Source organism: Loxodonta africana, chromosome 10, assembly GCF_030014295.1.
Source record: "Loxodonta africana isolate mLoxAfr1 chromosome 10, mLoxAfr1.hap2, whole genome shotgun sequence".
Lineage (NCBI taxonomy): Eukaryota > Metazoa > Chordata > Mammalia > Proboscidea > Elephantidae > Loxodonta > Loxodonta africana.
Window position 1 is genome coordinate 107,122,752 of NC_087351.1, and position 121,896 is coordinate 107,244,647.

General features: G+C 47.7%; 4 protein-coding genes across 11 annotated transcripts; 3 read left to right on the plus strand and 1 right to left on the minus strand.

Annotated features, from left to right (window-relative positions):
- Positions 1-13,875: 13,875 nt before the first annotated feature.
- CCDC197 (coiled-coil domain containing 197) lies at positions 13,876-25,393 on the plus strand. Its single transcript, XM_064291861.1, has 7 exons — positions 13,876-14,615; positions 15,927-16,009; positions 18,306-18,484; positions 20,122-20,375; positions 20,972-21,146; positions 21,633-21,749; positions 25,123-25,393. The coding sequence occupies exons 1-7, from the start codon at positions 14,509-14,511 to the stop codon at positions 25,324-25,326; spliced, it is 1,119 nt and encodes a 372-aa protein (XP_064147931.1). The 5' UTR covers positions 13,876-14,508; the 3' UTR covers positions 25,327-25,393.
- A 9,643-nt stretch (positions 25,394-35,036) lies between these two features.
- On the plus strand, positions 35,037-57,830 carry OTUB2 (OTU deubiquitinase, ubiquitin aldehyde binding 2). Of its 2 annotated transcripts, XM_064292911.1 has the most exons (6): positions 35,061-35,488; positions 45,738-45,833; positions 47,810-47,928; positions 51,832-51,916; positions 52,810-53,004; positions 54,094-57,830. In XM_064292911.1, exons 1-6 carry the CDS (start codon positions 35,486-35,488, stop codon positions 54,298-54,300), a joined length of 705 nt encoding a protein of 234 aa, XP_064148981.1. In that variant the 5' UTR covers positions 35,061-35,485; the 3' UTR covers positions 54,301-57,830. The 2 variants fall into 2 exon arrangements, with proteins under 2 accessions (XP_064148980.1, XP_064148981.1); XM_064292910.1 differs by having other exon boundaries at positions 35,037-35,488; positions 52,810-54,196.
- A 1,310-nt stretch (positions 57,831-59,140) lies between these two features.
- DDX24 (DEAD-box helicase 24) lies at positions 59,141-119,434 on the minus strand. Of its 5 annotated transcripts, none has more exons than XM_064292909.1 (9): positions 119,309-119,434; positions 85,085-85,795; positions 72,866-73,399; positions 69,422-69,575; positions 68,618-69,133; positions 66,182-66,257; positions 63,783-63,971; positions 61,055-61,184; positions 59,141-59,659 (listed from the first exon to the last, which is right to left on the minus strand). In XM_064292909.1, exons 1-9 carry the CDS (start codon positions 119,322-119,324, stop codon positions 59,388-59,390), a joined length of 2,598 nt encoding a protein of 865 aa, XP_064148979.1. In that variant the 5' UTR covers positions 119,325-119,434; the 3' UTR covers positions 59,141-59,387. The 5 variants fall into 5 exon arrangements, 4 of the variants coding, with proteins under 4 accessions (XP_064148979.1, XP_003408633.2, XP_023402296.2 ...); XM_003408585.4 differs by lacking the exon at positions 119,309-119,434 and adding an exon at positions 88,166-88,287; XM_023546528.2 differs by lacking the exon at positions 119,309-119,434 and adding an exon at positions 87,955-88,135.
- On the plus strand, positions 117,249-121,098 carry LOC100663594 (interferon alpha-inducible protein 27-like protein 2A). 3 transcript variants are annotated; one of them, XM_010588922.3, is made up of 6 exons: positions 117,249-117,358; positions 117,470-117,496; positions 118,236-118,363; positions 119,331-119,360; positions 120,222-120,383; positions 120,889-121,098. In XM_010588922.3, the coding sequence occupies exons 3-6, from the start codon at positions 118,240-118,242 to the stop codon at positions 120,966-120,968; spliced, it is 396 nt and encodes a 131-aa protein (XP_010587224.1). In that variant the 5' UTR covers positions 117,249-117,358; positions 117,470-117,496; positions 118,236-118,239; the 3' UTR covers positions 120,969-121,098. The 3 variants fall into 3 exon arrangements, with proteins under 3 accessions (XP_010587224.1, XP_023402301.1, XP_023402300.1); XM_023546532.2 differs by having other exon boundaries at positions 117,267-117,358; positions 118,206-118,363; XM_023546533.2 differs by lacking the exon at positions 119,331-119,360 and having other exon boundaries at positions 117,253-117,358.
- Positions 121,099-121,896: the final 798 nt, after the last annotated feature.

Genomic DNA, 121,896 nt, shown 5'->3' on the forward strand with positions numbered 1-121,896 from the left:
CGGTAGGGCAAGGCCACCCCGCTGCCTGCTGGTCTGGTGCCTTCAGACACACACACACACACACATGCACACACACAGGCAGGCACACAACCATAGCTCACTCATGGCACACACACGGTTTACATTTTTTAAGTGAAGAAAACAGGTGAATTTAATCCACCAGTTGGCAGGGCAGCTGACTGGTAAATTTGTCTTATGCAAATATTAAGTAACGGTTGAAGTCTCTTGTGTTCTAAAAATAAATTTCTCCGTCTCTTTCTTGGTGCTTGTGCGTGCAGGTCTGTGTGCATACGTCGGGTGTATAAACTGTCTAGGCAGGGTCATGAGGCACATCGCAAAGATCTTGGGCCTAGCCATCAAGGGGCTGGTCCTGGCCCTTCTGGAAAGTTCTACATGACCCTGTGCAAATCTTTCCCTTCTCTGGAGCACTGAGAAATGGAGTAAGGGACTACACCACAGAGCCTTTAGAGACCGAAACCAGGATGAACAGCTATGAATCACTGTGCCCATGTATCTATTTTCTCTGAGAATAAACATTTTAATGGTCAGTCAGTTAGAATTGAAATCAAGCCTACATAAGCATTGTCAAGAACTAATTATTTTGGAAGAGTCTCTACCCTGGGATGCAAACTTCCATCACCCATAGTTTCAAAATAATTCTGTTGTTGGGCAGAATTCAGTTCACGTTACGTATTTGCTGTTGGTCCTTGGCACGTGGGCTCTCTCGCACACATCCGCACACACGTGCTCTTGAACATGCCCCAGGTCACGAGGGGTCTCCCTCCCCAGGTGAGGCCGATCCAGGGAACCTCTCCCAACCCCAGCATGAGCTGACACGTGGGGTGAGAAAGGCAAGGGCTTGAAAAGAATGGCCCTAAGGAGTGGATGGAGACAAGCAGTAGTTCAGTGGTAGAATTCTCACCTTCCTGCGGGAGACCTGAGTTTGATTCCCGCCAATATACCTCATGCCCAGCCACCATCTGTCCATCACTGGAGGCTTGTGTGTGGCTATGATGCTGAACAGATTTCAGAGAAGCTGCCACACTACGACAGACCAGGAAGAAAGGCCTGGTGATCTACGTCCAAAAATCAGCCAATGAAAACTCTACAGATCATAATGGCTCAGTTCTCGACTGATCGTGGGGTTGGTGCAGGACCGAGCAGCATTTCATTCCAGTGCACATGGGGTCCCCATGAGTCCAGGGCCGACTGAACAACAGCTAACAAGGGGTGCATGTGGCCTTTCTCCTTTCCACAGACAAGGAGATGGAGGCTCAGAGGCTTTAAGATGTTTCAAGGCCACTTTCTAAGGCCACTCTGACAGGACAGGGTCAAGATTTTACTGTGTTTCTCTCTTTTACATGTAGATACTTTATTTCTCTTTCTTCCTTGTCTCTCTTTCATCCTCATTTTCCTGCCATGCCAAAGCTGACATCCCCTCCAAACTGCACTGTCATAGTTCCTGGCTGGCCCTGAAGGTATGTGGCTGGGTGGACACGCCCTGAGCTGCCCACAGCCAGGGCCGTGCTGCCAGGGCGGGGGTGAGGGGTGGGCAGATGCAGTGCAGGACACCAGGCTCTGCCAGCCCCTGATCTCCTGGGATGAGAGTTGACTTTCTGGTTGAGGCAGGGGTGGCGGCCTGTTCCGTGGCCCGCCTGGCTGGCCAGCTGGCCTGTTTTCACCCTGTCCTCAGGGCCTCTGGGCCTATATTTAGTGTCAATGCCCAGCCCAATGGGATCAAGTGTCTGTTATACCACACGTCTGGGGAAGGGACTGCTGGGGTCTTAACATCATCTCCAGGCTGTGGTGTCCAACGGCCTAGTTTCTGACCCAGACAGCCTGGTACCTACTGGGCCACGGGTGGCTGTGGCCCAGAGGGCAAGAAACGCCAATCTCAGGAGAACCAGAATGGCTGCTCTTGGTGGTATCATGCTCAGTCTTCTTGGTACGGCATTCAAGGCCTCTGCAGCCTGCCCCAAACCACTTCCGCTCCTCCTCCCTCACCCCACCTGTCTGCACACTGATGCTTTCAACCCTTTGGATCTGACCTGTAATGGCCTATCCCTACTGACCTGTCTGGACAAGCTCTGTGGAGCAGTGGAAGCTGGGCCCCTTGGCTGGCTTCATGCCTTGCCCTCCACCCCTTGACAGAGGCAGGCAGTCTTCCTCTCACCTCAATTCCAACTCATGGCAACCCCATGTGTTACACAGTAGAACTACTCCATAGAGTTTTCTTGGCTGTAATCTTTATGGGAACAGGTCGCCAAGCCTTTCTTCCACAATGCCGCTGGGTGGGTTTGAACCACCAACCTGAGCCCTGCTAAGACCAAAAGCAGTGTCAGCTACTGGGATGTATACCCCCTACCGGCAGAAGGCAGGGCCCCACAGAGAAGGAGGGGTGGGGGGCTAGGGAGAACGGAGTGAGAGGAAGAGGGGGGTGGGGAGTAGCGGTAGGAGGGAAAGTGGGGGTCAAGGAGGGGGAGCAGGAGGGAGGATAAAGTTGGAGAGAAGCGGGGAGGTAGGGTAGGGCTGGGGAGGACAGAATGGAAGGAAGGTGGGGGCTGGGGAAGTGGGGACAGGTAGGAGGGAGTGGAAGGAGGGACAGGGGAGGGAAAGGCAGACAGAGAGAACTGTCTTTGTTGAGAAAATCCTTGGCTGAATGCCAGAGGTAGGTGTGAGTCTTCCCTCACCCTGGGCCTTCAGAGGAGGGGGCTGCAGCTCCACACATGTGAGGGAAAGGACTTGGACCCCAGGAAGGAGGGGAGTGGGAGTGGGGAGGGTGGGGAAGACACGCCTTGCACAGGGGTGACCCTTCCTTGCCCACCCACAATTCACAAGTGGTCACTGAAACTCTTGAGTGATGGGGATTGTAGACAGTGTACTGGGGGTAGGGGGTACACTCTAGGCGGAGACAGCTCGCCTGGAGCAGGGCCTTGGGGGGCAAGAGAATATAAGCAAAAAAAACCAAGCCCTGGGAATTGGTGGGAATCCTGGGAGAGGCTTTAGGCTTAGAAGGGCAAGAGAACCCAATGGGGCTGGAACCAGGTGGATCAACACCTCGAGTGCAGGGAGGCCCCAGGCCCTGCCTGGCTCCGTGCCACACGGGTCTGGCAGAATGTGGAGCGACGAGCACACTTTCGAAATGGAAACCAGGGGCTTTTAATCCCCCTTCGGTTCTGTCCCCTTGGTGATACTTACAGAAGACCTTCCCTGCCAGGAGGGGAAGGGACGGGGCAAAGTCACAGCTGCCACGCACAGGCCCCAGCCCTCCAGCTGCCTCCTTTGAGCAAGAAGCACAAAGAAGTCGGGGCCAAGCAGATATGGCCAGATGTCCATGGGCCTCTCGCCCCTCAAGGTGTTGCTCCTTTCCCATGCTCAGTAGTGGGAGGCTTCCCTGGGGACAAGAATCACAGCCTAAAGATGGGAAGATGAGGGGACTGGACAAGGTATCTCCTCAGTCTCCTGGTATTGCCCCTAGAATCCCCCAGAGCCACAGGGAGAGGTCTTCCAGGCCCTGTTGCCATAACTGGTCTTAGCCATTGGCAGGGACGTGGCTGAATTCTCAGCACCAGCCTTGAGGTCACAACAGAGTCTTGAGGGGTTGGGGTCCAGGACAGAGCTGTTTAGAGGAGAGGGAGCTAGAAGGCTCTGGAGTCCTTCTGTGGACTACAAACTGGGTTCAGATTCAGCTTGAATTCCTTCTGCCACCACCTAGCCATAAGACTCTGGGTCTCATTTCCTTATCCATAAAATGGGAACAGTGATTCCTACTGGGCAGTTTGTGGTGAGGTTAAATGACCTGCTCCTGGCACCCAGGCCATAAATAACAAGGCAGGATTGATTGAGTCTGCTCAGCTCCAAGGCTCAGCTTCTTGCTCCCTGAAACAGGCAAGATAAGCTGTTGTAACAAATAAACACCAACACAAACAATGGCTCAAACACAATAGAAGTTTATTCCTCCCTCTTGAAAAGCCTACCCAGGCTAGTGTACTTAATCAGCAAATGACTCTCCCCCCGGTGGTGATCCAGGGACCCAGGCTCCTTCTCTGTGTCTCTGCCATCTTCAATATGCAACTTCCAAGGTCACCATGTCCGTCTGCATTAAGGTGGAAAATCTGTTGCCGTTGAGTCGATTCTTACTCATAGTGACCCCATAGGGCAGAGTAGAACCGCCCCATAGGTTTTCCAAGGAGCGGCTGGTGGATTCAAACTGCTGACCCTTTGGTTAGCTGTCAAGCCCTTAACCACTGCACCACCAGGGCTCCATTAAAGTGGAAGAGAAAAGAATATAGAAGATGGCAAGTGGAAAATTTTTATTGGCCAGGCCTGGAAGTGGCACATGTTACTAACTCTCCCGTTGTACGGGCTAGAACTTAGTCACGGGCTGCTTCTAACTTCAAGCAGGCTGGGAAATGTTTTTTAGCTCTGTTCCCAGGAAGAAGGGGAAATGGAGTTGGTGACAGCCAGCAGACTTGGCCACACTCCCTTGCCCCAGAAACTGATACCATTGACAACACCCAGGAAAGTTTGCAAGGAGGTCCCAGGAGAAGGTCCCAGTTAGCTCCAAAGCCATAAGGCATGATGGTGAAATGTCAGACAGAGTCTTAGTTTGGGTTCCCCCAGAAGCAGGCCCTGAGACAAGGATTTGAGTTCACATTGTTTATTCGGGAGCAGATCTCACGAAACATGAGTAGAGGAGTAGGGAAGTGAGAAGGGACGGGAAGTCAGGAGCCTGGGACTTGTCCTGTTAAACGAGTCGGGGAGCTGGGGTATTGGTAGTCCAACTCCTCTCAGTCATTGCTTGAGGGCTGCTCCTGGGAGGGTGTTGACTCTCTGGCCCTTATGTCCTCTATGTGTGGGCAAAATGGGCCCAGGTAGGAGATGCAGGTGTTGGCAGGCGGAAGAGAAGTGGTCAGGGTAAGGGGATGTGAGCGGGGACCCACAGAGTGTGCGCCACTCAGCAGATGGGCAAGGGGCATTCAACACTCTCTCTCTCTCTCTCTACTGGCTCCCTAAAGGGATAGGGCAGGGGTTAATTCACACCCCGTAGCAGTGTCCATCACCTGCACCCTGGTCAGACAGCTCCCAGTACCAGCGTCACAGGACCGGAGGCACCACGTGGCCAGGGATGAGTGCTTGACTCGGAGCCAGCTGATCTGAGTTGAAGTTCCAGTTCTGCCCATAGGTTCCTATCTGTAAAATGGGCATGCTCACGACTCCCTCCTGCTGAAACCGTGGTGAGGATGAGCTGAGATCAGCACTGCCTACATAATTTGGAGGGCCTATTTATGCTTGGTGACAGAAACCCTGGTGTCGTAGTGGTTAAGTGCTACGGCTGCCAACCAAAAGGTCAGCAGTTCAAATCCACCAGGCGCTCCTTGGAAACTCTATGGGGCAGTTCTACTTTGTCCTATAGGGTTGCTATGAGTAGGAATTGACTTGACGGGAACAGGTTTTTTGGTTTATGCTTGGTGACGCAGTGACACTCTGTACAGGGCAGTCTGTCAGGGCCAGAGCAGGCCAGCTCAGGGTGCCAGTTACCTGGTCCCACTCCCCTCCCCCACAGCAAATGCTCTATTCACGCAGGAGGCTGCCAGGCCACACTATGGTCTTCAAACTCACACTGACCTTGCGCCTCATGCCCAACATGGGCCCTAGAGCCCCCAAGTTCAAGCACCAAACCCTCAGCATGTCTTGTAAGGCCTTTCCTGAACCATCCCAGATGGTCTGTGAGTCAGAAGTCCAGGCAGACTCAACAGGGTCCTCTTCTGAGGGTCTCGGAGCCTGAAACAAAGGTGTCAGCCCAGCTGGGCTCTTATCTGGAGGCTCTGGGGAAGATTCCATTTCCAAGCTCATTCAAGATGCTGGATGAACTCAGTTCCTTGTAGCTGTGGGACTGAGGTTTTTGCTCCCTTGCTAACTGGTGGCTGGTTTCTTGGTACAGAATGCCACTGTAACGGAACTACAAATGGGTGGCTTTAAAGAACAGAAATTTGTTGTCTCATAGTTCTGGAGGCTGAAAGTCCAAGTCAGGTTCTTGATTGTGTTGATTTCTTCCTTGGTGGTAGCCCCAGTGTTCCTTAGTTCCTTTGCTTGTAGAGGACCTTCACGTGGCATCTGTCTCCCCCAGCCCCTGTGTGTGGGTGCCTCTGTCTCTGCGCTGTTCTTTATATAACTCAGAAGAGATTAGGTTTAGGACCCACCCTACAGTCGTATGACCAAAACTGTTTGATGACTACGTTGTGCTATATTACATTATGGAAAGTGATTATATCACATTACATTAGATGTAATATAATTACATTACATTGCATTGCCTTGCATTGAATCATGTTACTTTGCAATTACATTATATTCAAAGGTATGGGGGGACACAATTTGATCCATACCAGCTGGGAACCGTTTTCAGCTCCTAGAGGCCCCTCACAGGTCCTCGCCCCTTGGCCCCCTCCATCTCAGCAATGAAGAACCTCTCGCTCATCCAGCCCGTGTCACTCGTCCAGTTTCTCCGACCTCCTCTTCTGCCACCAGCCAGAGAAAAGCCTCTGCCTCTAGAAGGCTCCCATGATTTATGTTATGCACACCCTGATATTCCCCTAGCTTAAGGTCAACTGATTAGTAACCCCAATTACAACTGGAAAATCCTCCTTTTGTCCGGTCGAGTAGCATAATGAGGGTGTGATCGCTCATCGTATCCACAGTCCTGGGGGGGAAGTCTTGAGACATCTTAGAATTCAGTCTACAACATCCTCTGTGATAGCCTTGGTTTCAGGACACCACACTCTCCTGGTTTTCCTCCTTCCCCACTTCTCTCCTGCTTTGTCTCCTTTGCTATAGTCACATACTATTGTCAGCATATTTAAGAACATAAGGACTTCCTTAAAAAAAAAAAAATTATAATAAAAAAGAGGGCTAGGTCCAGGCCACCCAGGAAGCTGGCAGAAGCCACCCCCACTGGTGGTCTCAGCTTCAGGCTCCCAGAAGCCTGTTTCCCATTGGCTGGCATTCTCCAGGGTGGAGCCCTCTCCCTCCAAGCTTAGTGCCCAGGGCCAGGAAATCCTGCAGGAGATTTTGGGGAAAATGCTGAGGCAGCCTCCTGTTCCCGTGAGAGGAGCAACTAGGGCAGCTAGGGGTGGGTGACCCAGAGAGAACTCACCCTTTCTCCAGCTTGGCAGGAGAGCATTCAAGAAAGAGCCTGGCCTTAACCAGAAATGGCAGTGAATCAAAAAATGAGCATGAGTGGACCTGCACTAGGCAGAGTAATAGTAATAAAAACTGACTTTTTTGAGCACCTGCTATGTGCCAGGTGCTAAGTGTTTTACACATATTAGCTTCTTTAATCCCCTCAACAACTCCATGAGGTAGGTACTATTGTTAACTCCATTTTACAGAGAAAGAAACTGAGGCTCAGTGAGGCTAAGGGACTTGCCCACCTTCGGACAGCTTGTAAGTGGAGGGAGGTGCCTAAGGAGGCCACACCTGCCTGTAGTGTTTCTCCCATGCCAAAGCACAACTCTAACCATCCATGTCCCAGCATTAATAAGGTGGTTATAATAAGGAGAAACTTCCTGTATGGGACCCCAAGTGGTTGAACCGGGACTAAAGGCTGGTGTTAGCTTCCTAGCGCTTCGTCACATTGGAATATCACTCAGCCATAAAGAGAAACGAAGTCCTGACACATGCTACAACATGGGAGAACCTTGAAACATTATGCTGAGTGAAGTCAGCCAAACACAAAAGGACAAATAGCGTGGGATCCCACTTACATAAAATATCTAGAAAGGCAAATGCATAGAGACAGAAGTTTGTTAGTGATTACAAGGTGCCCGGGGAGGAGGGGTGGGGAGTTACTGCTTAAGGGGTGCTAAGTTCCTGTTTGCGGGTGAGGGAAAACTTTTGGAACTGGATAGTGGTGATCCTGGCACAACAGGGCAAGTGTAATTAATGCCGCTGGGGGTGGGGGAGTAAGCTGGGGTGAGGAAGGTACAGGGTGGCCAAAGAAAGCTGCTCTGAGGCGGTGGCTTCTGAGCTGAGACCTGAAGAGTAAGAGGGAGCGAGCATTGTGAAGCGCTGGGGAAATAGTATCTTGGCGGGGGAACCACAGGTGCAAAGGCCCTGAGGCAGGGAAAGGGAACAGAGAGGCCAGTGTGGGAGCAAGGGCTAAAGCAGGGCCAGAGCATTTACAGCCTTATCAGCCAGGCTTTGAACTTTGTTTGTAATTATTGGAGGGATTTTTTTGGGGGGTGGGCAGACATACACAACAGAACACACACCAATTCAACAATTTCTACGTGTACAGTTCAGTGAAATGGATTACATTCTGAGTTGTGTAACCATTTTCTCCCTCCTTTTCCAAGTTGTTCCTCCCCCATTAACATAAACTCTCACTGCCCCCTAAGATTCCTGTCTAATCTTCACAGTTGCTGTTGTCAATTTGATCCCATAGAGACAGTTCTTAAAAGAGTACAATGCTCACACATTTTTTACTAATTAAGCTAAACAATTATTTGGTTTAAAGAAAACTTCAGGGGATAGTTTTAGTTTAAGGTTTAAAGATTATCTCAGCGCAATGGTTTCAGGAGTTCCTCCAGTCTCACAGCTCCAGGAAGTCTGGATTCCATGAGAATTTGAAATTCTATTCTACATTTCCCCCCTTTTGATCAGAATTCTTCTACAGAATCTTTGATGAAAACAATTGTAGGGTTTTAAAGCATTGGTATGCTGGAGCCAGCTCCCACCAGCTCATAAGAGCCATTCGTTAAATCATCAGAAATTTATTGAACAGGTTATTAAACCATCAACAATATGAAATCGTCTATGGTGGGAGTATTTACACCACAGAAATTGGCAGCCTTCAAATTCCTGGCTTTTCCCTTTGGACAGCAAGTAGTTAAACACTTTCCTGCACGGAACTGATTTTTGATAGGGAAATGGGGAGGTTTGGTTTGCTCTTTAAGAAGAGCTCTGGCTGCTGGGTGGAAAATAGACGGCAGGAGACAGAGAGGGAGACCCTCTGGGAGGCTTTTACTGTCGTCCAGGTTGGAGAGATGGTGGTCTGGACCAGGGTGGGCCAGTGGAGAGAAGTGGATGGGTTGGAGAGATTCAGGAGGCAGAATCAATAAACTTTGCTGACCTCCAGCTGCCTTCATTCCTTCAAGCCTCAGAACGTGCCTCTGAGGTGGGGGGTGGCAATCCCTTCCCTGGGGTTCAAAGCAGGGATGGCTTACCAGTGTCATACAGCTGGAGCATGGAGGAGGTGCGACTTGAACCCACATCTATGTGACCCCTAAACCCACCCTATCCTTTACACCTAAGTGCTTCCCCCGATTATCATGAAAATACTTTCTGGGGAAGGTTATGGTTCTGAGACCAAGAGGAAATAGTTAATGATGTCCCTGGCTACCCCTCAGCCCTGGTTTCTTGGGGTCAGAGTAGCCCCTTCCCAGGCCCCTTTGTGGGAGGGTGGCTCCTCCCAGATGCTGTGGGAGAGGGCCAAGATGTCACCATCATAGACGCTGGAAGGCCTGGCCCCTGCTGGTGGACTGGGACCAGGACCAATGATGCTGAACTCCCAGAAGGGCCCCGCCTCAGGAGGGCTGGACCAGAGATGCCCTAAGAGAATCCCAGGACTGCCTTGGCAATTCCTCAGCTCGGGGGTGGGGGGGCCTCCCTGGCATGGGGCAGCAGGCACAGGTGAGAGTAGGAGGCCAGCAGCCTGGACCCAGCCAGGCTGGGCCTCAGAGGAGCGACCACAGCACAGCTTCCTGGGCCCTGGGCTGCCCCAGGCTTTGCCTCTTCTTGCAGATGGTGGGTTGGGTGGGGGCTCTGAGATTCCGTCTCAGTTGGTGAATGGGCACCAAGCAGTACCAGGTCTTGGCAAAATTGCAGAATCGGTCATGCTTGTCTGCCTTCCTGGCATCCGCCAACCCACCCATCAAGTCCCCAAGTTTCCCATTCTCCTCTGTCGGCTCCCTCTAGCTGGCTTTGCCGCCCACCCTCACCCCAAGCCTGCTTCAGCTCCTCCCTCTGTCAGAATGCCTCACTCTCAGCAAAGTGTCCTGGGCTGTCACTTACTAGGCCACTGTGATCCTCTGGAGGGGTAAAGAAGGGGGGCCAGGAAACAAAACCAATGCTGACTGAATGCCTCCTAGTGCCAGGCACTATACTGCTTGCTTTGCTAAAGGCTTAGAACAGATACGCTCTCAAAAAGTTCTGATTATATAAAAGCGTCCCCCAATCCCCTCAAGGTCTAAAACGTTCATTCATACCCTTCTAGACTTTCTTCTATTCTTTTACACACCCCCACACCAAATATTTCTACAAAAATAGGATGATGCTAAGTGTTTTACGTGGGTAATCTCGTTTAATCCTAGGGGCTGTGATTGTCCCCACTTTAGTCTCTAGGCGGCACAAAAAGTTAAGCAATTGGCTACTGACCAAAAGGTTAGTGGTTCGAATCCACCTAGAGGTGCCTCCAAAGAAAACCGTGGCAATCTTAAAAAAAAAAAAAAAAAACTACTTCTGAAAAGTCAGCCACTGAGAAGCCCGTGGAGCACAGTTTTACTCTGCCACACGGGGGTCGCCATGAGTTGGAGTCAACTCAACAGCCACTGGTTTGGTTTTTTAATTTTGGCTATAATTGTCCCCACTCAGTTTCATTCCAGGAAACTGAGGCTCAGAGAGATGATGCACTTTTCCTGGGGTCCCACGGCAGGTGGTGCTGCCTAACTTCCCAGCTGCAGCCCCTCCCTCTGCATCCTGAGCCTCGTCTCTGGCTGGGGAGGGGTTGAATTGGTCCCTGGGGGGCAGCATAGCAGGCAGTGGTGGGAATTCCAGGCAGGAGGTTCGCCCTGGCACTCCCTCTGCCTTCTCCAGAAACCTAAGCCCTGGGGACAGATTCCAGGCTATTGTGTCTTTGTTCAGTCTTTTTAAGAAAAGGTTCTCTCGCCGTCTAACTGTGGCCCCGTTGAGAGAGACTCCCAGCTCCAAAGTTTCTCCGTGTCTGTGACAGACAGACTTACCTTAGGTTTCTCTCGCCCGTGGTCCAGGGGATCGAGGCTGGCTGGGTGGTCTGAGGACCGGGCCTCTCACCAGCTGTGCCTTGGCAGCCCCTGCCTCTCTCTGGGCCTCGGCCTTCTCTTTTCTAAAGATCTTCCAGCCCCAAGATACACCTATGGTTCCGCCCCAGTCGGGGGGGGGGGGTGTGGTGCGCAGCTGTTGGCGTGAGGGTGAAGGTGGGGGGCAGAGGAGGAAGAGGAAGAACCAGCCCAGTGAAGGGGCTCTGAGGCAGGTCAGTGGGTTTGGAGGGAGTGGCGTGCAGTAAAATACCAGGGCTTCAGACTCTCTAGACCCGGGTTCAAATCCCAGGCGAGACCTGTGTGTTGTGCTTGGTTTAGTGTTCCACCATTGCATCTTTAAATTCTTCATTTTTGAATGAGGGGCCCAGCATTTTCACTTTGTGCTGGGCTCTACAAATTGTGGAGCTGGCCCTGCTACCAGTTATTAGCTGTGGGCCTTTGGGCAAGTTGCTTTCCTTCGAAGACCCTCAGTTTTCTTATCTGTAAAATGGAGCAGTGCTTCCACTGCCTTAGAGGATCCTTTGAGAATTAAATGAGACACCCCGGGTGGAGAGCCAGGCAGTGGTGAATCCACACAGGTGTCAACCTGAGGTGATTATGACAGTCACTATTTAGTGGCCTGGCAGCAGAAATGTCTCCAGAGCAGCAGCAGTCTCTCTCCCAGCCTTATCCGAGTGCTCTCTGGGCACTTTTCCAGAAGACTTCAGGCCAAAAATAAAGTCCTCACAGGGAAGCAGAAAGTACCACTCTCCCCTCAGCCCGTGCCTGTGGCTCTACTGGTCAGGCGGTTGAGGGCCTTGGGCTTGTGAGAGGTGGTTCTGAGCCTGGAAACAGGGGTTGTGGGGAGGGGGCTCCAGCCTTTGCTTTCGTCCAGGGGAGGGTCCCTGTGCCCTGGACCTCCAAGGCTGCCCTGGGCCCCCGCGCTCTCTAAACCTGCGTCTCCGGCTTTTCTTCTCATTCCATGCACTCCTTCACAGCCTTCCATTGCTTCCCTTTCTTCCTAGAGTAGCCTGGTCAGTTTCTGTTGCTGGCGACCAGAGAGCCTGGCCGACACACTCTGAATCCTGCTGGGCATGTCTCAGACCACTTGCACTCTGATCTTCACCTTCTGCTTTTTAAGGATCTGCCATCAGGCTTCAGAGCCCTCGCAGGCTATGTGGCATCTCTGACCTCTGTCTCTGCCGTTTCTTCAGCCAGGAATGGCCCTCCCACCTGATTTCTTCTCACTAGTTCTTATCCTCAATAAAGGCTTGATGTGCAAGAACTGTGGAAGGTAGGACATGGGACCTGCTCAGGGACTGAACCCTTTTCTCACTGATGAGGGATAGTGAGGGGAAGAGCTGAGAAGTAGTCCCAGCCCCTGCCAAGCCCAGCCCCAGCCCCAGCCAAAGGCCTGACCTCAGCCCCAACCCTACACAATCCCAATCCCAGCCCCAGCGTCTGATCCAGCCCCGCATCGGCAGCATCCCCGTCATGGCCCCCACTCCAACCCCTGCTCCTGCCCCTGCATCAGCCAGACCTGCTGCGGCCTTAGCTCCTGCTCAGATCCCCACATCAGCCCAGGCCTGCTGAGGCCTTAGCTTCTGCTCAGACACCCACATCAGCCCAGACCTGCTGCAGTCAGACCCCGCATCGCCCAGACCTGCTGCTGCCCAATCCCTGCCCCTGCCCCAGCTCCTTCTTCACCCCTGCCCCTGCCCCAGCCCCTACACCAGGCTCCAGCCTCCACATTTGCAGTTACTGCGGTCCTCCCACCCCCAGCAGGCTTCCCAGGGGAGCCCATTTTGAGGCTGTGGCTTCCCAGGCTGCCCTCCCAGAGAGCCCTGGCTCTGACTGAGTGGGGGGCCTCTGTGGGGTGAGGCCTTGCAGTGCATAGGGATGGGGGTCCTCAGAGGTGGCACCAGACCCACCCCTCCCAGTAGCATAGGGCCAGCAGCTCTAACAGGGTAACAGGGTCCAGCATAAGGCAGGGGGGAGGTCACAGACTTAGGTCCTAAGGGCCCTTCATCGTCAGGGGCAGGGCTGGGTCCTAAGCTGTGGCCGGGCTGAGCCTTCAGGGGATGATGAGTGCCCCAGCTGCGGAAATGCCTGAGCTGCAGCCACCTGCGATCAGGTGCAAGTGGTGGAAGGAGGGGTCCCAGGACAGGTCCATGGGTTTGGGCAGCCTGCAAAGTGGGAACATCAAGAGGGACCCCACCTTGAGCACAGATGGCCAGCCTTGAAAGGACAAAAATAGCCCACATCTCCAAGGGGGTCTCAGTGGGGTCTCCAGTGGGATTTCCAACTGGGTCTCTAGTGAGGTCTCAGTGGAGATTCCAGTGGGATCTCCAAGGCCCCCCCGCCCCTTCTCCTCAGGAATTGAAGCAGGGAGGTGGAGGCGGAAGGGGGCACAGGACCATGGAGAAGTTGGCCCTCCACTCACAGGTGGGTCTGCAATAGGGACATCATGAGGACAGAAGCCAGCTTTGTGATGTCACAGCCAGCTATGGCTTTGTGCTCCTGAAGCTGTGGGTGAGTCAACTAAACCCTTTCCTCCTCCCCATGTCCATGTACCCACGTCTGATGCTTGGGGTTGGGCAGGCTCACCATGTAGCCCCTCACTTCCTCTCCTGCTCCCCCACACACTGGGGCTGGCTCAGCAGATGGCCAATGAGTGTCGTGCTTGGGCAGTTTTCTTCTCCTTTTGGCCGTGACTGAGAACCAGCCTTGGGCAATTGGCCAAGGAACTATTTGCAAGGCTTTGTTGAAACTACCTGATAAGAGACCCTGTTCTCTGCCCGACCAGGAAGGAGCTTGTTCTGACTGTCTGTTTCAGTCTCTGCTCTAGCTCTATGGGCACTGTATAAGCTGAGTCTTATAAGTTAGTTATAACTTATAGGTTATAACTTAGTTAAATGAATGCGTTCGTGGATGGGTGGGTGGGTGCAGAGATGGACCATGAAGGCACTTCCTCCGTATGCGGGCTGCATTCTGACCCCCTGACTCCTCCCTCAATGTCATTGGAAGCCAGCACCTGTTGGCAGTCCCCCAGGCAACTGGGTGGCCAGGGTCTGAGATTTGGGGGTGATGGAGCTACGTCAGTTATAGGGCAGCAAGGCGAGAGATACGTGGTCAGTAATGCCCTACAGAAGGTACCCTCAGCCCCTCCAGAGTGGGGGGTGTGACTCAAAGACCCTGAATTTATTTAATGAACCCCAAGTCCAAGTCCAGTCCTGCCACTTGCTGGCTGTCTGACCTTGAGCTGGTCACAGCCCCTCTCTGAGCCTTTGTCTCCTTTTCTACCAGGTGGGAATATTGACCCTGGCTTCCAAAGACTGTAGGGAGGATCCAAAGAGAAAGCTGCTGCTGTGAGTGTTGCTGTTGCCGCCTTTCTGCCTCTGCCTGGCTCACGTGGCTGCTCCTCCTCTGGCAAGCCGGGCTGTGAGGAGCAATGGAAGTGGCCATGGACGAGGGCCTGGGGGCTGGTCTGAGCAATGCCACCAATGAGGACAGGGACATCCAGGCGCTGTTCCAGGAACTCCGCCAACTCCAGGCCAAGTACGAGTTGTCCCGGGCCCTGCCGTGCCCCCTGCCCCAGCCTCAGGGCCACCCATGGGGGACTAAGGGGCTAGGACTGTGCCCAAATGCCCAGCGGGGTCAGGCTGGGGATGGACCAGAAGGGAAGCGACACCCAGAAGTGAATCAGGAAGTAACACCGTTATGGGGAGGAGATGGGAGGCTGGGCTACCAGTCCTCAGGGCCTCAGTCTTCCTTTGACCCTGGACCTTTGACTCTGGGCTAGTCCCAGGCCCTCTGTGGCCAAATCTCACCACCACAAAGGAGGAAGTGTGTGTGGCCCTCCCCATGGACCTGTCGGCTCAAGCCCTTCCAAAAGGTACCCTATGAACTTGCCCACTGGCTCTGAGTGAATTTCAGGGTGTCCACAAAGGCCTGAATTAAGTGCAAAAGGGTATGTTTGTGAGCAATTTTAGAAAGAAAAAGTTCCAACCCTTCCATCAGTTTCACAGTGGCTTCTGGACCCCTGTGAGGTTTAGCACTGCCATGTCTTACAGGGGGCCCACACAGTATTTGTGGGGAAAAACCATTTCTTCCCGGATTTTTTAGAAATTTATGGGTGAGAAAACAGGGCCCAGCAGGGCAGAGGGACTTCCCCCGGGACTCTCAACATTCATTCAGAGATTCCCCCAGAGCCCTGCCCTGCCCTCTGCCCTTGACCCCTGGGAACCCCCACCTGTCTGCCCTCCCAATGACCTTGACTGTACCCAGGCCGGGCAGCCTATTGGAGACTCATCTTGCTTTGGGATCCCCTGAGAGTTGAGCGTGGCAAGGCAGTAGCCCCCAGCCATCACCCCTGCAGAGGCTGAGTAGGGTCTCTGACCTCAGACCGAGCGCTCATGATGTGCTAGGTGTCCACGCAGGGTCCCATTGAGGGAGAGGTCTCTCACTGCCCGTGTTACAGGTGGACACCTCTGGTGCAGAGAGAGGAAGCTCCTTGCCCCTGGTCTACCTAGTAGGAGGCATCTGTCCCCAAGGTGGGGCTTGGGCCACCACCAGCTCAGCCCAGGAGAGAGGCCAGTGGACACTGCACCAGGAAGGCCTGGGCTTCACTCTCCCTGGGCCCCCTTCTTTGTGGCCTGGTAGCGGGCATTGATTTGACCTGTTTGTGCCTCTGTGTGCTCAGCTGTAGAATGGGCATGGACAGACTGAGAGTTAGAGATAAGGTGGCGGGTGGCTGGCCCAGCATGGTTGAGCAGGGAATCCATGGAGGGTGGCCCTCGTAAAGAGTCATGGTCTAGGAGCCTCCAAATCGAGCACTCATGTCTGGCCGCCACGGAAATGTTTCTGCAGGCAGAGGAGGCTGAAGAGAAAGGTCGAGAAGCACAAGCATTTTGAAGATTTTCTGATTAAAGTCCTCGAGAAAATCCCCAAGGGTAGGTATGACGCTTCCATGGGAAACTTGTCCCCTTGGCCGCTCACACAGGCTTCAGTCCGGCTACCTCCCAGACATGGGATGGGCACAATGCATGACCCCACGGGGACTTGAGCTCCTCAGCTGCAGAATGGGGAGCCACAAAGATGGGGGCCGCGATGGTTAAGAAGGTCCCAGGGACCAGAGTCAGACCGCCTGCTCCAAACCCTGGCCCCACGGTGATCCTCTGGCAAGCTCTCTGGTCTTGGCTTCTACGTCTGTGCAATGGGAATAGTGATATTTTGTGAATTAGATGAAATCATCCTTGCAAGCATGCAGCATAATGCCTGGCATTTAGCAAGCACCAGTAAGTGTTAGCTATTATTATCATTTGGTTTTCATTGGTTTTGGTTTTGCTGTTATTAACCACACAGGCAGCTGAGGTGGGTTCTTTGGTTTTGCTTTGTTTTTCTCATGGTTTGTACCAGAGTCCGCTGTTATAAGTGCTGAAAACTTCTTAGAAAAAGGAAGGGGAGAGAAACACATACATATTTATTATCATTCATATTATTTCAGGAGTCCCTGGGTGGTGCAAACCGTTAAGTGCTCAACTACTAGCCAAGGGGTTGGCAGCTCAAACCCACACAGAGGTGCCTTGGAAGATAGTCCTGGCAATCTACTTCCAAAAGGTCACAGCCTTGAAAAACCTATGGAGCAGTTCTACTCTGCACACAGGTGGTCGCCATGAGTTGGAATCAACTCAAAAGCAGCTAACAACAATTATTATTTCAACATCACCAATAATAAAACCAAAAAACCAAACCCAGTGCCGTCAAGTCGATTCCGACTCCTAGCGACCCTATAGAACAGAGTAGAACTGCTCCACAGAGTTTCCAAGGAGCACCTGGCAGATTCAAACTGCCGACCCTTTGGTTAGCAGCTGTAGCACTTAACCACTACGCCACCAGGGTTTCCATCACCAGTAACAGCAATGGTTATTATCATTCATTAACTATCACTTTGTGGTGAGCTCTTCAGTATATCTTTTCACTCGTGCTTGGGAGCGCTGGCGGCACAATGGTTAAGAGCTGCTAATCAAAATGTCCACAGTTCTGATCCCCCAGCCGCTCCTTGGAAACCCTGTGGGGCAGTTCTACTCTGCCCTATAGGGTCTCTATGAGTCAGAATCAACTCAACGGCAATGGGTTTGGTTTGCTTTGGTTTTATAAGCTTCTAAGTACTGTTTTATCTGGGCTCAGAGAGGTTAAGGAACTTACCCAAGGTTGCCTAGCAAGGAAGTTGTAGGGCTGGGACTGGATCTGATCTGACTCCATAGCCTTGCTATAATGGAGTGCTGGGTTTTTTATAATAGAGATACTGATGAGGAGCTGTGGGAGCCCAAGGACTCTGCCCTGGGGGTCAGGGAAGGCTTCCCTGAGGAGGTGACCTCTCTCTCACCGAGTACCAGTGAGAGATCAGGAAGGGCACTGGCATGCAAGTGGAGAGAAACAGCACACTGGTGGTGGGTTTGGTACCGGAGCACCAGGATGGGGCTGGGAGGCATGTCTGGAAGGTTGGGTGGCAGCAAAGAGCCTTGAGCACCAAGCCAAGCAGGGGTGTGGGGCTCTGACGCAAGCATGGGGCTTAAGGCCAACCTAGGCACCCAGTGCTACTTCTGGCAGCCTCCCGGTTTGGGGCCGCCCTAATTCAGCCATTCAGCTACGTTCGGCTCATCCGAAGGAGCAGCTGCCAGAGCTGGGTCCTGGTCACTCCAGGCAGGAACAATTCCCCTCCCCCTTCTTGCAGGCTCCCTCAATCCAGCTGTTTCTCCTCGGGCGTCTCCTGTCTCACCAGGCAGTCTCACACCCACTAGGAGACCTTTTGAATTTGGGGCTTCTCTAGCAGTTGCTGGATGGTGCACACGGTTAAGCGCTCGACTGCTAACTGAACGGTTGGCAGTTTGAACCTACTCAGAGGAGCCTTGGAACAAAGACCAGGTGATCTGCTTCTGAAAGGTCACAACCATTGAAAACCCGACGGAGCACAGTTCTCCTCCGCAGCACACGGGGTTGCCACGAGGTGGAACTGACTCAGTGGTAACCGGTTTGGTTTCGTCTTCTTCGGCGTCTCGGAGAGCTCGGGGGTGATGGGCAGACTACAGTGGCTGTGTAAGCCGGCACGGACCAGCTGGCCCCTCTCGTGCCTTGGGCTTCTGCCGGGAGCCCCACCCACTTTATCGGATCACCCTTGGCAGGGGAAGGTGAGGGCTGGGCTCTCTGCGCCCACCCATCCCGCCGTGGCTGGCACTGTCTCCATAGGATCCGCAGACCAGGAGGAGCCAGAGGAGGCCCTGGTGGAGGCCATGGTAGAGCACTACGGGAGGCTCCTCACAGCCAGCCAAGATGCCCAGGAGCACCTGGAGGCCTTGTCCAAGATGAGCCAGGCCGCCCACCGGAGCCTGGAGTCTCTAGAAGAGAACCACAGGTCTCTTGTCCCGGTAACGGCCTCCTGAGACCTGGTCTGTCCCCCAGCCCCAGACAGCTGGGAGCATGGAGGAGACTTCCTCTCCAACCCAGGGAAAGCCTGGGGTAGTGGGGGACTGCTGAGGGTGTCTGGGTAGGGCTGACACTCCCGAGTCTGGGTCTGTATCTGCCTTTTCTCCTCTTGTGGCAATTGACGTGGGCTTTCTCCTGAGGCCCAGCTCATATTCAAAAGGTATTCTCTGGGTTATACAAACTGTTTGCTCTGGACTACTAACCGAAAGGTTGACAGTTTGAACCCAACCCACCCAGCGGCACTGAGAAAGAGAGGCCTGGCAATGTGCCTCTATAAAGATACAGCTAAGAAAACCCTGTGGAGCCACAAGTCGAAATCAGACAGCCCAGGGTTCAAGTCCCAGCTCAGCCACTGATCAGCTGCATGACCCTGGGCAAGTCTGTAGCCTCTCCGAGCCTCAGTTTTTTCATCTGTAAAATGGGGGCAGCACAACCTGATAGGGTAGTTGTAAGATAAGCGAGCACAAACTGCTTATCTCAAAGCATGTGCCCCCCAACGTCATCTCCCGCTTTCCTTTTTGGTTATTTCACAAGAAATAGAATGTTTGCCTGGAAGAGTGGGCATTCCAGGGAGAGGGAACCACCCCAGCAAAGGCCTTGCATCATGAAGATGCACTGCAGCTGGTGTCTGAAGAGGTCAAGGGCAAGGCTGATGGCTGGTTGCTCATTGCAAAGAGACGCTGTGTGATGTTTGGCGAGTCCCTGCCCCCTAGTGGCCGTGCTGTAAACCTACACCCTTTGTACCCACCCTGGGGTTTCTTTTCCCTTTGGAGAGTGGGGACCACTTACGTGCTGGGCACTGTGTGCGGCACTCTGTACAAGGCATTTCATTTAGCTCTCACCCCCAGTGCCTCGAGGCAGGTGCTTTCAGTCCCAGGGCTGAGACTAGGGTGAGGCGAGGGAGAGGGGTCACTTAAGCATAGGGTCAGGTGCCATCTTTAACATTTTGATATTTTGGATTTTTTTTTCGCATTATTTTTTATTTTTTAAAGCATTGCGTTAAAATATTATTTATCTTGATCATGAATTTTTAGGCGCCCCTCACATTTTGCATTTTAGTCCCAGCCCCGCTATTCCTCCCATTTTTGAGGTGGGGAAACTAAGGCACAGAGAAGTGGGGAGAATTGCATGGCCTTGCTTCTTCCGTATTCAGATCCTGGGAGGCCAGCTCCGCCCAGGCCTGAGGAGGTCCTGCCTTTGCTGACTGCATCCTGCCCAGAGGAGTGTGTCCCCAGCAGGTCCAGGCCACTGAAGGCTGTTCTCAGTCTTGCATCCCACCATCCCCCCGCAACTCCCATAGCCCTAGGGCTGAAGGGTTCTGGTGAGGAAAATGAGGCTCCAGAGGCTGAGTCAGGATTGGAACCCCAGTTGTCCTGGACACGCCCTTTCTGCCTCTTCTGGTGCCTCAAATGGCTCCTGCCACCCAGAACTTGCCCCTCCTACCAGTGTGGCATCCGTGTGTGCTTTGCACCCCTGTCATCGCTCTGCCCTCCACGGCAGAAAGTTCCTCGGAACCAGGCCCAGGCAGGTGCCCCGGGAGGGTTGGCCACACTGAAGTAACCCTGCCCCTCTCGCCCAGAGACTCAAGATCCAGCTGTGTCAGCTGCAAAAGAAGTGTCACCGCAATAAGGAGAGGCAGTGGCGGCAGGAGGAACGCAGCATCACCTACCAGGAAGACTTGGTCAGCCATAGTGTGAGTGCAGACTGCTGGCTGGGGACGGGGGCCTGGGGCTGCCATCTCCTCCACAGTTATCACCCCCACCATACGCGTGCCCGCACATATACACCCGCATATGTGCACACGTGCACACTCACACCACTTACTTCTCCTTGGTGACCATCAGCTTCTCAAAAATGGGTGTAGATGCTGCTTTACAGATAGGAAAACTGAGGTCACAAAGAGTTAAGGACTACAAAGATTCTCTAAAAACCGGAGCCCATCCCAGAGCTGGCGTTGTGCTGGGTGCTTGCTCTTGTGGTTACAGTCTTGGTGGTTAACAATAGAAATAACGATATTTAAGTGAATGGTTGTTATGCACTCTCTTTGATAATCCTTATGTCTCTCTGACCTGGACACCCTTAAATATTGACTGAGTCTTAAAAAATAAATAAATAAAAGTTGCCATCAAGTCGATTCTGACTCATGGCTGCCTAACGTGTGTCCGAGGTGAGCTGTGCTCCACAGAGTTTCGATGGTAGATTTTTCAGAAGTAGATCTCCAGGCCTTTCTTCTGAGGTGCCTCTGGGTGGACTTGAACCTCGAATCTGTGGGTTAGCAGCGGAACGCTTAATTGTTTGCACCACCCAGGGACTCTGGTTGAATCTTACCCGTGCCTGTTTTATAGATGAAAAAAAGTGATGCTCAGAGAGAATAAGTCATGGCTGAAGTCTTTGATCAGGGACCAGCGTTTCTGGACTTAAGTTCTCAGGCTGCCACTTACCGGCCTTGAAATGAAGTCTAGTTATCTTCTGGAGCCCCGGTTCCTCACCCATAACCAGAACCAAGAGTCTGTGCCCTTCCAGCCTCAGGAGCAAGGCTATGAATGGCTTCCCGTGGCCCAGGCCTGCCAGGGGCCCAGGGCTGTGCTGGGCAAGTTCCCCCAGGCAAGGTGTGGTCAGCGAAGGCAGGGCCTCCTCAGGCCTGGGCGGACCTGGCCCCATGGGATCCAAGTTTGGGATACCTGAATGTTGAGGTCTGAGGCTGCTGGCCCCCAGCAAGGGGTGTAGAATGAGAGCTCGGAGCCAGATTGGCCACAGTGTAGAGCTCCTTCCAGGCCTTGCACTTCAAGCTGAGAGGCAAGGCTACCCAGCTGACCATAAATCTGGGGGCCTGAGGTCCAGACCAGCGCTGCCGGGAGCAAAGGCCACTGGTTTCTCAGTACTCCTTAGCAGCACCTCCAGGCGTGGATCCCAGATATCTCCAGCCGGGACCCTCAGGCCCCAAGGAGAGGGACTTAGCCAAGCCCCGTTGGGAGAGAAGCACAGACCAGGATGAGAAGGTGGCCCCTGGCTTCAGGACACTTCCCTGGCCGCTGAATGAGCTGGGGGTGGGGGGGATGGGAGGGTCTGAGCAGCCTCCTCCCCCTACAGAACCTGCTGCTCAACTACGTGCAGATGGCCATCGACAGCATGGCCCAGCAGTGCTGCCCCTTCGCCCACGGCCTGCCCGAGAACATGGGCCTCTTCTCCAAGCTCGACCTAATTCAGGTAAGGACGGCCCCTCCTCACTGCCCCCACGCTGACCGAAAGCCCCACATCAGTTATGTTGCTGAAGCTGCCAGTAACAGAAAACATGTCATCAGCTCGGCTTCAACAACTGCACGTGCGCTTTTTTTTTTTTTTTTTAAATAATAGCTTCATTGAGATATAATTCACACACTCTAAAGTTCACCTTTTTTGTCATTTCAAAATGACATTAATTTGTGTGATTCAGTGACATGAATTACGCTCATCAATCACCACTGCCCGTGTCCATATTCTTCCATCGCCCTGAACAGAAGCTCAGTGTTCCCTCAGCAACGAGTCCCCCTTTCTCCCTCCCTCTTGCCCACCTCTGGCTGTCGTTGGGTGCAGTGGAGCCGGTTCCGACTCAGTGACCCCACATACAACAGAATGAAACGCTGCTCGGTCCCCACCTCTGGTACCTAATAAACTTTGGTCTCTGTACACTTGCCTCTTCTAGATATTTCACATAAGTGGTATCCTACAGTCCTTCAGATTTTAAAGGGTACACTTCATTGTTTTTAGTTACATGGCCATCACTACTATCTAATTTCAGAATATTTTCATTAATCCAAAAAGAAATTGTATACTCATTAACGAACACGGCCCATTACCCATTCTCCCCAGCCCCTGGAAATCCCTAATCTACTTCCTTTTGCCATGGACTTACCTATTTCTGGACATTTCATATAAGTGGAATCATACAATATGTGGCCTTTTGTGACGGGCTTTTTCTACTTAGCAGAATGTTTTCAGGATGGATCCATATTGTAGCATGTATCTTCCTTTCTTTTTATGGCTGAATATTTCATTGTATGGATAGAACACTTGTTTATCTCTTCATCAGTTGATGGACATCTGTTTTGTTTCCATTTTTTGGCTATTATGAAAAACGAACCGCCATGAGCATCTGTGGACACATTTTTCTATGGACCTATGCTTTCAGTTCTCTTGGGTATATACCTAGGAGTGGAATTGCTGGGTCATGTGATAACTATGTTTAACATTTTGAAGAACTGCTGCCAAATTGTTTTCCAAAATGGCTGCGCACTTTTCTATTCCCACCAACAACATATGAGCATTCCGAATCCTCCGCATCCTGGTCAACACTTGGTATCGTCTTTTTTTACTTAGCCATCCTAGTGGGTATGAAGTGGTATCTCATTGTGGTTTTGGTTTACATCTCTCTAATGATTAATGACACTGAGTATCTTTTCATGTTGTTTTTGATCATTTGTATATTTCCCTGCAGACCTGTCTATTCAAATCCTTTGTTTTTTAATTGGATTGTCTTTTTATTGTTGAATTATGAAAGTTCTTTATATATTCTGGATACATGTCCCTTACCAGATATATGATTTGCAAAATTGTCTTCCATTTTGTGAGTTGTCTTTTAACTTTCTTGATGGTGATCATTGAAGCACAAACATTTTTAATTTTTATAAAGTCCAATTTATCTGTTTTTTTGGGTTTTTTCCCTTTCAGGCTTTGTGTTTTTTGTATCACATCTAAGAAGAAATCATTGCTTGATTTAAGGTCACAAGATTTACTCCTATGTTTTTGTGTAAGAGTTTTATCATTTGAGCTCTAATATTTAGGTCTCTAATCCATTTTGAGTTAATTTTTATATGTAATGGCTGGTAGGGATCCAATTTCATTCTTTTGTGTATGGCTATCCAGTTGTTCCAGGAGCCCTGGTGGCACAGTGGTTATGGGTCAATGATTCAAACCCACCAACCGCTCCACGGAAGAAAGATGTGGCAGTCTGCTTCTGTAAAGATTTACCGCCTTGGAAACCCTATGGTTCTACTCTGTCCTATAAGGCTACTGTGAGTTGGAATTGACTCGATGGCAGTGGGTTTGTTTTGTTTCGGTATCCAGTTGTCCCAACACCATTTGTTGAAAAGACTATTCTCTCCACATTGAATGTCTTGACACCGTTGTCGAAAATCAACAGATCATGAATGTAAGGGCTTATTTCTGGACTCTCGATTCTATCCCATTGAGCTAGATGTCTACTTTTATGCCAGTGCCATGCTGTCCTTATTACTGTAGCTTTGTAGTAAATTCTGAAATTGGAAAGTGTGAGTCTCCCTACTTTGTTTTCCTCTTTCAAGATTGTGTTGGCTACTCTAAAAGGGCATGTCTTCTCTCACATGAGTGGAAGTTCAGAGGCTAGGTGGGTTTCAGATACGGTGTGATCCGAGGTGCAGTAGCTCCAGCAAAGATCCAGTCCTTTCCGTCCTCTCCCATCTGCCATTTTCAGCACTGACTTCATCCTAAGTCAGAACTCGCTTACCTCATTTGAGGCAGATTTGATGGAGATGGTCAAACACAGGATTCTTAGCTCCTCTTGAACACTGAGGGGCAAGTCCCTTCTCTGGTGTCCAACAGCATCTGTTCACAGCAAACAAGCCTGCATCTTAGTTTAGAAGGGCTTCTCAGGGCAATTTCATGGACAGTATCAGGGCCGCTATGTGGCACAACTCCCGTGGGCACGATTCAGGCTGAAGTCTATACAATAGCCATCCCTTGGGGCAGAACTCATTCACATTGCAATATGAACGATATATTCTGGGTAAGAGGCACATTTGTCTACTAGTCACTGTGTATTAAAGTTACTGTCTTCCCAAGAAAAAGGAAGAAATTTATGCAGTGATATTGAGAGTGCTGTAGGAAACCCTGGTGGGGTAGTGGTTAAGTGCTACAGCTGTGAACCAAAGGGTCGGCAGTTCGAATCTGCCAGGCTATCCTTGGAAACTCTATGGGGCAGTTCTACTCTGTCCAATAGGATCATTATGAGTCAGAATCAACTCGATGGCACTGGGTTACTGGGTCTCCAACAACAATCGCATCGGACCTCTGGGCCTCTACATCAGTCAGTCATTCCACCAATGCTTACTGAGTTCCACCACCCCCACCCCCGTATCCCATAGGCTCAGCATTGTGTTAGGTAAAGAGTTGGTGGTATGGGGAGATAAAGGTTCACCTGGTCCTAAAAACTGAATGCCCTGCAGAGAGGGAGGCTGGGGGCAGTCAGGGCTGGCTCCTTGGAAGGAACAGTGAAAAGAGGCAGGCAACCACGTTCAGGAAGCCACACAAGCACCTAGACTCCAAGTCATCCAGACTCAAGAGTCATCCAGCCCTCACCACTGGGCTGTGCAGCTTCAGGCAAATGACTTAACCTCTCAAAGGAGCCTCGGCTTGCTCCTTTGCCAAATGGCAATGGTACCCCATGCTTTGCAGAGCCCCTATGAGGGCGAGAGGGGCTGAACATCAACCTCTGACGATGTTTTAGCCCCTGGTGTTCTGGAGCCTCCGAGACACTGACGGACAAGACATTTATTTTCCTTCCTAGGCATTTATGCTGGACAAAATGGAGACTGTGAGACTGATATCACTGCTCACGGGACCCACAGTGTGCTGGGCAGAGAAGGGCCTCAAGGACCAGGGCCTCAGAAGATGCCCCAGACCCGCCAGGAAATGCCCAAGCAGCCAGAGTTCAATCCCCAGGACTCCCCTGCCCAGCATCCAGACATCTGAGTGCTCCAGCCTGTACTGACCGCTGTGGTCCCCAGGCCCTGTGGCATTACGACCAGCTCCCCACCAGCTTGGCCTGCTTTTCTCACCACCTGGGACACCACAGCGGGCGGGAGTCAGCTTGGGGGCAGCGAACAGCCCGGCAGGGTCTGGGGAGAGCGAGGGCTAAGGAGATGCTGTTCCCATGCCAGAGACTTGGCAGGGCTTGAGGCGAGGCCACCTGGGAGAGGGGAGGGACGGAGGGAGGGAGCTTGTGGGTTAGAGGCAGCAGCCAGGTGAGAAGCCGCAGGCTGGAGGTTGCCCCCACGGCAGCCAGGACTTCATTTCTCACCATCACGGGTGGGCTGGTCTGACACATGGAGCTCTGGATAGACGCCTGGCTGTTGGGGACATCTGAGCACCAGCACTCTCGTTAAGAGCCACCTAGAGCCACAGGTTGCATGGGAGCATCTTGACCTTAGTCAATGGAGGAGCCAATATCAAAAACCAAACCCATTCTGACTCACGGTGACCTTACGTGTTTCAGAGTAGAACTGCCCCACAGGGTTTTCAATGGCGGTGGTCTTACGGAAGTAGATCACCAGGGCCTTTCTTTCTTCCAGACCTTTCTTCCACAGTGGATTCAAGCCATGAGTGGATTCTGACAACTTTGACTTAGTAGCAGAGAACAAACTGTCTGCACCACCCTGGGACTTATACAAACCCACCACCATCAAGTCTATTCTAACCCATAATGACCCTGGAGAGGACAGAGTAGAACAGCCCCATGGAGTTTCCAAGGCTGTAAATCTTTACAGAAGCAGACTGCTACATCTTTCTCCTGTGGAGCAGCTGGTGGGTTCAAATTGCCAGCCTTCTGGTTAGCAGCTGAGTGCTTTAACCACTGTGCAACCAGGGACTTATAAGGGTCATGAATTTGTAGAGGGGTATCTCATGACTGACTCCCATCAACTGAGCACCACATCGGTACTTCCTGCCCACCCTGAGGGTCCCAGAGCTGTCTGGAATAAATGTCACTTTCAGGGAGAACTTGGCAAGACAAAACTCCTCTCTTGGCTTTTTTTCCCACCTGTAAAATTACCGTGTGAGAGGATATTCAAGGGAGTCCCCTCCAGGCTGATATTGTTGGGTTGAGGCTGGGAAAGCTTGGTCCACTACTGGCTTGGTTTTATTGCATCCCTGGAGTAAAAGCATCCTAGCAACCACTGTACCTCTGAAAATAAGTCACCCCTGAAGGGCTGCTGATACTAACTTATTTACATAGTGATTTAAAGTTAAGAGCAGCTGATGAGCTGTGAACAGCGGTGAGTCAGCGAATTAACTTTTAAAAGGCAGTTTTATAAAAGATACTAATATTCAGTCAATAAACACTGAGGGTCTGCTATGTTCCAGGAATGGATGGGAGAGAAAGAAGGCTCAAAGGGAGGGAGGGTGGGGAGTAGAGTAGGACTTGGCCACTGAATTAATCAGGGAAGCTAATATAACAAGACGGAGGAGCGTGGTCAGGTCTTAATAAAACCAATTGGTGTCAAGTTGACCCTGACTCGTGCTGACCCCATGTCTGTCAGAGTAGAACTGTGCTCCATAGGGTTTTCAATGACTGATTTTTTTTGAAGATCTCCAGGCTTTTCTTCAGAGATGTCTCTGGGTGGGCTTGGACCTCCAACCTTTCGGTTACAAGCTGAATGCATTAACGTGTGCACCGCCCAGGGACTCTGTTCTCCGATTACAGGGTGAGAAACACTATCTGAATGTCAAAAAAGAGAAGAAAATCTAGTCCATATTTACCCAGTCTTCAGTGGGGCAGGAGTTTGGAAGCATGAAATCAACCGAAGTGACACGAAAATAATTTGATCACATAAAAATGAAAAACCCATCTAAAGACAATAAGCTGGGGGAAAAGAGTGAGAAACTGGACAAAGGATTAATGTTTTTTGGATATTTAAAGACCTCTTACAAAGTTAAAAAAAAAAAAAAGGACAATTTTTCCTAAAGCAAATGATTCACAAAAGTTCATTTTTAAAAAATTAAGCCATATAATTTTTGCCCATCAAAAATATTTTTTTTTTTACATCAAACGCGCTAATGCTTGTAAAACAGGCTTTCCAGTGCCGTGGCAGTTTGCATAAACTCTCCAGACAGCAATGTGATACGAGCTATCAAGAGGATTAAAACATTTATGTCCTTTGGCTCAGTAATTCCAGCTCATGACCATTTAAGTAATTAAAGCCAGAGTTATTTGGTTCAAAGTGACAGAATGCCCAACTCGGCTTAAGCAAAAAGAGACTGTATTGGCTCCTAAACCGGAAAAGACCAAGGATTCTAGCTACAGGCACAGCTTAAATTAGGAATTCAAGGTCAACAGAATCCAGTCTGTCTTCATCTCCAGGCTCTTCGCCACTGCTTCCTCTAAATTGAAGTCAGATGAAAAGAATGTCTCTTCCCAGTTGCTCTTAATCAAGTCCTAGGACTCATGCTGATTGGCTCAGCTTGGTCATGTGACTCTCTGTAAACAAATCACTGATTGGCCAGGCCTGGGCCATGTGTCCATTCCTGAACTAATCTCTGTAGCTATGGGACATTTCATACTCTTATTGGCCAGGCTTGGGTCAAATTTTTATCTGTGTTTTAGCTAGGTGGAATATGTTTCATTTTTTAGAAGCCATTCAAATGGAGCCAATAGTGGATGTCACATGAATTATATGCACTGAAATAAGAGGAGGGGTTGTTCCCCCATAAGTGAAATCAGGGAACTCTTATCAGAGGGAGATAGGACCTGGTGCTGAACAAGCAAAACAAGAAATGTCCATTACAGATACCAGCAAAGGTTCTGCACAAAGAAGTTCATCACCTTGTTATTTATAGTAGCCAAAATTGAAAACAACCTAAATATACCAGAAGAAGAGCTCAATAAGTTATGCCAAAACCTTATGATTCTGCAGCCATTAAATGACATGTTTTCAAAAATATTTAATGATAAATAAAAGTATCTTTAGAGCGCAAAGTTAAGTAACAAGAGCAGGAGTAAAAAATAAACTCTATCACTCGTCTGACAGTTTGTTGTACTGCGGTTGCTTGCATGTTGCTATGATGCTGGAAGCTTTGCCAACGAAATTTCAAATACTAGCAGGGTCACCCATGGTAGATAGGTTTCAGCAAAGCTTCCAGACCGAGACTAGGAAGAAAGGCCTGGTGATCTACGTCTAAAAATTAGCCAGTGAAAACCTCATGGATCACAAGAGAACATTGTTTGACTCACTTGCTTTGCACACGTCATCAGAAGGGATCAATCACTAGAGGAAGACATCACGTTTGGTGAAGTAGAGGGCCAGTGAGGGCGACTGACACCCTCAGGGAGATAGACTGGCACAGTAGCTGCAAGGATGGACTCGAACCTGCTGGTGATTGTGAGGATGATGCAGGACTGGGCTGCATTTTGTTCTGTTGTCCATAAGGCCACCATGAGTTGGAGTCAACTCGACAGCAGCTATCTAAAAATTAAGCTAGAACATAAACCCAGTTTAGTAAAAATTACACGCAAAAAAAAAAAAAGTGAGTAGAAGGAAATACATTAAAGTAGCCCTGGTGGCGATGCGGTTAAGAGCTCGGCTGCTAACCAAAAAAGGTTGGCAGTTTGAATCCACCAGCCACTCCTTGGAAGCCTAATAGGGCAGTTCTACTCCGTCCTATAGGGTCACTATGAGTCGAAATCAACTCTACGGCTACAGGCTTGGTTTGGTTTGGTTTAATGCTTCTAAATGGGAGGCTCGTGACCCCATGTGGGAGTAAACATATTTGAAGGTGTCCTTTTTTTGGTGGTGCAGTGGATAAAGCACTTGGCTGCCAACCAAATGGTCCATGGGAGAAAGATGTGGCAATCTGCTCCTGTAGATTGTATCCTTGGAAACCCTATGCAGCAGCTCTACTCTGTCCTATAGGATTGCTAGGAGTTGGAATTGACTCAATAGCAATGGATTTGGGTTTTTTTTTTTGTAATGCGGTAGGTTGAATCCCAAGTCGCCATTCCCCTGTGGTGGTAGTATATACATCAACACCCTAGCCAAACCTCATGGTGGGCAGAGGAGTCACCCTACCTCTTGACTTTTGGGTTGGCCATGTGACTTGATTTGGCCAATAGGGTGTGAGTGGATTGTGACACAAGCAGAGACTTAAAGCTTGCTTGCATGAGGCTTACCCCCTTGCTCTCTGCCAGATGAGAAATGCTTGGAGCAGACATGGCTCCAACCCGCAGCTTGGAGCCAGGCCCAGCCTGACCCATCTGAGTCATCCGATCCTCAGCCAACTCACACACCCATTCACAAGAAATGAATGCTTGTCATTAAAAGCCAGTGGAACTTCGAGGGCATTTGTTACACAGCCGTATTACAGCAACAGCTGCCTGATACGCCTGGCCTGTCTTCCATTCCCAAGCTCTCTCCGATCCAAGAGTCACTGGGTGTGGGAGCCAGTCCACCTGATCGGCATGAACCGTGGTCCTCAGGAGTACCCGCACCTATAAAGAAAAATAGTGGTGAAGAACTCTGTCCTACCATAGCAACAGCGGTAGTTCTGGAATGTGGATTTTTGTTTTCCTTGTTCATACATTTGTATGTTTTCCAAAATTTCTGCAGTGAGCATGTTTAACTTTTATAACCAGAACAAAATATTTTATTCAAAAAATAGAGTCATTGGAAACCAGCTATTTCTTGGCATCTTGTTAGTTCTAACCCTTGCCTTTCCCCGGTATCTCCCAGAAGTCTCAATGCCAATCCTTCACCCACATAACTGACTTCATGTCTGGGAAGACAGGGTTCTCGGGCTTCTGGGCATTTTTTAATCCAAGTTCAGCAACTGTGGTCCTTTTATGTGCCCTCTCGCCACTGGTTCCTGCCCTCTGAATGGATCCCCATTGGTCTCCAGCCTTAAAACATGATCCCCCACCCTGAGTCTCATTCTCCTGGTAAGGAGGCTGGCCAGATGGGGAACATCTGGAAAAGTCTTCCTTGCCATGTTGTCGTTGTCAGGTGCTACTGAGTGGATTTCACTCACAGCGACCCCATGTGACAGAGGGGAACTGCCCTATAGAGTTTTCTTGGCTGTAATCTTTACGGAAGCAGATGGCCAGGTCTTTCCACCAGAGAGCCGCTGGGTAGGCTCAAACCACCAGCCTTTCAGTTAGCAGCTGAGCACTTAAGCTCAATGCCCTCCCCACCGTGCTCTTGGCTCAGAAACGGACTGGTTACTTGCGGGGTTTGTGCTCTGAGGTTGCCAGCGGCAGCTGGGCCACGGCACCCCATGGGAGCATCTCAAATGCTTCGAACCCGAGCCCACCTGGCCCCCAAGCTCCCCTATTTCTCTTAATAGGCATCTCCAGAATTTTCAGGCAAATGTAGGAGCCAACAGTGAGTGATATTTGGGGGGCAGAGGAAGCCTTGCTACCACTTGGCCTTCAGGCAGCGTCATCTATGTCCCATGCACCACGGCTGATGGATACCTGGGGCCACAGCACCTCCCAGGATGAGCTCCGCCCACCCACTGGGCTTTCTTTTTCGTTCTATTGTGGCGAAATAGGTATAACAAAACATTTGCTATTGCAACTTTCTTCACATGTACAATTCAGCAACATTAATTATATTTATCATGTTGTTCAACCATCGCCATTATCCATCTCCAAATTTCACCATCACCCTTAACAGCAGCTCAGTACCTCTGAAACGTGCCTCTCCATCCCCCCACCCCGTTAACCACTAAGAAGCTTTAGTCTCTGCCTTTGTCTATTCTAGATATTTCAATATATGTGGGATCATCAATATTCTTCCTTTTGTGTCTGACTTGTTTCACTTAGCTAATGTTTCAAGGTTCGTGCACGTTGTAGCATGTATCAGATCTTCATTTCTCTTTATGGGTGAATAATCGTCCATTGTATGGATCTTCTACATTTTGTTTATCCATTCATCTGTTGATGGACACTTGGGTTGTTTTCTCCTTTTGGTGACTGTGAGTAATGCTGCGATGAATGTAGGTGTTCACAAGCCTTTCACGGGTGGAGTTGGGATGAGTGCGATGCGAAGGGAACAGAAAAACAGGACAAAGTCCCTATTTTTATAAATGCATGCATTAAGTTTTTGTTTGTTACTGGTTTATTCACAAATGGCCACATAGATTATCACCAAATCTGGCGGGTGGTTCTGGGAAGAACTGGCTGAAAATAAGACCTGGTAATATTCATAGCATTGACTGAGGAGGTTCAGGGGGCTCTCATTTTTTTTGCCTTTTGCACCAAGTGTTGTAGCACATCACTTAAAAATATTTCAAAAAGTTGATCAAAGACATTTACGCATTGACACATTGCTATCACATCTTTCACAGGATGCGGCAGGATGGGGGCTCCCCCTTTATTCCTGCAATGATTGATTCTCATTTTTCCACTTCCTGTAGTCTCCCACAAGAAATTATTCTAGGCAAAATGCTGCCATCTAGAAGATGAACAAATCTTCATCCTCCTTCAGCAAGGAGTAAAAAGTGAGAATTGTGAGAAAATTAAAAACCCAATCAGAGAGAACAACGGCCTGAGGTCCTCCTGGGAGAGGCCCAAACCCAAAAAATCCCAGTGCCCTCGAGTCGATTCTGACTCATAGCGACCCTGTAGGACAGGCAGCTTTTTTAAATACAGACAAAATTGATGCCCTGGCTCAGAAAGGTGGGGTAACTTGCTCAAGGTTACAGAGCAAACAGGTGGCAGAGCCCAAGTCTGGCTGACCTCGAGGCTGGGGCTCTTTTCCTGATCAAAGCTTCTAGAACTTACCCTGCAAATACCTCTAATGGCAGAGGAGAGTGAATTCAGAACTTTAGGAGCTGGTATGCAGGCTTGACAAGGAACTCAGAATAACTTTGTGTTTCATTTGAAAGTTTTACGTAAGCAAATTTGCATTCTATTTTGTAAGACTTTGCTCTAGTGCCAAAATCATGTTTCCTTGAGTAAAATAGATAGCCCCGGAAGCTGCTCCATGTTTACACTGCACTACAGGTTCTGCCTGGCAGAGCTCCGTGGACCCCTGGGACCTTGAAGGAGACACCCAGCGCCCAGCACTTATACCCCCCCTTGCCATTTTTCATCATCTGTAAACACGGGTTCAAGTTTCAGGAAACTCTTACCGACCACTCCAAGGCCATGCTCTTCTGTGCTTTGTTCTCCAGGGTTCCAGAGAATTTCTAGGGACCACAAAACCCTAAACACTTCCAATTTTCAAGTCTTGGGGGGACAGTTGTTGGTGGGCTCATACAGGCTCTCGGCACTGCTCAGTCTACTTAGTCGAGGCCGCACTGTCTGGGATCCGGCTCTCCTACCCACCCAGCTGAGCAGGCAGGAACTTCACCATCACCCTAGGCCCTCTCTGTCCTGCCACCCCACACCCAGCCCACCAGCAAGTCCTGACCATGTCACCTCCTGCTCCTGGAAAGCATTCACTTCTCCCCATCTCCACAGTTCTCCCTAGTCCAGCCACTCTCATCTCTGACCTGCATGACGATCTGGTCTCCTGTGCCACCCAGGACTCCAAGGGGGGCTAACTCTAACTCTTATCCTTTCTGACCTTGGCCAGCAGTGACAAAGTACACTAACTGGTATGGGAACAAGTTTTCCAGACCAAGGTTCTAGGCTTTAATGTGAAGGGGTAAGGACAGTCTGGAGGACTCAGGTGGATATTCAGTGGGGCAGGCACTCTGCAAGGAAGTGAAGAGATTTGCAACGTAGGAGACCTGGTCCTCTCCTAACTAGAGAGCCAGGAAGAAGCCAGATTTGTTACAGACTACATAAAGTACATTTTCCCCTGGCAGAGAGTGGTTAAGAGCTCGGCTGTTAACCAAAAGGTTGGCAGTTCGAATCCACCAGCCACTCCTTGGAAACCCCATGGGGCAGTTATATTCTGTCCTGTAGGGTAGCTATGAGTCAGAACGACGGCAGCTTTTTTATTCGAGCTTTGGTGGAACTCAAATGACTGAGCACATTTACAGAGATTCTAGATAAGACTGTGTTTTTGTTTTTAAAGACTTTGCTGCTAAAAATTTTTAACTGCCCAGATTGTCCAGCCTTCTCACTGAGTGAGGAACCAGAGGCCCAGAGAAGGCCTGCAGTTGCCTGGGGCCACACAGCAGGGACCATCAGAGCCCAAGGCCACTTGGGGACTCCAGTCCAGTGTTCCTTCCACAAAGCAATGCCAGCAGGTTTGGAGCTGCCTTGGCCTGCGCTGGAGAGGACAGGGGGCTGAGGTCTCAGGGCTTAGAGTGGCCCAGCGCCAAGAGGCCTGGAAGCCTCAGCTCACTCGGCCTCCTCCTCCCAGAGACCTCAAAGGCCTCAGGGGCCAGACCCCAGACAAAGGCCTCCACAGCCAAGGCTCCTCACCTGCACCCCACATGAACCCCGAAGGGCCACACCTGGCTCAGTCACTCCCCCACCAGGCAGCCCCACAGAACCCAAACAAGTCTGGAGGAAGCACTGGACAAGGCATCAGAAGTCCCAGGACACAACCCAGCCGGGCCACTTCCCAGCTGAGACATGCTGGGTCGGTCCTGTCACTTCTCTGAACCTTGGCTTCCTCTGCCGCAAAAAACAAAGCAGAGACCCTCCAAAACAAGCAAGGGCATGGGAGTAGATGGCCCCTACAGTCCTGTGCACGGTTCCTTGGCAGAGCACATTCAAAACCAGCTCTGGAGTCAGGCTGCCTGGGATTGAATCCCACCTGGATGCTATGTGAGCTTGGGCAAGGAGCTTAATCTGTCTGTGCCTCAGTTTCCTCATCTGTAAAACAGAGATAATAATAGACTTACCCTGGAAGTACAAATGGTTAAGTGCTCGACAACAATTCGAAGTTACCCAGAGGCACCTCAGAAGAAAGGCCTGGCGATCTGCTTCCGAAAGGCCACAGCCTTGAAAACCCCATGCAGCGGTTCCGCTTTGGACACATGGAGTTGCCGTGAGTCGGAATCAACTCAACAGCAACTAACAACAACAACCCCCAGAAACTAGCTGTGAGAATGAAGTAGGATAATACACGGTTTAACACTTAGGGCGCTCCCTGACACGTAGTAAGTGCTCAATAAAAGTTGGCTATTGTTTGGTCCATGGTCGGTATGAGTCCACTGCTGCGGTTATCATTATTGTTTCTTGAGCCTCGGTTGGCCTCCTTTCCTCCCCTCCCCCAAGTAAATGACAAACACTTGAAGCCACAGGTGTTTGTCTACCTAAGAACCTACTCTGGTGCCTGAGGCTGGGAGTAGGGCGTGTGGAAGTGGACGACTCGGTGAACACTCAAGGGAGTATTCATGCTCGTAAAACGGGTGTACACCACGCGCTGGAGCCTCCACACGAAGCAGACCCCTCCAGAGGCCACGGGTTGGTGAACGCATCTTTGGATGATAAACACGTTTGGAGTCTGGTAGTAATGAGCTTGTCCGCAGCCTGAGTCACCCAGACCCGGTTCACCGCCTGTGCCCCATATACATCCATACAATACCAGAACCACAAAGTCAACCAGCCGGGAAATTCATTCATTCAACAAGTTGTAATTGGATGCCTGGAAACCTACTAATTCATGAGCTGGAAGAAGGGGAGCTATTATTTAGAAGCTACACAGGGACAGGTGGTTAACTTAATGTTATTGGACACGTGTTTCCTCGTGCCTTGTCCTCTGATCTTGAGCAAACTATACTTATGTGACATTGTTTATGAATTTATGAGGGCCAGCTCATCTTTCAGAAGACCTCACTTCGCAGTTTTTGTCAAAAGTCCTTCAGCCTTTACAACCGAAGACCTGTCTTTCTAGGTTGGGCGAACTCCTTTGCTAGTTAAAAGCTTTCTGTGTGTTTAAAAGGGGGAGGGATCCTGTCAAATGAGCCATAAAGCATAGGCTGAAGAAACGTGAAGTCCCACCCACTTTCTGTGACGTCCTGAGCCCCGGTTTCTGATTGCCCGCTTCAGACGTCAATCGCGGGGCGTGTGTCTTGCTGGGACACAGTGGAGGTCTACCCTCTGGTTTGCGGGGCGGTCGGGTGTATTCTCCGCACACCCCCCCTCGCGCTCCAGGCCCTGTCGCCCAACCCAACCGTGGAGCTGGCTAGTGCCTCCGCCGCGCCCTCCCGCACCGGATCGCTCCTCGCTGGGGCGGGACCTGGCTCCTGTCACTATGGTCAGTGGTCTTGGGGGAAAAGGGGGAAGGGGGGTTGGGGAGGGGGCTCGGGGGGCGGGGTCGCCACCCGGGCGCATGTGCACTTGCGGGACTGGGTACCAGCGCGAGGCTCAGCCCCCACGTCGTCCTCGCGACGTTCGGACCCCCGGGGGTACAGAGTCCAGGCGGATGCCGGGGGACCCCGTCCTTCCTCGGACGCGCCCCGTTGTCCACTGCGGAGGCCCAGTGAAGGGGAGCCAGCCCGGCCCCGAGGACCGCCCCCCTCAGCGGGTCCGTCCCGGGTGACCCCGAAGGTGTCGTTCTGATAGCACAAGGTAGGCGCCTCGGACGGAGCGGGGGCAGGGGACTCCAGGGCTAGGGATCGCCTCCTCTTCTGTATGTAGTCCCCCATCCGACAGCCCACGACCCCACACACCCCATGGCTCAGCCGCCAGAACCCCTCCCAGGCCCGCCCCCCCGAGGGTGGACCTAGGGCTTGCACTGGTGGCCGGCTTGCCTGTTCCCTGAGCGGCTGCACATTCGCTGGGGGTTGGGGCCCACGTGGAGAGGCTGCCTCAAGTTTTGAGACACTGAGTTAGGGTTCCAGGTGAAGCAAAGACTAGACTCAGATCCCGTTGGAGCACAAAGGACCCCAGAGACCCTCTGAGCCAGGCCCAAAAGTGGAAAAGTGGGAAAACTGAGGCCCAGGTGGGGAATGGGCTAGCACTGACTGCGATGGACCTAGAACTAAACCCAAGCCTCTGGACTCCCAGTCCAGTGTTCTCTGTGTTACATCAGGCCACTTGCCAGGTTGCAGGGGACTGGATAAGTTGGTCCCTAAAACCCTCCAACCCTGAGCCCCTCTGCTCCAGGGAACCTATACAGTACAAGGGCAGACAGCCTGGACTGGGGTCACACAGCCTGAGGTTCAAAGCTCGCCTCCACCCCTTAGTAACTGAGAGGCTTTGGTCAGCCATCTCCCTGCCCAGTGCTGTTTGGACCATCTGGATAATGGGCCACTGGAGGACCACATGATGTGTGTGGCACGCTTGGCCCCAGGTAATTAGCTACATTCGGCTTTTCACAGGGCAGTTCTACTCTGTCCTATAGGGTCGCAGTGGTTTGGTGGGTTTCCTGTGCCAACAAAGTCCTGGAAATGAGTGTTCACAGGCACCTGGGTCACAGCCTGGTCATGACTTGCCATGTTCTGGTTGTGGCGTGGACAGGTGGCTGCCCTGGACAAACCAGCCTGCCACCGGGGAGGTACCAGCTTCCTACTTCCATACTGTGCCCAAGGGGTCACCTGGCTCTGCTGCTCCCGGAAGGGGACCCAGGTGTTGTCACCTCACCCACAGGAAGTGCTGGGAAGTGGACTAATGATGGGTTTGGCCACCCAGGATCTGAAGGCTGGCATGTCCTCTGGCTGCCACCGAGGAACTCTCATGAGAGCATGACAGGGACAATAGGAGCTGGGACCCCACCTTCTGCCTTGTGTGCTGCACAGCAAGGCCTCTGACACCACTCTGCCCACCTGGCCTAACTCAGGAGACTGGAAGTCAGAGGGCAGGTGGGGTCAAAGGCACAGCAGGGACACCTAATCCAGCTCCCCCCGCCGCCCCATCAGTGGAGGCTTGGGCTCCTCGGAGGTGGATAAAGTGGCTACCCGTTCAACAGCACAGCAGTCTCGGATCACGTGGGGTGGAGGCTGTGTTGGCCTGTTTGTGTCTACCCACGAAGCATTTATTGAGCATCTGCTGTGTACCAGGCACCATGCTGGGGCTGTGTTGCAGTCTTTTCTGTATGAGTCCGCGTGGTATGAATGGGATGGAGTGTGTGTGTGTGATGGGCAGAGGAGTTTAACAAAATGTCTTTGGAAAATATAGCATCTTCTTTCCTTTCCCACTTCAAAGTCCCTTGGCTAAGCTTGAGGCAAGGTGCCAGTCAGAAGACACAAAGCCCCTTGGGAGGGCAGAAGAAGGGTGAGTGAGGGCCAGGCCTGGGGCTGTCACTGGGAGGGGCTGTAGACAGTGAGGGGTCTTGTCCTTGCGCAGGGTGCAGGTAATGCTTGTTGAATGAATAAGTGAGTATCAGGCATGGACAGCCAAACCACAGGTCCTCCTTTCATGTCTCAGACAAGCCCCTTGTAGGCACCCTCAAAGGCTGGGGCCCTGCCCTCTCTAGGAGCTCGTTGTCTGGACAGACACACAGCAGCCCCTGACTATTGATCATGAACGAAGAGGCCTGACCAAGGGCTTTGGGAGCGCAGCAGAAAGCCAGTAGGAAGTGTTGGAGAAGGCTTCATGAGGAGGACTTTTGAGCTGGGCATTGAAGGATGTATAGGAGTGTGTAAGATGGATTTGGGGAAGACTGCACCCCAGCTCGGGACAGTATGCTTAAAGACCTGGAAACATGGTCAAGAGTGGGATATTCTGGGAAAGGCCAGCAGCCTGTGTGGATGCAGGGAGGGAGGGAAGAGGAATCTAGAAAAATATTAGGTGGGGTCAGAATGTGCCACACTGTGGAGTTTGGGTTTTATTCTGAAGATAAGGAGAATCATTAGAGATGTTTGATAAGTAAGAGACGGTTGACTTGGAAGACCTCTCTGGCAATGGACGTGGGGTTGGAGGTGGCCAGGCAGGAGTCAGAGACCAGCTCACCCATTTGTTCACTCATTCTCTTGGTATACGTTTTTGGAGCCTCACTGTGTGCCAGGCACCAGGGATCTGGCCACAACAGACAGATACAGCAAAGCCCCTGGCCTCATGGATTGACATCTAGTGGAGGGAGACAGACAGTATGCAGGTGGGCAAGTGAACCCATGGTCCAGATAATGCCCTGAAGAAATGAAACAGGGTAAGGTGATAGGGATGGGGAGGGACAACTTAGGCCCAGGATGGTCAGGGAAGGCCTCTCTGTGTTATGCAAAGAGGCAGAGGAGCAGTCCAGGCAGAAGCGACAGCACGTGCAAAGGTCCTGTGGTTGGAGTGAATTTGTCTTGTTGGAGGAACAAAAAGCAGGCCATGTGGACGGAGCTCAGAGAAAGCGAGGTGAGTATGGGCCGACTGGGGTAGGACTTTGGAGGTTGTCCTCAAAAGGTTGAGTCTTTTTCTAAGTGAGGGAAGACACTGGGAGGTATTAAGGAAGGGTGTGTAAAGCAGCTTGCATGTAAAGCAGCTTGCGCTGGCTGCTTGTGGAAAACAAGTTGCGATGGGGGCAAGAGTGGAAGCCTGAAGGTAGTTGCAGCCTGGTTGTTAGCCGACTCAAGGCAGCACCACTAGATTCTAATAATCCCCTGCAGTGAACCCTGGGAGAAGGTCTGAGATTAAGGAAGTACCCAAAGGGCGACCCCACAGCCCCGTATTCTCCATCTTCTCCTGCAGAGGGAGCAGCACCACAGCCCAGCCTGCGGCCCCAGGAGCACGGTGGACCAGGGAAAAGGTCTTTGGCATGAGCACTAGCCGGATGCAGGGGTCTTTTGTGGAGCTGAGGAAGCCTGGGGAGAAGGTAGAGAGGAGCAAGAGAGCTGTTAAACCCGTTACCGTGGAGTCAGCTCTGACTCCTGGTGACCTAATGTGTGTCAGAGTTGAACTGTGCTCCATATGGTCTTCAATGGGCAATTTTTCAGATGTAGGTAGCCAGGGCTTTCTTTTGAGGTACCTCTGGATTGACTCAAACCACCAGCTTTTCAGTTAATAGCCAAGTGCTTCAACATTTGCCCTACCTGGGCAGCCTAAGAGAACAGTTAAAAAACAAAACCAATGCTGTTGCTGTTGAGTGGATTGTGACTCACAGTGACCCCATAGGACAGAGCAGAACTGCCCCATAGGGTTTCCAAGGAGCGGCTGGTGGATATGAGCCACTGACATTGTGGTTAGCAGCTGAGATCTTAACCACTGTGTCACCAGGGCTCCAAGTGAGCAGTGAGGGGCATGTTAATTCGGAGATGCAGGTCAGGCATGTGAGTGGCTGATGGTGCTTGAAGGCTGGAGCTTCAGGGAGAGGTCAGGGCTGGAGACGAAGATCTGAGGGTCAGTTGGGAGGGTGTTGTGAGAGTCCAGGCATCACGTGATGCAGAGGCAGGCCCTCTCTGCTTTGCGAGCTGAAGAGCAGAGAAGGACCATGTGGTCAGCTGAATAGCGGCCCCCAACGATGTCTGCATCCTAACCCCTGAAGCCTGTGAGTATGTTCCCTTAAATGGCTGCCTCCTTATCTAGTGCCACTGTAACAGAAATACCACAAGTGGGTGGCTTAAACAAACAGAACTTTATCTTCTCAGTTTAGGAGGCCAGAAGTCCAAATTCAGGGCACTGGCTCTAGAGGAAGGCTTTCTTGCTCTGGGGGAAGGTCCTTGTCTCCTCACCTTCTGTTTCTGGGTTCCTTGGTGATCTTCATGTACTGTGGCATCTGTCTTCCTCCATCTCTGCTTTTTGCTTCTTTGCTTCATCTGTTCTTTTGTATCTCAAAAGAGATTGACTTAAAAAACACCCTATGCTAACACTGCCACATTAACATAACAAAAAAAATTCCCAAATAGGATTATAACCACAGGCATAGGGGTTGGGGTTTACAATACAAATTTTTGAAGGACACGCTACAATCCACAACAATAGCCAATGGGGCTTTGCAGATGTGATTAAGTTGGGAATTTTGCAATGGAGAGATCATCTTGGATTATCCAGGTGGACCTCTCACTATGCTTGGAGAGACTGGATCCAAACCCTGAGCTGTCCCTTTTCCAATTCTGGTAGGGGTGCCACTGAGGACTCACTGGAGGCGGTGAGGATCCCGCTTGGGATCACACGCTATTGTGAGGGTTATGAGACAGGTCTTTAAGGGAGAGAGGCACACAGCCTGCAGGACGGAGCTGCCCAAGCCCATACCTTCCAGCTTGGCCTGTCTCCTGGTGGGGTGGGTACCTGGAGACCATCACCCAGTGCTGGGTGCATGGGGTTCACACAGGCAGGGGTGTAGCGGCTATGAGGTGGAAGCTCCTGTGTCACCCTAGCTTTGGGGGCCTCTCTCTGGCTTCCCTTGGAGATGTCTCAACAGAAGCTTTCAGTGCCACAAACAACCTGGCTGGGCCCATGAATTGGGATTTAGGTGGAGGCTAGGTCTCAGGCTAGTTGAGGAATCCTTGGGTTCTGTGGGCAGGTTTTCCCGGGTGACCCAAACAGTTTGCACTCAGCTGCTAAGCTAAGGGTTAGTGACTTTAACCCCCTGGTGGGCATCGTGGAAGAAAGACCTGGCGATCTGCTTCCGTAAAGATTACAACCAAGAAAACTCTATGGAACAGTTTTACCCTGTAACACATAGGATCCCATGAGTTGGAATAGACTCGACAGCAGCGGGTTTGGTTTAGTGTTTTGGTGGACAGGTTTTAGATATGTAGAGAGGTTTTGGAGAGACTCTTTCTACCAGTTTGTGGGTGGGGCTCAGTATAAGAATTAGGGACATTGATGGGACAGGAGCAACCACCATAGCAGGGAGACCTGGGAAGCAAGTGTCCAGGGGACGGATAGAGTGGCAGGCTCCCGGCAAGGACCCCAGCCTGATCTGAACACCAAGCTTGCCTTCTTCATCCTGCTAGCTCCCAGATGGCTGGGGAAAGCCAGTGATTAAAGAAATGTCCCTTCCCGACTTCGAAATATGGGTGCCTCCACTCAGCCTGTTCATTGCCAAGCAGAGGTGCCATCCACCTGACTTAATCAATTAGCATCTATTTGCAAACCAGCAATGAAATTCAGGGCTAAAATCCTTTCAAGTGGCTTGGTTAGGTCAGATGGGTCACCGCGGCCTGCCTGTTCTTTCCCCATAGCATCCTGGAAAATTTCAGCCACAGTTTAGAAAACAGAATAAAACATTCATTAGTCAGCCGAGGCTAAACCCAGAGCATCGCACCTGGTTATTGGGCCAGTAAATTGAGGCTGTGCCGGAGTTCTCCCTGGAGCTTGAGGTTCTAGTTTTGCCCAGGGGTGTGAGCAGGCCATGCTGGGGGGGGGGGGGGGCCATGATCAGAGCTGACTTGGGTCATTCTGAAGGTGAACCAGGCAGGGACTTGAAGCCCCAAAACCAATGCCATCCATGTGCCCCCAGAAACACACCCGGGGCCACTACGGGGTGCTGGAGCTAACCCAAGGGTCCATTATCTGGGGATGGAGGCGGCTGACCCTGGGAACATTTGTCAGCAGGGGTAGATCTTCCCAAGTATTCAGTGGGGGAGAAGGGGGGGACCTGATAGCTATAGAATAATATGTATGGAACTTCAAGACTACATGCGTACATAAAGCAACACTACATTTTTAAAAAGACATATCGAAAGATGTACGAGAGGGGCTACACGTAGGGTCCCCATGAGTCGGAATCCACCACAGGGCAGCCAACAACCACCACCACCACCTGTGGGGAACTGAGGCAGTTCAGGAACGGGAATAGGGATGGGGATGAAGGGAAAAAACTTGAAAAAGAGTGCTTTGCAGAGGCCAGGTTGACAGCGTGCCCTGTGAACTGAGTGTGTGGACCTCAGCTCCCAGTGGCAGAAAGGCCCCCTGAGTTGCTGTTTCATATTTTTTCTTTATATTGACTGTTTTAGGTAGCCTAAGTAAATTTGTTAAAAAATGCAAAGTTTATACTACTATGGAGAATGGAAAATTTGGATAGGTTCATTTTCCCTTCCTAATCTATCTTTTTTTTTTAATCTATCTTTGGAAACCCTGGTAGTATAGTGGTTAAGTGCTACGGCTGCTAACCCAAAGATCGGCAGTTCACATCCACCAGGTGCTCCTTGGAAACTCTATGGGGCAGTTCTACTCCGCCCTATAGGCCCGCTATGAGTCGGAATCGACTTGACGGCGAGTTTGATTTTTGGTTTTTAATCTCCCTTTAAGTATCCTTTATCTTGCCTGTTGCTGGCAGCCTTCTACATTTAAGTTCTTATCTCTGCATATTTAAGATAAATTCCTTAAACTTCTTTCCACTCCTTTTTTGATTTCTTCTCAGAAACTGCTAAAAACAATATAACTGATTTTACTTCCTTCTCTGGCCCTCGCTTCCCCGCCATTTTGGTTTTTGTTTTGGGCACTCCAAGGACAAACAGCATCAAATACAGTTGTGTTGCCTTTTCTCCTCTTTATTTTAAAAATTGTGGTAAAATGTACATAACATTTTAACCATTTTTAAGTGTCCAAGGGACAGTTCAGTGGCATTAATATTGCAATACTTTGCAACCGTTACCATTGTTTATTTCTAAAACTTTTTCATCACTCCAGATGGAAACTGTGTACTCATTAAGCAATAACTTCCCGTTCTGCCCAGCCTTCAGCCCCTGGTAACCACTAATCTACTTTCTTTCTCTATGCATTTGCCTATTCTAGGTATTTTCTGTAAGTGGGACCATACAGTATTTGTCCTTTTGCGTCTGGCTTATTTCACTCAGGATATTTTCAAGGTTCATCCATGTCGTAGCACATATCAGAACTTCATTTTCTGTTTATGGTTGAGTAATATTCCATTGTATATTTTGTTTATCCATTCATCTGTTGATGGACACTTGGGTCGTTTCCACCTTTCGGCTGTTGTGAATAACACTACATACGTATCTGAGTCCCCGCTCTCAGTTCTTTTGGGTATACACCTAGGAGTGGAATATATTGCTATTTAATCCATTGTTTGAAAAGGCCCAAGCCATCATCTTAATTCATCCGGCTGTAAAAACAAGGCTTATATAAAGTGCAAACAGATTGTTAGTGAAATACCAAAAAGACCAAACCCATTGCTGTCAAGTTAATTCTGACTCATAGGAACCCTGTAGGACAGAGTAGAACTGCCCTATAGGGTTTCCAGGGAGTGGCTGGTGGATTCGAACTGACAGCCTTTTGGTTAGCATCTGAGCTCTTAAACCACTGGGCCCCCAGCAAACTTTTCTTAAGCCTGGTAAGACCATAACTACAAGGGAAGCTGGGAAAATGAGAACTGGGAAAGAGGGACAGGATTGGCATGACTTAACCCAGTCATTTTTCACATGTTGCCCTAAGTGAAACCAGGATTGTGTTAGTGGGGAAGGAAGGGGTAATGGATGATGGGAAAGCAGCCCAGAGTGTCTGCCCAGAAGTGTTGTGTGATTGTTCCTGACATCAGGTCTCCCTGCTGCTCTGCCAGCCTGCCTCTGTAGTGTTGGAGCAGAAGGGAGGAAGGAGCCTGAGCCAGGCTTATTCTTGCAAAGAAAGGTGGGTATAGAATGAAATCTTCTAGCAGCAAAATTCGGAATCCCCTCTCCCCGTCTCCAAGCATTTGCACGTACTGTTCCTTCTTCTATAAGCACCCTCCCTCCTGTTCTTTGGAACAACGAATCCATCCTTTTCTACTTTGAAGCTTTCTTCTGGGGAGGTGCCCTACCCTCCCACGTCAGCGCATGTCAGGAGCCACCAGAAAGGAAGAAAAGGAATAAAAGTGTGAGTTCAAGGGAGAGCTCAAGCCAGACTTGGGAGGAGTGGGGAGATCAGGGAGGCTTCATGGAGGAGCTGGCTTTTAGTTTTTGGCTTCAAAGCACAGATAGGATTTCCGTTCTTTCATTTAACGAACTTTTCCTCATTTCCTCCTCTGTGCCAGGCCCTGTGACGGGCCCCAGGAAGTTGAATAATGAACTGAAGGTCACAGACAGTATGATAAGCTGTCTCATGCCAAGGGACACCCTGTGGCTTTGGAGACTTATAGCTGGGAACATCCAAGCCCCCTAGAAATGCACCTTCCCAATCCCAGTGTCACTCCTCTGTCCTGGATACTGGGTTTGGTAATTGGGACCAAAGTAGCTCATCATTAGGCAGAAGTTTGGACTCTGTCCAGGTGGAGAAAGGGCTTTGTACCCCCCCGCCCCCCCATGAGCAGGGTGATGTTGGGTAGAGAGTCAGTGATGAAGCCGAGGGACAACCTGGGGAGGCTGTGTGGTCCAAGGCATGAAGTGAAAGTGACCAGCTTCAGTGACCATTAAGTGTCAAAACGATGGTGGTAAATGGATAGAAAATGAGATTTCCGTTTACAAAGCTCCCAATTCACATCAACTTCCCAGCTGCACACGTGCTGCGTAGAAATGGGCTCCTTGGGGACCATGCAGGTGAGACTATTGCATCTCACTAGCGTCACTTAGAGTATAAGCTGTACGTGGCTTTAACACCAGTTTCTCCCACGTTATTTTCATGACAAAACCAAAGCTGTTCCTAGGCAGATAAAAGGAGCGGGCCTCCATGTCTGAACCCAGCAGGAAAAGCCTATGGCAGAGACGAGGCCCACGCAAGATGGCTGCAGAGACGTCTCCTGCAGTTTTGGCCCCTTAGCTTTCCCTTCTCCCTACCAGATGATTTCTTCTCAGCCCCACAGAGACCCTGACTCCTCTAGGACAGGGCTTGCTTTCCAGGTTGGAATTGACCGAGATGTACAGCTGGGCTGCACTGTGAACTTTCACCAGTAGGTGGTGCATGAAACTGCCCTCCCCATCCCATGGCCTCTTTGCTTGTGAAACCTTCCCTGGCATCCCCAGGCTGTTGTGGAGGGGGGGTCTCCCTCTGTGAACCAGTGCCATGCAGTGTGGCTTCTTATGGGGACCTTATCACACTGCGTCATTATTGTTATCCCCCCAGATGGTGAGCCCTGATGGGTAAGGCTGTATCTTATCACCTCTCTTTCCAGCATTTAACACAGTCCCTGGCCCATGCTGAATGTTGTGGGATTGTTGGGTGGATGGACAGACGGACGGATAGACGGACGGATGGATGGACGGACAGATGGGTTGGGCAGTGGGTGGATGAACGGATGGTTGGATAGATGGGTGGGTAGATGGATGGATGGACGGATGGACGGATGGGTGGGTGGGTGGGTGGGTGGCTGGATGGATGGATGGATGGATGGATGGGTAGGTGGATGGGTGGATGGATAGATGGATGGGACAGGAACAATAGAAGGAGACAGAGGGATATATCATTCTTCAGCATGAAGGTTCCTTAAGTTTGAGGTATTCCATTCTATAAAATGAATCAGTTTCGAAGTTGCGAGGTGAGGTTCCTTATAATCAGGGATGCCTCTACTGATGGTGCTGACTGTCCCAGTTTGAGGAACATGGAAATCCAGGCGTGCCTCCAGGAGACTGATGCCATACCCGTGCGTGCCTTTCATGGGAAGGTCACTATTTACTATTTTATTTAACAGTTCAGAGAATATCAGCTGGGTGAAATCCCATCAGTTGCTTCTGAAATTGTCTCACCTTTTCTTCTTTATCTTTCAGAGTGAAACATCTTTCAACCTAATATCAGAAAAATGTGACATTCTGTCCATTCTTCGGGATCACCCTGAAAACAGGATTTACCAGCGGAAAATCCAGGTGAGGCAGAAGGGAGGGAGAAGAGGGTCCTAAGTGAAATGGACTGGAGCTGGGAACAGAGAAGGAGGTGCACGTTGAAAGCCAGAAGGGCTTGCAGAAATCTGGACTAGGCTCCTGAGCAAATTAAAAGACTCCCAGAATAGTTGTATGTTGGGTGTTTGTTTTGACATGGAGTCCTTTAGTTGCAAAACCTAGCATTTTTTTTTCAATCCAGGCACTAACCTAAGTGCTTTATTTACTCACTGAGACCTCATTACATCTCTGTGAGGTAAGCACCATCATTACCCCCATTTTACAGCTGAAGAAACTAAGGCAGAGGAATTAAATGATATCCCCAAAGTCATACAACCTGTGAGTGGCAGAGCTGGGATTTGAACCCAGGCAGACCTATCTCATAGCCACATTTGTTACCACTACACTGGGTGGTGCAAGTAGTTAAGCATTTGGCTACCAACTGGAAGGTTGCTGGTTTGAAGCCACCCAGAGGTGCCTCAGAAGAAAGGCCTGGCAATCTACTTCTGAAAAGTCACAGCCATTGACAATCCTATGTGCAGTTCTATTCTGAAGCACATGGGGTTGCCATGAGCAGAACTGACTCGATGGAAACTGTTTTAGGAGCCCTGGTGGTGCATTGGTTAAGGGCTCAACTGCTAACCAAAAGGTTGGCAGTTCGAATCCACCAGCCACTCCTTGGAAACCCTAAGGGGCAGTTCTGCTCTGTTCTGTGGTGTCACTATGGGTCGGTATCAACTCAACGGCAACGAGTTTGGGTTATTTTCGGTACACTAAGTTACCTCTCTGGACTAAAGGCCTCTCCAGCTGGGCTGAGGGAAAGGGGACATTGCTGGAAGCCTGTAGAAGCTCCCAGAACAAGGCAGTGGGAGGAGCTGGTTGCCCTCTCAGTATCTCCAGGGCAAGCACCACCTGCCTCTCCCTGACATCAGCTGACACTCTTGCTTTCTGTAGAAGATGCCTTCTCTGGCACGTGGCAGAAAGTCTGCCCCAGCCCTACAGGACCTTCGTCCCCTTGGGTTCCCTCACAGAGGCGCAGTGCAGTCACTGGGTCCCAGTTACTGATCCTAAGGGACTCCATTTGGTCCAGCTAGGGCTCTTGTCGATTAGGGCCTAGAGGCAGGGCGTCCTGTGATCCAAACACAGCCACAGGGAGCACTTCCTGGCAGGAGCAAGGGCTGGTGGCACACCGACCTCCTGCCCACTGGAGCACTCTTGGGAGAATAGGACGGGGTCTCCAAACAGCACCTCCTCTCCTCCTGGCCTGCCTCCAGGAGGCCGGGGTCAGCGCTGAGCCTTGGGAACAGGCATCTCCCCACCCCTTGAAAACCATTCTCTCTGTCCAAACCCTGCCTTTAATCCCAAGAGGCAGGAAGAGAGATTTGTGGCCGTTTCAGAGGGAAATTGCCAGCTGGGAACGGAACAGGAAGAGGGTGTAATGGGGAGGGCCACACCTTTTGAGAAGTGTTTGCAGGATGGGGCAGAACTGCGTGGTACACCTTAGGAGGCCCTTCCAGCCGGCTCTGCAGCCTGTTCCACTGCCCCAGCCACAATGAACTCAACGCCCCCACCCCTCACCAGGCGTTCTCTCTGCTCACATGTGCCGGCCCCCACCTCCCTTCTCCTGGTAACTCCTACTGCTGTCAGTGTCATTTCCTCCAGGAAGCTTTCCTGGACTTCTGACGTCTGGTATAGATGCCAGTGTGCCATGGTTCCCCAGCCCCGAGATTCCCTTGCCCTCCCATTGCCACCATCTGCTTGTCCAGCATCCCCCAGACTGTAGGCTGCCTAAGGGCAGGGACTGGGACTGTCGCCCACAACTCCTCGGTACCTGACATACAGTATGCATGAATGAGAGTGGGGGAAACGGTGAAGGGACAGCCCAGACTGAAAGGAGGGGCAGGTGTTACCTGGGGGTAGGGGGGCTTGACGCAGCCTGTCTCATTTCCACCTCTCTCTGGCAGGAACTCAGCAAAAGGTTCACCTCGATCCGTAAGACCAAAGGGGATGGGAACTGCTTCTACAGGGCCTTGGGCTATTCCTACCTGGAGTCCCTGCTGGGGAGAAGCAGGGAGATCCTCAGGTGAGTGGATGTGCAGGGCCCACAGCCCGTTCCTGGTACTTTTGGTTCTGCTCTCTGGGCCAGGTCAGCCCTGAGTCTCCCTGAGGAGACTCTGCTCAGGCTGCCTAACCCCGGGAGTGAGCTGGAGGGCTGCCTGGCGGAGGTGTTTGGTGTTGGGGGTGCACAGCTGCCCGCTGTGGTTGAGATGGGGCAACAAGAGGCAGGGGTAGGATCAGTGACCTTCCAGGTCCGAGTCAGCCTGGTGAGCCGCTGATACCCGCTGACGCACTGAAAAAAGAAAATACACAAGGCAGCTTTGCCTCAGTTTTCTGCATTGTATCTGCCAACCTTGGTGTTGAGTGTGTGTGACCCGGCACTAACCCGGTCAGGCCTGGGGCTAGAGGTTAATGCCACCAGAAGCTCTCTGTCCTGAAGCTGCTCCCAGAGCAACCCCAGTAGGCCTTCCTGCTTTAGTTCAGGGCATCTTGTCCTTTAGTATTTGTGAAAATTACCTGGGACCTGTTAAGATGCCAATTCAGTGGGTCTGGGTGGGGCCTGAGACTCGGCATTTCTCACAAGCTCTGAGGAGATGCTGTTACTGCAGGTCAGACGACACTGAGTAGCCAGGAGCTAAGAGAACTGGTCTCTGGGGGCCTCATGGCCCTTGGAGGATGGGATGGAGGCCGGGGCCGCCCTTATTGGTGAAACACACCTGCACACGCTCCAGAGCCCCTGCAGAGCTGCTGCCGCTGTCCATGGTGCCCGCATGAGGACGCTGTGGTTAAGGCAGGCTTCTCAATAGCAGCACTAGCGACGTTTTGGGCTGGATAATTCTAGGTGGTGGGGGCTGTGCTGTGCATTGTGGGATGTTTAGCAGCATCCCTGGCCTCTACCCACTAGATGCCAGGAGCATGCCCTCCCCACAACCATGACAATCAAAAATGTCTCCAGACATTGCCAAACGTTCCCTGAGAGGAAATGACCCCAAATGAGAACCACTGGGTTCCAGCCACCATCTCCCACTCATAACAGATTCTCTCAAAGGGGATGTGAATGAAGCCACCTGCCCTTATTCTGGATGAAGCCTTCGGCATGTTTTCCGGGCAGCATATTTACTGGGCCACTTGTGATGGAGTCAGCTGTCTCGAGCCACCCCTACCTCACTGCCCCATGATGGTGGAGATGGCACCGTGCAGGGTTAAGACCCCAACTCTGCCCTCCTCACGCCCTGTGTCCCCGGAGTTGTACAGTACAGTGGCCCTGCTCTGAGGTCGGGCCACTGTGTGTCACTCATCTCTGTATCCCCAGCACCTGGCATGGCACCTGGTACAGTGGGGTCAGCAGTCATTGATGAGAAATGACAGTGGGAATGACACAGAGGTTTAGGGGTAGGTGGCCCTGGGAGGGGAAGAGGGACGGGGGCAGAACTGGGAGTGGAGCTATGCCCATCGCGGCCTTGAGGGGATGGAGTGACAGGCCTCAAGCCCTGGCCAGAGAGAGCAGGGCTGGTACTGGCCCTCGGAGAAGCCCTGGTGAACAGCAGGGACTCCTGGTGCCGCTGCCAGGGCCCAGGGCTGTGGGCCACCCACACAGCAGATACAGACAGAAACGGAGCGGTGCTGCAGAGCCAGCACGGACCCACCAAATCCCTACCTGGGCCCCAAGCAGAAACCTAGCGGGTGGTGGCCGAGGCAGCACAGCAATGGCGAGACGAATACGGTTAACAGTAAAGACTACTGCGCATTCCGTCCCTGCTGCTCAGCGCCCTGCAGTGGTGGTGTGCTGTTACTACCCACTTTGTACAGGAGGGAAACTGAGGCCCAGACTCAGAGCAGCTTACTGGTGGGGCTGCAGCCAGAGCTCATTCCCCCCACTTCACACTCCCCCCTGCCCCACACCATCCTGGCTGGCTCCCCCCGCCCCGCACCATCCTGACCAGCTCCCCGCTGCCCCACACCATCGTGACCAGCTCCCCGCTGCCCCACACCATCCTGGCCTGCCCCGCACCATCCTGGCTGGCTCCCCCCGCCCCGCACCATCCTGGCCAGCCAGGGGCCACGCTACCTTTAGGCACAGAGCCCCCATATATATCTTCTGTCTTAGGAGACCTGTAGCCCTCCACACACCGCTCCCCCCACCTTCGTCTGCCCTCTCAGCAAGGCACCTCCGCCTTTCCCAGGGCACGGCAGGTTTGAAGCTGCCTCAGAACTTCCCTGATGTGCCTTCTACTCCCTTGTGGAAACTTCCCCCTCCTTCATCTTCGTCAGAGTCTGGGCCCACTTCCCGGGGCTGCGAGGCTGGTCAGCCGAGCCACTGGGCTCTGCGTATGCTGATTGGTCTCCAGTGTCCTCCATGCTGTCCTCCTTGTGTGGGATATGCCCCTTCATCCGTGGACCAGTTAGTGTGTCTGTGTTTCATTGCCACTGCTAAACTCTGTCCTGGGGCCAGGGGCAGGAGGTTCCTCACCGTGCCCCCCAGAGTGCCAGGGCAGGTCCCAGCAAGGGGCTGTGCCCTCAGGGGGCCAGTGGGAGCAGAGAGAAACCAGCAATACTTAGGGAGTAAGAATTCACAGAGAAGGGGCCAAGCCTCTAGGGTGGCTAAGAGTTTGCCAAAGGAAAAATAGAGGCAGAGCAGTGGCGTGCTGGCAAAGTTTAACACCTGGCACTCCCGGGGAAAAGCCCTGATGTGTAGCGTTTGCCAATTCCTGTGGTGCAAAGACTTCCACCACCATCTTAAGCTACCAGAATGAGGCCACTGAACTGGCAGTTGGGAAGGGTTATGCAATAACACAAGGAGCCCTGGTGGTGCAGTGGGTGAGAGCTTGGCTGCTAACCAAATGGTGGGCGCTTCGAATCCACCAGCTGCTCAATGGGAGAAAAATGTGGCAATCTACTTATGTAAAGATTCCCAAAATACCAAACCAAACCCACTGCCGTCGAGTCGATTCCGACTCATAGCAACCTTATAGGACAGAGTAGAACTGCCCCACAGGGTTTCCAAGGAGCGCCTGGTAGATTCAAACTGCTGACCTTTTGGTTAGCAGCCATAGCTCTTAACCACTATGCCACCAGCCTTGGAAACTCTATGGGGCAGTTCTGCTCTGTCCTACAGGGTCACTATGAGTCGGAGTCAGCTTGATGGCAATGGGTTTGGCTTTGGTTCGGTGTGATAACACACCGTTATATAACGTTTCCACCACAGAGATAGGCATGAATAACGTTAGCATAGATAATAAAATTAGTTGTGAATATTGTCTTTTTTTCAGTATAACTTACTAAATTGTAAATATGCGTAATTTGATTTTTGATAATGGCCGTTTAACCACCAGCTTACAAAACTCCTGAGAATCTAACACTTGGCTTGTGTGAGCCCGCTGGCACTAATGGGGAGAAACAACAACGGGGGTGGGGTGGGAGGTTTGGCAACGGGCTAGGGATGAGGTTGGTGAGATGGCAGGGGCCTTGCCCTGGACATCCCGGCTGAGGAGCTGTGTCAAGGGAAGTAGGGGTCAGTGGACACATTAAGTAGAAGGCTGTGGTAGGTCACTCCGGAGCTACTTGGAGAGAAAGACAAGAAGTGAGGGAAGGCTGGGCATGGCCCTGGCCAGAGATGGTAATGAGGCGGCAGGAACCATGGGGACAGAAAGGAGGGACAGAGTCAAGAGACGTTTCAGGGGTAGAATCAACATGTCTGGGAGTGGTTACCTCAGTTTCTCATCTGTGAAATGGGTGTAATACCCACCTCCTGGGGTTGTTTACAGAGGGGTGGACAGAACAGGTCAGCGTGCAGCCCACGTCAAAATGCTCTGAGAAGTGGAAGGTCCTTCAGCTCTTAGTGACAACACCCTTCCCAGGTGCTGGAGGGCCCCAGTGGGTTGAGTGTGGGATGAACACTGTCATCCACCACTCCCTGTTTCCCCTTTAGGTTCAAGGAGCGTGTACTGCAGACCCCAAATGACCTTCTGGCAGCCGGCTTTGAGGAGCACAAGTTCCGCAACTTCTTCAATGCTGTGAGTTCACCTCGGCCCAGGTGGCCGAGGACCGGCTCCCTCCACGCTGCCAGAGCAGGAGGGGCGGGCGCTGGCCAGAGCCCCTCAGGCCCGGGTGGCTGAGGACCAGCTCCCTCCACACTGGCAGAGCAGGAGGAGCGGGCGCTGGCCAAAGCCCCTAGGGCCCAGGTGGCCGAGGACCAGCTCCCTCCACGTTGCCAGAGCCCCTCAGGTCCTGTGCTCTGTGGTTGTGCCCCTCCTGCTCCTGCTGACTTGCGGCTTGTGGGCATTATGTGGGGACGGGGAACCCCAGGGCCCTGCCCTCCCTCTGGGAGAAGGCACCTGCTTCTGGCAGCCACTGGGATTCCCAGGCTGGGAGACTGCCCAAGGCCGCCTTCACCCCCATTCCCAGTCCTCCCCCCTCATCTGATTAGTGAAGGGCTGAGGTGTGGATGACTCTCAGACCCCTGCTGCTCTGAATCTACATAAAAAGCCCACCCATGATAGTGACGGAGAGGCGTGCCGACTGCTGTCCCCTAGACATGTTTCCCAGTCGATTCTGACTCATGGCAACCCCGTGTGTAGCAGAGTAGTTCTGCTCCGTGGGGTTTTCAAGGCTGTGACGTTTTGGAAGGAGGTTGCCAGGACTGTCTTCCTAAGTGCCTCTGGGTGGATTTTAACTGCCTAGTAGCCGAGCACTTAACTGCGCTACCCAGGGACCCCTTCCCTAGATGTGACTCGGCTAAAGTGCTAATAACACAGTTTTTATAACCCCGGTTAACTAGCTTTGGAGGAATCTCAGATGCATTTAATACCTCAACTGGAGGCTCTAAAGAGGAAAACGCCAGCTGAGGAGTTCCGTGGAGGGAGGGGGATTGGCCTGGCCCACCCTGGCTGATGGCCTGGGCCACCAGTTTTACAGTGTGGTGGAGCTGGTGGAGAAGGACGGCTCGGTGTCCAGCCTGCTGAAAGTGTTCAATGACCAGAGCACCTCGGACCACATCGTGCAGTTCCTGCGCCTGCTCACCTCCGCCTTCATCAAGAACCGGGCAGACTTCTTCCGGCACTTCATCGACGAGGAGATGGACATCAAAGACTTCTGTGCTCACGTGGGTCCTCGGGCGACGGGCAGAGGGCCCTCAGGCTGTGGGGACCCAGCCCGGCCCCCACCCCAGCTCCACTCCTGCCTCCTGCCCCCGCAGACATTAGGGCCACCATCACCAGCTGGGCGACTTGGGCATCAAGCTGAATTTGCAGTTCAAAGAGCATTAGGTCAGGAAGCTGGAGAGAAGTCCTGCCTGAGCTGCCTGGACTCTGTGGCTCTGGGCAAGCCACGTCCCCTCGCTAGGACTCAGTTTTCCCATCTGGAAAAAAAGGGCTTTGGGCTGGCCTGCTTACAAAGTTGCACAGTAGCAGCTGCAGTTACGTTCACCCCAAAACGAACTTTGGTTAGGATATAAGGTGTTTATTAGGCAATTTTGCTGAGAAATCAGAAGGTCCAGCCCCCAGACCCTTATTATTTCATGGCAACCATCAGCAGCAGCCAAGTAGCTGCTGTCCCCTTTCCTTGGGGCTCCCATGCCAGCTGGCCCCCACCTCTGTCTCTCTGCATTGCTCAACGTCCCCCCACACTCAACACTCACGTTCACTCACCTGGCCTCCGTGAGCACTTAAGCTAGGAGTCCCTGATGGCAGTGCCCCTCTCAGCTCTGAAATTCTTTGATTCTGTGCTCTAGGGAGCCCAACCTGAAAAGCAATTCCTGCCCCTGTTCCCAGATTCCTCAAAGACCTTGCACTCTTCTTATATGTATAACAAAAGGGTCTGGAATCAAAACAGAGCTGGATTCATGTCTTGCAATTTTAGCAACTTCTAACTGGGTTACTTCCTCTCAAACCAAAAAACCCCATTGCCATCAAGTTGATTCCGACTGATGATGGAATTAGAGTAGAACTGCTCCGTAGGGTTTCCTGGGCTGTAATCTTTACAGGAGCAGATTGCCAGGCCTTTCTTCCGTGGCGCTGCTGTGTGGGTTTGAAACACCTAGACTTTCATGCTCACGTCTCTCTCATGAGTTGTGTGATGGTTACTACCCAGCACGGGATGTGGCCCATGACCATGACAGCCAGGACTGAACTTGTTCCTTGCCGTCTGGCAGCCTTCCCTCCTAAACTGGATGTTTTCATTTTGGCCTTTGCAGGAAGTAGAGCCCATGGCCATGGAGTGTGACCACATCCAGATCACGGCCCTGTCACAGGCACTGAACATCGCCCTGCAGGTGGAATACGTGGACGAGATGGACACCGCACTGAACCACCACGTGTTCCCCGAGGCGGCCAGCCCTTCCGTTTACCTGCTCTATAAAACATCCCACTACAACATCCTTTATGCAGCCGATAAACGTTGATTGATTTGGGGCCAAGCAGTAGAGCCTGTCACCTAACGGGACTGCATTCTGAATGGAACATTACGGCTTTTCAGTTTTTTAAGCGATTTAACCTGTAGCTAGAAAACGTTCAGCCTGTGGGCAAAGCCACTGGGAATAAGGCCTACCCGTTATGGACTGTGGTAACTTGGTGATACTATTTATTTTGATGAAGGATCAAATGCTTTCAAACTCTGGGATGGGAAGCCAAGGGCCCTGGCTCTGCTCCTGGTTCCCCGTGAGACTTTGGGTAGGTCACCTCTGTGGGCCCGTTTCTTCGTCTGGAGATGGTTCCTGCCCAGTACTGACTTTCAATTGTTGTAGGGAAATGTGGTTTCTCTTCGCCAGGTGCAGGGCCTCTCCAGAGGGGAGGAAGGCGAAAGGTCACATCTGACTCAGGTGACTTAGCAGTTCCACGGTAAGGAATCGAGTCCAGTCAGTTGGACTGGACTTCGGTGGATGTGACTGAAGTGTTGGCCTGTTGAGGCTAACTTGAGTATGGAGGATTCAGTGTGGAACCAGACATCCATGATGGGAGTAAGTTTTCTTATCCCCAGCTTAAGAAAAAAGACAGGCTTTTGGGCCAAAGTCCAGAAGAGGCCCGTGGCCTTCAGCATGAAGCTCATGTTGTTGGGAGCCCAGGCAGAAGGGGCCCCCTCCACCTCTCACAGGGCCAGGACTGCGTGGCTTTTGGAGGACAGGCCCTTCGGAGTTCGTCAGCCCCACCTGACACAGGCTTGACAGAGTGGGGTCTGGTCCAAAATCTTAACATTTATCTCTGGAACTGGGAAGCTGCAGTTGTCCCATCATCCCCAACAAGTCCTAGGAGTAGTTCTAGATACTCAGCCAGCGGAGACATGAGCACATGCAGCCATGGCTCCAGGTGAGCAGAGCAGACATTTTTCAAGGCTGTCTTTGGCTTCTGTACCCCTTTCCCCTTCTGCTCTATCAATGGGCTGCTGAGAGCTCAGGTGGGGAAGAATAGGGACCAGCTGAGGAAAGTGACAGCTGGGCAAGAGACTTCTCACTTGTTGAAACTGCCTGGGAGCCCAGAGCCCCAGCCAGCAGCCTCCTTCCTCATCCATCTGAATGTGTCCCCTTAATAACCTCCCCTTGCTGCCTCAGGACCCCAAGAGCCCCATCTCTGGGCTGGTGGGCGAGAGGCCAGCGGGGAACCAGACAGCGGCTGGGCTGAGGTGCCGCTCCTTCTGTGGAGAAGATGGAGAACACAGGGCTATGCCCTTTGGGCACTTCCTTAATCTCAGGCCTTCTGCCAGCGTTCACTGCAGGGGATTTCTTAGAATCTGTTGGTGCTGCCATGAGTTGGCTAACAACCAGACTGCACAGGAAGGCTGTCAGCAGACGACTCAGTTTTTTTTACACACGTCAGGTTTCTATCACTGTTCTGCCTTTGGGAAAAGTCAACAGCCCTCTGAGACAGATGTCAGCGGGCTTCACTCCAGGCAGGACCCAGGTTCCCATACTGCCCTCAGCTGGGATTTGGACAAGCTCAAGCTGAGTAATGTCACTTTCCCACGGGAATGTCAACCTGATCCATCTGCCCATGGTCCCACCTGCTCTGCGTAGCGGGATCTATTGCAGGTGCACTGGAAGAATGGGGGACACGCTTTGTGATGGGTGAATAGCATCTTCTCTGCCAGACAAGTCTCCAGGGAATCCCTATTTGCAAACTGAAGGGTGTGACCACACAGGTTCCCAACTGAGCCGCCCTCAGCTGCTCTGAGGGGTGGTAAGACGGGGCCCTGGGCCTCCCCGACAGGGCTCCCAAGTGCAGCAAACCACCCAGCACTAGCTGCCATGGCTCTGCATCTATGGCATGTGCAGTGTTCTCACAGGCAGACCTCTCTTTGGCACACCAGCAGGATAACCATCTCTGATGAGAACCATGCTGCCCTTCCAGGCCAGAGAGCTGCCATGCCTATGTGGGACGCCCTTCCCAGGACAGCACCTCAGTTCAGGAGCAGGATGCCTGGGTCTGGCAGAGGCCAGCCAAGCTATCACGGCCCCACACTCTGCTTCTCCCGTTGTTCACAAAGCCAAGTCCCAACCACTGCCCTCATCCCTCACACCTGCCCTCAGAGCTCATCCCAGGGCACTAGCTCTGCAGAGAAGAAGGAGTGGCAGAATTTACTGTCACTTCCAAAGACGTCGTGAACTGTTACCTCGCTTGCCACGGTGGCCAGTCATGTTGACCACACACTTCCTGACCAATTCTCTACCTGTACCCATTGAAACCAGCTCCCTCCAGACAAAAGCTGGCACGGAAGTTGTATGACAGCTGGTCTTTACATTTGCACATTCACTCTTTCCTTCCAGAGGAAACTTTATAAGCCAGTGGGAATATTTAGCAACAGAAAAGGGTAAACTGCCCTTGCTTTTGACTGAGGTTCCTGTTAGCACAAACTGCAATAAAAGGGCCCTGAGCCAGACTGCCTGGGTTCAAACCTCAGCTTTGCCACTTGCTTTGTGACCTAGGACAAGTCACTTCCCCTCTCTGAGCCCCAATTTCCACGTTTGAGCAACGGAGATAATACCTTTATCCCAGGACTGTTGGTTACAATGGGGTGAGATTATGTGGGTGAGGACTACTGTAATCCCTGACACATAGTAAGTGCTCTACAGATGGGATGTTTCCCACCTAGCCACCCAACAGGACACAAAAGGGCGCTGCGAGATGGGGAGGTGCACCACCAAAGCAGTGACTGTGTGGCTTCCCAAGCAGTGGGAAGTGTCAAGGAAACCTGAAATGGGGTGGGGAGAAGGCTGTACCTCAGTGAGTGGCTGCCAGCAGCCCCGGGTCCTGAGGGATGTGGGTTGCACTCGTAAGGGCAGTTGGTGAAAACATTTTCCCAGCATTAAAATGGTTTCCACAACAGCTTGTGTCCTGGCTTGTCATGTGGTCCATGACATGCACTGGAAATCCATGCCCCCCTGGGGCTTGTGAGGGCAAGTGGTTCAGCAATGACAGTGGATGCTCTCGCAAGGCCCGGGCTCCTTGTTCAGTGGCAGATCCAGGGCTCCAAGAACAGGCCGAGGGAGCCACAGGCCTCACACAGCCTCACCTCACCAGGTGGGAGGGCAGAGCTGCCTGGGAGCCTGGCCCTAGCTTTTAAGACCTACCCTTTAATACCCCTCCCCGCAAAAAGGAAAGATATGCTGTTAGAGGCAAAGGGAGGCTATCAGTGGACAACAGCGGATCTCTCTCCCGCCCGTAACATGGCCCCAAGCCCCCCAAGGCTAAGGAACTGCTTATTAACCCTGCTGACCTCTGTATACCATTTGTAAAATGGAGAATCCCCCTGCCAACACCTGGCAGTTGTAAGTCAGGAAGGAGGCTGGGGCTGACCACGGCGGCAGAGGCCAGTTTTCTTCTCTCCCATCTTCTGTCTCCCCCTCCTCCCAAGGTCACCAGGGACACTGGGCAGGCATTCCTTGGCAACACTGCTGTCTTTAAAGCAATTTTCTAAACTTGCCCTGGGCCCAAAAGGAAGACACCCCTGGGTTGTAATCCCAGCTCTGCCACTTGGCTGCTGGGTGATCCTTAAACACTAAGTGTCAGCTTCCTCAACTATTTGAAAAAAAAAAGGATTAAAATTCAGGTCTCAGGGCCTTGAGGAAGACTAAATGATACAGAATAGATAAAAGTGTCCCAGTGCCTGGCATGTGGTTGGCACTCAATGACCTTTGCATCTGAATTCAGGCATGAGGCCAGGTGTCCTCACAGCAGTCATCCAGGGGCCAGAGATGACTACTGCCATCCATCCTCCCAACCCTGCCCACCATGAGGCGAGGGAGGCCGGGTTACTTGGATCTTGGTGTGTCTGGGTCCATTTGTGTACCCTCTTCAAATGCATGGACTCCCTTGAGCTGTCCAGAAACCCGAAGGTGTGTTTCTCCCGACTGTGGCAGCTGTGGCTACTCACCCAGAGCCATCCACAGATGGCTGGGGCAGCCTCAGGGCCTTCATTCCCTCAGCGAGTATTTTCAGACCTCAGCAGCAGGCTGGGCTGCACGGGGGAATAAAGCAGGCTCGCTCTCCCCCTAGCTCACAGCCTGAGGCAGTCAGCCAGCAGGCAAACAGCAGTGTGGCTACTGCTACAGTGTGGTGAGCGTGGGGTGCTGTGGGAGCGCGCAGGAGGAGCGCTTCACCCTTCCAGGGACTTGGGGACCTAAAGGGCATCTACACTCCAGGATGGAAAAGGCAGAAGGCAATCCAGGCTGAGGGCAAAACCTGTGCACAGGGCTGGGGACAAGCCAAGGAGTGCAAAGGACCGCAGGCAGCAAGCAGCTCTGCCAGATATGGAGAAGGAAGTGGAGACAAGCCTGGAGAAATTGGCCAGGGCCAGATCCCCGGCCTCGCTGGCCTGACTCATCACATCATTACTGCTCCCCCGCCATTAGCTTGTGACCCCTGGGGAAGCCACTGTCCTCTTGGACCCTGAGGACAGTAACTTCTTCCCTACCCACCTCCCAGGGTGGCTCAGACATCACAAGAGCCATGAGCCAGCAGTGCTAGAGAGCTAAGGAGCTGTTAAGGTTCTGCTACGGAGAAGTCGGAAATCACACTGAGGAGACAGGCGGAAACGACTCCACAGCAAGCCACACAACTCTCCTGCCTCCTGCTCCACCCGTGCCGCCCAGCAGGTGAGATGCTCCCACCAGCATCCTGCAGCCAGAGGACCACGGCACTATGCTTGCCCGCCCAGAGGGCCTAGCGCCATGCTGGCCCAGAGAACTCCGTACACCACACAACTGCACCACAGCCCATCTTCTGGCTACAAATTCAAGGTGACATGCCGGCTCTGACCACGGTTTTTACTGTAGGAAATCAAGGGGAACATCCCAAAGCCTGTAACACTGGAACACAGAACTCTTCCTCCCCAACAACACAACTCTGCGGGAGGTCTCCCTGCTGTGCAGGAGTGGCGGCCAACAGGGGACTCTGTAACGGGGCTGACATGGGGTGGAGGGAGACAGTGGGGACGAGGGCCTCACAGAACAGCAGAGAACAGACATCGCTGTGCTGGCACCAACCCTGCCCTGGGGGGTTACTCTGCACCGGTACTTGACCGTGGCGGCGCCTGCTGCTGCTGCTGCTGCTCTTTTAGCTGCTGCTTCTTCTTCTGTTTGGAGATGCAGCTCAAAGCAGACTCACCACTTCTTGGAGCAGACACGACGATGGGCTTGCCGGACTGAGTGGGATACTTGGTTTTCAGGTCATCCTTAAACAACGGCTGGGAAAGTAAATGACGCAGCTCCTTCTTCAAGACCTTCATCTGTTTCTGTCTCCGACGCTCTTCTTGCTCAGCAGCTTTTCCTCCTTGAAACACAATACAAAACAGATCCTATTTACTATGGTTTTTAGAGACATTCTCTTTCCTTGGATGGGTAATACCCGTAATTAAAATGTTTTAGAACTCTTGGTGAGGCAGGGCACAAAATTCCTCGGCAGAAGTGAGTGCTTGCTTGACAACGACTGTGAATGGCTAACTTCTAACAGTTCACGAGGGATCCTCAGGGCCACCCTGTCATTTATAAGAACCCTCTAAGACAGTTACTATCTTCATTTTACAGATGAGGAAACTGAGGCTTAGGGAAGTCATTTGTGTAAGAGCTCAGAGCTCGCTGTCAAACAGATCAGAAGCCATGTCTCCCAGCTCAAAGGTCAGTTTTCTTCCTACTCCTCCCAGTGCTGCCTGGGTTTGGTGACTTGACAGCTACAAACCCCTCAGGAGAGAGTGAACCCAGCCCCCTGACACGGCACCTCCAGTGCTGACCACACACACACAGGTGGAAGAACCCCAAGCCTGAGCTGCCAGGAGGACCAGCTCAGTGCCAACAGCCCCAGAGCTCTGATTCCTGGCAACTGTGCTGGGCAGTATGCCTTTTGGATGTCTGAGATGCCAGCACCTCAACTGAGCTGCTCAACTTGATGGGGTGGGGAGTGCACTGGACATAACCAGACGTCCTCAGTTCCAGCTGTGGTTCTGCCACTTCTTGGACACGTGAGCCTTCCTAGAGCAGAGACCATGCAGATTCATCCCTGAATCCTTAGCACCTGGCCCAGGTACAGAGTGGGGGCTCAAGAACTGCCTGGTGGGGGTGCTGTTTTCCAGCACAAATCGCTCTTCCTTAAGCCTCCAGGTCCCGCGTGTAAAAGGTCAATGATGCCTGCTCTGTTTATGCCCTTAGACTGTGGAGATCATCAAATGAGATGACGACACGATGTGCTCTGCCCACTTGGACGGCAGGTGTAATAATGATAAGAACTCAAAATGAACTGAATACTTTCTATTTGCCAGGCACTGCCCTGAGCACTTTACAAGTGTTAAGTCAAGCAATCTTTACAACAACCCCCTGAGGTAGGTACTCTATGTACTTTGTTTTACAGATGAAAACACTGGGGTGTAACAGAGAGGTTAAATAACTTGACCTGATTACACAGCTAGTTACAGAACAGGGCCAGCATTCAAACACAGGTGGTCTGGCCCCAGAGCCTGCTCCCTTCATCGCTGAACTCCAGACAGAGGCCAGTAAGACAGGGGAACAAAAGCTGGGGGCGCTAGGCTCATCTGAGACTTGGGCCTGTCAGCAAAGACGTAAAGGGTGTTTGACAGAAGCAAGGGTAGTGGGGGTGCTTCCCACTAGACAAAAGTTGAAGGAAAAAAAAAAACTGAGTGCACCTTCCTCAAGTCTCACCCACCCAAGATCTTACCCTTATACATTTCTTCTTCCAGCTCAATCTCCAGGGCAGCTGCTGCCTGCTCAATCCAAGAGTTGTGTAGACAAGCCTGGAAGTTGCGATACTCGGCTTTCTCAATCTGCTGGGCTAAACGGATTCGCTCCTGGGGGAAAGCAACAGAAAGCGTTTATCTGAAAGTGGGTTCAGACCTCTGGGAACCAAAGTCTCATGTAAATCATGTTTTAAAAAAGCTCAATGTCACTGAGGTGAGGTCGACTCCCATCGCCATGCATTTGTTTTGTTGTTAGGTGCCATCAAGCCGATTCTGACTCACAGTGACCCCCTGTGACAGGGTACAACTGCCCCACAGGGTCTTCTAGGCTATACTCTTTACAGAAGCAGATCACCAGGTCTTTCTCCAGTGGAGCCGCTGAGTGGGTTCAAACCACCGACCTTTCAGTTAGCAGCTAAGTGCTTAACCATTGTGCTACCAAGGCTCCTTGCACTTGTTTTAGTGTCTGATACAACCCAGGCAGCAACCACCCCATGTGTGCACACACACACGAGCCGACTTTCCAAACAATAAACCTGAAGAGCCCCACTCCTTGGAAACCTGTCTGTCAACCTACAGGTGTCCAAAAACAAAACGAAACACCCACTGCCATCAAGTCGATTCTGACTCATAGCGACCTCGTAAGACAGAGCAGAACTGCCCAATAGAATTTCTAAGGAGCGGCTGGTGGATTCGAACTGCCAGCCTTTTGGTTAGCAGCCAAGCTTTTAACCACTGTGCCACCAGGGCTCCACAGGTGTCCAGGGCAAACTCTTTTCCCAGACACCATAGATTTTCCAAGAGTTTATGGGTCCTGGAGGGTCTGTGGCATTAAGCCACGTTTGGCTGTTCTGCCGAACGTGCTCAAAGCACGTAAGACTTCTCATCAGATGGCCTGTCGTCTCCTAGCTGTGAGGCCTTATGCAAGTCACGTCACTTCTCTGCACCATACTCAACTGAAAAGGGGGTAACAACAACTAACTCTGGAGTTGTTCTAAATACTGTCTTTATGCTCAGGAAGACCTGGCATGTGGGAGGCCTCCAGCAAATGGCAGGTCACTTTCTGGAGCAGGCAACCACCCACACTGGCCTCTCGTCACACCTGCAGTAAAATCCACTCCTGCGCAACCAGGTTCTGACTGAGCTTCTCATCCTTACTTCTTGCTCCTCCCCAGTTGCTCACTTCTCCACTTGCTGGTACCTCATCCCAACCTACACACACACGGACACACACACACACACACAGCTCCTTCTCAGCCTTAGAGCTCAGCTTAATAGTCACCTTGTCTGGGTAGCTTTCCCCATGACTTCATCCAAGTAGCTTCATCTTCATTGTTCTCCATTATTCCACTCGGTTTGTTTCTTATCCATTATAGCAATGTAAAACGGTAAGTTTACACGAGGTACCCATACTTTCTGCTTGCGGCTGATTCTCTTCTCCTGAACTAGACTTAATTACTCTCTTCTAACAACCAATGGGGCAGAACTTCAAGAAACCAAGAAACAGGCCAATCAAAAAGCATTTTTCTACTGTCTCTCAGTTCTCTGCCAAAAACAATACTTATTTAGATATCACTGGCATCAGTTTGTGAGATTTCTTCAATCTGAGCAGACCCATATGCTCCACACTCACTTCTGTGAGAAGAGACAAAGGGGAAAGGTGTTCGGCCCTTTCACCACCTCCTTGGAAGCACGATGGTGGGATGTGGTAAGGTCCAGTCTTCTAAGGTGCCGGGGAGTCCACACTGAGCAAGGCCTGCTGAGTTCTTGTAATTGATACTGAGTCGTAAGCTGGCATAAACGTGGACAGAGAGCTTTCCTCAGGAATAACACAAAACACTGCCTGCTTTGTGTAAATTACCTTCTAAGCAAGGCACGAGCAGATGTTAGAGTCACTTACACAGTGAGCTTCCTGAGGAAAAAAAATCTGAAATTTCTTCAGGGAGAAAAAAAGCAGTTGTATAGTGAGCATTAGACCTCAGGCCTATGATGGGGAACTGACTGCGTCTCCAGGAAAGCCCAGTGCCTAGCATCATGTCTGGCACATTACAGGAATTCAAGAGATGTCTGCTGAATGAATGAATAAAACTAACTCTCTAGGAAATGGTTGAACCAGGTCTGCTACTGTACCTCTACTCTGACCTCTGACCTCTACTGCCAGCTCGTTGAGTGGCCTTAAACTGCCATAACCTGTCTACACCTCACTTGCGGCTCTATGAATTGAGGGGACTGGCTGGATAAGACATTCTCTCTGGTCCCTTACAGCTCTAGAATTCTGTAAGCCCCAGAAGTACAGGAACTCTGTCTGTCTGGGTCACTACTGTATCCTCAGCATCTAACAGAGCTGCTGGCATGCAGTAGGTACTCCATAAATATTTGCTGAAGGAACAAACAGGAGCACTCTGCATCATTCAACCTGAAGGGGCACCCAGACTGCCCACTGTTGTCCAAACAGCCATCATAGCTGGCTCCCACAGCTGAGCTGAGAACCTGAACACTCCAACAGCCAGGAGTGAGGACACAGTTCTCAACCGTACACCTTTGGTCACTCACCTGTTCTCTCTTCTCCCAGTCCCTTTTTATAAATCTCCCTGCTCAGCTGTTGGCAGAGCCATTCCTTAGTTTCCAAGGGTTACTACGCTGCCAGAGCCCACAGCGAGGCACCCTGGAGGGAGCTGCAGCATCCCCCGATAAGCAGTCGGGTTTTACCTTGACTGCATCCATGTACTTTGTCTGCACAGGGAACAGTGGGATGTCCTCATCTTTCTTGAGGGTTTTGTAAATCTTCTTAAAGTTGATCACGTCCTCAGGCCCGATCAGCAACAGGCTGAGGCCTTCATTGGTGGCACGAGCTGTTCGACCACTTCGGTGGACATAAATCTCCGAGGTTCGAGGGACCTGCCAAAGGAGGAACTGCGAAGTCAACGCACAGCGACTGCCCAACACTGCTCTTCACCTCAGTGCCGTATCCCATCACTGGACTGCCTCCCTCCAGCCAGGCTGGCAGGTGGAATCTGCTCTAGCATTGTGGACCAGATCTGCTACATGTCCAAAGCCTTTCCATCCTGCTACCTCAGTCCCACATTCAAACTGTTCCCAGGTTAGCCCATTCACTGGACAGGCTCTGTCCTCCCATGTCCGCTTGCCCCTCCTCCGTCCCCGTTCAGGCCCTCATGGCCACTCACCTGGGCAACTGCAGTCACTTCTCTCTGGTCTCTCGTTCTCCCCACTCCCCTGCCCTGGCTCCGAACTACCAGTCTCATCTTCCTGAGTCACTGCTCTGACCATATTACCCCCTCTACTAAAGAAACCCTACTGGTTCTTCATTAACTCTGCGTAGGTGACTGAGGATGGGAATCCGAACCAACATTTACTGAGTGATTACAATGTGGCAGGCAATTCTAAGCACTCTGCGTGCATGCATTATTCCCATCTGTTCTGTACAACATGACATTCTATTTCACAGGCCAGAAAACTAAAACACAGAGAGGGTAAGCAACTTCTCCTAGGTGGAAGAACCAGAATTCAGTCTGAAGGACTCCACCTCAGAGACCATGCTAAGCACTGAGCACCCTGCCTCTGCCACAAAGGTTGACAGGGGACGCTGCTGACTCCTCTCTCCTCGCACTCCCACATCGCTAATCAAACACAAGTCTTCTCCCCCGAGAGCAGGCAACATCTCACCATCTGTGTTCTGTTCAGCACAGTGCTCTAGGCAGCTACTATGAACTATTCCTGACAGTGCTAGAAATGAGCTCTAGTTGCCATTCTTCGCCTATGGGACAAAGGTCCAACTCTTCAGCCTGCCACTCGGACCCTTCAGTGACCTGCCCCCAGCCTTGGCAACTATTCCTCTCCCAACAGAGCCCTCTTCTCACGCAAAGCCAACTGTCCCCAAACACTGCCTCCTTCCACGCTCTGTCCTCCTCCCTCTCCTACCTCTCTACATGTCCAAAGCCTTTCCATCCTGAAATACCAGGCTTCTTTTAGAAGGTACTTTCCAACCTCCCATACTAGAGGCTGATTCTCTCCCACTACATTTTATAACTTTCTAGTATCTTCTGCCTTAAATTATGGCTGTGGTCACCTCACCTCCTCTACCTGATGTGATACTTCTTGGGGGCTCTGACTACAGAATCATATCGTTCACCTTGAGACCTCCCACATGGACTGTCCAAGCCCTTTCTCTGAAAAATGAGGAAGAGTAAAGATTTTCTAAACTGAGCTGGCACCCTACAAGAGTCTAAAAAGGCATGAAGAATTAAGGGGAGAAATAGTAATCATGTTACAATAGCTCCCATTTAGTAAGTGCTTACATCGTGCTTCATCCGCACTAGCTCCTTATAATTCTCATGATAACCCTGTTGGGTACAGGTGGTTATTATTCCTCCCAGTTTACAAACAGTGACCCTGAAACCAGAGATACTAAATGAATTGTCCAGAGCTATTCGGCTATGAAGTAGCAGACCAGGGGTTCGAACTGTGGCAGTCTGGATCTGGAGCCCATGCTCATGACCACGGCTCTATGCTGATATTTACTAGGAGCGTGCATGGATATTAACGCTACTATCAACAGCAGCTAACATTTAGTAACAAGGTGCCAGGTGACTTTCAAAGCTCTTTGCACATATTAACTGATTTCAGCCTAGTAATAACCCTAAGAAGTAGGTACATAATTACTCCATTTAATAAGTGAGCAAGAGAAATTAAATGCCTTGCACGGGCTACACAGGTGGGATCTGTGGTGGCCTCTTCACCAGCACACTGCTACTTCTCTACACCACTTTACGCACTTAATATATCTACTTCATGGAAGAAACTAAGACTGTAAGACGGGTTATAGGTAACTGCTCCCAAGTCAAAGACGGGCTATTTGACTCTCGGCCAATGCCGAGAGGTTTTGAGACTGTATCTTACCATTTACGTACCTCAGTGTTCCAAGAGTGGCAGCAGCTGGGCACCAGATGTCACTGGTATTCTCTGCTGCAGGAGCCCTTGGGACCAATAATCCCTCCTCCCTCCCCTTCCCTCACCACCTGTCCTTTGCTTTAAATGAAACTCCTTGATTCAATGCTGGGAGATGCCTAAAAATTCCCAGCTTTCCCTACCTGGTAATGGATGACATGCTGGACTTCAGGAATATCCAGACCCCGGGCTGCCACATCTGTTGCCAGGAGAACACAGCTGTGGTACAGGAAGTTCATTAGTAATTATAATTAACAGGTAGTACTAATTAAATTCTTTCCACCTACTGAGCACTCTAAACACTCTATAATACTCTATTTAATCTTCTTTTACAGATGAAGAAAACAGGGGCTCAGGGATTAACTTGCCCAAGGTACATACATGGCTATTAAATTGTGGAGCCAGGATCCAAACCTAGGTCTGACTGACCACAACCAACATGCTGCACTCTGCAGTAACACACGACCGCCTCAAGGGAACTAAATACAAGGAACTAATCTACTCTGCAATAATACAGGACCACCTGAAGAGAACTAAATACGAGGGACTACCCTGTAATAACACGAGACCGCCTCAAGTGAACTGAGTAAGGCCATCCATACTCTTGAGTCAGTGACCATGTCTCCAGTCACCCTCCCACTTCCCTCCTTCCGGTCGATGACCTTGGGCTTGCCCCTCATGCCAATCTTCCAGCCGGACAGACTTTCTTGCTGTTCCTCAAACACGCCAAGCATGCTCTTCCTTCAGAGCCTCTTTCCTCAGACTCATTCCCTTAGTTTCTTTTGCTCTCTGATCCTATTTCACCCTACGAGAGAAGCTTCCTGACCACACACACCCCAGTCTCCTTTCCCACCTCCTGTCATCTTTACTTCTTGGCACTCAGGACCACTTGATACATTACATGTTTACTTTTAAACTTATTATTTCCCTCCACTAGAATGTAAACTCCATGACAGCAAGGACTTGGCATTACTCACTGTTAATACTACCAGCAGCTAGAACAGTGCCTGGTTCATAATAAACACTAGATAAACGTGCTGGGTGGTATTTCTTAATTTGTGGTTTGAGAAGAGTCAAAAGCACTTGAGATGTGTCTGAAAATTTAAGATTCTGGGCCCTTCAGGGTTTCTATTCCCTGTATCTTTGAGACAGGACTAGGGAATGTGATGCAAACTACAGTCTGTAAAACCTTAAACCATTGCTCTATGTCAGAGGTCAGCAAACCTTTTCTGTAAAAGGTCAGATAGTATTTTCAGCTCTGTGGGCTATACAGTCTCTGTCGCAATTACGAAACTGCCAAGCCCTGCTCTAAACTAATCCCAGTAAACCACTCAAAATGCCTACCAACAGTCACAGGGAGGTTGTTCTAGAAATTAATACACCGTGACAAAATACTGTTGGTAAACGCCAACTTATAGTCTACCTCAACTTCCCAGGCCTTCATCTTGACAAGATGTACCCTGCTCCCTGAGGTGGGACAGAGCATGGGTTCTAGGGCCTGACTGACTTGTCTGAAGCCCAGCTCTGACACTTCCAGGCTGAGAAAACTTGGGCTAGCTGATGAGCTTCTCTAGACCTCACTTTCTTTATCTATAAAATGAGAATGATGATGACCATGAGGAATGGAAGTGGTAGGAACGGTAATTATCAAAGCTAACACTTACCAAGTGCATACTATGTACCAAAACCAAATCAGACCCGTTGCTGTCGAGTTGATTTTGACTCACAGCCACCCTGGAGGACAGAGCAGAACTGCCCCCACAGGGTTTCCAGGGAGCTGCCGGTGGATTCGAACTGCCGACCTTTTGGTTAGTAGCTGTAGCTCTTAACCACTGCACCACCAGGGCTCCAAGCAGTGATCTAAACATCTTATACGCATGAATTCACAATCACTTAATTCTCATAAGAGGATTAAATGATAGAGGCACCTTCTATTATTACCCCAATTTTACAGATGAGAAAACTGAGGCACCGAGAGGTTAAGTAACCTGAGCAGCTAGGAAGTGATGGAGCTGCAATTTGACCGCAGGCAGCCCAGTTCCAGGGTCTGTGCTGCTAACCGTGAATCTATTCCGCTTCTTCTCAGGGATGTCAGACAGGACTGAACGTGACAATGCAGTTTAAGTGTCAGCGTAAGACTTATTCTATTTTACTTGTTCAGTAATAATAGATACTGTGGTATGAACAGTTAACACGCTTAGCCGCTTACTAAAAGAGGTGGTGGTTCAAGTCACCCAGAGGCACCTCTGAGGAAATGACTGGTGATCTACTTCCTAAAAAATTAGCTATTAGAAACCCTGGGGATACAGTTCCGCTCTGACACACACGGGGTCACCGTGAGCTGAAGCCACCCAGCCGCAACCAGCGATGGCGGCAGTCATCACTCTCACTGGAGTTCCTGCTGGGCACCGCCAGCAACCAGACGCAGCGTGAGAGCGAGCCTGCCTGATGCTGTGCTCAAAAGGCTACCTCCTACCAAGGCCCTCGCGACTGAAAGTCGCCTCCCACCAGCTCCCCACCACCCTGGCTCCCCGGCCCAGAAGATAGGGGCTGGGCCTCTAGGGACAGGCCTGACTTACTCCTTCAGACGGGCGAACTGCTCCAGGTTTCTGAGCCTCTGCTTCTGGTGCATGCAGGCATGCAGGGTCAGCGGCATGATATCCAGGACCTTGAGGAGCCCAGAGAGGCGTTTAACGCAGGAGATGCTGTTGGCAAACACTAAGGTGCGGCCTGGATGCTGCATCAGGAAATAGTACAGGTAGAGGTCTTTTTCATCGGTTTCACAATGGATCTTGGTCTCTATCAGTGTCTCCACTGTGGCCTCATTCCTCGTGAGGTCGATGACCTTGGGCTTGCCCCTCATGCCAATCTTCTGCATGAGGAGGTCAAGCTTGGCAGTTTTGTCCATTTTCTTGGTGTGCTTCTTATGAAGGATTCGAGTAGGAGCTTGATGGACCAGGGTCAGTGTGGCAGAAAAAACAAGCGTCTGTCTCTTTGGGTTGTATTGAGAGTCACTAAGCATCTCCAGTAGCTGGGAGAGCTCATCGAAGTGGCCCTTCTCAACCATCCGGTCGGCCTCATCCACCACCAGGCACCTGCAAATCCAAACAGAACCACACCATCTAGTTAGCAGCAGGTCAGAGGAACCAACGACAGCACACACTCCTCCCACCTACCCACTCAGCCTTCCAATACAGAGGCACACACCCCACCAGTACCTCAGTTAATCACTCTCATGCATACTTGGTTTTCAGAAGGCTGAGGTCTCCTGGTATCCCACCATGGCACTCTGGGACACTGAGACACTACACACCCTACCATGTCACCTCAGACCCACTTCAGACCAGAAGGTAAGGAAACAAAAGAGAAGTTCTGTCTCTCACCTGAGCTGCCGAAGGTTACTCAAATGCGGGTGCTTTTCCTTAACCAGCTCCCACAGCCGGCCTGGAGTGGCGATCACAATCTCAGGCTGGCGGTTCAGCATCCTTTCCTGTTTCTGCGTGGACATTCCACCAACCAAAATAGCAGTTCTAATTCCTATGGCACACAAAAGATTAAAGTGCACTGTTCCTCAGTCAGGCTGCTTGTTTTAATTTTTTAGATAATATTTCCAGGGAAGATTTACACAGCAGTTTAGATTTCCATTCAACAATTTCTATGCCAGTTATTCAGTGACTTGTTTACATTCTTCACAATGCATGAATTCTCATTATTTCCATTGTGATTATTGTTTCTCTGTCCCCTTTCGTTCTCGTCTTTGTTTTAAAGTAACTGTTGACCATTTGGTCTCATATACGTGATTTAATTGACTATGCAAAGGCAACCGACCGTGTGGATCATAACAAATTATGGACAATATTGCAAAGAATGAGAATTCCAGAACACTTTTAACTGTGCTCATGTGGAACCTGTACATAGATGAAGAGGCAGTCATTCAATAGAACAAGGAGATACTGCATGGTTTAAAAACAGGAAAGGTGTGTGTCAGGGTTGTATCCTTTCACCATACTTACTCAATCTGTACACTGAGCAAATAATATGAGAGGCTGCACTATATGAAGAAGAGTGGGGCATCAGGATTGAAGGAAGACTCATTAACAACCTGCGATATGCACATGACACAACCTTGCTTGCTGAAAGTGAAGAGGACTTGAAGCACTTACTGATGAATATCAAAGACCACTGTCTTCAACATGGATTGCACCTCAACACAAGGAAAACGAAAATCCTCACGACTGGACCGATAAGCAATATGATAAACGGAGAAAAAATTTAAGTTGTCTAAGATTTCATTTTACTTGGATCCAAATCAATGACCACGGAAGCAGCAGTCATGAATCAAATGACTTACCACACTGGGCCAATGTGCTGCAAAAGACCTCTTGAAAGTGTTGAAAAGCAAAGATGTGACTTTAAGGACTCAGGTGTGGCTGACCCAAGTTATGGTATTTTCAATTGTCTCATATGCATGCAAAAGCTGGACAACGAATAAGGAAGACTGAAGAAGAATTAAGGCATTTAAATTATCATGTTGGAGAAGAATACTGAATATATCGTGTCATGGATTCAATTGTGTCCCCCCAAAATGTATCAACTTGGCTAGGCTATGATTTCCTGTATTGTGTGGTTGTCTTCCATGGTGTGATCTGATGTAATCATCCTCCATTTTGTGATATGTTGTAAATCCTAACCTCTATATGTCAATGAGACACTATCAGTGTGGGGTGTATCTTGAGTCACAGCCTTACAAAAGGGTAAGACTCAAGTCACACCCTTGCTTGAGTCACACTTTTTATTTCATGACAGATAAAAAACAGAGAGAAGTGAGCAGAGAGGAGAGGGACCTCACTACCCCCAAGAAGGAAGAGCTGGAAGAGGAGCACAGCCTTTGGACCCAGGGTCCCTGCACTGAGAACCTCCTAGGCCCAGGGGAAGATTGATGCCCAGACACATGGAGATCACCAAGGAATGTCGGGCCTACAGATGCTCAAAGGAGACAAGGACCTTCCCCCAGAGACGACAGAGAGAGAAAACCCTCCCTTAGAGGTGCCCCGGATTCAGACTTCCAGCCTCCTAAACCGTGACAGAATAAAAATGTTTGCTAAAGCCATCCACTTGTGGTTATTTCTGCTATAACATCACTAGATAACTAACACCATGTACTGCCAGAATGAACAAATCTGTCTCGGAAGAAGTATAGCCACAACTCTCCTTAGAAGCGAGGATGGCGAGACTTCATCTCATGTACTTTGGACATGTTACCAGGAGAGACCAGTCCGGGAGAAGGACATCACACTTGGTAAAGTAGAGGGTCAATGAAAAAGAGGAAGACCCTCAATGAGATGGACTGACAGAGTGGCTGCAACAATGGGTTCAAACATAACAATTATGAGGATGGCAAAGGATGGGGCAGTGTTTTGGTCTGTTATACAGAAGGTTACTATGAGTTGGAACCAACTCAACAGCATCTAATAACAACGACAGGTAATTTTAAAAAGGATCGTAGTACTTACAGGTGATATTATTTTTTGAGCCAATTTGTTATTTGGCTACGAGATGACCTCGGGTTAGTTTCAGTTCAAGGCTTAAACAGTATCTCAGAGCAATAGTCTCAGGGGAGTCTTCCAGTCTCAATCAGTCTAGCAGTTCTCTTTTTCTTTCTTTTTTTTTTTAAAGGAATTTAAGGTTCTGTTCCATATTTTTCTCCCATTCTATCAGGGTCCATCTATTGTGGCCTTATTAGAATGGTCAGTAGTGGTAGTTGGGCACCATCTAGTTCTTCACTGCTTATTTTCTTACACAGCTGGCATAAGAGCCCCCAGATCTGCAGAGGCAGTCACCAGTAGGGCTCCCTCTCCAGGAGGGTGCTAAAAAGCCAGCCTGGTCTGACGTTGATGCCATAGGAGGGCTTACCAAGCCTCCTATGATCTGGGCCCTGGCTACTTCCCCAACTTCATCTCTTTTTACTTTTCCTCTCCAACCAGAACAAAAGGTCTGGATTTGACCCCGCATATGCCTGCCTCCAAAGCCCTGGAAAAACTGAGCACTGGTGCACCACAGTGCTGGGAACGATGGTACTGGCAGCTGTGTGACACAACTCTCCTAGGAAGCCCTTCCCATTCCCCAGAACTAGAATGAATATGAATCTCCTCTTGTGCTCCGTTCTCCTCTCTCATGATATTCAGTGTGGGAAGAAACACATAGGATCATGCAAGTAAAACACCTATACGTAGTAAGAGATCAATAATAACTGCTGCTTTTATTATGAAAACAAAATTTCCACTGTGCAGCCCTTGCAAAAAAGGGATCCCCTCAGAGAATTAAGTTATAATGCCCTAAGGCAAAAACTGCCATTTTTTTTTTTAAAGGTCAAATAGCAAACATTTTTGGCTTTGCAGGCCAGATGGTTTCTGTTACAACTACTAACTTTACTCAAGTCTGATTTTGTAGTGCAAAAGCAGCCATAAAACATACATTAAAAAAACAAACAAAAAACAAATCCACTGCAGTCGAGTTGATTTTGACTCATAGTGACCCTACAGAAAATATCTAACAAATGTAAAACTATTTACAAAAACACGCAGTTTGCCACCCCGCCCTAAGCATCCACTGTATCCAATAAATTAACTAATGTTCTATGCATCTAGAATGGCACTAGCGATCTATCTTTGGAGAACTGAGAAAACAGTCGCTCGAATAATTTTCTCTAGGACTTAAGACTACAGAAAGACTCCCCGAGAGGACAGGAGTCACGGTTCATTAATCTCTGCTACCCCAGCATCTAGGATGCCCTCAGGAAACATTTATTAAATGGAGCTAAACCTCACCTGTAAACTTGGCTACAGCATCAATGTGCTGTTTGACCTGGACAGCCAGCTCGCGAGTGGGAGTCAGAACCAGTCCAAGGAGAGGATGTCTTGGATGTTCTTTACAGGTAGCAATTTCACCATTTGACTCTTGTTTCAACTCTCCAGGCTGCACTTCATTGAGCTTTTCCTCTTCGTCCTCATTCTGTTTAGAGATGGGCTTCTCCTTGATCAGGGAGGAAGGTCCTTCACCAGCATCATCATCACAGAGGAGCAGCACTTGGTCTGAGATGGTAGCTCTGGTCTTGGCTCTGGCCTTGCAGGGTGGCACACTAGCTTTAGCTTTAGCCTCACTGAACACTGCTTCACTCTCCATTCCAGTCTCATCAGGCAATGTTCCAGACTCAGTTCCAGTCACGTGTGGTGATCCAGTCTCAGCTTTGGCCTCTCCAGGTGGCACTCCAGTACTACCTGGAGCTGACGCAGGCTTCTTCTTTTGCCACTGCAGCACCGCATGAATCATTGGAATGGCAAAGGCAAGAGTTTTTCCACTTCCTTAGAAGTTCAGAAAAAAGAAAAAAAAAGTGAATCAACAGATGCACATACTTTTCCCTAGGTTTTGCAGAGGATGAAACACCCTGAAATAGCCTAGGGCCACCCTAGCCAATCCAAAGCTCCCCTACCCTACACAGGCTCCCCCAGAGCACTGCAACTGCAATTAGGGGCCTGGGGAAAAGTCTGCCCAACCCATATGTAGCCTATAGATGGGCATTGAGGTCTGAAGTCACCAAACATGAGCTAAAGATAAATGCCTGAGCAATGAAACCATAAAGGGATAAAGGGGAAGTTTTCTGTGTTTGTGTTTTTGTTATTGTTAAGGAATAACAACATATTTGGAGATGGGGTGGGAATCTACACAATAAATACCTTCCCAAGACATTTAAGATGGGAAAAATTCAATTTGGAATTATATTGGTACGTTACTCATTTGGTTCTTTGTAAAACGATGTTTAGGATACTGACAAACCATGTCAAAGGTGAGAAAACCAAAACTAAACCCAAGCACTGCCGGTCTACTTGATGCCAACTCATAGTTACAAAGCAGAACTGTTCCATAGCGTTTGCCTGGCTGTACAGCTCAGCATAAAGAAGATAAAAATCCTTCACAACTGGACCAGTAAACATCATCATGATAAAGGTACAAAGGACTGGAGTCAAGGATTTCATTTTACTTGGATCCACAATCAACACCCATGGAAGCAGCAGTCAAGAAATCAAAAGATGTACTGCATTGGGCAAATCTGCTGTAGAAGACCTCTTTAAAGTCTTAGAAAGCAAAGATCTTACTTTGAGGACTAAGGTGTGTTTGACTCAAGCCATGGTATTTTCAATCGTCTCACAGGCATGCGAAAGCTGGACAATAAATAAGGAAGACCCAAGAAGAATTGATGCTTCTGAATCATGGTGTTGGCGAAGAAAACCGAATATACCATCAACTGCCAGAAGAACAAATCTGTCTCAGAAAAAATTACAACCAGAACGCTCCTTAGAAGCAAGGATGGCGAGACTTAGTCTCACACCCTTTGGACATGTTATCAGGAGGTACCAGTCCCTGGAGAAGGATATCGTGCTTGGTAAAGCAGAGGGTCAGCAAAAAAGAGAAAGACCCTATCAACAAGATGGACTGACACAGTGGCTGCAAGGATGGACTCAAGTATACCAAGGATTGTGAGGATGGCGCAGGACGGGACAGTATTTTGTTCTGTTGTACGAAGGATCGCTATGAGTCAGAACCAACTCGACGGCACCTAACAACAACCTGTATGGAAGCAGATCGCCAGGCCTTTGTCCCATGGTGCTGGTGGATGGGTTTGAACTGCCAACCCTTAAGTTAGTAGTTAAAAATGAACGATTTGTGCCACCCAGAGACCTTCAAAAGGGAGAAGGGAATAAAACTATCTTTTTTGGTGATGAAGGAAAGAGCAAAAGGAAATTTTCTTAGGTTTTCAGAAAATTTTAAAATAGCACTATGTACTTTGCCTGTGTTTGAAATTTTCAAATTGGCCTTTGAATGTGTACATATGCAGCCCAAATTCACATCAGCTGAGTGGTCAAAACAACCAACCAAACCAAATCCCTCAAAACTGAGCATTTAAAGTAGCTCCATCTAACTCAAAAAGGAACTCGAGACTTGCCGGCCTGACAGAGACTGGAGAAACCATGAGAGTATGGCCCCTGGACACCTCTTCAGCTCAGTAACGAAGTCACTCCTGAGGTTCACCCTTCAGCCAAAGATTGAACAGCCCCATGGAACAAAATAAGACTAGACGGGTGCACCAGCCCTGGGGCAGGGACTGGAAGGCAGGAGGGAACAGGAAAGCTAGTAATAGGGAACGCAGGGTTGAGAAGGGACAGGGTTGACATGTCGTGGCGTTGTTAACCAATGTCACAGAACAACGCGTGTATTAGCTGTTTGATGAGAAACTAGTTTGTTCTGTAAACCTTCGGCTAAAGTACAATAGAAAAAAAAATTTGAAATTCAGACCTTTTGAATCTATATTTAAAATTAAAGTAGTTCCAAAGTGATAATGCTCCAAGAAGCAGCAAATAAATGCTCTCTGAAGTAAGAAATCTTTGTCAAAGGCTTAAAGAATTCTCACAAATAATTTTCAAAAGAAAAGCTGCAGCTCTCCATGAAAAATAATTACACAAGGAAACCAGCTACAGTAAGCAAGAACAAAAAGAAAAAGGGCAAAAAAAGATGTAAAAAGACTTCGGATATGGGAATCATCAGATCCAGAATACAGCCTAACCATGTTTACAATTAAAAACACAAAGACAAATTTGCAAGCATTTGCAAGGAACAGAAATCAATAAAGAATGACCAAACGGATTTTAAAAACCACCAAACAGAAGGTGTAAAAAAAAACTAAAAAAATTCAGCGTAACATTCAAAACAGCAAGAGAAAATTAATAATGAACTATATATAATATTAAGAAGTTTTTTCAAATGCAGCAGAAATAGTAAACATGCAAATGAGGTTAAGATATATACAATGAGAAAGGTTAACAAATCTAATCAGAATTCTATTCAATTTAATAGATTTCCAAGGGACAAAATGGTAACTTCAGGGGTAAATACGAAAAGATTTCTTTTTATTATTAAACTTCTTCAAAAAATAATTGGCTATTTAAAGCAAAAAAAAGTTTTTTTAAATGTATTTTGGCGTTTCTAATATACATAAAAGTGACCCCGGTGGTACAATGGTTAAAATCTCAGCTGCTAACGGAAAGGTTGAGGTTGAAAAGCACGCAGTGGCTCCACGGGAGAAAGACCTGGTGATCTGCTTCTGTAAAGTTTACAGCCAAGAAAACCCTATGGGGCAGTTCTGCTCGGTCACATGGAGTCCCCGTGAGTCAGAACCGACTCCACAGCACCTACAACCACCACCACGGCCACACGTAAAGATAAAATATACATAAAAAGCACAAAGGCCAAGGCACAGAGAAATGAGAGCAAATCCTTCTAAGATTCTTGTCTTATACAAGGAGTAGTATGATATCAAGGAGCCCTGGTGTCGCAAATGCTTAAGCGCTGACCAAAAGGTGAGCAGTTCGAACCCACCCAGTGGCTCCTCAGGACAAAGACCTGGCGGTCTGCTTCTGTAAAACTTACAGCAAAAATAGGCCACAGACTCAGGTGACATCTATGTCAACTGGCACAACAGTTCAGAATAACAAAGTTCTACATCCTACTCTGCTGAGTAGCATCTGGGGTCTTAAAAGCTTGCAAGTGGCCATCTAAGATACAACTATTGGTTTCTTATTATTTGGAGCAAAGAGAATTATGAAAATCAAAGACCCAAAGGAACAATTAATCCAAATGACTAATGGACCACATGAAACACAGCTTACATGACCCTGAGACCAGGAGAACTAGATGTTGCCCGGTTACCACTACCAACTTCTCTGACTGGGATCACAACAAAGCAGGAGAAAAAATGCAGAACAAAACACCAAATTCACAAAAAAGACCAGACTTACTGGTCTGATAGAGACTGAAGGAACCCCAGAGACTGTGGCCCTAAGACACCCTGCAGAACTGGAGTGAAGTCACTACCAGAGATCTCCCATTAGCCAAGCACAGACAGGCCCATAAAATAAACGCATTCCTTAGAACTACTATATGAGATCAAAAAGAGAGCCTCTGCCCAAAAGCAAAGACGGAAGGCAGGAACGGGCAGGAAGGGGTAGCGATTCAGGACGAAAGGAAACCGGGAACCTAGGACAGAAATGGGGGCAGGGCAGGCACACTGTGGGGAACGGAACCAATGTCATAGAACACTTTGTGTGCAAAATATCCAATGGGAAACTAATTTGCTATGTAAGTTTTCACCTAATGCACAATAAAAAGATAAAAGATTATAACCAAGAAAACCCTACGGGGCAGTTCTACTCTGTCACATGGGGTCACTATGATTCAAAATCGACTCGATAGCACCTAACAATAGTACAGTATCACTTGAAAGCAGACTATGATAAAGATGTGTACTGTGACCCCAAAGCAACTACTAACAGGACACAACAAAGAGGTATAGCTTAGTAAGACAACAAGAGAGATAAAGTATCATACGAAAATGGGGGTGTGGGGGGGAAACAACACTCAATCCAAAAGAAGGCAGAGAAAGGGAAAAGGTTACAAAGAACAGATGGGACAAAAAGAAAACAAAAAACAAAATAAGAGACTTAAACCCAATCATTACCAATAATCACCTCAATTAAAAGGTAGAGATTGTCAGATTAAACAGCAAGATCCAGTTACATATTGCCTACAAGAAACTCACTTTAAATATAAAAACACAAGTCAAAAGTAAGAATATGGAAAAAGACACAGTATGCTAATATTAATCAAAATAAAGCTGAAATGGCTACATTAATAGTTGAATTAGGTTTTAGAACAAAGAATATTGTCAGGGATAAAGAGTGTCATTCGATCATGAGGCGTCAATTCATTTAGAGGATATTAACAATTTTAAGTGTTTATGCAATAACAGAGCTTCAAAATCAATGAAGCAAAAACTGATAGGACCGTAAGTAGAAAACAAGCACTCAAGAAAAAATAAATAACCTGAATTATCTCTATTAAAGAAAATGAGTTCGTAGTTAAAACCCCTCTCCAAACGCAAGTACGGACCCAGATGAATTTGAATTCAAACATTTAAGGAAGAAGAAATGCCAACTCCAAACAAGCTCTTCCAGAAAATGGAAGAGGAGAAAATACTTCATAAGTCATTATGAGGCCAGTATTGCTGTTTCAAAATCAAAGACATTATTAAAAAAAAATACAGAACAACATCCCATGAACGTAAATGCAAAAATTCTCAACAAAATTTGAGCAAACTGAATCCAATAATATATAAACAGAATTATATATTGTGGCCAAGTTAGATTTATCCCAGGAATACAAATTTAACTTCATATTTGAAAATTAATGTAATTTACCATATCAACAGACTAAAAATGAAAAACCACACATCATCTCAATAGATGCAGAAAAAGCATTTGAAAAAAATCCAACATCCATTCCTGATTTAAAAAAAAACCTCTCAATAAACTAGAAACAGAAGAGAGCTTTCTCAAACTGATAAAGCATATTTATCAAACACCATCATACTGAATGGTGAGAGACTGAATGTTTTCCCTGTAAAGATCAGGAACAAGGCAATCATAGCCACTCTACCACTTCTATTCTAAATTGTACTGAAGGTTTTAACCAATGCAACAAGACAAGAAAAATAAAAGGTATTCAGATTGGACGATACGACCATCTTTGTAGAAAATTCTACGGAATCCTCAAAAAACTACTAGAACTAAGTAAGTTGCAGGATACAAGATCAATACATAAAAATCCCTCATATTTCTATTCATTAGCAACAATCAAACAGAAAATTTAAGATGACCATTTACAACAGCATCAAAAATATGAGGTACTTTGGATAAATCTAACAAAAGACGTGCAAAACTTGTACACTGAAAACTATATTACTACAATCAAGACAGTGGAGTACTGGTGTAAAGAGAACAGAGATTTCATAAACAGACCCACACATATATGGCTACTGATTTTCAACAAAGATACTAAGGTAATTCAGCAGCAAAAAGATAATTTTTCAACAAATGGTGCTAGAATAATGAGATATCTGCATGTCAAAAAAAAAACTCTAATCCATACTTTTCACCACGCACAGAATTAATTCAATAAGATCACAGAACCCAAAACTACTAGGGGAAAAAAAACTTCTAGAATGAAACAGGAGAAAATCTTTGCGACCTTGGGTTAGCAAAGGGTTGTTAAGATAAGACACCAAAAGCAAGATCCATAAAAGAAAAAGCTGATGGTTTGAACTTCATCAAAATAACGAACTTCTGCTCTGTGAAAGACTGTTAGGAAAATGAAAAGATAAGTCACTGAGTCGGGAAAAAAACTGTAAATCATGTACCGATAAAGAAGTTGGAGTCCCCAGGTGGTGCAAACGGTAAGTGCTTGACTACTAGCCAAAAAGCTGGCAGTTCAAACTCACTCAGAGGCTCCTCGGGAGTCAGGTCTGGTATCTGTTTCCAAAAGGTCACAGCCTTGAAAATCCTATGGAGCAGTTCTACTTACTCGGCACACATGGGGTCATTGTGATTCGGGCTCAACCTGACAGCAGCTAACAACAAGAACATCCAGAATATATAATAACTCTCAAAACTCAGTATAAGAAAATAAACAACACAATTAAAAATGGGCAAAAGAATCGAACAGACACTTCACCAAAGAAAATATGAATAAGCTAGTAAAAAGTTGCACAATACCAATCAAACTCGCCGTGAAACTGATTCTGATTCATGGCAACTCCATGTGTTACAGAGCTGAGCTCCATCAGGTTTTCTTGGCTATACTCTTTACAGAAGCAGATTGCCAGTCCTTTCTTCCATGATGGCGCTGTGTGGGGTTGAACTGGCAATCTTTCAGTTAGTAGTCAAGAGCAAACCATCTGCACCACCCAGGGATCTTTATTAGTCACTGGGGAAATGCAAATTAAAACCACAAGGAAATAACACTAATATTTAAAGAGCCTAAAATAAACTTAAAAGACTGGTCACACCAAGTGTTGCTGGCAAAGATACAGACCAACTCTAACTCTTAAAACTCCTGGAGAGTTACAGTAAATCGTACCATCACTTTGGAAACTCCCAAAAAGTTACAACATATGCTTATCACATGGCCCAGCCATTCCACATCTAGGTATCTACCAAACAGAAAGTATTTACCCAACAGAAGTTCAAGTGTGTGTCCAAACAAAGACCTGTACACCAACACTTATAACAGCTTTATTTTTAATAGCCAAAAACAGATCGTAAATGTGCACCAACAGATAAGCAGATATACAAATCCACAAAAAAAAATGTGATAGATCCACACAATGGAATACTGCTCATCAATAAAAAGAAATCAACTATTGCTACTTAAAACAACATGGTTGACATTCAAGTATGCTGAGTGAAAGAGCGGGCAGGAACCCACCCCTTTCCCCCATATAAGTACATACTATATGATTCAATTTATATAAAATTCTAGAAAATGCAAACTAATCCATAGTGATAGAAAGCCTATCAGAAGCTGCCTGGGGATGGGAGGGATTACCAAGGGGTCCAAGGAGTCCTTTGGAGGTGATGAATATGTTCATTACCTGTGTGGACAGCAATTGGTCTACAGCCCCAAATGCATGTCCCAATTCTTTCTGAATCTTAGAGCTGTAGAGTCACAGCATTCCATGGGGACAAGCCACACAGGAGCTGCACTACGAATCCAAATGCCAGGCTCCAGTCACGGTGGCTCACACAGACCTTGCCTCTGCCTTCCAGAGACCTACTTGCAGGCCTCTGCACATACCAAAGCAATGTAGCAGCACGCTTAAGTACACGTAGACTTGGCCTAGAATCCAGGCACTGCCAATTTCTAGCTGTGTGATTTCAGGGAAGTTGTCCATCCTCTGTAAGGCCAAGTTTCCTCATCTTTGAGATGGGAACAATAACTGTATCTACTGACCCTAAGTCGGAATTCACACAACAGCAACTCATTCTTAACCTCTGGGTGGCTGAGAGGATTGAACTCATCAATACAAAGTACTTAAGGCAGTGCGTGACACATATTAGGTGCTCAGTAATTTTTATATGCCTAAGTTATTTTTATTACCTCATTCCCCTCTCCTGGGGTACCCCCACTCCTCCATCTATGTAACTCTCATACTGGACCTCACCCCAAGATTTCTGATCACCCTTTCAGAAAGCCAAGGCACGAAGTGTCCAGATGGTATAATCCTACACTATACAATACGGTAGGCAGTAGCCAAGTCCACTTGAAATGTGTTTAGTCTAAAATGAGATGTGCTTTAAGCTTAAAACACACACCAGGCTTTAAAACACCAAAAATAAGAATGTAAAATATCTCAATAATTTTACATTAATTACATATTGAAGTATTTTTTATATACTCAGTTAAACATGTTGTTGTTAGGTACCATCGAGTCGGTTCTGACTCATAGCGACCCCATGCACAACAGAACAAAACACTGCCCAGTCCTGAGCCGTCCTTACAATCATTGTTATGCTCGAGCTCATTCTTGCAGCCACTGTGTCAATCCACCTTCTCGAGGGTCTTCCTCTTTTCCGCTGACCCTGTACTCTGCCAAGCATGATGTCCTTCTCCAGGGACTGATCCCTCCTGACAACATGTCCAAAGTATGTAAGACGCAGTCTCACCATCCTTGCTTCTAAGGAGCATTCTGGTTGTACTTCCTCTGAGACAGATTTGTTCGTTCTTTTAGCAGTCCATGGAATGTTCAATATTCTTCGCCAACACCACAATTCAAAGGCATCAATTCTTCTTCAGTCTTCCTTATTGACTGTCCAGCTTTCACATGCATATGATGCGACTGAAAATACCATGGCTTGGGTCAGGCGCACCTTAGTCTTCAAGGTCACATCTTTGCTCTTCAACACTTTGAAGAGGTCCTTTGCAGCAGATTTGCCCAGTGCAATGAGTCTTTTGATTTCTTGATTGCTGCTTCCATGGGTGTTGATTGTGGATCCAAGTAAAATGAAATCCTTGACAACTTCAATCTTTTCTCCGTTTATCACGATGTTGCTCGTTGGTCCAGTTGTGAGGATTTTTATTTACTTTATGTTGAGGTGCAATCCATACTGAAGGCTGTGCTCTTCGATCTTCATCAGTAAGTGCTTCAAGTCCTCTTCACTTTCAGCAGGAAGGTTGCGTCATCTGTATATCACAGGTTGTTAATGAGTCTTCCTCCAATCCTGATGCCCCATTCTTCTTCATATAGTCCAGCTTCTCAGATTATTTGCTCAGCATACAGACTGAATACATATGGTGAAAGGATACAACCCTGACGCACACCTGACTTTAAACCAATCAGCATCCCCTTGTTCTGTCTGAACAACTGCCTCTTGATCTATGTAAAGGTTCCTCATGAGCACAATTAAGTGTTCTGGAATTCCCATTCTTCCCAATGTTATCCATAGTTTGTTATAATCCACACAGTCAAATGCCTTTGCATAGTCAATAAAACACAGGTAAACATCCTTCTGGTATTCTCTGCTTTCAGCCAGGATCCATCTGACATCAGCAATGATATCCCTGGTTCTACGTCCTCTTCTGAAACTGGCCTGAATTTCTAGCAGTTCCCTGTTTTTGAATGATCTTCAGCAAAATTTTGCTTGTGTGTGATGTTAATAATATTGTTCTATAAATTCCACATTCGGTTGGATCACCTTTCTTGGGAATAGGCATAAATATAGATCTCTTCCAGTCAGTTGGCCAGGAAACTGTCTTCCACATTTCCTGGCATAGACGATTGAGCACCTCTAGCGCTGCATTCGTTTGCTGAAACATCTCAACTGATATTCCATCAATTCCTGGAGCCTTGTTTTTCGCCAATGCCTTCAGAGCAGCTTGGACTTCTTCCTTCAGTACCATTGGTTCCTGATCATATGCCGTCTCTTGAAATGGTTGAACATCGACTAATTCTTTTTGGTATAATGACTCTGTGTATTCCTTCCATCTTCTTTTGATGCTTCCTGTGTCATTTAATATTTTCCCCATAGAATCCTTCACTATTACAACTCAAGGCTTAAATTTTTCCTTCAGTTCCTTCAGCTTGAGAAACACCGAGTGCATTCTTCCCTTTCGGTTTTCCATTTCCAGCTCTTTGCACATGTCATTATAATACTTTACTTTGTCTGCTCGAGCCGCCCTTTGAAATCCTCTGTTCAGTTCTTTGACCTCTTCAATTCTTCCTTTTGCTTTAGCTGCTCGACGTTCGAGAGCAAGTTTCAGAGTCTCCTCTGACATCCATCTTGGTCTTTTCTTTCTTTCCTGTCTTTTCAATGACGTCTTGCTTTCTTCATGGATGATGTCATTCCACGACTCGTCTGGTCTTCGGCTGCTGGTGTTCAATACATCAAATCTGTTCTTCAGATGGTCTCTAAATTCAGGTGGGATATACTCAAGGTCACATTTTGGCTCTCGTGGACTTGGTCTGATTTTCTTCAGTTTCAGCTTGAATTTGCATATGAGCAATTGATGGTCTGTTCCACAGTCGGCCCCTGGCCTTGTTCTGACTGATGACATTGAACTTTTCCATCGTCTCTTTCCACAGATGTAGTCAATTTGATTTCTGTGTGCTCCATCTGGCGAGCTCCATGTGTATAGTTGCCGTTTACATTGATAAAAGAAGGTATTTACAATGAAGAGGTCGTTGGTCTTGCAAAATTCTATCATTCAATCTCCGGCATTGTTTCTATCACCAAGGCCATATTTTCCAACTACGATCCTTGTTCGTTTCCAACTTTCGCATTAAAATCACCAGTAATTATCAATGCATCTTGATTTGATGTTCAATCAATTTCAGACTGCAGCAGCTGATAAAAATCTTCAATTTCATCATCTTTGGCCCTAGTGCTTGGTGCCTATATTTGAATAATAATCGTATTAACTGGTCTTCCTTGTAGGTGTATGGATATTATCCTATCACTGAGTACCTCAGGATAGATCTTGAAATGTTCTTTTTGACGATGAATGCAACACCATTCCTCTTCAAGCTGTCATTCCCAGCATAGTAGACTATATGGTTGTCCAATTTAAAATGGCCAATACCAGTCTACTTCAGTTCACTAATGCCTACACTGTTAAAATTATTTTTCACCTGTTTGTTTATACTTTTTTCTACTGTGGTTCCTTGGTGGGACAGTGGTTAAGAGCTCAGCCGCTAACCAAAAGATCAGCAGTTCAAATCTGTCAGCCACTCCCTGGAAGCCCTGTGAGACAGTTCTACTCTGTCCTATACGGTCGCTTATGAGTCAGAATCAACAAGGGGTTTTTGGTTTGGTTTAAGAAGTTTAAAATTACCTGTATGTTTCACATTACCTATATTTCTATTGACTAAAGCTGGTCTAGTAGGACCAGCAGTTTCAGGCAGTATAAGCTCCACCCCTAGTCGGTAGTCTCGTCTACTTAGTCAGGCAACTTGTCATTTTTTCACAAAGTCTGAGCCATCCCAGGGAAGGAAGGAACCTTAAAAACTGCCAAACAGCCACCTCATGCCTGAATATGCCTACAAAATCCACCCAATGGTTCTCCACTATACACTCAAATACTTCCAATGACAAGAAACTCACCAACTCCCATAGCAACCCCCAAAGGAACCCTTTTTATCTTTGGACAACTATTCAGAATTATAAAGTTCTTCCTCACAGTAATGGAGATCAACCTCCCCAGAGGGCTGATATCAGCCCTACCTTCCTCCTTGGGGTCATTCAAAAAAGACTCAAGAAAAGGAAAAACTACCATTTGCAAATCACTTACAATGTACCAAGTACTGTGTAAACTTCAGTTTACTGTAGCATGTAACCCTCACAGCCACTCCAGGAGCAGGTACTAGTGTTATCTCCATCTTGCAATGGGCCTGTAGTCTCAGAGAGATAGTGATCTGCCTTGTGTACCAGTCAGAAAGTGGTGGATTCCAATGCAGAACTGGTGGACTTCTAAACACCTTCATTCAACATTGCCTTTGTGGCTATGTTCCCAACATTTCCCTCTCTCCCGGTCACCCAGCCTGTTAGCAGTTACAAGCATAATCCAGAACCAATCCTGCCCTGGCCAGACAGGGAAGCACTTACCTGTCTCAGCAGCCCCAAGGATGTCTAATTTGTCACGGATGGCAGGTGCCAAGGTGAGGGCTTGAATTGGTGTGGGTGCAGAAAAGCCTAGAAAGCTGAGTGCTCGGAGTACCCCCTCGGGCACAAACAGGTTCTTCCAAGCTGACACATCAGCCTTCTGATCACGCATTTCAGGCATCCATGTCTTCGCCTTTTTGGGCACCTTCGGAGTAGTACCCTGGGAAGGCTCCAATTTTTTTTTCCCTTTCTTCTTCTTCTTTTTTGGAACACTGTGGGCCTGGCTTCCTGACGTTATCTCTTCCACCTCTGGCTCACGACAAATGGAGCCATCTTCCTGAAGCCCTAGCTCAGCATCTTTGACTTCAAACTCTTTCTGGGCACTAGTACCTTCAGTTTCCACATCTTTACTCTTCTTCAACATGACCTTTTTCTTTGGGGAGCTGGCCTCTCCTTCCTCTGAAACAGCTTGTGCCTTTCTCTTCTTGGGCTGTTCCTTTGAGAAGAGGCTGGAGGGATTCCTGGCAGGGGAGACCAACTGGTAATCTGTCAGTTCCTCAAAGCACACTAAGTCATCCATCTGTCCATCTGCAAACATGTTTGGGTCAATCTTCACCTGCTTCCATTTTCCCACAACTTTGATTCCCTTCATCTGAAATTTGCGATTGGTTGGTGGCTTTGGCTTTGATTTTGTCTCCTTCAACTTCATGGTTGCTGAAAATGAGAGAAATATTCTTTGAGGTTGGCAACTGAGACGTATAGGGTTCTGAGGCAATATATGACACAACTGAGGACACAAGATGGTCTAACACTGATACTCTCTACTAGAGAATATCAAAGAGGGGAAGAAATACACCCACAAAAAAAAAAATGAAACCAAACCCACTGCCGTCGAGTCGATTCTGACTCATACAACCCTATAGCAGATGTATGCATGCATGTGAATGGGAAGGCGTGTGTGATACTCACACATAACTGTACAGGTATATCCGTAGCTGTATGTATATACGTGTTTGTGTGTGTGCTGCATATATTCATATATATAAAATATAGCACAAAATAAAACAGTTACAGAGACTTCCTAGATATATCTAAACACCTCTCGGGATTGGTTTACCAGGTTTGAGGGCTCAGGACCATAGTCTCACAGGACAACTCAGAAAACTAGCGTTAACGTAGCTCATAATGTTCTACGTTCCAGGTTGGTAAGTAGTGTCTAGGATCTTAAACGCTTATCAGTGGCCATCTAAGATACAACTGCTGGTTTCCACTTGTCTGGAGCAAAAGAGAATGAAAGAACCAAAGACTCAAAGAAACTAGCCCACAGGACTAATATCCCACAGGAACCACGGCCTCTTCTAGTCTGAGACCAGAACTAGACAGCGGCCAACTACCACTACCAACCATTCTGACCTGGGATACAACAGACGGTCCCAGATAGAAAGGAAAGAATGTACAACAAAATTCAAATTCCTAAAAAAGGCCAGATCTACTAGACCTATAGACTAGAGGAACCCCCGAGACTACCACCCGACGATACCCTCTGAACTTGGAACTGAAGCTACTCCCAGAGGTCACCTTTCAGCCACATAATAGGCTGGCTTATAAAATAAATAATATCACCTGTGAGTAATGCGTTCCCTTAAACAATCAACTATACAAGCCCAAATGCTCAACACTTACCCAAAAGCTAAGATGAGAAGGCAAGGAAGCGTAGGGAAACTAGATCAACAGAAAAAGAACAAACAGAATGGATACAATAAGAATGCTGACAGGCTGTGAAAATTGTTACCAATGTCACAGATCATGTGAATAAAAATTGTTAAATGAGAACCTAATTTGTCATGTAAACTTTCACCTAAAACACAATAAAATATGTTTTAAAAAGAAAGTACACCCACAGAAGAGACAGCCTGGCCTGGAACAGTGGAGACATGGGAGATGAAGCAAAGACACATGAGCTAAACCTCATTTAGATTCCAGACTCAACACTTAACTGCTTGTGGGATCTTGGACACTGCTACTTACTTCTCTTTGAACCTCTATGTTCTCATCTTTAAAAGGCGAAGGAACTAATAATATCTAAGTCAAAAAATGTTTTATGCAAGTAAATGAAACATTACGGGAAGCATGGCGAGTAAAGCCTGCCACACATTATCCCTTGTGAAGGCAGAATAAAAACCTAGGCTTTTTTTTTTTTTGAAGGTAAGAGTCTCAAAAGTGCTCTGGAGCATTTTTCCTTCTCAAGCCTCACCCGAAGCAAAAAGATGCCCGTTCCAACCTTCTGGCATTTGCCAAAAGGCTTAAAACCCATCCAGCTTTTTCAGTACATTTTAAGTGATTTAAAGACCATTTAGGCACAAATTGTCTGGGCCTAACTCAATCCAAGTTCTCCCTTTTCAGAAAGGCCAAGAAAGACAGCACATCCTGTGGAAAAGGTCAACCTAGGTTCAAAACCGGACCCACCACTTGTCAGCTCTGGGCCTCTGGTGGATGAATTCATCCCTGTGAGCCTCAGTTTCCTCGTCTGTAAAAGGGGTGACGAGGTATCTGTCTCAATGGGTCGTTAGGACAATCTAAAAAAGTGACGCAAGTCAAAAACCGCTTAGCATGGCGTCTGACACGGGGTAAGCAAGTCAGCACGCACTGGAAGGTTCGCCCACCACACAAGCTACGTCACGTTCACAAACAGTCGGGGTTCAACGATAACGGGGGGGAGTCACTCAAACAGGGGCGAGGACGCGGAGCGCAAACTACGGGGCATCAGGGTCCCTCCGCTCGGCGCCAGATCGCGCCCGGCTCCGCGCCTGGAGCTCTCCCTTCGTCTTAGGCACCAGCGAGCGCACTAAGCAAAGAAGCCGAGACCCCCGAACCTTTATGCACGAGGAAGAGGCCCTGGACACGGGGAAGGGGCCCTGCGCGCGGGAGAGACACGCAGCTTGGCTACGCGGCCTGAGCCGGCGGCCGTCCATTCAAAATCCGGGGAATCCAGCGAGCCGGAGAGGCCCGCGATGGGAACCCCAGAGCCCGCACCCAACTCCACTCTAGCGCCGACCCCGGTCCCGCTCCAGCCCTAGGATTCACCGTGTGGCGACCCCGCCGAGGATGCTTCAGACCCTGCTTCAGACCCAGCCGCCGACCGCCTCAGAAAACACCGCGTCCGCCCCTTAGGGGTAGCGTCGCCTACAGTTCCGGGGCGGGGTTTCCATTCACGTATGCGAGCGCAAAGCGAAAGGAAGTCCCTCCCCCACTGTAAACGCCGCCACCTGATTCGCTGCTGCGCGGGGTCGCGGGCTTCTGCCAAACCAGGCCGGCGAGCTGAGCTACGGAGGCTTTGATGGGACAATGCCCTTCCTGGGTTTAGGGAGCTTGCAGAGCCTGCTCCCTGCGAAAAGGCTCTGTTCAGAAACACGTGGGAACGCAAGTGCTCTTGTACCACTGGGCTAGTTTCGGTGTGTCAAAGAGCAAACTGGAAGCACTGTTAAAAATCAAAGTATTGAGTTTTATTGAAGGCATAAAAACTATTCGAATCCGGGACAACTCAGACTCCATGAAATGAACTAAGCGCTCCACCCAAAGAAATTTTTCACAGGGTTTAAATACTGTACTAGGGTAAAATCTTTTTATACTAAAGCAAGAAGAAAGATTTTATTTGGCATATGTTCCAAAAAGCAAAAGTGAGAAACCGACGAACATGCTGCCAGAGCAAAGTCAGCCCGAGTTCAAGCAAGGAATGTAACAGAATCATCAACAACGACAGTCAATTTGATACTTGTGTATTCCATCTGGCGAGGTCTACGTGTATGTTCTTGTCGTTGTTAGGTGCCGTCGAGTCGGTTGCGACTCATACCGACCCTGTGCACAACAGAACGAAACACTGCCCAGTCCTGAGCCATCCTTACTATCGTTGTTGTACTTGAGCCCATTCTTGCTGCCACTGTGTCAATCCACCTCGTTGAGGGTCTTCCTCGTTTCTGCTGACCCTGTACTCTACCAAGCATGATGTCCTTCTCCAGGGACTGATCCCTCCTGACAACATGTCCAAACTATGTAAGATGCAGTCTCACCATCCTTGCTTCTAAGGAGCATTCTGGTTGTACTACTGAGACAGATTTGTTCGTTTTTTTGGCACTCCATGGTATATTCAATATTATTCGTCAACACCACAATTCAAAGGCATCAATTCTTCTTCGGTCCTCCTTATTCACTGTCCAGTTTTCACACACGTATGATGGGATTGAAAATACCATGGCTTGGGTCAGGCACACCTTAGTCTTCAAGGTCACATCTTTGCTCTTCAACAGTTTAAAGAGGTCCTTTGCAGCAGATTTACCCAATGCGATCCATCTTATGATTTCCTGACTGCTGCTTCCATGGCTGTTGATTGTGGATCCGAGTAAAATGAAATTCTTGACAACTTCAATCTTTTCTCCATTTATCATGATGTTGCTCGTTGGTCCAGTTGTGAGGATTTTTGTTTTGTTTATGTTGAGGTGCAATCCATACTGAAGGCTGTGGTCTTTGATCTTCATTAGTAAGTGCTTCAAGTCCTCTTCACTTTCAGCAAACAAGGTTGTGTCATCTGCATAATGCAGGTTGTTAAAGAGTCTTCCTCCAACCCTGATGCCCCGTTCTTCTTCATGTAGTCCAACTTCTCAGATTATTTGCTCAGCATACAGATTGAATACGTATGGTGAAAGGATACAACCCTGACACACACCTGACTTTAAACCAATCAGTATCCCCTTGTTCTGTCCAAACAACTGCCTCTTGATCTGTGTAAAGGTTTCTCATGAGCACAATTAAGTGTTCTGGAATTCCCATTCTTCTCAGTGTTATCCCTAGTTTGTTATGTTCCACACAGTCAAATGCCTTGCACAGTCAATAAAACACAAGTAAACATCCTTCCGGTATTCTCTGCTTTCAGCCAGGATTTATCTGACATCAGCAATGATATTCCTGGTTCCACATTCATTTCTGAAACCGGCCTGAATTTCTGGCAGTTCCCTGTCAATATGCTGCTGCAGCCGTTTTTGAATAATCTTCAGCAAAATTTTGCTTGTGTGTGATATGAATGATATTGTTCTATAATTTCCACATTTGGTTGGATCACCTTTCTTGGGAATAGGTGTAAATATGGATCTCTTCCTGTGAGTTAGCCAGGAAGCTGTCTTCAATATTTCTTGGCATAGACGAGTGAGCACCTCCAGCACTGCATCCATTAGTTGAAATATATCAATTGATATTCCATCAATTCCTGGAGCCTTGTTTTTCACCGGAAATCCTGGTGGCATAGTGGTTAAGTGCTATGGCTGCTAACCAAGAGTTTGGCAGTTTTAATCCACCAGGCGCTCCTTGGAAACTCTGTGGGGCAGTTCTACTCCAACCTATAGGGTCGCTATGAGTCGCAATCGACTCGACGGCAGCGGGTTCTGTTTTGGTTGGTTTGTTTTTCACCAATGCCTTCACAGAAGCTTGGGCTTCTTCTTCAGTACCATCGGTTCCTGATCATATGCCACCTCTTGAAATGGTGAACATCAACTAATTCTTTTTGGTATAATGACTCAGTGTATTCCTTCCATCTTTTTTTTGATGCTTCCTGCGTCGTTTAATATTTTCCCCCATAGAATCCTTCACTATTGCAATTTGAGGCGTGAATTTTTCCTTCAGTTCTTTAGCTCGAGAAACGCCAAGCATGTTCTTCCCTTTCGGTTTTCCAGCTCTTTGCACATGTCATTATAATACTTTACTTTGTCTTCTCGAGCCACCCTTTGAAATCTTCTGTTCAGTTCTTTTACTTCATCAATTCTTCCTTTCGCTTTAGCTGCTCAATGCTCAACAGCCAGTTTCAGAGTCTCTTCTGACATCCATCTTGGTCTTTTCTTTCTTTCCTGTCTTTTCAATGACCTCTTGCTTTCTTCATGGATGATGTCCTTGATGTCATTCCACAACTCGTCTTGTCTTCGGCTGCTGGTGTTCAATGCATCAAATCTATTCTTCAGGTGGTCTCTAAATTCAGGTGGGATATACTCAAGGTCATATTTTGGCTCTCGTGGACTTGGTCTGATTTTCTTCAGTTTCAGCCTGAACTTGCATAGGAGCAATTGATGGTCTGTTCCACAGTCGGCCCCTGGCCTTGTCCTGACTGATGATATTGAACTTTTCCATCGTCTCTTTCCACAGATGTAGTCAATTTGATTTCTGTGTGTTCCATCCGGTGAATTCCATGTGTATAGTCACCGTTTATGTTGGTAAAAGAAGGTATTTGCAATAAAGAAGTCATCGGCCTTGCAAAATTCTATTGTGTGATCTCCGGCATTGTTTCTATCACCAAGGCCATATTTTCCAATTACTGATCCTTCTTCTTAGTTTCCGGCGTTCACATTCCAATCACCAGTAATTATCGATGCATTTTAACTGCGTGTTTGATCAATTTCAGACTGTAGAATTTGATAAAAAAAAAACCCAAACCCAGTGCCGTCGAGTCGATTCTGACTCATAGCAACCAATAGGACAGAGTAGAACTGCCCCATAGAGTTTCCAGGGAGCGCCTGGCAGATTCAAACTGCCGACCCTTTGGTTAGCAGCCGTAGCACTTAACCACTATGCCACCAGGGTTTCCCCGTAGCAGCTGGTAAAAATCTTCTATTTCTTCATCTTTGGCCTTAGTGGTTGGTGCGTAAATTTGAATAATAGTTGTATTAACTGGTCTTCCTTGTAGGCGTATGGATATTATCCTATCACTGACAGCGCTGTACTTCAGGATAGACCTTGAAATGTTCTTTTTGATGATAAATTCAATGCCATTCCTCTTCAAGTTGTCATTCCTGGCATAGTAGACCATATGATTGTCTGATTCTAAATTGCCAGTATTAGTCCATTTCAGCTCACTAATGCCTAGGATATCGATCTTTATACAGTCCGTTTCATTTTTGATGACTTCCAGTTTTCCTAGATTCATATTTTGCATATTCCATGTTCCGTTTATTAAAGAATGTTTCCAGCTGTTTCTTCCCATTTTGAGTCATGCCACGCCATCAAATGAAGGTCCCAAAAGCTTGACTCCATCCATATCACTAAGGTCAGCTCTACTTTGAGGAGGCAGCTCTTCCTCAGTCGTATTTTGAGTGCCTTCCAATCTGATAGCCTCCTCTCCTGGCACTATCCCAGACAATGTTCTGCTGCTATTCATAAGATTTTCACTGGCCAATTTTTTCAGAAGTAGATCACAAAGTTCTTTCTCCTAGTCTGTCTAAGTTTGGAAGCCCCACTGAAACCTGTTGTCTTGAATATCTAGTGCTACTATAAAAGGAATACCACAAGTGGTTGGCTTTAACAAAGAGAAATTTATTCTCTCACAGTCTAGTAGGTTACAAGTCTAAATTCAGGGCATCAGCTCCAGGGGAAGGCTTTCTTTCTGTTGGCTCTGGAGGAAGATCCTTGTCAACAATCTTCCCCTGTTCTGGGAGCTTCTCTGTGCAGGACCTCAAGTCCAAAGGACATGCTGTGCCCCCGGCATTGCTTTCTTGGTGGTATGAGTCCCCAGCTCTCTGCCTGCTTCCATTTCCTTTTATCTCTGGTAAGGTATCTTGCTCATCCAGTGCTGCTGTAACAGAAATACCACAAGTGAATGGCTTTAATAAAGAGACTTATTTCTTCACTGTAAAGTAGGTTAAAAGTCCAAATTCAGGATGTCATCTCCAGGGGAAGGCTTTCTCTCTCTTTCTGTTGGCCTTCTCATCGGTCTTCCCCCAGACTAACAGCTTCTCTGTGCAGGCACCCTGGATCCAAAGGATGCGCTCTCTCCCAGCACTGCTTTCTTGGTGGTATGAGGTCCCATCCCTCTGATCGCTTCTTTCTTTTATATCTCAAGAGATCGCCTCAAGACACAATTCAATCTAGTAGATTGAGTCCTGTCTCACTAATACAACTACTGCCCATCCTCTCTCATTAACATCATATAAACAGGATTTACAATACGTAGGAAAATCACACAATACTGGGAATCATGGCTCAGCCAAATTGACACACACATTTTTGGGGGAATATAATTCAATCCATGACATAAGGTAAATGATGGTGCAGGACACGCCCCAGGAAAATGCTCTTTACATTGGATGAGGGATGTGACCTGAGCAAGAGTGTTACATCCTACCCTAATCCTCTTTAATCACAGCAGAGTTTATGATTTATAACACATAGAAAAATCACAAAATGGAGGACAACTACACAATACTGGGAATCATGGCCTAACCAAGTTGACACATATTTTGGGGGGACACAGTTCAATCTATGATGCCTGTCCACCAAGGGTGACCCTGCTGGTGTTTAAAATACCAGTGGCATAACTTCCAGCATCACAGCAACAGGCAAGCCACCACAGTAGGACAAGCTAACAGAAGCATGATTCTACATTTTCAATTCTCTGTCTTAATAATCATTGGTACAACTTTTGGTAAGGACAGTCAGGTAGGTCTTCATTGGTCCAACAAATCTTACTATTCAATCTAACAGAAAAAGGTAACAGTGGAAAATATGTGAGTCTTTTGTACTCTAAGTATTTGTTTATGTGAAAGTTTTCCTAGAAGATACTTTCCCAGATTGTCCTAGCTATTGCTTTAACACCTGAGGAGCTAGATGATATGTCCTTGTAGTCCTTGTCACTCCAGCTGGGCCACATTCTTTATACTCAAGGACACGGAATAATGGCTACCATTTTATCTCCAAAGTCAGTACAGAAAATTCAGGAACTTAGAAAGAAAAATTCTGGTTAGTTGGCATTTAAAAAATTATGCTTCAGTAGTCACAAAATAATTACGTGTTCTCTTAAGCATTGTTTTGTTAACCATAAAGTTTGAATTAGCTTAACAGCTGTTATTGGGTGAATATCTTGGGGCCAGCCTGAGTAAGCATTTTTCCTGAGAACATGCTGTAAAAGGAAGGGAGGGAAGCCTGCTGGCATCCTAAGTAAGGTATGCTGGCTAGCTGACCTTGAGATTCATTTCAGAACAAACAGTAAACAACAAAATGGAGTTCGGCCTGCATCTGTTACCGATTGCGGATTTGAGACATCTGCTGCAAAGCCAATATTGAGACAGGAGAAGGTAAGCAGCAAGAGGGCTTTATTGAACACCAGTATCCAAAAGACAGAGGGGGTTAAATTTCTCCCAGATTCAGAAGGGTTTTATACGGGGAAAGTCAGGGTTACCTAATGTTTTCAAGCACGTAGTCCACAGATGGTCTTATACATCACAAAACAACCACAAGAAACTCTTTATTAAACTAAAGATATGCATATCAGACATCTGGACTCTTATTTGTATGTTTGTAACAGGCTGAAAAAAAAAAACTTATATGAGAATCTCTCAGCTAGTGGAACTGCTGTTCCAAGTCTACTCTGACTGAGATAAGGACCAAGAAAGAAAATTGCAGATCGAAAGCTCCAGGCAGGCTTCCTAGCTGCTGTTTTGCAGGCTGAAGGCCATTTGCAAAACAAAGCTCAGTCATGCTTGTTATGTTAAGAGTGGAACAGGCTGTTCAGCCATATCTTGAGCAGAACCTGCACCATTTTTCAAAGACTAGAGATTAATCGCAGCTTATACAGCTATACTAAAATAAAATAGAAAATATATTCCCTCTACTTTAATATTAAAACACTAAAGAAAATGTATTTTCTCTACTTCACGTCCTGGGCAAAAACCTCTCCTTATGCCAAGCATCTAGATTTTTGGGGCTCCTTCACAAGTACCATAGCTGTCCACTTATCGAGTGCCTACTGTAGGCCTGGAGCTTTGCATTCATTTTCCTATTTGATTTACAACCCAACCAGCCTGTACTGGCAGTACTATTTTCCCCAGTTTTTGTGCCTCATCCATGGCACACTGATGGCTACGGTAGGTCTGCCTGACTCCAGTCCATGCTTTGATCACCAAGCTAAACTGGCTTCTTTGTTACAAACGTGCTGAGAAGTCAGCTTCACAGTAGATAAACATCTTTTCAATGTGGGCATCAAGGGATCTTCTGGAAACTGTCAAACTGTTGCCAATTGCCAAGCTGACACAAAGGGTCTTTGTCTTTTCCTGAGTAAGAATACATGCAAAAGACAAACTTTATCTTTAACTAGCTTTATTTTGCTTGAGTCAAGCAAAAGGAGCCAGCAGGAATCTAAGCCTCTCCAAAAGACTGACTCGAAAAGGGAAGCAAGGCTAGCGCTTATGAGGGTTTGACAGAGACAAAAGAGTAATGAATATTTAGTGGGCTTCTTTCAAGGGGCGGGTACTTCTCAGAATGGCCGTACATGTTAATTAGGTTGCAAGTACATCTGGAATCCAAGATGAAACCCGTTGATATTCAAGGTGGAGTCCTCTCAGCAGCCCTTGGCATCACTTTTTACGGGATATAGTACAAGCTCACTGATCTTTGGTGCTACATCACCATCATCAGAGGGCTAAACCAAAAAAAAAAAAAAAAAAAACCAAACCCAGTGCCATCAAGTCAATTCCAACTCATAGTGACCCCATAGAACTGAGTAGAACTGCTCCATGGAGTTTCCAAGGAGTGCCTGGTGGATTCGAACTGCCTGACCCTTTGGTTAGCAGCCGTAGCACTTAACCACTATGCCACCAGAAGGGCTAAGGGAGGTTAAACAGCGGTCACACTTTGTTCTTCTGTGCAAGCCTGTAAAGGTGGACCAAACAAAACCAAACCCAGTGCCATCAAGTTGATTCTGACTCATAGGGACCCTATAGGACAGAGTAGAACTGCCCTATAAGAAAGGGGGAAGAGACTAGAAAAATATAAGAAGGAAATCGTAATTCACAGGTTGTCTCAGCCTTATCTCATGTTGACAGGGTGTGGTACCTGTTTACCCAGCTTCTAGACGGTAATCTTTTAACAGGTCTCTTGTTCCACCAGCACAGTTAAGCCTATCTGTCTCAAAACTGGAGTTTTTCTTAAAATTAAAGCAAAAGTTTTATCGAGGAATAGAAAACAATTCACGAATTGGGAAAACACAGAGTTGAGGAAGCTCTAAACAGTGTTCTGCTATCTCTGTTGAGTTAGTGGTTTTTCTACATAGAGAAACAGGAAAGGTAGGGGGTTAATGATTGTAGATAAAATCAGCAAGGGCAGGCTGTAGTTTTGAAGCAGAACCTATGCTAAAAATAAAAACTGAATCTGACTTTGGACAAAAACATAGCTCTTTCCTACTAATCAGGTGCCTCAATTATTAATTTTAGGTGCTCTTACTCAAAATCCTTTCCCATACAGCCTCTGTCTCTGATGAACTTTGAAAGTCCCTAAGGCTGCTAGTCCACACATGTGTTTGTGTGCATGCACTCACATATATGTGTGTATTTGGGGAGGGTTGCCATGTTTAAGTCAAGTGAGCTCCCACAGGTGATCTTGTACCCACATGGGACAGAGTTTACTCATTTCCTGGGGAACTTGCCAGTGTGTCCCCAAGAGTTTGGGTGGCATACAGCCTGTGCCTAACTGGTGTCTGAGGAAGTCTGATGACAAGAGACTGAGGGCTGTCCCTGGTAGAGAGGGAAGGGAATAGCCAGCCACACATCCCTGAATGGCAGGACAAGGGTTCCTGTCGCCTCTGGGCAGTTACACACCCTGGAAGGCTGTGGGGCTATCTCAAAAGAACATTGCCTGACAGGGCTTTTTTCTGGGTAAAGTGGCTCTACCTGAGAGAGGCTGGAAGTAGGTGTCCCTAAGGTGGGAATGGAGGATATCTTGTGGGGTCAGAATGGTATATTGTGGAGATTCTTTGAAAAACTGAGAAAAGCATCCCAGGAGAGAAAAGGATAGTGTTATGGACTAAATTGTGTCTCCTCAAAATATGTGCTGGAACCCTAACCCCTATACCTGTGGCTGTAATCCCACTGGGAATAGGGTTTTCTTTTTATATTAATGAGGCTCTTTCAGTGTATAGTGTGTCAAAAACCTAATCACCTCTGAGTCATAAGGAGCAGCATAAACACGGAAACAAGGAAACATACAGGGGAAGATAGATGCCACACCAAGATCACCAAGGAATGAGGGACAGAAGCTGAAAGAGACAAGGATTGTCCCTCAGAGCCAACACAGAGAGATTCTTCCCCTAGAGCTGGTGCTCTGAATTCAGACTTTTAGTCTCCTAAACTGTGAGAAAATAAATTTCTGTTCTTTAAAGCTACTCACTCATGGTGTTTCTGTTACAGCAGCACTAGGAGACTAAGACAGGTAGCTTTTAGATATCTTCCCTGAGGGACCAGAGACGGGTTCTCTTTAACAGCTGAGAGATCTGCACACAGCCCCATAAAAACAGAGAAACAACAACAACCACAAAAACATTGCCATCTGAGTCAACTCTATAGAATAGGTAGAAATGCCCCATAGAGTTTCCAAGGAGTGGCTGGTGGGAACTGCTAACCTTTTTGGTTAGGAGCTGTCTTAGTCATCTAGTGTTGCTGTAGCAGAAATACCACAAGTGGATGGCTTTAACAAACAGAAGTTTGTTCTCCTACAGTCTAGTAGGCTAGAAGTCCAAATTCAGGGTGTCAGCTTCAGGGGAAGGCTTTCTGTGTCAGCTCGGGAGGAAGGTCCTTGTCATCAATCTTCACCTGGACTAGGAGCTTCTCACAGGAATCCTGGGTCCAAAGGATACACTCCGCTTCCAGCACTACTTTCCTGGTGGTATGAGGCCCCCAACTCTCTGCTTGCTTCCCTTTCCTTTTATCTCTTGTAAGATAAAAGGTGGTGCAGGCCACACTCCCGGGAAACTACATTGGATCAGGGAGGTGACCTGAGCAAGGATATTATGTCCCACCCTAATCCTCTTTAACCACAGGCAGAGATTATGATTTATAACACAAAGAAAAATCACAAAGTGGAAGACAACCACACAATACTGGGAATCATGGCCTAGCCAAATTGAGACACATATTTTTGGGGGCCACAATTCAACCCATGACGGGAGCCAAGCTCTTAACCACCTTGCAGCAAACAGCCCCAGCTAAGTTAAAATAGTTTTTTGCCCCTTTGCCTCTCATGGCTTTTGTAGATTGACCCTGAAGGTACCCGACCAGGTGCAGCCATGTGGGAAGAAAGTAAAGAGAGATTTTAAGAAGCAGATCACCCTCCTCTTCCTGGATCTAACTTTCAGAACCTGGGTTAGATCTAAGCTGGGAAAAGGGGAGTTTTGAATTCCAGGTGAGATGGACATTTTGACCTCAGATTAGATGGTGTTTTATTATTTTCTTCACAATAAAACTGCTTTTTCCCCCCCGATTATGGTGGAATGAGATGTTAAAATGACATTCTTTCTGACTCAGTTTTAGTGGAGACTTAAAGACTAAGCACAAAAATAGGTGTCAGGTTTCCACACCCTCCAAAGCAGGGCACTTGGAGAAGGTAGGACTTGGCAAGGAGATTGTCTCTAAACCACTTTTGTGACCCTCAGCTCAATACTCAGCTCAAAGATATATATGCAAGGTTTGAGGCTGAAAAGACTGGGAGAGAATTTCCTTGCAGAACATTGTTTGAAATTTATGGCTTAGGCTGAATAAAATATACTTCAGGCTTCCGATAATTTGTTTCAACAAATATCTCCTTCCTCAGAATCCCCAGAGCTTTCTCCACAGAGTATAGCATTTTCAGCTCTGCATCTGATAGAGGCTGACTTTTTTGTCTGGTCTCTCCTAGACTGTAAGCTCCTCAAGTCATCCGCTAAAGTGCCTATACAGTGTCTGGCAGACTCAATGTTTCATGGGTGTTTGTTAATTGAATAAGTGAGTAATGGTTGACTTTGGTTTTTCCTTTCCCCCTCCCCTTTTTGGTAGATGGACCCAAGCACTAGAAGTCACAAAAATACTGACCTTGTCACGTAGCATCTGTTGATAGCTCATAGCAGCTTTATTTGTGTCTTAGTCATCTAGTGCTGCCTTAACAGAAATACCACAAGCAGATGGCTTTAACAAAGAGAAATGTATTTTCTCACAGTCGAGTAGGTTACAAGTCCAAATTCAGGGCATCGGCTCCAGCGGAAGGCTTTCTGTCTCTGTTGACTCTGGAGGAAGGCCTCCCCTGGTTGGGAAGCTTCTCAGGTGCAGGGACCCTGTGTCCAAAGGACACACTCTGCTCCTGGTGCTGCTTTCTTGGTGGCACGATGTCCCCAACTCTCTGCTTGCTTCCCTTTCCTTTTATCTCTTGAGAGATAAAAGGTGGTGCAGGCCATACCCCAGTGAAAATCCTTTTACATTGGGTCAGGAATGTGACCTCAACAAGGGTGTTACATCCCACCCTAATCCTCTTTAACCACAGGCAAAGATTATGATTTGTAATACATATGAAAATCACAAAATGGAGGACAGCCACACATGGCCCAACCAAGTTGATACACACTTTTTTGGGGGACATAATTCAATCCATGACTATTTGTTATAGCCAAAAACTGGGAACAACCAAAATGCCCTACAGTAGGTGAACCGTTAAACGAACTGGTGCATCCATACCATGGAATACTACTTAGCATCTCCAAGGGCATTATGTCGAGGGAATAAAGCTCACCTCAGAAGGTCAAATAATATTATTGAAATGACAAAAGAGATGGAGAACATTTGAGTGGTTGCCAGAGGTTGGGGGCGGGGGGAGTTTAAAGGGTAAATGTGATGATAACGGCATAGTACCAGAGAGATCTTTCTGGTGAAGGAACAGTTCTGTATTTTGACCATAGTGGTGGCTAAAGAAAAAGAAACCAAATTCGTGGCCCTTGAGTCAATTCCAACTCATAGCGACCCTAAAGGACAAAGTAGAACTGCCCCGTAGGGTCCCAAAGAGCAGCTGGTAGATTTGAGCTGCTGACTTTTGGTTAGCAGCCAAGCTCTTAACCACTGTGCCACCAGGGCTCCAGCAGTGGTGGCTACACAGGTAATATGATGACACAGAACTGAGGAAGTGGAGCAAGAAAAGCGGTCACACGTCCCAAACCCCTACATCAACAATAGAAGAAAGTAAGCAAATATCGATAAAGTTAATAATCTCAGCACTCTGGGCATCAGTTAAATGGTTGGAGAACCAAAAGGGAGCACTGAATCCAGTAAAACGTAACATACAGAAGAGTGGAGGTTCATTGAGTGTACTCATTGTACTGCCAACACCGGCTCAACTCAGCCATTTCGGGGTGATAGTAACTGGTACAGTGTGGCCTGGGCTTTGTGAACACCAGGCCCTGGTGAAGGCCCTGAGGGCAGGGACTGAGCATGCAGACTAAAGACAGGGCACAGCAGCTCAATGAAGACCTGGGACTCTGTGGGTCTCAGGAGACAGCAGCATGCTGAGCAGTGTGCAAAATACATCAATGGCACTTCATAAAAATGAAATAATCGTCATCAAAGGACTTTATCAACAAAGTGGAAAGACAACCCGCAGATTAGGAGAAATTTTTCGGGAGCTATGTATCTGACATATCAGATAGATCTGATCCCCTAAGTGTCTGTCACCTTGATGTACTGCGGAGGCTTGCGTGTTACTGTGATTCTGGAAGCTATGCCACCAGTATCCAGATACCAGCTGGGTCCCCTACAGTAGACAGGTTCCAGCTGAACTGCCAGACTAAGACAGACGAGAAGAAGGACCCGGCAGTCTACTTCCGAAAAGATTTAGTCAGTGAAAACATTACGAATAGCAGCAAAGCAGTGGAACATTGTTTGATACAGTGGAAGGTGAGCCCCTCAGGATGGAAGGCACTCAAAAGACAGCTGGGGAAGAGCTGCCTCCTCCAGTAGAGTCAACCTTAATGACGTGGTTGGAGTCAAGCCTTTGGAATCTTCATTTGCTGATGTGGCACAACTAAAAATGAGAAAAAAAAAGCTGCAAATATTCATTAATAATCAGAACATAGAATGTACAAATATGAATCTAGGAAAATTGGAAATCATAAAAAATGAAATGCGACATATAAACATTGATATCCCATTGATATCAACATTAGTGAGCTGAAACAGACTGGTATTGGCGATTTGAAATCGGACAATCATATGGTCTACTATGCCGGGAATGACAACTTGAAGAAGAATGGCATGGCATTCATCGTCAAAAAAAAAAAATTTCAAGATCTATCCTGAAGTACAACACTGTCGGTAATAGGATAAAATCCATACGCCTACAAGGAAGAACAATTAATACGACTATTATTCAAATTTACGCACCAACCACTAAGGCCAAAGATGAAGAAACTGAAGATTTTTACCAACATCTGCAGCCTGAAATTGATCAAACATGCAGTCAGGATGCATTGATAATTACTGGTGATTGGAATTCGAGAGTTGGAAACAAAGAAGAAGGACAGGTAATTGGAAATTATGGCCTTGGTGATAGAAACCATGCCGGAGATCTCATAACAGAATCTTGCAAGACCAATGACTTCTTCATTGCAAATACCTTTTTGCACCAACATAAACAGTGACTACACTACATGGACCTCGCCAGATGGAATACACAGGAATCAAATAGACTACATCTGTGGAAAGAGATGACGGAAAATCTCGATATCATCAGTCGGGACAAAGCCAGGGGCTAACTGTGGAACAGACCATCAATTGCTCATATGCAAGTTCAAGGTGAAACTGAAGAAAATCAGACCAAGTCCATGAGAGCCAAAGTATGGTTTTTTTTTTTTTTTGAGTATATCCCACCTGAATTTAGAGACCATCTGAAGAATAGATCTGATGCATTGAACGAAGACCAGACAAGTTGTGGAATGACATCAAGGACAAAATACATGAAAAAAGCAAAAGGTCATTGAAAAGATAGGAAAGAAAGAAAAGACCCAAAGGGATGTCATAAGAGGCTCTGAAACTTGCTCTTGAACTTCAAGCAGCTAAAGCAAAAGGAAGAAATGATGAACGAAAGAGCTGAACAGAAGATTTCAAAGGGCCTCTCAAGAAGACAAAGAAAAGTATTATAATGACGTGTTAAGACCTGGAGATAGAAAACCAAAAGAGAAGAACATGCTCAGCATTTCTCAAGGTGAAAGAAATGAAGAAAAAATTCAAGCCCATTTTGAAGGCTGTGCTCTTTGATCGTCATTAGTAAGTGCTTCAAGTCCTCTTCACTTTCAGCAAACAAGGTTGTGTCATCTGCATGATGCAGGTTGTTAATGAGTCTTCCTCCAATCCTGATGCCTCGTTTTTCTTCATATAGTGCAACTTCTCAGATTATTTGCTCAGCATACAGATTGAATAGGTACGGTGAAAGAATACAACCCTGACGCACACCTTTCCTGGCATTAAACCAATCAGCATCCCCTTGTTCTGTCCGAACAACTGCCTCTCGATCTATGTAAAGGTTCCTCATGAGCACAGTTAAGTGTTCTGGAATTCCCGTTCTTCTCAGTGTTATCCACAGTTTGTTATGATCCACACAGTCAAATGCTTTTGCATAGTCAATAAAACACAGATAAACATCCTTCTGGTATTCTCTGCTTTCAGCCAGGATCCATCTGACATCAGCAATGATATCCCTGGTTCCACGTCCTCTTCTGAAACCGGCCTGAATTTCTGGCAGTTCCCTGTCAATATACTGCTGCAGCCGTTTTTGAATGATCTTCAGCAGAATTTTGCTTGCATGTGGTATTAATGATATTGTTCTACAATTTCCACATTCGGTTGGATCACCTTTCTTGGGAATAGGCATAAATATGGATCTTTTCCAGTCAGTTGGCCAGGAAGCTGTCTTCCGTATTTCTTGGCATAGACGAGTGAGCACCTCCAGCGCTGCATTTGTTTATTGAAACATCTCAATTGATATTCCATCAATTCCCAGAGCCTTGTTTTTCGCCAGTGCCTTCAGAGCAGCTTGGACTTCCTCCTTCGGTACCATCAGTTCCTGATCATATGCCACCTCTTGAAATGGTTGAATATCAACTAATTCTTTTTGGTATAATGACTCTGTGTATTCCTTCCATCTTCTTTTGATGCTTCCTGCATCATTTAATATTTTCCCCATGGAATCCTTCACTATTGCAACTCAAGGCTTGAATTTTTTTCTTCAGTTCTTTCAACTTGAGAAATGCTGAGCGTGTTCTTCCCTTTTGGTTTTCCATCACCAGCTCTTTGCATGTGTCATTATACTACTTTATTTTGTCTTCTCGAGAGGCCCTTTGAAATCTTCTGTTCAGTTCTTTTACTTCATGAATTCTTCCTTTTGCTTTAGCCGCTTGACGCTCAAGAGCAAGTTTCAGAGTCTCCTCTGACATCCATCTTGGTCTTTTCTTTTTTTCCTGTCTTTTCAGTGACCTCTTGGCTTTCTTCATGGATGATGTCCTTGATATCATTCCACGACTCGTCTGGTCTTCGGTCACTAGTGTTCAGCGTGTCAAATCTATTCTTCAGATGGTCTCTAAATTCAGGTGGGATATACTCAAGGTCATACTTTGGCTCTCATGGACTTGGTCTGATTTTCTTCAGTTTCAGCTTGAGCTTGCATATGAGCAATTGATGGCCTGTTCCACAGTCGGCCCCTGGCCTTGTTCTGACTGCTAATACTGAGCTTTTCCATCGTCTCTTTCCACAGATGTAGTTAATTTGATTTCTGTGTGTTCCATCTGGTGAGGTCCATGTGTATAGTCGCTGTTTATGTTGGTGAAAGAAGGTATTTACAATGAAGAAGTCGTTGGTCTTGTAAAATTCTATCATTCAATCTCCAGCATTGTTTCTAGCACCAAGGGCATATTTTCCAACTACTGATCCTTCTTCTTTGTTTCCAACTTTTGCATTCCAATCGCCAGTAATTTTCTTTTTGTGAGGTCTTTACCTGGTTTTGGTATCAGGGATATGGTGGCTTCGTAGAATGAGTTTGGGAGTAGTCCGTCCTTTTGTATGCTCTGAAATACCTTTAGTAGTAGTGTTAACTCTTCTCTGAAAGTTTGGTAGAACTCTCCAGTGAAGCTGTCCAGGCTAGGGCTTTTTTTTTTTGGAGTTTTTAAATTACCTTTTGATGTCTTCTTTTGTTATGGTTTTATTTAGTTTTTCTACCTCTGTTTGTGTTAGTTTAGGTAGGTAGTGTGTTTCTAGAAATTCATCCATTCCTTCTAGGTTTTAAAATTTTTTAGAGTACGGTTTTTCATAGTGATCTGATATGACTCTTCTAATTTCCATTGGGTCTGTTGTGATATCACTCATCTCATTTCTTATTCAAGTTATTCGCTTCCTCTCCTGTTTTTCTCTTGTCAGTTTGGCCAATGGTTTATCGATTTTGTTAATTTTTTCAGAGTCAGCTTTTGGTCTTATTAACTCTTTGAAATGTTTTTCTCTTCTCTATTTCATTTAATTCTGCTCTAATTTTTATTATCTGCTTTCTTCTGGTGCCTCAGGGTTTCTTTTGTGGCTCTCTTTCTATTTGTTCAAGTTGTAAGGATAATTCTTTGATTTTGGCCCTTTCTTTTTTTGGATGTGTGTATTTACTGACAAAAATTGACCTCTGAGCACTGCTTTAGCTGTGTCCGGAAGGTTTTGATAGGAAATGTTTTCATTCTCATTGGATTCTATGAATTTCTTTATTCCATCCTTACCTTCTTCTATAACCGAGTCATTTTTGAGCAGGGTGTTGCTCATTTTCCAAGTGTTTGAATTCTTTTCCCTGCTTTTTCTGTAATTGATTTCTACTTTTATGGCTTTATGATCAGAGAAGATGTTTTGTAATATTTCGATGTTTTGGATTCTGTTAATACTTGCTTTATGACCTAATATGTGGTCTATTCTAGAGAATGTTCTGTGTGGGTTGGAAAAGAAGGTATACTTGGATGCTGTTGGGTGGAGTGTTCTGTATATGTCTATGAGGTCAAGCTGGTTGATAGTAGCATTTAGATCTTCTGTGTCTTCACTGAGCTTCTTTCTATGGATGACTTCACCAAAAGTGGTATGTTGAAGTCTCCTACCATTATTGTGGAGCTGTCTCTCTTTTCAGTGTTGTTAGAGTTTGTCTTATGTATCTTGAAACCCTGTCGTTGAGTGCATAAATATTTAATATGGTTATATTCTCCTGGTATATTATGCCTTTAATTATTATATACTGTCCTTCCTTATCCTTGTGGTGGATTTAACTTTAAAGTGTATTTTGTCAGAAATTAATATTGCCACTCGTGCTTTGTTTTTATTGTTATTTGCTTGATATATTTTTTTTTTCCATCCTTTGAGTTTTAGTTCATTTGTGTCTTTAAGTCTAAGGCGTGTATCTTGTTTTGTCTGTCTTTTCCTTGATTTTGTCTACATTTTCCATGGTTTTGTCTATTTTTCCTTACCTTTGTCTGTGTTTCCCTTCATCTGTTTGAGAACCCTGAATATTAGACTTCTGAATTCCCTATCAGGTAATTCCAGTGCCTTTTCTTCTAGCAGATGGTCATTTGGAGCCATTCTTTCTTATTTTTTTATGTTTTGATATTGTCTGCTGTCACCACAGCATTCAGAAATTATTTTCTTCATTCATTGATTGTAGATTTCATTGTTTCATCCTGCTTTTTTGTTTTATTTGGTTATGTCTGGACAGATGGGCTTGGTGTGTTATGTTGCTTGCTCACCTGTGGGCACAATTCTTCTCACAACCTTGTGCAAGGGGATAGATCTTGTCACTCAGCTATAGTGTGGCAGGAAGGGTCCAGTGGGGGTGAAGGGGTGGGGATGGGTAGTTTGCGGTACGAACTGGGAGTAATGGGGTGGGGGTGGTACCCTTCTGGGGCATGGCACTTGGCATGCAGCACAGATAAGCAGGAGAGAGAGGAGAGTATGTAATGTGCAGATCTAAGGGGGTGGGTGAAAGAAGAGAAAGAAAAATCAGAAACAAAGACAAAAAATGCAAAAAATGAAGTAAAAAATAATAAAAAGGAAAAAATAAATAAAACTGCAGTGCTGTAGCATTTGGTTGGTGGGGGTGGGGAGACCCGGCAAGGCCATGTGCTGGTTACTCTCTAGCCAAGTGGTGTGTCTCAGACTTTCAAGAATCAGCGTGGGTGGTGCACAGGGTTAGGTGAGCAGGAGACAGGAAAGGAAAGAGGGGAAAGAGAGAGAAGAAACTAACCATTAAACAAATAAAAACAAAGAAATATGGTGGCAGCCACTGGGGGTAGGGGGAAATTGGGGTGGTGGCAAACCAATGTCTCTCTCGCCCGGGGGCATGGCACAGCTCAACAGAAAGCGGCAGAGGCAGCGAAGGGCCTAGGTTGCAGGGAGAAGGAAAAGTAGAAGGGGAGAGAGAAAGAAAAATATAAAATATTGTGCCTGGGTAAGAGGCTCAGACCTGGGAAGGACGTGTGCCAGAGGCTCTCCAGCCAAGCAGTACAGCACAGCACAGCACAGCACAGCACAGCACAGCACAGCACAGCACAGCACAGCACAGCAAGAAGGTGGAGGTGGGGCACTGGGCTTGGTGGATGGGACAGAGGAAAGGAAGGAAGGAAGAAAGAGGAGAAACAATAACAACAACAGCAAGAAAAGTCCAAAACAAACAATAAAATGCAACTGAGGGAGCCAGTTGGTGACAGTGGCACAGGCCTGAGGAGGCTGCAGGAGTGATTCTCCAACTAGGCTGTGCAGCACACCCCCTCCAGGAGGGGTAGGAGTGATGCACAAGGCTGTCTGGGGGGCAGGGGAAAGGAAGTGAAGGAAAGGAGAGAGAGAGAGAAAAAAAAAAAACAGAAAAAAAGAAGAGAGGAAAGAAAAAAAATCACAGCTTATCAAGAAGGGGAGGGGATGGCACATGGGGCTAGTTGGATGGGAGAAAGGAAAGGAAGGAAGGGGGAGAGAGAGAGAGAAGCAACACAAAAGGACAAAAAATAAAAAACAAAGAAAGGAAAACAAATAATCACTGTCTTTCAAGGACAGGATGGCTCAAGGGGCTAGCTTGGTGGGAACAAAGGAAGGAAGGAAGGGAAGGGGAAAGCAGCAAAAAAAAAGCCAAAAAAAAAAACACACGCACACACACAAAGAAAAAAGAACAAAGCAGCCAAACCAAAAAATCAAAGCCGTGAAGAAGTGGAGTGGATGGCACATGTGGGTAGAGAAGCAACAAAAAAAAAATCCCAAAAAATAAAGAAACAAAAATACAAACTAAATGGAAAATGCCTGTTAAGAAGGGGAAAGGAAGGGAGAGGAAAGCAACAAACCTCATCCCCCCCCCAAAAAAACAGAAAACAACAAAAAAACACACAAAAAGAAAAAAAGAAGAAAGCAGCCAAACCAAAAAATCACAGCCTGTGAAGAAGAGGAGGGAATGGAATATGGGGCTAGAGAAGCAGCAACGACAGCAACAAAAACAGCCAAGAAAATAAAAAAACAAACCAATGAAAATACAAACTAAACAAACAAAAAATGCGGCTGAAGGGGCTGGCCAGTGAGGGTGGGGTAGACCCTGGTGACAGTGAGCTAATGTCTCTCTGGCTGAGCAATCATGGCCCATTGGCAAGCAGCAGAGGCCTCTTAGAGGTAAGAAGGATGGGGGTGGGAAGCACGTATCCCTGCTTCCTGGGTGTTCTGTCTCCTGCTGGGAGCTCTGTGATATTGCTTTCTCATACTCATTGTCTGGAGTTCTTTAGAGGCTGTAGCCCAAGATGGCAAATTCGGGTGGCAGTGAGCTGGTATCTCTTCAGCCGAGCTCCAATAGCCCATTGGCAAGCTGTGGAGGTCTTGTGCAGGGAAGAAGAGTGTGGGGTGGGAAAATGTGTATCCCTGTGGTTACTGGGTGCTCTGTCTCCTGCTGGGAGCTCTGTGAAGTTGCCTCCCTGTGCTCTCTGTCTGATTTCTTTGGCGGCTATAGCCCAAGATGGCCAATCTGGCCATGTTAGCTGATATGGGTCTTCCACTCTGTAGCTCTCCTCCTTCTCTGTTCTTTGTCGTTTCTATTCTATTTGGCGCTTGATCAAGATCTTTATTCCTTCATTTGGTACTTAAGGTTCCAGGATCGATGTTTATATCAGTTTTACTTAATTTTTGGGGTCTTTGCTGCAGAGGGACGCCATGGTGCTTCCCTCTAAAGCGCCATGTGGGCTCTGCCTCCCTCTCAGCAACATTCTTAATCACACTACAAAGGCGCAATGGGGTTTACATATAACTTCCAAGCTGTGGGGGAGGAAGCGAAGCGAAGGAAACGGGATTCTGATGCAAAGCTGCCTAAGGATCTGCCTTATTCCCTCCATTTCCTTTTCTACATTGATCATTCAGGACCAGCGTCCATTTTGAACTATAGCCCAGCTTGGAATTGATTGGCATGTTCTCAGGCAGGGGGCAAATATTGGACCTAGGAATTGGGCCCCCTCTTCTTTTAGCCAGTAAGTTTGATGAAGAGGGGCAGTGATTACGGTAATTCTTACTATGCAGTATGGTTTACAGCTGACTACCCACTAAATGAAAACCCTGGTGGCATAGTGGTTAAGAGCTACAGCTGCTACCCAAAAAGGTCAGCAGTTCAAATCCACCAGGCGCTCCTTGGAAACTCTATGGGACAGTTCTACGCTGTCGTATAGGGTCATTATTAATTGGAATCGGCTCTATAGCAATGGATTTTATTATTATTATTATTCACTAAATGCTAAAAGAAAAGGGTAAGAGTAGATTTTATGCCCTGTTTATGTGAGTGTTTCCCTAAAAGATGTTTTCCAAGATTGTCCTAGCTATTGCCTTTATGGAAACCCTGGTGGCCTAGTGGTTAAGTGCTACAGCTGCTAACCAAAGGTTCGGCAGTTCACATCCACCAGGCGCTTCTTGGCAACTCTATGGGGCAGTTCTACTCTGTCCTATAGGGTCACTATGAGTCAGAATCAACTCGACGGCTCTGAGTTTTTTGTATTGCCTTTATACCTCAGAGCACAGTTGATGTGTCTTTATGAGTTCTTGTGAATCCAGCTGCAGCTGGATTACGTTTTTTATGCTCAAGGACAGGGAATAATGGCTCCAATATTATCTCCTAAACCGTTCTTTTCTTTTGACCGGAGATTGGAGATAACACATTGATGATTAATAACTAGACTTAGTCAAACACCTAGATGGCAGCCATAGCAGGATCTTTGCTAGTTTTCCACCAGATACCATCTGGTTCTTCACCAGGATCTTAAGAGCAACGTTCCCATCAGCCACATCACCAAAATGAGCACTCAATGTACATCAACATTTATCCTGAAGCTTTCTTAGGTGAGTAAGATAATATAAGGTAAGTTTTATTATGCCTGATTCTATTGGGATGCAGACTAAGAATATTACTCTTCCTTGCAATAGTGATTTAACTCATATATTTATTCTTGATGGTAACTAACCAAATAAATCTGTTGTTTGTAAGGGTGTTACAGTGTGCAACCAAGTAGCTTGTTGTCAAATTCTATGTATATCCCATTTTACTTTTCCTGTGTTATTTATCCAACAAGAGGTATGTGCTAGAGTACAGATTACACACTCTTGGACCAATAAAAAATCTAAGGCTATTTGTTATCCCATGTCACCTTGACTAATGAGGTCAGAGATCACTGTTGTGCTTCCATCCCATTAGCAACTTCATCTGCTATTTGTCATATAATGATTAGTAAATTTCTTAAAGATTTCTCCAATTCAACTACACCACAATAGGAATTAAGTCTACCAATGCCACCCTGAGTATTGGACCAATAGGTTTCTTTTTGACTCTCATTTTATAATGTGTAACGCTTTAACATTACCTTTTCAATACTTACTAGCATCGTTACTACGAATATCTAAAAAAAATATCTAAAGGCAGTCTTAAAATTCTCAAAGTGCACTGCCCATGCATTCACCAGGAATCTAAACAAGAGATCACCCACATAAACTCACTGTCAGTTGAAAAGGGATCATGTAAACTAGTATAATTGGATCCACCATACAAAAACATATATCCACAAGGAGCACAAAAAGTTTGTCTAGAGGAAACAGAAGGTATAGAAAGATTTTCATGTGACAACAAAGATTCTATTACAGAATACATGATTAGCAAGATAATACAGGATGGACTTCTCCTGTTGGAGATCTTCAGTTAATCTGTTTAAAACATACAAAGCGTTCTTCGCAAGGGCAAAACGTCCCTCCTTGGTTTACCTATTAACAGTCATGAGTCACTTTCTCAGAAGAAGAAGAGGCACAAAACTGTTCTTTGAGAGAACTACTAGTGTCTTGGTCATCTAGTGCTGCTCTAACAGAAATACCACAGATGGATGGCTTCAACAAAGAGAAACTTATTCTCTCACAGTCTAGTAGGCTACAAGTCCAAAATCAAGGCATCAGCTCCAGGGGAAGGCTTTCTCTTCTCAGCTTTGGAGGAAAGTCCTTGTCATCAATCTTCCCCTGGTGAGGAGCTTCTCAGCCCAGGGACCCAGGTGCAAAGGACACGTACTCCTGTTCTTCATTATTGGTGGTATGAGGTTGTCATGGATTGAATTGTGTCCCCCCAAAAATATGCATTAATTTGGTTAGGCCAGGATTCCCAGTATTGTGTGGTTGTTCTCCATTTTGTGACTGTAATTTTATGTTAAAAGGATTAGGATGGGATTGTAACACCACCCTTACTCAGGTCACCTCCCTGATCCAGTGTAAAGGGAGTTTCCCTGGGGTATTGCCTGCACCAACTTTTATCTCGCAAGAGATAAAAGGAAAAGAAAGCAAGCAGAGAGTTGGGGACCTCGTACCACCAAGAATGCAGCACCAGGAGCAGAGCATGTCCTTTGGATCTGGGGCCCCTGCGCCTCAGAAGCTCCTCGACCGTGGGCAGATAGAGGACAAGGACCTTCCTCCAGAGCCGACAGAGACAGAAAGCCACCTCCTGGAGCTGATGCCCTGAATTTGAACTTGTAACCTACTAGACTGTGAGAAAATAAATTTCTCTTCGTTAAAGCCATCCCCTTGTGGTATTGCTGTTACATCAGCACTAGATGACTAAGACGGAGATCCTCGTGTCTCTCTGCTAGCTTCTCTCTTTTATGTCTAGTCTTGTAGATGCCATCAACATAACTGCCACCAATCCATCTCATTAACACCATAGTGATAGGATTTACAACACATAGGAAAATCACATCAGATGACAAAATGGTAGACAATCATACAATACTGGGAATCATGACCTAGCCAAGGTGACAGGTATTTTTGGGGGACACAATTCAATCCATGGCAGACAGGAAATGCTATTCTATTTTGTAAAATTATAGTTTGAACGAATTTCAGACACTTCTCTGGTTATGATATTTACAGTTTTGCTAAGTTTACCTGTAAGAACTTCTAGTTCAAGAGTTAAAATATGTTCTAGGTTAAAAACATCACAAAGTTATAGTAAAGCAAAAAGAAAGATTTCATTTGGCATATATTCAAAGAGGCAAAAGTTGGAAACAGGCAAGCATGCTGGTATAGAGCCGTGTCTATCCAAGTCCAAGGAATATTACAGAATAGGCAAGAATGAGAAAACTCACAAGCATGCTGCCACAGCCGTGTCTGCCTGAGTCCAAGGATTACAGAATAAGCAAGAGAGGGAAAACAGACAAGCATGCTGCCACAGCCATGTCAGCCCAAGTCCAAGAAACATTACAGAGTCATCAGTATATATTGACATTACAAATGGACAAAATCATTGAAAGCTTCATCTTTTCACAGATTGACTAGAAACTCATAACTCTCCATAATTTTACGTTTTTAATTGTCTATCTTAATAATCATTGGTACAGGTTTCAGTAACAACATTCAGGAGGGTCTTCATTGAGCCAATAAATCTTACTGTTCACTAAGTGCTGATAGAAAAAGATAAGAATGAAAAGTCTTTTGTGTTGTTTGATTAGTTTGTGTGACAGTTTCCCTAAAAGATGTCTCCCAAGATTGTCCTAGCTATTGTCTTTATCGGGTCGCTATGAGTTGGAATTGACTCGATGGCACTGGGTTTGGTTTTTTTTAATTGTCTTTATATCTCAGGGCCCGGTTGATATGTCCTTGTGAGTCCAGCTCCAGCTGGGTCACATTCTAGGACAGGGAATATCTAAATCCATTTGTTAGATAATTTAGTACAAAATTGTTTCTTACATTCAGAAAGGAGGACCTTAAAACATCAGCAATATTCCTGCAGGAAACCCATAGTGTTCTTTACTTAGTCTTATGTAGTTAATTTCTATTCCAGGTGATTCTGGATAAGCTGCAGTCTGTGAACCCAGCAGCTTCTACATAAGAGTTCTAGAAATCTCGATTCAGTCTAGTCACAGTTTCTTGTCATAAGTCCAATATAATCCATCTTTTTTTTTGAGATATTTTGGTCAAATGTTTTCAGCAAATCAGCAAAGTAAAAACTTCTCTGCAGATGACAAATCTGAATATGGCCGTGATTTAATTTATAAACAATACTCTCAATTGCAAAAATTCAAAACCAAATAAATTCAATTAAAAAAATTTTAAGACAAAAATACTACTAAATGTAATCATAAACCTTATTTTCAAAAAGCTTCAGATATAATACATTACATAATAATTTTGAGACCTACTACCATATAGCCAGGATATACCAAGATTATCAAGTCTCTAATTTTTTATACTTAAATAGTAATTAAAAAAAAAAAAAAAAGGCTTCATAGATAAACGACGTCAATTCCCCAGTCGAACCACGGGCTTTGATGCTAGATTCCATAAATAAATAAAGTTGCCACCAAGTTAGTAATTAATGATAAAATTACAACATAACGTGCATTTGCTGTCTAATATTTGGCAAAAACCTAATTCTAATATTAGGCAAAAACCTAAGAGGAAATACTAACACATAAATTTTAACACAAAGAGAATCAGGCACTTCTCTCGATTTTTTAGAATGCATTCCATGTAGTTTATACAAAATAAATCTTTTTGGCACCTTTCCTTTATAAAATTCTTTCATCGTGGCTTTCTATGAAGTTTTCAAATTTGCCAGGAGTTTACTTAACCAAAACCAGTTATTTAACCAAAGATCTTAAGGTAAAAACCTTAGCTTTTTTTTTTTCTTTTTCAAGCCATGAGGTTTGGTTTTTGACTCAGGAATTTTATTCTAATGAGAGGCCAAAACTTTGTCTTTGAGGCAGATGTATACAAAGAATAAATTAACCTTTCAACTCAGAAATCAAAGAAAATTTTATTATTTTAACAGTGAGAAACCCAGTTCTTTGTTTTATATACTATTTAACATTAAAGATCCTAAAAAGTCTCATAAAATATACCATTAAACTTTAGACAGATAAAACTTTTGACAGTATCAAATAAATTTCTTTTTAATAAACCTCTTAAACATTGTCTTCGTTCCTTATCTCTTTTAGTACGTCCTTTAAAAATAGCAAAAATGAACACGCTCATTAAAAAAAAAAAAATTTTTTTTTTTTTTTTTTTTTTTAGCGGGTGGGATATATATATATCCTTTCACTGTGCCATAAAAAGCAAAAATGTATAAACTTAAATTATGATGAATATCTATTTATCAATTTAATATGTGTAAGTTACCTGAAAGTTCTTGGAAATTATTTTAAGCTTGTATACTGAAAACATAACTGCTGAAATGAAGTTTGTTTGAACATTCCAAGTTTTTATTCAACTTTTACTATTTCCCCATTCTAAACTTAGCCTTAAGGGTTTTATTAACTTGCTTTGGAAATCACAAAGTCTCTGTTCAACTGACCAATTCATTGATATGGATATAACCTTAAGTCTCTGGCTAGAGTTGGAAACATTTCTCCAGGTCCGTTTCAAGTCTCCACATAGTTGGAAGGGGTCTTTCAAATGCTTCCCTGGAGTTGTAGGACTTCAGAAACTGAGGGCCAGGGAGGCCTGATTTTGGCCCGCCCTCACTCTTGACTCTTGGAAGAAAAGATTGGGGTCATCCCAATTGCTTTACAGACATTTAAGCTGACCATTTTGAAGGGCTATTTACCAAAGCTCTAGCAATTTTGTAAATGCATCCATCAATTCTTGGCTACCCTTGTCCTATGCCTCCCTTTTCCTATTCTGGGACTGCTAGTTTTACTTTTAGACAAAATTACCCCTTTTCCTTAAATAAAACACATTTCATAATATCTAGCTTAAATTACTTAGAAAGGTTTTGCTTTTAAGCATCTTAGTGTACTTTTCAAATAGGCCAATATATATCAGTCATAGCCGCCAATCTAATACAAGATAGAAACTGAGGCACAATGCTCTAGGCCAGAAGCAAGCTCTCAGGACTAAAGGAGACAGAAAGACCACATAAACTCACTGATCAATACTACTCAAAACAAAGATATGGGAATCCTAGTTTCTTAAACTGTATACAGCAATTTTTGGTAAAATTAGCTCAACTTAACAGAAAAAAAACTGGTTCTAGATAAAATTTAACTTGCCAGAGCCTCAGATGGAGGAATATCAGGACTTTTGACAAAACCTGAGAATCAAGCAAAAGTTCCCCCCAAAGAAAAAGACAGGACAACACAAAGAGAAGCTCATTTTCCCAAAGTGGCCACTGAAATTCCAAATTGCTTCTAGTATATTCAGTTTGTAGTGTTTTTAAATATGAACTCTAAAGCAGTGTCTCGGGGTGGGGCGGGGGAGGGGGAAGAGGGAGAAATCCAGGCTGATTTATCAAAAATGTTAAACCCTGAGGTTCAAGCTTTTGGTTTCCTTCTTTACGAACTTAATTCGTTCCGATGGCTAGAGACTTAGCCTCTTATTTTAGACCTTAAATATACCAGTTCCTCCAATTAGAAAGTACTTTAAAGTAGCTACTGATGATTTTAATTTTAATGCTGTGATTCTTTATTGAGAAACTATATCATAAGACAGGTACGGAGCTACCAATTCTCCCTGCAAATTTCATAATACAAGTCAGGAGCCACCACCTCCTCCTGAGAATTTTGTAATACAGGTCAGGAGCTATCATTTCCTCCTGAGCATTTGGCAAAACAGGGTACTATCTCCCAGGTTTTCTCTAGTGCTCTACCTTGGCTCACTACCACCTTATCCTGTCGTTGAAGTCTTTAATGCTCATGATGAACACTGGTGACCACCTTAATGACTTTTGCTGGTCGACCTGTGCCTGAATTTTGTAGCATATAGTGACCCAGAGCTCTTTGGAAATAGAATTACCTCTTTAATGTTTCAAGCACCTGAATCCGGACACTAAACTGTAGTTCACCAAGAGAGTTAGTAAATGTCACTCTTAACCAAACAATCAAGCAAAAATATAAGAAAGAGTCTCCCTAATCAAACAACTGGTTTTCAAAACAAAGTATGCCAAACAAAACTTAAGAAAACACGAGAAAGAGAACAAAAAGAATGAGAAAAGGTTTGTTTTCCAAGAGCACTTGGACTGCAAACGCGTGGGTCCAGAAGATAGGAGCTCTCTTTGCCAGCTTCTGCTCTGCAGTCCAAGTCTCCTTGAGGTCAACTGGATTCATGGTTTTAGAATCGCTGCAATAACTATACTATCAACTCATGTAGGGTGAGAACACCACAAAGTTTAGTAAAGCAAAAAGAAAGGTTTTATTCAGTGTATATTTAAAGAGGCAAAAGTAGGAAACCAAAAAGCGTAATGTCTGAGTCTCTGTTCCCAGTTCTTAAGGGTGCATCTTAGTGGGCTGCATTCCGGGATCTCTTGAATGTCCCCCATTCTCTGGATACACACACTTACACACTCACACAACCTAATCTGATACACCAACCTAACAGGTACCTAGTGTCTTTGACACCCTCAACAGTCAATTCCTCCTGCTTCTTGGGACTCTAGAAGAGAAGGCCTTACCTAGGAATTACCAAATAACCCAGGTGCATTTCATGCCTCCCACTGAGGAGCCACCATTGGTCCAAGGCAGATCAGCTTCCAGAGCTGCTCCAAGGTCTCCAGGAGAAATGCCCTGGTGGTGCCAGACATGGGGGCCAGCCTGTTGTCCAATCCACCTCAGGAACTGGGTGGATGACTCCTGGCTGGCTTGCCAGAAATGTTACTGGTTGGTTCTGCTCAGTGTGACTCATATTGGCCAGTAAACAAGAGACCGAGGTGGGAGACCAGAAAAGGCACCATTTTTTTTTTTTTTCGCAAAGGAGAGAGTCAGTCGGAGCTGCTGCCTCCAAGACTGTTCTCTGAAGACAAAGGGAAAAGGTACGTATAAGGGCTTTACAAGCAAGGAGTTCATACAAGTTACGTCAATAACATTCTTAATCATACCACGCAGGTGCAATGGGGTTTACATATAACTTCCTAGCAAAGAAAGCAGGATTCTAAAGCAAAGCTGTAGAGGAGGAAGCCAGGCAAAGGAAACAGGATTCTAATGCAAAAGCTGCTGGGCGGCCTAAGCAAAGAAAACAGGATTATGACACAAAGCTGCTTGAGGTAGTGGAATTTTCCCCAGCCTGGAGAATCTGTCTCACCACCCGCAAAATAAATGACAAAGCATTTTGTATTAACGGACAATGGATGATAGAGTAGCCAAACCCCATCTCTGTAATAACTAGGTTTTCCCTTGGCCAGGAGCCCTGATCAGGCAGTGGTTAAGTGCTAGGCTACTAACCAAAAGGTTGGTGGTTGGAACCCACCAGCTGCCCCATGGGAAAAAGATGTGGCAGTCTGCTTCCGTAAAGATTACAGCTTTGGAAACCCTATGCAGCAGATCTACTCTGCCCTACAGGATCACTAGGAGTTGATTCGACTCTATGACAGTGAGTTTGTTTTTGGTGAAAAGAGGGGAATTCCTTTTGTAACCGAACGCCACTCGGGTTCTTGTCCTGTCTTATTAGCCAATTGAAATAAGATGGACACTAATTACAACGGAAACAGAAAGTGGCAAGTTTATTGTCTGCGCATACAAGGAGCGCGTGGGGTCTAGTGACCTTAAAGCCACATGCTCCCTGACTAAGGGAGCTGGGGAGCTTTTTGTTTCCAATGGCGTCAGAGGGTTGGGTTTGGTACCTGGAATTTTCTGCCTTTAGCCCTCTGATGCCTATATTTGCGGGGGCGGGGGGGGGTCAGTTGAAGGATGTGATTTCAATCTGTGCATGCTTCAAGGTGTAACTAGGGCTAGACGGAGCCACTACCTGCTGCGACTTCCTGCTCAAAACAAGCTTCTGGTTAGCAAGACAAAGAGAGGCGGGAAGGGGTGTTGATTGCAGTTTTCAATATGGCTGAGCATCCTGTTTCACTTTTGGTTTCACTTTTTGAGAAAAGGAAACTTATCCCATTGGCTGCCTGTATCCTATGTGGACTATGCTTTGGGAGGGGTAGGGCTGCCTTGAGTATGTGGAATCAGACACTCTGGACACATTCTGCGGAGATCCTCTTCTCTGGGTAAGGCAGGAAGGGGTGGTGGCCCCAACCTCAGGTGGGCCGTGAACTCAGGGAGTGGAGGGGTGGCCAGCATGGACCCACTCACTGACCATTCTTTTCTTGTTCCATCAGGGCTGCTGCAGCTGTGATCTAAAAAAGGTGGGTCTTATTGGGAAAAGGACCAAGCACCCACCTACTCTTGGACTCAGAGACTCTGGGATCCATCAGCTTTATCCATGCCCAGGTCCCTCCAGGCCCCAAGAGCTGAAGTTAGGAGGGGTGAGGTGGGCAGGGATCAGAGATAAATGCTAGGAGGAACCAATTCTGAGCCATTAGCAGCCCAATGCAACAGCTGGGCCTGGGTCCCATCTCACACCCGTAGCCTTGGGCAAATCATTTACCCTCTCTGAGCCCTGGCATCACCTCATCTATACAATGGGGACAGGAGTCCCTTCCTTCTGGTTTTAGTGGGAAGATTACATAGCAGCAGGCGCCCACAGCACATAGACACGGGACATGTCTTAAACCTCTAAAGGGCTCCACTTTCGTACTTTTGGAGTCGATTCCATGGCTCTGGGGAGATAAGGGGGTCTCCAAAGTTTCTAAAACATTGGCGCCGGGGTTCTCAACAGCAAGGAAGTGGAGCACCTGGGAATGTAAAATGGCTCGGGTCCCCCCCAAACACAGGTCCTTCGGTAACCTCAATACCCGCATCCCTCCTTTCCTCACCCAAGACCCTTTCTGTGCCTGCTGCCCCACAAGCTCAGAGCAACCACCTGCCCCTGGTCCCCTAAGTCTTTCAGGGCCATAAGTGGGGAGCCAGTTCTAGGGTCCCCATCCCCCCATCAAATCTCCACCCCTCCGGCAGGTTGCCTAGCCAAGCGTTCTCTCCACTTAGTGCCATGGCATTCGCAGCCGCAAGCCTCTGGGCCTCGCAGCTGGCCTCCAGCATGGTATCAGCGGCAACCGTGCTCAACTTGGGCAGACTGACCTCTGGGACCACCCTGGTTCCGCTTCCCTTTGTGGGTGAGTGTCCCAGGAGGGTCTGGGGCTAAGGGGAAGAGAGAGGTTGGGCGCTAGGGGAGGAGATGCAAGGACCCCATCCAGGGACTAGAGATCAGGAAACAACCTGCATCTAGCCCGAGGCTTAAAAATTACAAAGTTTTTGAGGCCAGAAGTCCGAAATCAAGGTGTCTGCCAGGCCATGCTCTCTTCGAAGGCTCTAGGGGAGAGTCCTTCTTTGCCTCTTCCAGCTTCTGGTGGTCTCAGACATTCCTTGGCTTGTAGTCATCACTCCAGTCTCTGCCTCCATCTTCACATGGCTGTCATCCATGTGTGTCTGTCTGTATCCGTGTCTCTTCTATCTTCACAAGAACATTGGTCATATTGGTGACTCCGGTGTGACCGCATAACATAACTCATTGTATCTGCCAAGGTCCCATTTCCAAAGAAGGTCTCTTTCTAAGGTTCAGTGGGTTAGGGCTTGAGCAGATCTTTTGGGGGCACAAACCTGTACCCAACCAAACCCAATGCCATTGAGTCGATTCCAGTTCATAGCAACTATATAGGACAGAGTAGAACTGCCCCATAGTGTGTCCAAGGCTGTAATCTTTACAGAAGCAGACTGCCACATCTTTCTCCAAAGAGTGGCTGTTGGGTCTGAACTGCTGACCTCTCAGTCGGCAACCGAGTGCTTAACCATTGCGCCACCAGGGCTCCTTCCTGTAACACCAGGACATGCAAATCCCCTCAGGGCAGGTCTCTTTCTGCTTCTAGAGTCAGACTCCCCAGCCATCCTCCCCTCAGGACTGTGGGGTAACCTTATCAGGAAAGTGCCCTGAGTTGGCAGAAGCAAGGATAGGGTGGGCAGGGGTTGTGCCTTCCTGCGACTCCCATCCAGGGCCAAGCCCCTCACCATAGGTGGGCGGTGGGCTCTGGGAGTGTTGGGGAGGCCAGGGTGGATGTACTCACAGAATGTACTTTTCATCTCCAGCCAAGACTACTGCAGCTGTGGTAGGAAGCGGTGAGTTGCTACAGGGAAGGGGCCGAGATCCCCATCAGGACCCAGGGAGCAATCGGCCTTGCCTGTGCCCAGGTTTCCCCGCAGCCTCAAGTGGCTAGGTCAAGGGCGGACATAAAATGATAGAGATGAGCAGAGACTTGGACACAAGGCTGTGGAGCAGGGTTAGAAGACAGGCTGAAGCGTGGGGCAGCCAGGGCAGGGGCCCACTGTCCTCGTGCAGAGAAACCACATTGTGCCCCTGGGTGTGTCTGTTGACTCCTGAAAAACAAGGCCGATAACACCCACCCAGGAAGGATTACGTAGTATGGTACACACACAGAGTTCGACCACAGTAGGTGTTTTAACAAGATGCCGACCGCTCAGATCCCCTGGTCTAGTGGAGACACCATGGAGCCCAGAGCTGCCACAGGCTGTCAGAGGATGTGGCTCGGCATCTGCTCCAAGTGGAGCGCTGAACCTAGGTTTTCCTTGCTTGTGTTAGTCTCCTTGGTAAGACTTGCTTGCATAAGAGATTTCCTCAGCAAAGACAGGAAGCTTGCAAACCACTGCTTGTTTCCAGCATCTTACTAAGCTGAAACTGAGGCTCAGGGGACAAGAGACTTTCCCATGAAGGTCCTGCTATAAGTCAGAGCCCAGCCCAGCACCCTGTCCCGATGACCCCCACAAGCCCTCTCCTCAGCTTTCCCTGCATAGCCTTGCCCCCCTACTCCTGACCTCTGTCCAACACCCCCCCCCATTGCCTTCCCAAGCTCAGAGCTCACCCCTTCTCCAGGCCCCTCGATGTCCCCCAAGCTTGACCAAGTAGGTGGGGGTCCATTCCCATGAGCCGAGCCTCCAACACTAAAGCTCCTCCCCCCACAGCCGTGGTCGTCGGTTCAGTCCCTGTGGTGCTCAGCGCCATCGGCTTCACCGGGACTGGAATTGCAGCCTCCTCCATAGCTGCCAAGATGATGTCCTCAGCAGCCATCGCCAACGGGGGCGGAGTTGCTGCCGGCAGCCTGGTGGCTACTCTGCAGTCAGTGGGTAAGCGTCCTTGCTGGGCTCACCGTGGGGGGTGAGGTGGTGCCAGGTGTGGGCAGGACCCAAGCCTCAGAGGATGCAGCCCAGAGCTGAGGCCTGGGAGGGGGACCCTGTCCTCCATCTAGCCCCCATGATCCTCAGCACCCCTGGTCCTTGGTCTCCCACCTTGTCTTCTCTGATGGAGGAAGAGAAGGGGTCTTGGTCTGGGGAGCCCTCTGGGTTCAAGCAACTCTGATCAAAACAGATTTGCTGAGTTCTTTGGGGCATCTTCTCTCCACTTGGGGTTCAGCCCTCTTCCATGGAGCATGACGCAGCTGTCAGCTCTTGGTTTTGCCACCAGACTTCAGACCTCTATGCAGCTGCCTGTAGTAGCTTCTCCCCCAAGCACAGACCTGAAAGTTTCAGGAAACAGGAGGGCCCTGGGAGGAGGGTCTCTGAGCCTACAGATCTGTCCTCAGAGCTGCCTGGCCGGCCCATCCCCCTCAAACCAGCCTCTCCCCTCCCGCAGGAGCAGCTGGACTCTCCCTGGCATCCAAGGCCATCCTGGCCTCTGTTGGGTTTACTTTTGGGGCCTTGGCTATGCCCTAGGCCAGTTTCCTGCCCTCAGGTGCATCCTCAGAGAAGACCTGTGGGGGCAATATCGTCTGGGTGACTGTGTACCAAATGGGGCATCAGCAACCCCAGAGGAAAATAAAGAATAAAGACATGTCTTACAACACCTTATGGAGCCTTCCTTCTCTCCCGTGGTTGGGGCGGGCCCAGCAGTGACGGTTCTGGGCCTGGGGACTCAGGCTCCTTCTGGACCCTGTCATCACCTGGCCCTGTGGTGTGGGGGTGGGGTGAGCTGGGACGAGTCTACATTTGCAGACAGAAAGCTGTCCCCCGCCCTGCCACTGACTCCATATGTAACCCTGGGAATGTGACCTCTTTGGGCCTCCGTTTGCCCCTCTAAACAGGAAGTTGAACTAAATGACCTCCAGGATCCCAGACAGGGTGGCTGTTTGGCTCAGTTCCCTTGAGGAGTCAGGGAGAGGTGGGGAGGAGAAGGCAGCACATTTGGCATTACATTCTTCTCAGCTGGAGCCCCACTCAGCTGCTGGTACAAGAACCCTAACCTCACAGATCCAGTATTTCCCAAATGGCCTGGCCCAGGCTTAGGAAACACAGGGCCCAATGATGCTGCCCCATCCAAAGCCAAAGTCCACTGCCCAGGCCTGGCCTTTTCCTCCCAACAGCCACCAAGAAATTTTAATTTTTCAGGAGCTCTGATCTTTCTGCTTGAGGGCCCTGATCCCAGATGTCCTCTTCACCCCTCTCTCCCCTACCAGAACAAGGCCTTATAGAAATTTCTCATCCAAAGATGGGTTCCACTCCAGAGCACCAGAAAAGTTGCTTATACATTGATGGACAATTTGTTCCCAGAAACCCTCTGAGTGTTTTCTCTAGGCCAGGCACTGGACTGGGTGCTAGGGAACATCAGGGAAATGCTTGCCTTTGCTAGGGGCTACAGAAAGAT

What these genes read in the sequence shown, in the direction of transcription:
- CCDC197 (XM_064291861.1), top strand. Translation starts at nt 14,509, where the DNA reads ATGGAAGTGGCCATGGACGAGGGCCTGGGGGCTGGTCTGAGCAATGCC. An exon ending in ACCACAGGTCTCTTGTCCCG is followed by an intron (nt 18,485 to 20,121) that starts GTAACGGCCTCC and finishes CCTCTCGCCCAG; the next exon opens with AGACTCAAGATCCAGCTGTG. An exon ending in CCAAGCTCGACCTAATTCAG is followed by an intron (nt 21,750 to 25,122) that starts GTAAGGACGGCC and finishes TTTCCTTCCTAG; the next exon opens with GCATTTATGCTGGACAAAAT.
- OTUB2 (XM_064292910.1), top strand. An exon ending in TTTACCAGCGGAAAATCCAG is followed by an intron (nt 45,834 to 47,809) that starts GTGAGGCAGAAG and finishes TCTCTCTGGCAG; the next exon opens with GAACTCAGCAAAAGGTTCAC. An exon ending in AGAAGCAGGGAGATCCTCAG is followed by an intron (nt 47,929 to 51,831) that starts GTGAGTGGATGT and finishes TTTCCCCTTTAG; the next exon opens with GTTCAAGGAGCGTGTACTGC.
- DDX24 (XM_010588821.3), bottom strand. Translation starts at nt 87,584, where the DNA reads ATGAATTCATCCACCAGAGGCCCAGAGCTGACAAGTG. An exon ending in CCTTGGGGCTGCTGAGACAG is followed by an intron (nt 73,400 to 85,084) that starts GTAAGTGCTTCC and finishes TGAACTTCTAAG; the next exon opens with GAAGTGGAAAAACTCTTGCC. An exon ending in AGTACATGGATGCAGTCAAG is followed by an intron (nt 61,185 to 63,782) that starts GTAAAACCCGAC and finishes GCTTTCCCCCAG; the next exon opens with GAGCGAATCCGTTTAGCCCA.
- LOC100663594 (XM_010588922.3), top strand. Translation starts at nt 118,240, where the DNA reads ATGGCATTCGCAGCCGCAAGCCTCTGGGCCTCGCAGCTGGCCTCCAGC. An exon ending in GGTTCCGCTTCCCTTTGTGG is followed by an intron (nt 118,364 to 119,330) that starts GTGAGTGTCCCA and finishes TTTCATCTCCAG; the next exon opens with CCAAGACTACTGCAGCTGTG. An exon ending in GGCTACTCTGCAGTCAGTGG is followed by an intron (nt 120,384 to 120,888) that starts GTAAGCGTCCTT and finishes CCCCTCCCGCAG; the next exon opens with GAGCAGCTGGACTCTCCCTG.